At 43.1% G+C, this 144,179-nt stretch overlaps 5 protein-coding genes across 6 annotated transcripts; all 5 read right to left on the reverse strand.

Annotated features, from left to right (window-relative positions):
* Positions 1–7,666: 7,666 nt before the first annotated feature.
* On the reverse strand, positions 7,667–77,046 carry LOC115385698 (immunoglobulin kappa light chain-like). The gene is made up of 5 exons (XM_030087754.1): positions 76,912–77,046; positions 76,499–76,819; positions 10,170–10,202; positions 8,386–8,685; positions 7,667–8,305 (listed from the first exon to the last, which is right to left on the reverse strand). Exons 1-5 carry the CDS (start codon positions 76,952–76,954, stop codon positions 8,058–8,060), a joined length of 945 nt encoding a protein of 314 aa, XP_029943614.1. The 5' UTR covers positions 76,955–77,046; the 3' UTR covers positions 7,667–8,057.
* On the reverse strand, positions 57,171–62,032 carry LOC115385697 (uncharacterized). Its single transcript, XM_030087753.1, has 9 exons — positions 61,646–62,032; positions 60,343–60,467; positions 59,777–60,199; positions 59,469–59,688; positions 58,821–58,919; positions 58,521–58,741; positions 58,101–58,245; positions 57,727–57,836; positions 57,171–57,596 (listed from the first exon to the last, which is right to left on the reverse strand). The coding sequence occupies exons 1-9, from the start codon at positions 61,704–61,706 to the stop codon at positions 57,285–57,287; spliced, it is 1,716 nt and encodes a 571-aa protein (XP_029943613.1). The 5' UTR covers positions 61,707–62,032; the 3' UTR covers positions 57,171–57,284.
* Positions 77,047–83,095: 6,049 nt separating the features above from the next.
* Positions 83,096–123,796, reverse strand: LOC115385704 (leiomodin-2-like). Its single transcript, XM_030087762.1, has 4 exons — positions 123,754–123,796; positions 86,953–86,987; positions 83,711–84,010; positions 83,096–83,630 (listed from the first exon to the last, which is right to left on the reverse strand). Exons 3-4 carry the CDS (start codon positions 83,919–83,921, stop codon positions 83,368–83,370), a joined length of 474 nt encoding a protein of 157 aa, XP_029943622.1. The 5' UTR covers positions 83,922–84,010; positions 86,953–86,987; positions 123,754–123,796; the 3' UTR covers positions 83,096–83,367.
* Positions 109,689–124,429, reverse strand: LOC115385699 (ras-associated and pleckstrin homology domains-containing protein 1-like). 2 transcript variants are annotated; one of them, XM_030087756.1, is made up of 3 exons: positions 124,164–124,429; positions 110,605–110,877; positions 109,689–110,504 (listed from the first exon to the last, which is right to left on the reverse strand). In XM_030087756.1, exons 1-3 carry the CDS (start codon positions 124,303–124,305, stop codon positions 110,257–110,259), a joined length of 663 nt encoding a protein of 220 aa, XP_029943616.1. In that variant the 5' UTR covers positions 124,306–124,429; the 3' UTR covers positions 109,689–110,256. The 2 variants fall into 2 exon arrangements, with proteins under 2 accessions (XP_029943616.1, XP_029943615.1); XM_030087755.1 differs by lacking the exon at positions 124,164–124,429 and adding an exon at positions 113,719–114,020 and having other exon boundaries at positions 109,690–110,504.
* A 5,191-nt stretch (positions 124,430–129,620) lies between these two features.
* LOC115385702 (tumor necrosis factor ligand superfamily member 6-like) lies at positions 129,621–133,091 on the reverse strand. Its single transcript, XM_030087759.1, has 3 exons — positions 133,000–133,091; positions 130,238–130,537; positions 129,621–130,157 (listed from the first exon to the last, which is right to left on the reverse strand). The coding sequence occupies exons 2-3, from the start codon at positions 130,446–130,448 to the stop codon at positions 129,898–129,900; spliced, it is 471 nt and encodes a 156-aa protein (XP_029943619.1). The 5' UTR covers positions 130,449–130,537; positions 133,000–133,091; the 3' UTR covers positions 129,621–129,897.
* Positions 133,092–144,179: the final 11,088 nt, after the last annotated feature.

The raw sequence follows: 144,179 nt of genomic DNA on the forward strand, positions 1-144,179 counted from the left end.
AACACTACTTTTGTGCATTGAGGTAGCATTATTCTTTCAAAACAGTAATGTAATTAACTCATTTTTTTTTTTTTTTTTGTTTTCAACAGGGCAGTCATCTGAGTAAACCTGCATAAACCACAACCTGCAAAACTTTTGAATACAACTGTATTGAATAGTTGTGAATGTTTTAATGAAAATAAATATTATTTCTACATTATTTTGCTTTATGAATATCATTTACATGAGACATTCATTAGTCAAAGCAAATAATTATTGACAAGGCACAGCAAAAAACACACACATTCAGTTATTGCGCAGTCTCACAATGTGTGACAGTAATTCACTCTAAAACATACTGTCTGGACGGAACAAAGCCAACGTACCGTAATTACCATGTGGATCTTCATAACGTTTATGGATCTTCCAGACGCAGCAGCTTGGTATAACAACTCTGCGACCTTTTCCAAGGACACCATACCTCCACACAACAAACTGACTGTCGGCTGCGTATTGAAACTGCCGATTGCTTTCTCCCAGCTCTTGAGAGTCCTCTTCAGCCCTAAAGTCATTCCAGATTCTATGAGCCAGTCTCAGAACGCCATCTCCAAGAATAAATAAGTCCATGTGAAGCATCAATGAAACAGTGTTGTGGAGGCTGTCCACAGCATTTGCGCTCTAAGAGTGTTGACATCTCCTCACGCTTTCTACAAACACACCAGCTTGGAGTTTGAGGGCCAGAGGGTTCAGACTGAGAGGGTTCAGATGATGTAACCTCAGTGTCTAGAAGATCAAAAATTAAACTTGGTTCTCGTTCAAGGCAGCGTTCCAGTGGCTCGTGACATTTGATAGTCATAGTTAGCTCAAACTGTGTTTAGTGCCTCACTATTTGATCTAACATGCTTGACGGTAGTTATATCTGTGTGATTTTACAATAGTGTAAAAAGACATTTATTGAATTAAGAGAGTAATACAGGACAGATAACTTACCCGATCACTTGTTATTCTCTGATCTCTGAGAGTTTTGACCCTTTCTAGATCCTGTTCAGTCATGTGGGACAGAAGATGCTTCTCTTTCTTTTTTTTTCTTTTTCCCTTATCCCTCTGTTGTGGCAGAAGACGCCGGTCTTTTCCCCCTGCTGCCCCTCCCTCCTCGGGATGAAGGTCCTGGTCTGTCTGGGTCAAACTCCGTGTCAGAGCCCTCTGTAGCTTGCTCTTCCATAACCTCACAATATACAATAACAATTCATTAGAGCGCTTCCTGAAACAAGCAGACAAAAACTGAACAACTGGAGAGCGCTGATGGAATGCGATGGTCCGACAGGAACATGCTAAGTAGCAAGATGCTAAAAACATTAGCTTAATAAACCTGTTCCATACAAAGACACACTTTGACATTTTGGTCTTTCACATGTGTAGAATGGTACTGACAAAGGTAGATAATTACCATAGATGAGTCCGACATTACTAGAGTATAACACTGGTATCAGCACTCGTAGCAGCAGTCTTAGCAGCAGCAGCAGCTCTGAACGGCAAACTTTCTGCATAAGGAGGAGGCGTTCCTCCGTAGAGAGCAGGGGAGGAGGGGGTCACGCATGCGCAGCATTTCAAAAAGGACTAACTTTCACTGGATTTCTCTCTCCATGGAAAATCCTCGATGCAACCTTTAACTGTGGCGATACGCTGTTCAGTATTCAGACAATGTGACCCAAAATGATTACTTTAAATACGGGTTACGAGTCGGGCTGCGGGTCGTGTTTCAACGGGTTGGATCGGGTCGCGGTTCTATTCGGGCTAATCGGGTTTGCGGTTCGGTTGCAGGGTTTGTACGTCCCTGGGTCGGGCCGGGGCGGGTCTTGAAAATTGGACCCGTGCAGGACTCTCCCGGACTCTCCCGTGGAGTTCAAGAGCTTTGTATAACAGTTGGTCTGTTACAGGTCGGGTCGGAGGCTCAAGAGCAGACGACACGGGAGAACAGATGGCGGGTGAAAAAAACTTATTTATTCAGAGAACTAAGGGTGAGTCCAGAAGCTGAGTCGGACCAAGCTGGGTCCGAGGTGGCCCTCGGCAAAGTTCCAGTCCAAGCTTTGAATCCGAGTCCGGAGGTACTTGGAGCAGGCAGGCGGCAGGAGCGGCAGGAGGCTGCGAGGTGAGCGGCAGGCTGAGCGGATCCCAGACTGAGAGCAGGGGAGATAAAAAAACAAGAGTGAGTTCACAGTTCATGAGAGCAGGTCGAAGCAGGCACGTCTAACACACTGTAGCAGAGGTTAAGATCCAGCGCCGATTCCAGCCAAGGACGCCACTTAAATAGGGACCGGGAGAGCAGCTGAACTTCATCTGGCTGATGAGCTGGAACCACGCCTCCGAAAACCCGCTCCAGCACCGCCCACCTGAAAATCAAACAAACAGCCTCCCTACGAGGAGGCCGGGGGGCTGGCCATGACATGGTCCCATGATTCTAGCATTTTTCATTGTCAAAATAGAAGCTTTAAAAGAAGCACCAAAGTTCAAAGGTCAATATCTCTGAGCAGGAGCAAATTTAAACTTCCAGTCTGCCATAATCTTACTCCCCTGGTTAAGTCCTTTAGTGATCCTTTATGTATGTATGTCCTTTATGTATCATGTTTACTCCTATGACACATTTTTAATTTTCCCTCTTTTGGAACCAGCCCTGTTTGACATGTACATTTCAGGGACACATGTGAGACTCAACTGTGTAGATTTTAAGAAGAGACCCAAAATGACAAGAAAGGGTTCCAGTAAGTTCAAACAAAGTTCTTACTGAAGAATGTGGCCACTATTTATGAGATAAATTTAATTCAATCACTTTTCATCCTGTTGAGCCTTACATTTCTCTCTGAAACGTACATGTCAACCAAGCCTGCTTCCAGCTTAATCAAGTTAATACTGATTGATCCTTTCCTTGAATTTGGTCACAGTATCCTCTGACAAACATCTCCTAAGTTTAAATTTTTCCCAGATGCTTTAAAGCCAGTAATTGTAAGCTCTAACGATATCAAGAAGTGACCAGACAGTACAGGGTTTTGGGGAAAAACTGTTAATTGATCAATGTCAATATGATAAGTGAGAACAAGATGGAGAGTGTGATTGAAGTAATGAGTAGGTTTGTTCACCTTCTGCCAAAAGCCAATCGTATCAAGTAATGAACTGAATGCAGTGTTGAGGCTGTCAGTGTCCTTATATACTTGAATGTTAGTCTCCCACTACAATGATTTGATCTGAACTCAGAACTAAACTGGAGAGAAAATCTGAACATTCAGATCGAAATTAAGAATCTAAAGCTGGAGGACCAATAAAAGTGTCTTCTGTGTTTTCCAGCTGGAGTTGATGAGATTCGGAATGAGACTTTCAAAGGTTTTCTGCTTGGTTTTAGTTCCAGGACCGATTAGAAGTTTAGAGTTATAGACGGACGCTACTCCACCGCCTCGGCCAGATTCTCGGGGAATACGATACTTAAGTGTATTTGGGGTTGCTTCATTTAAACTGAGATATTCATCCTTCCTTGGCCAGGTTTCAGTGAGATTTAATGCATCAAAATTATGATCAGTTATTAAATCACTAAAAAGTAAAGATTTGGAGGAGAGGGATCGGATATTTAACAGTCAACATTTGACTGCTGTGGTTTTTTGTTCTACGGCAGATTTATTTTGGATTTTTATTAAGTTTCTAAGATTAACTCCTCTCATCTTGTGAACGTGCTGTCTGCTGGAGATGATAACAGAAAGAGAGGTGTGTGACGAGTGGGCGGGACTTACCTTGAGTGAGTCAGCTGGATTGACAGCTAGGGTTGTCTGGATGTTACCTGACAAGATGGAGTTTCCCAGCGTGCTGGGATATAATCTATCATGACGGTAGAAAGCAGGGCGGTTCTAGAACAGGTTGAAGTTGTTGATGAAGTGAAGATTGTGAGATGAGCAGGAGCGCTGAAGCCAGGTGTTCAAGCTGAGGAGCCTGGAGAAGCACCCAGCACCCCGGAAGAGCGTTGGTAGAGGTCCGCTGATGAAAACAGACTTCCTGCAGCTTTCCAGCGAACTGAAAAGGTCCTTAAAATCCTTTTTGGTGAGCTCGAAGTGTCGCCGTGTCATGTAATTTGACCCAACATGAACAATCACCCGGCAAACAGAGGAGGGTGCAGACTGGAGGAGCTCCGGGAGTTTATTCAGGATGATGCCAGGAAAACACCTTCTAATGTTGATAAAGAAGCAAAAATTTCACACAATGCTGTCTCCAATGATGAATGAAGTCGGGGTGAAGAGAGGATGAGGTGGAGGCGGGTCAGGAGCGTTGTTGTTCAGGGCTGGGGGCACTAAGCTGGGGCAGCAGCACTGCTGATAGCAGCTTCTTCTCTGGAACGGCAATCCTCAGTCTGTCCCGGACGAGAGGCTCCTGGAGCATCTCCCAGCAGCCTCCCTGAAGAGTCCTCAGCAGGCTGCGGAGGTCAATGACCTGGGTAATGGCTGCCGCTCTATTAATACAGAGGAACGATCCTACAGCAGAGCAGCAGCAGAGCGATGAGTTCCGGATTTGGTGGGATGAAGGACTGTCTCAGTGTCCAGCAGCAGAGATGGACCCACGTAGTCTGTGGCTTCTGAGTCGTCGAGGCAGGAAGCTGCAGTAGATACAGGAGACGTACAGACCACCGCAGACCTGGAGACTTCACCACCAGCTGCACCGTCGTTGTCGTGCTGCATCAGAACCAGGAAGCGGTTCAAGACGGAGAGTGGAGGCGGAACCACGATAGCTTTGAGTTTTCGTTTTCCCCGAATCACAATGTCTGCCCATGAGCGTTGGTGGTCAGCTGTGGAGCAGGAGGGAACCCAGGGTGCTGGGTCGGTGGTGGCTGAGAAGGACGCTATGACCAGGGACTATTGTTGGGCCACTGCCTGGGTCTTAAACAGCAGAGTGTCTTTGTTCCTCTGACAGCTGGGATTTCCTTTTTCAGATTAGCAATCTTTTTATTTGCTTTTGTGACTTCTTGTAGACATTTTGGTCGAAGCTCACGGCTGATAGCTGAGGACGCAGTCTTGTTAGCCAGTGAGCAGTCGATACCCACGGGACCATGCTGTCAATCTCTAGAGCTGGGTTCACTACCAAGCTGACGCTGTGCTCTGAGCAACGAACATGTTTGCATGTTCTCCCTGAGCCTGTGTGGATTCTCTCAGATTCTTCATTTTCCCATATTTCATAGGCATGCTTGTTGTGTGTTTTAATCTATCTATCTATCTATCTATCTATCTATCTATCTATCTATCTATCTATCTATCTATCAGTTATGTTTAAACAGTCTGACTGATGTTCAGACATCAGTAAATACATGCATATTAACATTATTTCATTTCAAACTGATTAAAATGAAGAAGAAACTCAGTAAACTAAGAGTCTCAGACTGAGGTGGAGTGAAATAAGTGAACCTGCTCTCTGGTTTACTGTTTACTTCCTGTCACACACTTGATTGACGTCAGCTTGTTTTTGTTCAGGCTGCAGGGATCATTTCTCACTGTGGTCGTTTCCTACCAGACAGGAGCAGTAGTAGGAGGCTGAATGATCTGATTTGACGTTGTTAATCTTTAACTCACAGTCCTGTCCTTTATTCACAGCTGAGAAATCCTTTATCTGAGGATGATTGTACCCTGTATATACTGCACCATTATATCTATTAATATTGAGAATCAATTTGAATGTTTCTGTGTCTTTCTTCTGGAACCAGTATACATAGCCACACTGATCAGTTCCTCCACAGCTGAAGGAGACTGTTTCCCCGACTCTCCTGGTCAATGTTAAATCGTCCTGAATCAGCTCTGCTGCCATGGCAACCAGCGCTGTGGAGACACAGACAGACAGGTGCAGGTCAGTGTGACCTCCTTTGTTCCAGGTGGAGTTTTCTGGCTCCTGATTGGCTGGAAACACTCACCTGAACACAGACAGCAGAGAGCAGCAGCTGGGAGGAAAAGCATTGTGTGCAGTGGTGTTTCCTCTGGAGGAGCTGAGGAGAAGTGGAGCTCTGATGCAGCCGAGGCCAAACAAGGACGAGCTGTTTGAGCAGACGAGCTCATGTGGTTTCTAACAGCTCCTCAAACCTCCCATCAGCCCACAGATAAGCTGCTGATTGACAGCTCAGCTGAGGCTGCTCTGTGGTTTCATCTGGCTGAATCCAGCCTGAAGAGAGAAAAGAACACTGGGAATATTTATTTTCTCATATATTTAGGTTTTATAGTGATATGGCTGCAGTTCAGTGGACTTATGTGTGATTTAACTTTGCTTCACTGTGAGAAATGCACCAAAGCAGCTGAAAAAAGCAAAGACTGTCATATGAACCTGTGGAAAGAAAAACAAGGGAGAAAGAACCTCGTGGGGAGATGAGACACTGTGCATTTTAACCAGCAGAGGGCAGAACAATGAAGGTTTTCTCTGAGTCTCCACAAGAAGAGTGAGAAATGAGTGATCAGTGATGATCAAAGATGTAAAAGGCAGGAAGACAGCAATTTGTAACTCTGTTGTTTTTGTTTTTTATCTCGCTCTTTCGTTTGACTTCAACTGACAGTAAGATTTTATTTATGTCTAAGTATTAAACAAACTATTTTTTTCCCCAGAATTTATATTGGATTCAAATCAATCATCGATCATTTAAAAGTACCATAATTTTTTCATCATTTCACTGTCAAAGTACATTTTAACTCTTCTGATAAATCAACATGTGACCTTCAACATGGATGTTTGTGCTCTAAAGCATTCAGTATGAAAGTGTTTCTAACTTCTATGGAGTCTGTTCTGATGTGACTCCAACATGGACCCTCAGCAGCAGACTGCAGGCTGGATCATTGTTCCTCCTTTGACTCCATCATTTATTGCTGGAGTTCACAAATGGAGACTTTTTCTCTCACAGAGGAAGATCAGAGTTTCCACTTGTAGCTGTCATGTTAATAAAGAGAAAGTCAAAGGTCACAGTGTGGAGGCTGCAGAGCAGAAAGCCACAGAACTGCTCTGCTGCAGTGGAGGAAGTGTGATGAGCTCTCACCAGCTTGTTTTTTCTCTTCTAATAACCACAGAGAACAAATTCACATCTGCTGCTGCTCCGTCATGAACGCCACTCCTGTCTGTCTGTCTTCTCTGTGGTTTGATTTCCTCTCAACATGTTTCTGATGAGACCTCCACCCACACACAGGTGAGCTGAGACCCTGAATACTGTTACTGTTGCACTGTGGGAAATATTTGGAGCTGATTGAATTCAGTTCAATCCATCAGTATCAATGTCATCAGAGTTTAGTAGATTGAACAGCTCTGTGTTTCATGAGGAAGAGACTGAAGATCATCAAAACTCCCATTCACTGTTCACTTCACAAGAAACTATCCTGATGAAGAGTGAAACACTTCCTGTTAGCGGTCAACATGTCAGACTGAAGAGAAAACACAACAAAACAACATTATGTGACATTTTATTCTGAAAGTAACACTGAGGAAATGTAAAGAAAGTTTAACACGGAGAAACAATATCATGAACAGGAAAAGCAGAGAAATATAATTGAATAAACTGATATATCAACAGAATAAATGGTTCAAAATAATTTTACTTGAAATATCAAAATCTTTAAACTGTGTAAAATGTGTTTTTTTTAATATAGCCAACCATGAACATTTTTGATATTTAAGAACTAAAATATAGTCAGTGAAAGAAAGCATTTTGAAAGAAATGTGGGAATTCACATATTTTAAATTCATCACTACAAACTGAAATCTTTTACAAACCTTTTCAGAAAAAAACTTTTTTTCGTTTTAGTCAAACATTTTTATTCTGAAAGTAACACTGAGGAAATGTAAAGAAAGTTTAACATTGAGAAACAATATCATGAAAAGGAAAAGCAGAAATTTATCATTAGTTTCTTTGTTTAAAATACTGACTGAACTGAAGTTCCTCTTTCTGTTCTTCTTCTCTGTGTTTTCTACATGTGTTCAGGAGGAAGATTGTTTCAAGATAATCTTTGTTGTTCTTTACAGTTGATGACAGAAAACATGTTTGAGTTTTCCAGCAGGTGTGAGTGAGACGTCAAAGCTCTTGGAGGTCAGTCAGCATGTGTGGAGCTGGTGGACGGTCCTTTGTTTCTGAGGATCATCATCAGAGAGAGTCCAAAGCAGTAGACCACACTCTTCACTATCAGCACTGTGTACTGCAGGCAGAGCAGCCTCTCTCTGGACCAGAGTGGTGGAGGGACGGCTGGAGGAGGAGGAGGAGGAGGAGGAGTGGAGGGAGGAAGGGTAGGAGGAGGAAGAGTCGATGGAGCAGTAGATGGAGGGGCAGTGACCTCTATGACTGAAATGGACAAAGGTCAACATGTCAGTGCTCTAAATAATGACAGTGAATCACAGCTGAAGTCATCAAACCTTCTTTACCTTGCTCTGTTTCAGCCTCCACTGTTCCTCCCTGGTGCTTCACAGAGCAGCGATATTTTGTCTCAACATCATGCTGACCGAGCACCAAGATGGCGGTGGAGCGTCCCGACTCTCTGAGCTCCAGCTGCTCTCCCTCTCTGGAGTTCAGCTCCTCCAGGCCGCCGTTCTGCTTCAGTCTTTTCCAGGAGAACTGGACCTCAGGAGGGAACATGGCTGAGGCCACACACAGCAGGTGGTTCTTCAGGGGATCTCTGGAGGCTGCTGGGTACACGCTCACCACGGGCTTCACTACCTGCTGCTCTGGAATCAGACAGCAGCAACAAGCAGCACACACACACAACCACAAAGTCAACAGCAGCTTCCAGCTCTCAGCTACATTCAGTCTGATCCTGGAAACCACCTCAACTCTGATCAATCAGCTGATTGATGTGAACACAGTACAAAGGTCACTGCTCACTGTGTTCATGTTGATATCAGACTCTGTCTTCACCTCAGGTCCTCATGTGTTGCAGCTCACAGTGATTTTTAACAGAGAAATAAAGTGGTCAGAGTCGGGGCCACACAGTGGAGTCAGTGTGAGAAAGTTCCTGCTTCACATCCAGGCTGAACTCAGACTGAGTTTATGTGTGGAGTTTGCATGTTGTTCATGGGTGTACATTGCTTTTTTCCAGGTCTTCTGGTTTCGTACAGTTTAAAAGTTTTCTTTCACTCTCACCCTAACTGGTAACTCAGAATGTATTCTATTAGTGTTAATGTGAGAGACTACTGAACTTCTCAGTTTTTTTTCGATCTGACGGAAAAAGACAGAAAACAAGTCAGTCTTGATTTTAGCTGATGACGTTCCTAAATTTGTGGCATTAAAGACATTTAACATCATACAGTCAGAACATTTTGATGAGGGATCAATGTTATTTTAAATGTATTTAAAATGTTTTGTTTGTAATTTATATTTGTGACTCTAATGTTTTTCAGATTTTATATATAATGGTTTGAGTTTGTCTGGAAACCAAGAAAGTGCAGTAAATAAATTAAATTTTCAAACAACTTTTTTGAATAGTTAATGCGTCAGATTTGTGTAATGATCATTTTGACTCATTATTTTCATGTCATCTGACGGGATATTTTACACAAAGTAAAATTCAATAAATATTTTTCTAAAATATATTAGAATGTTGTCTAATTACTTTCATATCATTGTATATGTCTTTTATCTTAATTTAAAAGTAATATTGAGTCTGCAAAACAAATTTGTTACATCCTCTTAATGTTTTTCCACACAATATGTAATAACGAAAAAAAGATGATCAACTATTTTTTTCACATTTTAGGTGCATTAACAACAACATCCAGCACTGATTCGTTTTAAATTGTGTGCTCATGTCAATGTCAAACACATTAAGTACAATACAGACATTAGTGAATATAACATGTTTTACATAATTATTTCAACATCAAATTGGCATGTATGTATTAAAGACTTGACTTTAGAGTTTTTGTGTACCAGTGTATGATTGAAAAAGAAAGTTTTTGACATATTCATCAGTTTTGATTTAAAGCAAAGCCAATTCATAATTCATACTTTAAATTACACTTCAGCTTGTCTGTCAGTAATAATATGCATATAGTATGTCTGTACTTTCTAAAACTTTCTAAAATATCTGTGTTTGATGAATAAATTACACTGAAAAAAATGAATAACCTTTAAAAAAAAAACTCAAATTAAGCTAAGTTTCTATGTCTGCAAATAAAACAACAATACATATAAAGTAAACGTTTCTTCTTACCTGTTACATACAGTTTAGTCCCAGAGCCAAAGAAGAGAGCCCCCACAGTGAGAAAGAGTGAAACAAAAACCCTCCTGCAGCTGAATGTGAGCTGAGCTGATGAGACTGTGTCATATTTCTGCTCCATAAAGAGTTTCTCTGATTTCTATCAACACATCTGTCTCTGGTTTCTTTGATACAATTTCAATTTCAATTTATTTATTTATTTAATTGGGACATTGCATATTAATGAACAGCATGTGTAAATATGCCGGAATGTAGCCATGGGCTAATTTCCATCCATAGTCCCTAGACAGGTGAATGTGACAATTGTCACGTAAACAAAGAAAACGACAGGGAATCAGTAACAGGGCAGAACACAGCGGTCACAAGTACACAACAACGAACAATCATAGAGGTAGACAAAAAACAAGAAAACCACACAGAAACAATTCACAGCCACAAACCCGGACGAGAGGACCTGAACAAAGATTGCCTAACCAGTACATTCATCATAGTTACATTAAATAAAATTATAGTTACAAATTACAGTTATTACAATCTTTAAAAATCATTACACGGTATATTCACTAAAATTACTTCTCTTTAAAGTGCTTTGTTACATTGCACATTGCCCTAAAGTGCTTTATTGCAGCTCAGCTCTGATGATCATGTCTGTCTCTTGGTCAGTTCACAGCTTTAGTCCAAATGGAGCAGATCTGGACTGAAATACTAACTGTTGGACTGAAAGGAAACTTTTACTTTCTTGATCTCCAGAAGATGAACTTTTTGAAATAATTTAACTTCACCAGAAGCTGGAGATTTTTTTCTTCTCACTAAAATGAACCAAAAGCCATGAAAAAATAATTCAGAGGATGATCTGTAAAAATGATTATTGATTGTGGTCACACAGTGGATCAGTGATACACGGTCTTGCTACACAGCAACAAAAGCCTGGGTCGAAATTACTGGCCAAGGCCGGGGCCTTTCTGTGTGGAGTTTAAATGTTCTGCATGCGTGTGTGGGTCCTTTGGGTACTCTGGATTCTTCCCATGATCCCATGAATTTACTTGGCGAATCTAAACTGCCTCTCGTGTGAATGTGAGTGTGTGTAGTTGTGTGTGTTGGACCTGTGATGGACTGACATCTTTTCCAGGGTGGACCGTTATCCCTACGTAGCTGGGACAGCCTCCAGCATCCCGTGACCCTGAACAGGATCAGAGGAACAAAAGGATGATTGACTGTTCTGATTATCTGATGTGTATGTTGTCTGAGGCAGAAATAAAAGTCAAATTTCTTCTGTTCAAATATTTCAAGATGTGTTGTTGCCATCTAATTCATTCATGAATCTGCTCCAGCACCGTGACTGACCTGGATGATACAATTGAAGTTATATGTTTATGTCAATATTTCAAACAATGCTGAAACATTTAGAGAATTGGGGTTGTATTTGAATTGGTGGGAAGTACCCATGAAAATCTCCCCAGGCACAGGTAGAAGATGAAAATTCTCCACAGAAAGACTGAAGACAGAGTGAAACCAGATTTTCTCATTGTGAAGCTGAAGTCTTCATCACTTCCTTGTTGTGCTGCTCTGATTTCATCTTTTTTGCAGGTGGAAGCAGCCATTACAGTGCGAGTAACGTAAACATTGCCCTGTGGACCGTCAACCCTCACAAAAACCATCAATCTTTATTGAAGTTTTTGCGACCAGATGAGTTTGAAACGAATGAAACTGTTACAGTTGCGGGGATGGAAGGACCCACATGCAGGCAGCACAGGCTGAGTTGAACTTCTTTATTTCCAGGGATACAGGAAGGACTAAATGGTGTGTAAATGGACTACACTTATATCTCACTTTTCATCAGCATTAACAGAGCCCAAAGCACTTGACACTGTGTTATCACATTCACCCATTCACACACACATTCACACACCACTGGAGGCGGCTGCCATGTAAAGTGTTCAAATCCACCCAGTGGACGCAATTTAGGGTTCGGTGTCTTAAGGACAGTACGACATGCAGACAGGGGGCGACAGGAATCAAACTAAGGAACACAGGAACACTGGAACACAGGACCGAGCTGAGCAGAGCTGATGCAGACATGGACACACAACAGGACATGCGGACAGACCAGGCACCAACCTCCGCTCATAAATCATGAAGATAACGCAGAAGTGCAAAAAAGCTGTAATTCCGGAGAGATTCCAGCAGGGGGCAATGATGCTGGTTTCAAAAAGAGCCCGGGTCCCATTGGAACCCATTCAAAAATGCCGATTTTCAGAGTGCAAATAAACATATAAAGCGCCCGGTTTCAGGACATATTTTGGTCTCTATCACTAGTTTCTATAACCGTGCTGGCTTCACTAGACTCTGATTTTCACAGAAATCATCTGTTGATTTTATATTACGAGTTAAAGTTTTGCGTAAATCTCCCTATCACGGCGCTTCCTCTGTCCACGTGTTGCGGTCACGTGATGGGCTGGACCAATCACATTTACATCCGGTTTCAAATATTCAATGTGGAGACGTCCTGCTGGACTCACTTGTAGTCTTCAGAACGGCGGTTGAGAACTCTATGGGTGACGTCACGAAAGGTCTGTCCATTTATTTACTGTCTATGGTTTTGCCAAACTCCGTGCTGACTCCACACATCGTGCGCATTTGGTTGCAAATCGGTAAGAAAAGAGAATATTTATGATCAATCTCACCCTAATCTCACTTGTAAATAAGTTTCTTTGAGTTTTTCATTCACAAAATGTTACTCTGAGCCCGAGAAATACTAATTAGTTCGTGTTATCTGTGTTTCTTGCTGAAAAAAAGAGAAAGTGAAACTACACAAGGCAGCGCCATTTTATGTCCCTGCCATTGAGATTGGTGAGAGAAATGAAAAACTTTTGTTCACTGTTTAAAGCTTTAATTTGCACTGTAAAGAGCACTTCAGAAGAGTATTTTAAGATGTGTTTTTGTGTATCCATGTTGGATGATTCTGTATTTATGTTTCACAAGGTAAATGTGAGTTCTTTTTGAGATACTGAAAAAAGTGATGTATTTCACTACAACAGCAGTGGAAATATTTCAATTTTCACTATTTGCTTTCATTGCACGCAGGATTTGTGTAGCAGTTTATACTTTAGTGGTTGAAAGACTAAATTAATTGAGATATATTGTAATTTGTGATGCTGTCATTGACAGGTCAGGTTTTTTTTTATATTGGCTTTGTTACTGAGCGCTGGAATCAACCTTGGATGGCGAGCCAAGTCCGTGGATGAACCAGATCCTTCTACCACACAGCCTGGTGTGGTAGGCCAGAAGGTCAACCCCCCCATCCATGCCATTTTCCATCTTCTGCCCCTTACACACACCCACATACACGCCCCAGAACTCTCTTTATTCTTCATTTTCTTCTTCGGACATTTTTCTTTGGGACTAAAGGACAATTGCATCAACTGGACAATTCTTCGCACACACACAGAAGTGGAATTTGAGCAACTCATTGAAAATCACTCCACAAGGGAAACATTTTGTTAAGTTGGTTGATGAACTTTTGGTTTATGAAATGTTGAACATGATTTTGGTGATTAACTTGAATTGTAATTGATTGAATTTGATATTAATTGAAAGAAGGGTGCACCCAGGTAAGAAAGAGTGATTTAAACTGTGAATCTTACTAAAAGAAAGTGTGGTACCACAGAGAATTTTTGTTAAAAAATCTTTTATTTTGTTCCATTGTTTTGTGTTTATAATACTGTTCAACAATATATGCTGGCAATTCATCTTTTCAAACCGTGGTCTGAGTCTCATTCATTTTTCTATCTCCTGTTATGAGCCGAACCTACTGGTCCAATCATTTTAAATTATCTCATTTCATATATTTGGGTGAGCAAAATTTAAAGTGAGAGTAAAGGAGTCTTACATAGTGATTACAGTACATATGACGGTGTGATTGGAAGGTTTGGCAAGGGTGGCATCAATTCAAATGGTGTTCTCCTTCTAAACTTCTGTGTCCAGCGGTCCCTCTGCATCACCAATACATATTTCAACCAGATAGACCACCACTACTACTCCTGTATGCATCCCAGGTCTAAGCATTTCCATCTGCTTGGCTATATCCTTGTGCGAAGCAGCCATCTCAAAGAAGTGGCAGTTACGAGGGCTATGAGAGGAATAGAATGTTCCGCTGACCACTACCTCAGGTGACACGGGGGCACTGAGATCAGCTAGGGCTGATCTGAACCATGCCATCAGGGTAGCAAAGCGCACCCACTGCCAGAAGATCCAGGGATTCTTCCATGACCCTAGCAACACCAGACAACTGTGGCAGGGCATCAGGACTGCCACCGACTACAAAACAGCATCTCCTCCTCTACAAGGGGACATTGGCTTCCTCAGTGAACTCAACAACTTCTTCGGAAGGTTTGAAGCCCTCAACCACACCCCTCCGAGGAAAGCCATCCCCCTCCCTAATGAGCAGGCACTGAGACTTGAATCCAAGGCGGTGTTGAGAACCCTGAGGAAAGTGAACGTGCGGAAAGCGGCAGGCCCTGATAAGATCCCTGGACGTGTGGTCAGGGAATGTGCTGATCAGCTGGCCCAGGTGCTCACTTACATCTTCAACACCTCACTGGACCAGGCTGTTGTCCCCCCATGCTTCAAGTCTTCCACCATCATCCCAGTGCCAAAGAAACCTGCTGTCTCCTGTCTGAATGCCTTTTGCCCTGTTGCACTCACTCCCACTCCCATCTTCATTAAGTGCTTCGAAAGGGTGATTAAGGACTTCATCATTTCAAAACTCCCCCCATCATTTGACCCGTTCCAGTTTGCATACCGGCCAAACCGCTCCACAGAGGATGCCATCTCCTCTGCCCTCCACGTAAGCCTGGAGCACTTGGAGAAGAGGAAAACTCACGTGCGAATGCTGTTCATGGACTTCAGTTCAGCATTCAACACCATCATCCTCCAGCACCGGGTTCAGAAACTGGTTCCTCTGGGCTTCAGCACCCCCCTGTGTAACTGGCTGCTGGACTTTCTCACCAACAGAACCTAGTCTGTACGGGTGGGCAGCAACATCTCTGATGTCATCTCCCTGAACACTGGTTCCCCACAGGGCTGTGTCCTGAGCCCCCTGCTGTTCACTCTGATGACCCATGACTGTCGTCCCAGAGTCGGCTCCAACCACATCCTGAAGTCAAGTCAAGTCAAGTCACTTTTATTTATATAGCACATTTATAAACGGCTTAGCCATACCAAAGTGCTTCACAAGGGCAATGAGCAAACAATAAAGCAATCAGAGAGGTGAAAAGGTATGTGGACGATACTACAGTAGTGGGTCTCATACAGGACGACGACGAACAGGCCTTCAGGGCGGAGATGAGACATCTTGAGGATTGGTGCGAGGAGAACAACCTGCTCCTGAAGGTTGACAAAAGAAAAGAGATCATTATCGACTTCAGGAGATCTTGACCCAACCACACACCACTGCTCATCAACAACACAGCCGTGGAAGTTGTTGAGAACATCAAGTTCCTAGGGATGCACATCACAGACAACCTCAGCTGGTTTCTTCGCACCACATCTGAGGCCAAGAAAGCACAGCAATGGCTGCAATTCCTGCTTAGCCATAGCGTATCAGATCTCCTCGGACTCCTCCCACCCTCACCATGGACTGTTCTCCTTGCTGGTGTCTGGCAGGAGGTTCCGCAGCATCTGCTGCAGAACTGCCAGATTCATGAACAGCTTCTTCCCCCTGGCAATCAGACTTCTGAATGCCACATAACCATCTCACATCTACCTTGAACATTCTCCTGACACTGTTTATGCAATATTCATGAAAATCTGTGCCACTCATACTCATACTACCTCTCCTGTGGCTCTGTGGTTTGATGCAAAATATCTGTTTCCAGTTAAGGTCTGATTTTCTTATTTTTAACAGTGCAATATTTGTTACGTCCACCAACGAGGCCAAGGTAATCACTTCGGTTTGTTGGTTTGTTTGTTAGCAACATTACGGAAAAAGTAATGGACGGATTGCAATGAAACTTTGTGGGTCTTGGGCTAACTTAGAATCCATTAAATTTTTGTTATGATCCGGATCACTGTCTGGATTCACAAATTTTTTAAAGGATTCTTTATCATTGACCGATAGGGTGTACCGCCCAGCGGAACTTCAGTTTTAGTTCCTAGGTCGGACCTGTTTCACGGGCGTGACAGTCGCGCAGCAGCACGACAAAATCACCACAAGTTGGCTTCTCTTCAAAACTTGATCAGAGCTTTGTCTGTAAGCGATTTCACCCTATGTTGGACTGTTTGTTTCCTTTGTTATGCATCTCTGCATGTCCCTCATTGTGTTGTTTTTTAATTGCTGAGTTACGTAGGGTGGCGACTTTCATTTTACCACTGTAGTACTGTATCTATCCAGCAGAGGGCCTCAGTACTACGTCTTACATTGATGACAGGCTTTGTTTACATCTGCTTAGTTATATTTATATATGGTGTTCTTATTGTTGTTGGTGACTAATTTGACCTGTGGTGGAGGTCTGCGCTCTCTGAGTGCCAAATTCTAGTTCATTTTCTGTAATGATATCATTGATTAGTCATAGATCATTTTAACTAATTGTGTTAATCGTTATCCTGTGCATAGCTTTGTCCTCATATTTATTCTGTCTATTTATTCTGGTGCTAAAAAGCATCTATTTATTGATAATATCACAGTGTGTTATAATTCAGGAAGCCAAAAGCAACGTAATTTCATTTCTCAGTGCACTGTTGTGTATTGTCAAATGACAATAAAGGAAGTCTAAGTCTAAGTCTACTTCATACGCAGAAAAGTTGACCTACAGCTGGAACTTCCAAGAAGGAAATGTGCCTCGACCATTCTCAAGAAACTGGATGTAAAGAAGCTAAATTCCACTCAATACCAGGATGAGCCAATCACTGCACAAGCCTCTAGAGGAGATGCAAACACAAGTGGATGTGAATGCCATTTGGAGCACATTGAAGGACACTATCCTGAATGCAACAATGGAAGTTCTTGGTCACCCCAACCGAAGCTCACCGGACTGGTTCTTGTAAAATCAGGATACGATTCAACCTCTCCTTCTAGAGAAACAAAAGGCTCACAACCAACATTTGAGTGAGAACTCAGAAAGTAGCAAGCAGCTGTTGTCCAATGCTAGGTCACAACTCCAGCGTGAAATAAGAAGACTGAAGAACGTGGTGGGACAAGAAGAGAGATGAGCTGCAATCGCTTGCAGATGCTGGTGACTCACATGGCCTGTTCTCAGCTCTGAAGTCTGTTTATGGCCCAAGAACAAACACTCTTTCTCCTGTCAAGTCAGTTGATGGGAGTTACCTCTTCAAAAATCTATCCGACATAAACTGATGGCGTGAACACTTCCACAAGCAACTGAACCAACAAGGCTCAGCAAGAGGAGATGCTCTACATCTACACTGACAGCTCACCCCACAAGACATGAACTGGATGAACCAATCACTTCGGCTGAGGTGGAAAAGGCATTGAAACAGACTCGATCTGGAAAGTCTCCTGGCTCAGATGGGATCCCCTCGGATGTCCTGAAACATGGTGGCCAACAGGTCATAGAGCACCTGTTGCACTTGTACAATCTCTGCTGGGAACAAGAACAATTACCTCAGGACTTCAAGGATGCACTGATAGTTACCATCTATAAGAAGAAGGGCGACAGAAGTGACTGTGGTAACCACCGAGGGATTTCCCTTCTAACAATCGCTGGGAAAGTCTTTGCAAAGGTTCTCTTAAACAGACTGAAGAAGTTGTCAGAGTGTCCTGCCTAAAAGTCAATGTGGTTTCAGGGCTGGTAGGTCAACAACTGACATGATCTTTACTGTGCATAACTGCAAGAGAAGACTTTTGAACAACAGCAACAGCTGTACATTATCTTGATAGACTTTTCTAAAGTCTATGAAGTCGGGGTCTCCTCTCTCTGGGAGGAGACCCTGGGGAAGACCTAGGACACGCTGGAGAGACTATGTCTCTCAGCTGGCCTGGGAACACCTTGGGATCCACCCAGAGGAGCTGGAGGAAGTGTCTGGGGACAGGGAAGTTTGGGCATACCTGCTGAGACTGCTGCCCCAGCGACCCGGCCCCGGATAAGCGGTAGAAAATGGATGGATGGATGGATGGATGGACTTTTCTAAAGCATTTGACACAGTTGATCGAACTACACTGTGGAAGGTGCTCCAAGTCTATGGTTGTCCTGACAAATTCACAAGCATGGTCAAACAGTTCACAACAGCATTTCTGCAGTAGTCTCTGTTGGAGGGGACACCAGTGCTTCCTTTCTGATATGTCATGGAGTCAAGCAGGGGTGTGTGTTGGCACCAACCTTGTCTGCAATATATCTTGCTGCAGTTCTGGAGTATGTGGGTAGCAGCACTTCAAAAGGAGTGTACATCAGGGTCACGATCAGATGGTAGTCTCTTCAACCTTGCTTGGCTATGAGCTGCCACTAAGACAAAAGTGATTTCTGTGAGAGAATTGCTCTCTGCCGACAACTCTGCAAATCTACAAGATATACAAGAGATTACCAAGCTATTTGTTGAAGCAGCAACATGCTTTGGCTTGCGAATAAACGCCTCCAAAACTGAGCTTCTGTACCAACCACCACTGCACCAGCAACCTGAGCAACCAGCTGTAGAGGTGAACGGTGTGGCCTTGAAAACAACTGCCACTTTCATGTACCTAGGGAGCACAGTCACCAACAAGAACTCGTCTGATGCTGAGATTGACCGAAAAATTCAAGCTGCCTGTACGGCTTGTGGTCACTACATCAGCGACTCTGGTCCCGACACGACATCAAGCTCTGTACGAAGATCAAAATCTACAACACAGCTGTATTGCCATCACTTCTATATGGCACGGAAGCCATGATCCTCTACCGCTGACACATCAAACAATTAATACCTGTGCAACTTTGCTACATGTGCCACATCATGCACATTAAGTGACAAGACCGTGTCCCAGATGTCGAATTACTAGAGCGAGTGGGAGCTCAGCTATGGTGGGCTGGACATGTCTTGAGGATGCCTGATGACCGCCTCCCCAAACAAGTGTTCTACAGCGAACTGCAGCATGGGAAATGTAAGCGTGGTGGTCAGAACCTTCGGTATAAAGATGTCCTTAAGCATCACATGAAATCTGCCCAGATTGACAGCGACACTTGGGAGCAGCAAGCCTCAGACAGGTCCAACTGGCATGTTGTTCTGCATCAAACCATCAAAAGTGTCAAAGAGAAAAGAAGAACTGATTATCTGTCTGCTGATGATCGCCGTCACACTGTTCTAAGTGCCAGTGATTTCACCTGTGGCAAATGTGGCGACCATGTAGACCAAGGGCCGGTCTGATGGCTCACCTACATGTATGCAAGAGATAAGCAACACCCAACATTCTAACACCTCTCCACCTCTCTTGTCCTCATCGAAATCGATGGACTGCCAGAGAAGAAGAAGACAGCAAAAATGTGATCTGTCACAGAGTTTATCTCAGAAGTTAAGAAATGGTTGGTTGACAATGAAAGCTGCCTTCTAGATGAAGGCGCTGAGGGTGATGAACTGGAAAAAGGACATCAGGCTGAAAAACATCAGATGGATTCAGAAACTCATGCAACTGTGGAGCTTTGGACTGAAGAAATGAACGTGGAGCCCCAGGACAGCGTCTCAATTGTCATATCCAAAACATCCAGACATTCAAGAAGCTGCATCTCCAAGTCCAGAAAATCTTCAACATCATCTGCAAGATGTCAGTTGGAGGCAGAACAGGCAGCTCTCATGGCCCAAGCTGCTGCACATAAAAAGGCATTCTCTGGAGGAGCAAGCAGAGCAAATACAGAGTAAACAGAAACAACTTCTCCCTCTAGAACTGCCACCTTATCGTGGTGGGAGAGTTTGAGAGCCTGCGTGATCCCAGGAGCTATGTTGCCGGGGGACTTTATGCCCCCTAGTAGGGTCTCCCATGGCAAACAGGTACTGGGTGACGGGCCAGACTGAGAGCAGTTCAAAAGCCCTTATGAGAGGAGAGACAACAAAGGTTGTTACATCACCCGGTATGGCGCAGCTGGGGCCCCATCCTGGAGTTAGGCCTGGGGTTGGGCTTGTAAGCGAGCGCCTGGTGGCCGGGCTTTTGCCCACGTCGCCCAGCCGGGCTCAGCCTGAAGGGACGACGTGGGCCTGACCTTCGGTGGACTCACCACCCACCGAGGGAACTGTAGGGGCCAGGTGCAGTGTGGATTGGGTGGCAGCCGACGGCAGGGTGCCCGGCGACCCGATCCCGGACACAGAGACTAGCCCTAGGGACATGGAATGTCACCTCGTTGGGGGGGAAGGGGCCCGAACCCGGTGGTGGACACCAGAAGTAAGGGCTGCCGTCAAGCTGAAGAAGGAGTCCTATCGAGCCTTGTTGGCTCATGGGACTCCAGAAGCAGCTGACAGGTACTGGCAGGCCAAGCGAACTGCAGCCCGAGTGGTTGTGGAGGCAAAAACTCGGGTCTGGGAGGAGTTTGGGGAGGCCATGGAGGAGGACTATCGGTCGGCCTCAAAGAAATTCTGGCAAACCATCCGGCACCTCAGGAGGGGAAAGCAGGTCTCCGCCAACACTGTTTACAGTGGAGGTGGGGAGCTGCTGACCTCAACTGGGGATATTATTGGACGGCGGAAGGAATACTTCGAGGACCTCCTCAATCCCGTCGCCACGTCTTCCGCGGAGGAAGCAGAGGCTGAGGTCTCAGATGCGGACTCGTCCATCACCCAAGCTGAAGTCACCGAGGTGGTTGGTAAGCTCCTCGGTGGCAAGGCACCGGGGGTGGACGATATTCGCCCTGAGTATCTTAAGTCTCTGGATGTGCAGGGACTGTCGTGGTTGACACGTCTCTGCAACATCGCGTGGCGGTCAGGGACAGTGCCTCTGGATTGGCAGACCGGGGTGGTGGTCCCCCTGTTTAAAAAGGGGGACCGGAGGGTGTGCTCCAACTATAGGAGGATCACACTCCTCAGCCTCCCCGGCAAAGTCTATGCCAGGGTACTGGAGAGGAGGATTCGACCGACAGCCGAACCTCAGATTCAGGAGGAACAGTGCGGTTTTCGTCCTGGCCATGGAACACTGGACCAGATCTATAACCTCCATAGGGTGCTCGAGGGCTCGTGGGAGTTTGCCCAACCAGTCCACATGTGTTTTGTGGATTTGGAGAAGGCATTCGACCGCATCCCTCGTGGTGTCTTGTGTGGGGTGCTCCGGGACTACAGAGTCCGGGGCCCCTTGTTCAGGGCCGTCCGGTCCCTGTATGACCGGAGTAGGAGTCTGGTCCGCATTGCCGGCAGTAAGTTGGACCTGTTCCCGGTGCATGTTGGACTCCGGCAGGGCTGCCCTTTGTCACCGGTTCTGTTTTTAATCTTTATGGACAAAATTTCTAGGTGCAGCCAGGGGCCGGACGGGGTCCGAGACCACAGGATTTCATCTCTGCTTTTTGCAGATGATGTTGTCCTGTTGGCTTCATCGAACCCGGACCTACAGCATGCACTGGGGCGGTTCGCAGCCGAGTGTGGAGTGACAGAGATGAGGATCAGCACCTCCAAATCCGAGGCCATGGTCCTCGACCGGAAGAAGGTGGCTTTCCCTCTTCAGGTCGGTGGAGAGACCCTGGCCCAAGTGGAGTTTAAGTATCTTGGGGTCTTGTTCATGAGTGGGGGGCGAATGGAGCGTGAGATTGACAGGCGGATCAGTCGGCTGTCGGCTGCCCCCGGCCATTCATTCTGAACCTTTCACACGAGCCGTACCATCGCGGGTCCATATTGTGCATTTTACACAACAATTACAGTTGGGATTCTACTGATGGCATCCTCTCTTACAGGCACACACATATTCATTCACCACAGTGCACTGTAACATACTCAAATCCACCACTCACCTGAAACATAATACAGAACATCTTTTGAGCATCAAACACCAGCAACAGCTACACTGAGCAATGTGTATCCTGAGGACCCCTGCTGGTGCTTTAGCTGCCCCAAAAAGTGCCTGTTCACTTAACCCGCTTAGTAACCCATACAAACCCGTTTCTATGTGGTGCTATCACAAGGTGTATTAAAATCACAATTTCACATTTCACAATAAACCAAGCCAATATACAGAAACTGAAACAACAAAATATAAACAAAATATGGGGGCGTCAATCAAAATAGGGGGGGGGAGGTGTCCACTGTTTCAAGCAATCACTGTAGTGGCTCTCACAAATAACCTGTTTAAAGTGAAGCACCCGGACCCGGCGTCAAGGGGGAGCGTGAGGGGGCATCATTGTGAAGCAGAATTCACCAAGCGTTGGATAGTTCACCCACTAATAGGGAACGTGAGCTGGGTTTAGACCGTGTAGAATAATTTTATAATATTCTTTACATCATGCTTATTATATTATGTTATTTACTATTGTTCATGTAATGCATGTCTGTTAGTTATAGTATGCTAGTAAGACACAGGCGTAGAAAAGACATGTATCCTTTTTCTGTTCGCCAGCCTGCCATGTTTCATTTTTACGGCAGCCTCTTGGCAGCTGGATAGTTTGTTTTTTCTAAAGTCAAGACTACAGGTCAATTGTCTCTCTGTCTCCCTCTGGTGTAAATGAGGCTCATTGGACAAGAAATGTAACACTATGATTTGTTGCACAACACCTGGCATTTGGAGACTTGGAGGCTGAGAGGGCCTCCCAAGGGGTCACGGACATTGACCTTTGTGGGGAGGGGGAAGAGACAATTGAGAAGCAACGAATGGTTTTGAGTGATTGTGTCTTGACGAAGACTCAACTAAGACTCAACGAATGGTTTTGAGCAATTGTGTCTTGACGAAGAATCAATTGAGAAGCAACAAACTCCCAAGAAATAGTATAAATAGATGGAGCGGAGAGCGATCGACGCGTCAGTTCTTTGGTCGGCCTGACTGCCAGGAGGGTTTTTTGGGAATAAAGTCCTCCTTTTGCATTCTGACTCTGACTCTGCCTGATTTTTCTGAGGAGAACTACGATGGAAGACTTCAAGAACCAAGAGTGGATATACTTGAGGATTTTACGTTTTTTTCTGGAATATATGTTTGTGGGGTTTTTTGCACCGTGACTGGCCTAGGATACTTTTTAAAATAAAATTCCACGACATATTATTGGCGAGCCAGCCAGGAGGAGTAACCGGAGATTGATTTTTATCTGTGGAGGAGGACTGATTCAGCACACTGTGGCCACAACAATTGGAGGTAAGCAGATTAATTTATTCTGCGTCTAAATTTTTTGTGTGCTTATGTCAGGTCTCTGCCCAGGTGAAATCTAAACCGGATTAAATTAATCCAAAAGAACCTAGATAAAGTTAAAAAGTGATTTTTAAAGATAAAAAAGAAAATTTGATTTAAAAGAAATTCAGAGGGGGAGTTCGGAGTCAGAATGCAAAAAACGACCAAATTGCATAAGAGTAACGACCATGGTGCAGAAAGAGTCTGCTTGCTAAGGGTAAAAAGGGGCCGCTTGCATGCGCGGACTGTCTTCAGGCTGCTCTGTGTCTTAACTTCTGAGTGGGAAGTGACACCGCGGCTAGAGAAGGGTCGGCTAAGTATAAGAGTGGGAGCCGCTTGAGGATAATTCTCCTAAGAGAGGAGTAGGCGCCAGTGTGGAGATGCGGATACCGCTAAGGGTTTGTTAGACAGGAACAACTGTAAATCAATACTTAAGATAATGTTCTAAATTTTACATGGAGTAAAATGCATGCAAATTTGCTTGTTTGAATATTAAATACAAAACGCTATGTTTAACATACATTATACTCAACTAAATTAAGGAAAAATAATTTAGGCAATTTTAGAAAAGAATAAGTATTTTAAAATTTTAGTGATCTTTATTAAAACAAGAAAGAGAATTTTGCAGTTAAGTGATGTTTATTTGGAAATAATTAAGGTAACAATTACTCATAATTTTTATGTCTAAATGGTTGCCAAGGTTGTTCTAAGCAAATAGCACTCCTCACTTTCGGATGCGAGTGTGTTGTTTCTGTGTAATTTAACCTTAGGGCTGAATGGGTAATCTCTGCCATAAATAAAGCCTTCTAGGAGGGAGAGGGTATAAAACAGGAGACCCAGAAGTGGGTCCCTTACGGACGGCCGGTCCAACCTATGAGAGGTTAATTTGTTGACCCAGCGGAGAGACTGGGTTGTCAAAGTGAACTCTGGGTCTGAAGCGTAGGTTGTAAACCAGTAAGCCTTCTCCCAGGAGAGGAGAGAAAGTGTACACAAGAGACTCTAGGAGAGGGTCGAGCACGGATGGATCCGTCCCAACTGCGGTTACCGCCAAAGGTCAATTTGTCGGCTCAGCTGTGAGCTGGACCGTCAAAGCGAATTTTGGGGCTGAAAGGGTGGTTGTAAAACAAAAAGCCTTCTGACGCGGAGGAGGTAATTGTGTCTATGTCTAAGTAAGAGTGTGTAAAAATGTGCAAGTGAGTGTTAGAAAGATGCGAAGAAAGGAGAAGGGGTGACTGTGCGTATGAGACTGTCTGTGAGAGTTTGAAGGAAAGCAGATGGTAAAATGAGCAGAAACTTTGGTCAAAAAAAGTACATATGTAAATAAAATGCGCATGTAATCATAGGGTATTTTAGAATAATTATATAAATAGTGTAAATAGACAGAAAAGGAAGACTGACTAAATTGAGAAGGTGGAAAAGTTAGAGAAGGTTTGCCTTCAAATGAGACGATTAAAGAGTATTTTATTTAAATACTGCAGTTTATGTGACGTTACAGTTTTTATTATGAGACGGGTATGGATAATTATAGATAGGAAATTGTAATTGGGATGATGGCAGAAATTAAGAGATCGAATTTAGAACCCTATAGTACAGGGCTGCGTAAAAGAGAATAGAGTCAACCATGGGGGAGTGACTGCTAGTGAGAAGAGGCAGCAGTGATAAGGAGTATTTATTACTCTCCTGAGAACATAGAAGAGATATTGAGATGCATGAAATAACTTATTATTGGATAGAATGTAGATATAAAAACGAAAACTAAAGTTGAATTGTGGCAAAATCGGCAGGAAATCATTCAGAAAACTGTGGCATTTGACCAGATGTGTTATTCTAACAAGTACAGGGGGAATTCCCCGACGTGCTCTGGACATGGGGATCAGGAGCTGCTGGAATGCAGGGGGGTTGGATGCGTTATCAGTGCAGCTGAAGTGAAGCACCATCAAGACGGGCTACTTTGCTGCTAAGTAATCTATTACGACACGGAGTGGCAGTAAAATCCACGGCTGGATGCTCCTGTCGTTTCACAGAAAGGAAGGTGAGAGTTAGGTAAATCTGCCCAACTGGTGAGAAAGCCACAAGGCGACGGGAGCAAAGAGTTATTGGATGATTATTAGGGGTGCCAGGGTACAGGTTTCCACAGATTGGTCCGTATCTCAGTTTGGGCTTACGGTTTTATTTCAGTATGTATTTTTGCATCCTGAAAAAAAAAAAAAAAAGAGAGAAAAGACTTTAAAATGTATTTTCTTTTTTTTTGAAGTTTGAATGTAACTACATGAAGAAAAATACACAACTTTAAAATTAAAAATGCCTCGACAAACTTTTCCTTCTCGTTCTTCTCTACTCCTCCACTCGCCATGGCTTTCTGAAACGGGTGATTAGCGATCTGTAGGTGAGCGCTCCTCTTGCTCCTCTGGCTCAGATTTCACACATAGGCAGGAAGGGGGTGTGGAAGAGACAGTGATTGGACAGCTACTCGCAGGATGGGGATTTCTTTAGCAGAGTGCTTATTTATGCAGGCAGACAGACATAGAGATCTGTTCTGCAAGTAGGTGGCCAGCTGTAAGAAATTAATTAATTAAGCAACGACAGACTGTGGTTTATAGGTGAATTGATCTATGTATGTCGTACAGAAGAGTTTGGTTCAAAACCGAGAACCGCAGCATGCCTAATGATTATATTAGAGAACTAGTATTGAGAACAGCAGTTCTAAATAAAAATATATATAAATAAATAAATAAATAATTTATTGTACTAATATAAACTATCCCCACAGACACAGAAGCTGTGTGGAAAGAGTCAAGGGATTTAAAATGGATCAAGAGACAACGGGAGGCACAGGTAATAATATGACAGCACCCAAAATTTGAAAAAGAAATTCTAAAATGTATAGAAAATAGAACAACAGAACTCCCGAAGGGGCAAAATGGCCTCTAGGAGTCTTTGATGAGAAATGTTGTGACGAAATGGCATCAAACATCAAGCATTATGAAGATGAAGATTTCAGCAACAGAAGAGAAGAAGATCTGAGTAAAGAACTGACAAAGTGACAACAATGCAACTTGGAGAACAGAGCAAGCAAGTTGTGACAGTAAATCAAGAGCAAGGAATGCTGCAATGGATTTGGTTGGACGGGAGGCGGAGACAGCTGACACCCGCCAGGCCCACAGCTCCTAATAGCTCCACACACCTATCAAATTCCAAGAAGTGGGATGAGAAGGGGGGCTACACAGCCAACTGCCAGGCAGAGGAGAGACGCCTGCTGGAGAAGAAGAGACTCTGCAGACAGTGGAGACAGATGACATTCCAACCACGCTGCAATGAGTTCATCTGCAGTGGCTGCATAGGCCTCTACAGCTACGCCTGACGCTGTAGACCTGACTGAAGACCCATGGCATAAAACCCCATGATCTTTCAAGATAGATGGAGCCAACAATTTTATGCCAACTACAAGCCAACATAATGTGCATACCAGACGGGGTATGTGGATTTCCCTGACAAGGAAATGGAAGAATCAAGCACTATGATGTGCCAACAACCAGATGATGGAAAAAACCAACAACCCTGATCTACTGGATCAGACTGATGGAGAACTTCAGTCAACTCTCGAAGAAGACGAAGAGCTAATTCTCCAACAAGTGTCACTGGAAGTATTGTCAAGACATAAGACTGATGTGGGCAGAGTCAAATCAGTGAAATCCATCCACTGCCAAACAGAAATTGGTACCCATTGAAGCAACATGCAATCAAAGGCATTGAACCAACCATAAATGGATTACTGGAAATGGGAGTGTTAGTTAAAACAAAAAGTTAATGTAACACACTAATCTTCCAATCAAGAAAAAAAAACAATTCTACAGATGATAGGTTGGTTCATGATTTAAGAGCTGTCAATGCCATTGTCGATGCTGAGACTACTGTCGTCCCTGATCCACATATGTTTTCCCTGATCCACATACGTTGTTATCAAATGTTCCACCAGATACTAGATAGTATACGGTAATAGACCTTTGTTCTGCATTTTTCAGTATGCCGATAGATAAAGAGTCACAGTATCTTTTAGCTTTTACATATCAGAAACAACAATATACGTATACTAGACTTCCACAAGGTTATGTAGAAAGTCCATCAGTATTAAATAGAATACTAGCCTAAGACTTACAGCATATGGATGTTGCGAGCATAGTAATGCAGTATGTAGATGACATAGGAAAGAGGAACATAGTTCCATCAGATAGAGGCTGTAACTCAAGCTCCGCAGTCACAAACGGTAGGACAAATGCTTTCCTTTCTGGGGATGACTGGATATAACCATCCATGGATAACTGACTATGCTGGAAAAAGGAAAAAAAGAAAGGAAAAAAAAAAAAACGCTCCATTACGTGCACTGAAAAAGCTGCAGACCAATTAAACATAAAAAAGGACCTGCAGTCGACACCAGTTCTAGGTAATGAAGTTATTCTTGATGCTCCTGAGCTCACAATCCAGCGGTGCGCTGCGGTGAATCCTGCCACTAAAATGGTAACTCCTGGTGAGGGTATCCAATATGACTGTAAACAAGAAACAGACAACTTTATGCGGGAATGTGATGATTTATACAACCAACCAATAATGGCTGATGTGACTTTAATTATGGATGGATCTTGTTTTAAGGATGCCATGGACAACCATGTGGGTTTTGCCATAATTGAACTAAAGCCACATGGCACCTTTATGGAATTATAAAGTACTAAATTGAGAAAACCATGCTCTGCCCAATTGGCAGAAATAAAGGCTTTTAGGACACCCATGCAGATGAAATTGCCAAACTCTTACAAGTAATGTTACTTTCAATGGCAGTTACAGTGATTGAATGCCCTGCCAATCAAAAGCCAAACAACTTAATAGCTAAAGGTAATCAATTAACTGATGAAGAGGAAAAAAGGCAGCAGGGGTAAGTATGTGCCTCATACTGTTTGCAGCTGATTGTAAACCTTAACTATTCTATCTTTTCTTATAGCAGCACAGGACAAGGCAGTCCTGCAAGGAAAAACGGTGTGGCTTAAGGGGTATGACCATGAACACCCTGGATGGGCCGCAGCGGGGTTTGTGGAGGAGTTGTACTGGACATTTTGTCTTGCCACTGTCTCTGCTACGCTGTGCTATTAGGAATGCGCATGGTCAGGACCATTGCGCAAGGGGGGAAGTGTTAAGACGCTTAAGAGATGTTTGGTGGTCACCATTTCTGGCACCCACAGTCGATCGAGTGCTGCATGAATGTGAAGTATGTGCTCAGTATAATACAAGGAAATCTTTTTTGGCACCTATTGCGCATATTCCTCCACCAGACGGTCCATTTCATCATCTGATGATAGATTTTGTAGATATGACTCAAAGAATTGGATACATGCGATATATTCTTGTGGTAATATGTCGTTTCAGCAGATGGGTGGAAGAAGTACCAAACTATGCACCAGACAGTGGATCTGTAGCAAAGTTTTGTGTAGAGAAGTTTCCCAAGGTTTAGTTTCCTGACACATGTAGTTCAGACAATGGATCCCACTTTGTGGTGGAGGTAATAAAACGTATTATGAAAATACTTGGGATCCAGCAGAAGTTTGGATGTGTATAACCAACAGTCGCAGGGAATTTTGAAATCTATGGGAATTAAGTTCATAGCGAACAGAGAGAACAAACTAAGATGTTTAAGAATGTTTTGCTAAGTGTTGTCAAACTAACTAAACTAACAGACTAACCCATCTAACACTGCATGAAATATGCATAGGGAGACCCATGCCTATACCTTTTTTGAAGGGGCTTTTGGAAGGTCTATCTTGTGAACAGCTGGAGAAGTTATGTTCAACAATTGTCCTGTATTTGTAAGGTGATTTTTCAACAGGTAAAAGGGGCTAAAGAAGATGGAGAGGCTGAAATCACACCATCTCCAGAATGAGTGTGACCTGGAGAGGGGGTATACATAAAAGGTTTCAGAAGGAATGGAACCAACTGAGACGAGGAGGTCCATTCAAAGTTGTCCTGACCAAGTCGCACTGCACTGGACATCGAGGGTAAGACTGTTTGTTTTTACTGAAACTGCTGCTGCAGGGCTGACAGACTGCCCTCAAAGCATCAGCAGACACCACCTGAGCTGGAAGGGGAAGGTAATACCTCCATACAGGGAAGAGGCGGCCACAGGAAGGGAAAAGATGACGCCTCCCCTGCAGATTAGGCGCAGCTAGACAGAAATAAGATCTTAAAGACTGATCTCCAAACAAAGCAGCAAAGAAACTAGGAGTAGAGGTTTGTTACCAAGTAGGCGAGGGAGTGATTCAGTTAGGATTCAACTAAGTTAGAAACAAATAGGCTCTGGAGATTTAGAGTCAGGAGAAGGACCATTAAGATATAGATTATGAAAAAGTTTAACGCAACCAATAGGTTGTTGCGACCATAAAGTTGCTAAGCTACCTCACCCCACAGTAGGTGGAGTGCTAGCTACTTCTGGAGAACTCCAGATAGGGGTAGTATGGAAAACAAAGAAGAAAATGTTTATGGAAAGAAGAAAAAAAATGAAAAAGGTAACAATGTGCCGATGGTGGATACCATTAGAAGAAAGCTTAATGGGTTATTTGTCTTTATAGGGAAAATCATGGTGAAGAGCAATATTGACGGGAATGCACTCCTGTTGGACAACATACCATCGATGACTCGAGACCAAACAGGGGAGAGGACGTCGGACAGTGTCTTCCAGCCGGAGCCTGTCCCATGGCAACTGACGGTGGGGGATCTACAACCAGGACCCAGCAGACTTCGTCCACGAGAGTCCACCGGCGTGTACTGGGCTTCACCTCCATGCCGCTATCAGCCTCCGAAGACCTACTACCAGCATCCCCTCCCAACCTATGTCACCAGTACACAGGAGACCCTCTCCTCACCTCCCCTCCCTTTATGACGATGCAGGGATGCGCTCCATCGCAGGAGCAAAGGGCGCCAACAACACACACGGGTCCCCGAACCCCTGAGAAGCCAGGGAGACACCTTTCTCCCCAACTTATGACCCAATATCATCTGACGGCAGCGACGTCAGCGACAGCGACACCAATGCTCGTGTAGGATCCTGGTTTTTGAAAGTTTGTGTTTATACTTGGGAGGACCTTGCCACCATGACTTTGAATGATGTACGAGAGATGATGAAAGATGGTCAGGTGTTGGAAGATACACCACGTAACTGTGTACGTCAATACTTGCCACTCGCAAAAGATGATTTGCTTTTCGGCAATTCCGCTGGCAGCAGGATGTGGTTCCCACTGCATCCAATAATACCCCAAGCTTCACTGAGTAGTGTATTGCTGCTTATATCCCTCTGTTGGGGAGGGTTCAGTTAGGAGGTTGATTGGTAGTGGAAGGTTAACCGTTAGTAGTATAATCTCTGTATTAAGTTAGTCATATAATTATAGTATTGATCATTTATGGGAATGTGTATCATGCTATTAATCATTTTATGTAGATGATTTAGTATATTCATACGTGTGTGCTGAAACCACATAACCTTTTTGAAAAGGTGCAAGATGTGCCGCGGTCAAATACTGCTGTTACACGCTTACAGACAAATGCTTATGTTTGCTATGAATAAATAGTTGTTGATTAGTTGTAGTGGTGTAGTATGAGACTTGTTAGTCTCAAAGGGGGGAAATGTAGAATAATTTTATAATATTCTTTACATCATGCTTATTATATTATGTTATTTACTATTGTTCATGTAATGCATGTCTCTGTTAGTTATAGTATGCTAGTAAGACACAGGCGTAGAAAAGACATGTATCCTTTTTCTGTTCGCCAGCCTGCCATGTTTCATTTTTACGGCAGCCTCTTGGCAGCTGGATAGTTTGTTTTTTCTAAAGTCAAGACTACAGGTCAATTGTCTCTCTGTCTCCCTCTGGTGTAAATGAGGCTCATTGGACAAGAAATGTAACACTATGATTTGTTGCACAACACCTGGCATTTGGAGACTTGGAGGCTGAGAGGGCCTCCCAAGGGGTCACGGACATTGACCTTTGTGGGGAGGGGGAAGAGACAATTGAGAAGCAACGAATGGTTTTGAGTGATTGTGTCTTGACGAAGACTCAACTAAGACTCAACGAATGGTTTTGAGCAATTGTGTCTTGACGAAGAATCAATTGAGAAGCAACAAACTCCCAAGAAATAGTATAAATAGATGGAGCGGAGAGCGATCGACGCGTCAGTTCTTTGGTCGGCCTGACTGCCAGGAGGGTTTTTTGGGAATAAAGTCCTCCTTTTGCATTCTGACTCTGACTCTGCCTGATTTTTCTGAGGAGAACTACGATGGAAGACTTCAAGAACCAAGAGTGGATATACTTGAGGATTTTACGTTTTTTCTGGAATATATGTTTGTGGGGTTTTTTGCACCGTGACTGGCCTAGGATACTTTTTAAAATAAAATTCCACGACAACCGTCGTGAGACAGGTTAGTTCTACCCTACTGATTATGTGTTGTTGCAACAGTAATCCTGCGGCATCGCCCCCTCATGCAGACTCCCCCGCCCCCTCAGTCAAAGTACAGTATTTCATTAAAAAAAAATCAATATGAAGTGTTGTGCTATTCAAAATTCAAAAAAAGAGGAGACCCCAGCACTGCTAAAGGTGAGAGCTGGTTATTTTATCATTTGTTTTGTTACCATTTGTGCTTTTTAGCAGTGTGATTAATGATCATACATTGTTGGACATGTTGGATCAGCGCCGCTGATCTGTGGATTCTGTTTTTGTGTTGCTCCATTACGTTTGATCCACCTATGCGTCGTCATCCCCCCCCCCCAACCCTTTCTAACAGGAAAAGACGTTTTCGCGTGTCTTTGCGTGTAGAGAAGCTAGAGCTAAAGAGCTAAAGCTAGCCAGAGTATTTGTTTTGAAGTGCTGATTGGTTGAAGTATGCGGTAAGTCAAAGTCCACAGGGGGAGAGGCGGGATTTTCAGTGAAACAGAGTATTTTCTCTTCTGGGTTTCAGAATTAGCCCCAGAAATTTTTTTATTTCACACAAAATGACTTTTTCTTAGTGCCATAAATAAACTATTACCATGTTAAAGGTGCTGTAGGCAGGATTCGGCATCTCCACCATCTTGCTTAGGTTTACCTAAGCAAGATGATTTAACCCATCTAAGATGGCTATTTGAAACCCAGCACAGCCAATCCTGTCCTGTTTTCTCTGACATCACGCCCTTACGCAAGTTAAGCTCCTCCCACAAGAAAGTGCGACGAATGCCCCTCGACCAATCACGGTTAGAGCCTCAGGGGCTCTTCTGATTGGTCAAAGATACCTGGAGCTGTCGAGATTCCTTTTCAGCTCAGAACAGAGACAGATGGAAACGCTGCACCCTGGCGGTAGTGCAATTATGCTACACTTCTAAAGGATTATCAGGAGGGGCGACGGAGGTTGGCGGTTCGATCCCCGCTCCCGCAGGCGTAAAACTGGTGTTGTGTCCTTGGGCAAGACACTTCACCCACCTTGCCTAGTATGAAAGTTGTGAGAGTGAATGGTCGGTGGTGGTTGGAGGGGCCGATGGCGCAGATTGGCAGCCTCGCTTCCGTCAGTCTGGCCCAGGGCAGCTGTGGCTACAGTTGTAGCTTGCCACCACCGAGTATGGTGTGAAAGGGTTGATGTGATATTGCAGTGTGAAGCGCTTTGGGCTCTGTCAAGCAGGGTAAAAAGCACTATATAAGTGTAGTCCATTTACCATTTACCATTTTACCATCAATGGATACTCTAACATTTAATCCAAACAAAACACAGAAAAATTAGCATTGACTAGCAAAATCCTGCCTACAGCGCCTTTAATGCCATTTCTAGGGTTTGGACTAGCCAAAAAAGCATGATACAGCCCCTTTAAAATATCTATTTCAAATCAACACATCTAATAACAAATCTGAACAGATTCAAAGCTTGCAAACCATCAGTGTGTGTGTGTGTGTGTGTGTGTGTGTGTGTGTAAGCAAGCAAGAGAGGGAGAGAGAGTGGGTGTGTGTTTCAGCACCAAGTGTTTTTAGGAGGAGAGAGGACGTAGGAGGGAGCAGGAGTCACCTGCTCAAGTCACCAATCGCGGATGGGGGCTGCATGGCTACATATGCACATGTGGGGGACATGGTCAGGCACATGCGTGCTCACGATGGGTGAATTGCGCACTCCTCTAGAAAAACCGTATGAGTGTTAGTAAAGAGAGGGAAAAAAGAGCATCAGCAGTTGAATTCTTCTCTCACACATAGAGACAATACAGGCGAGCCTGTGCTTCCCTGTGGATCTGAGGCTAGAAGGAAAAGCTGATCTTCCCACCACTGGGGGCATCCCTGTTGAGAGATGTTATGATCAGGCAGGTGAGGCTCTCAGGGGTGGCTGATTGGGGAAGAAGAGAGTATTACGCTATGTTTCCACAGGACGCGGTGAACACAACTACATTCGCGCGACAAATAAATTTGCGTCGCACGAGTTTTATCACTAGTGTGTGAATTCATTGGCATGACAAAATTGCTTCGTGCTAGACGCTCGAGTTTTATCGCTGGTACAAATATCCAAAACAAAACACTCACCCACACACAAACACCTGAGGAGTCCTGCAAAGAACATGTGGCTGTGGAGGTAGATGGCTCCTCATCAGACTGCAGGACCATGTCTGTGACTGCTGTGCTCATCTTGGTCAGTGGCTGCTCCAGCCCCAAAATATTTAAGAATTGACCCTGAATTTACAGTTAAGAAACAATATCTATGTTAGATCACACTGACATCCCACATGCATCAGTTACCCAATTAAAATGACCACAATGTACATTTTATTAACATTTGTCAACATCCTATTAGGTAATCATGACACGATGCAAATTATTTAAAAAGCCATCACATGTATGGAGGTAAATGTGTGTCTTTATTTTTCAATATAAAAAAGTTGTTCCAATCACAAAACATGTTTTCAATCAGAAAAAAACTTCACTTCAAAAAAAAAAAAAAAAAAGTTTTCAATCAAAGAAAAAAACTTGTTCAAACCCAAAAAAGAATTGGATACCCCCAAAAAATTGCATATAAACACGTTTTTTCTTTGATAGAATGTTTTTTTTTTTGGTTGAAAATACATTTTTTGATTGAAGTCCTATTTTTGGATTTGAGCCATATTATGGGTAGGACATTTGTTTCTTTATTATTCAATCAAAGATATAACTTCAATTTTAAAAAAATGTTTTCAATCAAAGCAAAAAAAGCAAATGTTCAGAGTGTTTCGACTTTGTTTTGACATTGAAACACCTTTTTTTTGGATCAAAGTGACAAAAGTTTTTAAGCTTCTTTTTTGAAACCTCTTTTTTGAAGCCTCTTTTTTGGAGCCTCTTTTTTGGAGCCTCTTTTTTGAAGCATGTTTTTTTGATTGAATCATTTTGACACAAATGGCACAATTACACACTGGTGTCACGACACATTCGCGAAGTGGGAGACACGGCAGGAGCGCTGCATTAATGCGGCTGGAGATTATTTTGAAGGCGACAGTGATGTTTTATTTTGAAATGTCAGAAATAAAAAGTTGCAATCAAAGTCCGGGAACTTTGCGGTACCCCCTCGTATGTTTGTTTTCAAAAGGAGATCAGATCAGGGGGGTATTGCACAAAAGAAGGATAAATACATCCAGGATAAATGAAAATGCGCGGCTTGAGTAAGCCTAGTCGGTGTTTTCTCGGATTAATCGGTTGCACATTTGCCGAGCCAGGATGAAAAGATGCGGCTTACTCAAGCCAGGTGTGGAGCATCAGGATAAATGCGCGTTCACGGCGTTCTGCAGAAGACCACGAGATCGATCACAGAATGACAGATTGAAAATGGAACAAGGACGAGCATCTTACTTCACGCGGGTTGAGGAGCAGTGTGCGGACTGTACCGCGGCTTTCGGGGGGGCTCTCTTATATGGGGGGGAGTGCCCCAGAGCGAGGACTTTACACAAAACACATCCATTATTCCAGCCTGTACCTCTGCTTTAAGTGACGTTTAAGGCATAGCGCCCCCATGCTTCAATGGTGAGGACAGGTACTGCATGCAGGTCGGCAGCTTTATTAAAGTGAAACAGTGACGCTCAGATCAGACACTAAAATGCCCTCATTCTGCATATGATCCATGATTATGATCATAAAAAAAATAATAATAATAATAATAAAATACAGGAAATACACGAGAGCAACAGCATTTTGCCATTATTTACGATATTTATTTAAGAAAATTTCAACTCTGTGTCCGTGTTATCTATTGTATCAATTGTCCTCATGCTGTGTTCTGTTTCATCTTCATCTTTCATGAAGAGCAAACCTGTCGGCTAGAAAAGAACCTGCAGCAGGTGAAAACCAAATATAAAAATATTCTGCAGTCTGGTAAGTTACTTAAGTGTAGCCCAAAGAGCACTTATCTAATGACGTGATGAATTTTTTGTCTTCTGAGAATGAATTTCTGTCTGATTTTAGCCGTTAGAAAAGTGGAGTCAGAATGATGTGGGACCCTTTCACTCCTAAAGGTGGAGTCCTGAAATAGGACGATTTTCCTATTTTCAGGAGACAGTTAAGACAAAATGATGCTGTCTGTTATATTGTCGTCCATTTCAGTGGTGTGATACATTTATTTTTCCTTTGTTTCTCATTTTACTCATTGTGTAGCTTCAGGGTTGTTTTATTTTATTTCTTATTCTTTATTTTTTACATCAGTGTGGTTTAGTACCAGTTTCATTAAGGGTTTTTTTTCCATTGTCTTTACAATAATTGTTAACCTTTTATTGTAGGACTTGTATTAATAAAGAAAGGATTCTGAAATGTCTGTTGAAAGTTATTTTGGTCTTCATATAATCTGTGCAGCAAAATAATACTAAAGTCAACCAGACCCTGCAAATACAATGACCACAGCTGTAAGATTTGGCTGCAGGATGGTTAAATGATGTAATGTGTGTAAAAATCAAGGAAATGCTGTAAGCCACGCCCATTTCTCACATTGTTGACAGCAGTTTCATCTTTTCCTGGGTAGTTAGCCTGCTGTGGAGCAGGCTAGCTGCAGAGAATAAATCACCATGGTGACTTGTCCGGGATAAACTTGGCCAGCTTTTGTGCAATCGACTTGAGGCTAACCTCGTCCAGGATAACCACAAGATCACCACAGGATAACAACAGTTTGCCGGCTTAATCCCTTATCCTGGTTTTGTGCAATATCCCCCTGATGTGTTGTGTGTTGCGGTGTACCAGAGAGTGTGTGTTTATCTGTCTGTGAGGACAGAACTGACAAGACGTGTCCTCTTTTGGACAGCAGGTCTGACTGGATCTTTAAGGTCACGCCCTCTGTAACGTTTAAATTTAAGATGAAGAAATAAACAGATTTAGCATGAAGTGATTATCCCATTTCTACTGCCCTCCTCCTCTGACCGGAGTTTATAAGTGAAGTTGGCTCGCAGCTGCTGAGGCTGCAAACTAGCTTCACCGCTAACGTAACTTTATTCACAAAGAAACCGCATTTTCAGTAGCATCGCTTAAAAACAAATAAACTCACTAACTTGCTTTTATGAAAATGGTGAGAGCAAACAAGCATGTTGTCAGATATGGAGTCGAAAGTGATGCTCTTCTTTCATGTCACTGCTGGGACCCCGCCATCCGACGCCTCTTCCTCAGTCTGCTCTCCTTAATTTCTTTTCCACTTGGGAAACTGGAAAAAAACGTAGATTTTCATCTGTCCTGCTCCCATTCCATCAACGTGACCGATTGTGGCTGCCTTTCACGCAACAGGATCTTCTCGTTTTGAAGAAATAATGCCGCACTCAGAAACGTGGATCACAGAAAGTAGCTCACAGGCAACCCTCAATCCCTCAATGCAACTGACTTCCCCGCACACACAAGCAGCTAGCTTCCAGCTTCTAGCTTCTTCTGGAGAGATTTGTCATTGGTGTGGACACCTGTCACTCAAATATGCCCGACCAATGGAGAAGCATCCGCCCACTGCAGGACGTTTGTGTCAAAATGATTCAATCAAAAAACATGCTTCAAAAAAGAGGCTCCAAAAAAGAGGTTTCAAAAAAGAAGCTTCAAAACTTTTTTCACTTTGATTGAAAAAAAGGTGTTTCAATGTCAAAACAAAGTCGAAACACTCCGAACATTTTTTTTGTTGCTTTGATTGAAAACATTTTTTTTGATTGAAGTTATATATTTGATTGAATAATAAATAAACAAATAATATGGCTCAAATCCAAAAATAGGACTTCAATCAAAAAATGTATTTTCAACCAAAAAAAAAAAAAATTCTATCAAAGAAAAAACGTGTTTATATGCAATTTTTTGGGGTATCCAATTCTTTTTTGGGTTTGAACAAGTTTTTTCTTTCATTGAAAACGTTTTTTTTTTTTTTTGATTGAAGTGAAGTTTTTTCTGATTGAAAACATGTTTTGTGATTGGAGCAACTTTTTCTTTGATTGAAAAATAAAGACACACATTTACCTCCATACACATGTATCTTACAAAATGCACTGTCAATTTATGTTAGAAGTTATTGATCTTAGCATATGGCGTATAAGAATAAAAAAAGTCCACAGCCAGGATGTCTGTGTGAATTTGCACTTCTTGTTGCATTTGAAACACAAACTATGGTAGCCTCTGGGCGAAATGAGTTGCATGACATGATGCCTCATTTCCAATAGTTGGTAGTAGGGCTGTCGCGGTAAACCGGTATTGACGATAATCGTGGTATTAAAAAATGAAATTTCAATATCGTGTTCAAAATGCGCCTATGATAATATCGTAAAGAGGATCTAGTCCCGCTTGAAACGTGTTGAAGTGTATTTTCAAAATCCGCTCCTGTTCTTCCGCCCTGCTTCGTCTCCCTCCTGCAGCCCCCCACCTCTCCCCCTCCCCTCACATGTAAACACAGCAGAGCAGCGGTAGCAGCACGGCTCCTAGCTAGCTAGCTCCCAGTTAGCGAGCGTCACGAGTGAACTAAACATCCCACATAGCAGAGACACTAACAGGCCACATCTGGCTGGAAGCTGGCACAGGTGGCATTCGGTCGGCACTGGCATACAGCATGTGAACCAAACGTGGCCCAGATGTGGCGGAGGTGGTGCCGTCTTTAAGGTGGCAAACCGAATGTGGGCCAGATGTTGAGTTTAATATGTGGCCCACGTGTCAAAAAAGAGCGGTGGGCCACAGGTGGCATTCAGTTGGTATCACTTTAAGGTGGAAAAAAAGATGTGGGCCAGATGTTAAGTTTAGTATGTGGCCCACATATCAAATTTGAACTGTGGGCCACATGTGGCCCGGGTCTGTTCTTCATGTAAAGATATAGCTCACAATGACAGATATTGTTTGTACCAAATGCAATAAAACTTAAATTTCAGGTGTGAAATACCATTAACTTTAATTGGCCTCTTTTAATGCACAATATTTTTGGCCTATTTCTAGAGGCTGATCAATTTATTTGTGCTCTCATTCATGTCGTTCATTCTGTGAAATCTGACAAAGATTTTAATTTTTTTTAATGTATGTTGACATTTCAATAACATCAGTAGACAAATAAAAATCACAGTTTTTCCTGGAGAAGATTTTGGGCCCATTTACTATCATTAAAACCACTTATTTTCATTCTAGCACATAGCATACATAATATATATAACTTCAAAATTACAGTTTTGTTACTGCTGTAGCCTACTATTTGCTTATAATACATTTTTTGCTATTCAAACTTAAATCCGAAAAAAAGTACAAAAGTCAGGACTATTTTATAAAATGAAGCATTAGCCACAGCATCATTGAAAATCAAGAATACTTAAATCAAAAGCAGAGGGAGTCTCTGGACTCACCTACGCAGTCGTTTTTTTATATGTTGATAATAAAACCATCTAGTGCATGGATAAGATGCTTTTTAAATATTTTTGGAAAAAACCTGTTGTCGTGAATACATATGAGAATGAAGGACTTAACTTCATAGACTTCGATACTCTAAACAAAAAATTTAAGACTAAATGTGTCAAAGTGTTGTGAAAAAATGTGGATTTTTATGTCTAGCCATGCTATCTGGTTGGAGGCCTAAAATTTCCTCTAGAGTGTAACTATAACATTGAAAAAACATCCTGTTCATCTTTCAAACTTCCATAAACAAGTTTTACTTGCTTGGTCCTTATATAAATTTCTTCTTTTAAAATTGTACACCGTTAAAAATAATTCTACCAATTATTCATGATAAATTAAGAATTTTAGTCGGCAGGACTTCAAATTATTGAAACAGTTGTGATAACTCAAGATGTTATGTTTATGTTGTGTTCACTAAAGAAAACTTTCCAAACTTATTAAAATGATTCTAGTGGAATTAGGAATTTGAACCGATGATACTTTTCCTCATTGGACATTTCTGATGACGTCAGCACGTTGAACGTGCATTCAAACACCCGGCGGTTCTGCTGTCCGCCAGTTTCTGCAGCTGTGCGAGACGTGTTCCTTCAGTCTGGCTTCAGTCACGCTCACATATTCAGAAAAGGTAAGTCACCGAGTGATATGAATACTACCCAGATGTTTTTTCTTGCCTTTAAATTGTTAAGTTATTAGAAGGCTAAACGTGAGACTTTTAGCTAACTTTTAGCTATGCTAACTGGATCGTCTCAAGACAACGAGCGGGACACTCTTTGCGTTTTTAAACATGTCAATTCACAACTTGTCCCAGTGAATGACATGAAACCAGTCTGCTCTGTGCAGACTGCACCATGAAAAAGCCAGTTGAATTAAAGCAGACAACGTTTGACGACGTTTGTGGGTGCGGGGGGAGATGGCGTGGCAGACTGTCGGTTTGTGTGCTTGGGGTGTGCACGGAGAGGAGTGCGCGGATGGGGGGGTCACGTGGGGCACGCGGGTGGGGGTGCAGGAGCAGAGTGCGTGCGGGCGGGAGGATTAAATCTGTCAATCTGGTAAATCTGTCAGTACAGATTCCATGCATGTTTCTGACATTAAAAGGCTAATTCAAAAACAAGCATTTTTCAGAATGGTGTTCACTATTTTTATTAAATTAAAGGTCCAAGTCTTCAATTTAGTTGAGGAATATACAGTACAATGCTGCTGCCCTCAGCCCACCTAAAATATTTTTCAGCTTTTAAATACTGCAAATTGTTGAATTTGACACAAAAACTATATTATTAGTGCATTAGTATTAGTGTATGTGCATGCCTCTAGAAAATCAAAACAGTTATGATTGTTGAGTGTGTTGTAACCATTGTCACTATACTAATATGGGATTTTATGTTGTAGGTCATCGTATTTGCTCCACCTGGCTGCGGATGAGATGGACAGGTAAGTTTTGCACTTCTGTCACGGGAAACCCAGAAGAACACTTGAACACTACAGAGCCAGCCATGGTCATGATGGAAGCAGTTTAGCTCTCCTTTGCATTTACAGTGATTGTGTGTTTTTTCAAGTCTCAAGAGTTTCTCCAAACCCATGTGAGACAACATGGATTTAGCAGAAGCAAACCAGTGGACTTTAGAGTTAAATGTCTTTTTTGGAACTTGCAGACAAGTAAAAACTCTAACAGTGCTTTTTTTGTTTTTCTTTTTATCTTTGAGGAGCCGCCCACAGATATGGAGGATGACATGACGAGGGGACTGAACGTGGGAATCCTCAGAATACCAGAAGGGGAGGATCTGACGGACCTGGCTGTGGTGCTGGAGGATCAGATCATCCTGCATGGCATCAAGGACTACTCACTGCTATGCTGTTTGGACTTCTGTATGTGCTCAACATCCACTTTACTCTATACTACCACTGTACACTATACGACATCGAATTGTTCTGTTGTATTCATTTCAGTAAGAGTAACTTCTGCTTTGTCCAGTCCTTCACAAGTTTTCCACTTACCCCAAACTTTATTTCTGCTGCTTCATTACTGTTTTCAACTACATATCTCACTTTTGGGGGCTATTTGTATTCAGTGTGGTATATATGTTGTATAAAACTTTTGTTTTGCTTTTAAAAATGTATAGTATTAAACTTGTTAATTGTATATACTGTTTTAAGATGATGTTGTAATTGTATCAATAAATAAATATTTGAAACTGTCATTGTTGGAGCATTTTGTTTTCTGGGCCAAATACGGCAAGTGAGTGTATTAAAGAAGTGGCCCGGTTACGGTTTAGTTGAGGCTGACATCTGGAACCAGTTCTGAAACTTGTCTGGTCCTACTTTGGGCCAGTTGTGGTCATACAGGTGGTTGACATCTGGGAGAAAAACTAAAACTTACCTCGCCCAACACTGGGCCAGGACAGGGCCACATATGGCTAAATAGGTGGCTGAGACATGGCACAATCATGGGTAATATGTGGCAACCAGAGGTGGCCCTCCCAAGTGCCGTAATTCATTGCGGTATGTGGGCCAAGTGTTAGTGAGAAGTGTGGGCCACTACTGGGCCAGACTAATTTTGCTATGTGGGATGTCGGCGGTGGCCGACAGCGACAGCGAGACGCTCTATCCTAACCCGAAAAAAGTGTGTTTAGCAACACTGACTGCACGCTGAAGCTAGCCGGGTAGCAGTGGGGCCCCATTAGGTAGGTTCCAGACGTGTCACAGTAATGTGTCCGGGGGGTTTCAAGTTGTGTCGCTGATATCCGCCGTCTTCTCCGCCAGCCCCCTTCTAGCAACTAACCACTGAGTACTCGGAAAAGGGCCCCATGCGGGGGATTTTCGACACGTTGTCATTGCAGCGTCTAGTGTAGCGCCTTAAATTTGTCATTGAAATTGACTGATGTTAGCCGTCCCTCTGGGCCCCCTTCAGCTCGGGGCCCCAACCCAGTAGCGGCGCCTCTGGCCAGAGAGAAGCAGCTGCTGCTCATTCCGCCTCGGATTTAAACAAACAAACAAACAAAAATCCTCTGCAGTGTGGTGGTGGGACAGGATTTCACCCCAACAGGGTTTTCACAACCCACCAACCCTACGTAAATGAGGCCTCTGCTGTGGATCCTCTGTTAATCAGTTCATCAGATTTTAATTAGTTGAGTGTAACTACACTTTTGGTATGCAGTTGTACAGTTACTGTTCTCATATCGTTTCAACACCTCATTTGAAAGGTATTCTGAATGTAATTCATCTGGGAAAAGAGAGAAAACAAACAAAATTAAAATTAAAGATGAATCTGAATGTTTGTACCATTATTGGTTAAATTTTTGCTGATATCGTGATAATATCGTTATCGTGATATTTTTTGCCCATGATAATCGTGAAGAGAAAATTTGATATCGTGACAGCCCGAGTTGGTAGTTCAGCAAAACTAAATACCACATACAGTCATCTTCTGTGGCTTAGCAACATATTAGCAAAAGGCCTATAATGTCATTCACATCACTCATATGCATACCTTTATCTTTTGCCCGTTTCTTCATTCTTCTTTTCTTCTTTTTCAAAACTGGGCACCTGATGGCTTCTTTGGTCTTTTACTTTTATCCATGATCAAAACATTACCTTTCCCCAGCACCTTCCTGTCGCGGTTCACCCATAAATCAACTGGAGTCACATGACGTAAACAAATTTACGTACATTTTTTTTCACATAACCCAGTCAGTTACATGTGAACACTAAAAAATGTTGGGTTACTTTGTTGACCCAATCGCTGGGTTATGAAATCGGTAACCCAATTTGGGCTATTATGATGCGTTTGGAGTTATTTATTGCAACTCAGGTGTTGGGTTACAGTCCATCAGACCCAACATAGATTTTTAAACTCAGCACATGGGTTGTTTTGACCATGGGTTGTCAACGGGTCCAAAGAAATTCAAAATAAATACTTTAAACATTGTTTGCAAGTGTGTCATTGCATATTGTATTATTTGCACGACCAAGTATAGACTGAATTTTAAAAAAAATTGAAAATTAGCTGTTTACAAGATATGTATATTACATAAATTTCTCTAAGACTCATCATGGCCGCACGGTGACACAGTGGTTAGTGCTCTTGCTTCACAGCAAGAAGATCCTGGGTTTAAGTATCGGCCGGGACTCGGGGCCTTTCTGTGTGAAGTTTGCGTGTTCTCCATATGTGTGCTTGGGTTCCCTCCAGGTACTCCAGTTTCCTCCCCCTGACCAAAAACATGCATGTCAGGTTAATTGGTCACCCTAAACAACCACTCACACTCCCATTCACACCTAGGGGCGACCCTAGGTGTGAATGGGAGTGTGAGTGGTTGTCTATATGTGTCAGACTTATGACCTGTCTGAGGTGTACCCCATCCTCATCTGCAGCAGCTGGAATTGGCACCTGCAACATGCAACCCTGAAAAGGAGAAGCAACATAGAAAATGGATGGATGAATCAACACTTTTTTTGATTGTGTAGTTGAATTAACACAGAATTGTAGTTAATTGTAGGAAAAGCCCTCTGCTGGTTCAAATCCTATTTATCTAATAGGTACCAATTTGTTCATGTTAACCAACAGTCCTCATCGTGCTCCCAGGTCAGTTATGGGGTTCCTCAAGGGTCCGTGCTCAGGCCAATTTTATTTCTGTTGTATATGCTTCCTTTAGGGAACATAATTAGAAGTCACGATATCAATTTTCATTGCTATGCAGATGACACACAATTGTATTTATCTATGAAACCTGATCAAACTAATCAAATAGACAGACTCAGTGACTGTATCAGAGAAATTAAAACCTGGATGACTACGAACTATCTCCGTCTTAATCCTGGCAAAACAGAGGTCATTATACTAGGCCCCCATAAACTGAGAGAGTGTCTATCTGAACAGATTATCACCTTAGACAACGTCAGTGTATCCTCCTCCTCTACTGTCAGGAACCTCGGGGTCTTATTTGATCAGGATATCTCCTTTAAAGCACACATCAACCTGGCTTGTAAAACAGCATATTTCCACTTGCGCAACATAGCTAAAATAAGAAACATTCTACCTAGAAGCGATGCAGAAAAACTCATCCATGCATTTGTTTCTACTAGACTGGACTACTGCAACTCCCTTCTTGCAGCCTGCCCAAAAAGTGCATTAAAAAACTTTCAGTTGGTTCAAAATGCGGCCGCCAGATTATTAGCCGGAACTAGAAGAGGCGAACACATTACTCCCATTCTAAAATCTCTTCACTGGCTTCCTGTTGAGTTTAGAGTTAGATTTAAAATCCTTCTCCTCACTTACAAAATCCTAGATGGGATGGCTCCGACCTATCTCCAAGATGCTTTAACGCCTTATCAACCAAACAGAGCACTTCGCTCTCAAAATGCAGGGTTACTGGTGACTCCTGGAGTCTCTAAATGGACATTAGGCGGAAGAGCCTTTAGCTATCAGGCACCATTTTTATGGAACCAGCTTCCAAGTGGTGTCAAAGAGGCAGACACAGTCTCCACATTTAAGGTTAGGCTCAAGACGTTTCTCTTCGATGCAGCCTATGATCAGGTCAGCTAGGGACTCTAAACCATCATTATTAAAAGCTGCCCTAGGAGCTAGAATGCTGTGGGAAGTACGGTGCACTGAGCCCTATCCTCTAATGTCTGAATGCTATACCCTTTAGTCCGTTCATTTCTTTTTACCTGTTGTCCCCACCTTCTAGGGGGAGTCTTCTCCAGTTTCAGTTGCTGACTCCATTATTAAGAGGGCCTACGAACAAGCTCCGGCTGGACCGGGAGGACACTCCTGTCGGTGCTGTGCCCGCGGACTGGCATCGGTTCTGCTTCAGGGATTCGTAGTTTTTGTGCTGGACCGTCCAACGGACTGTACTCAACATAGTCCTAAGCTTTACTTCTTATTGTCTCATGCTAGCTATTGTCAAAGCTGTTCATCCCTGGGAGTTGGATCCCTCTGTACTGTGGTTATCCCCAAGATTTCTTCTTTTCCCACTGGGTTTTTGGAGTTTTTTCTTGCCGGATGTGAGGGTCTAAGGTGGTGGTTGCTTCGTTTTGTCTCGTTACTGTGAATTTGACATATTAACACTATGCTTATTCACTGTTTTTATTTTTACCAACTAATGTAACATCTTGAAGCCCTCTGGGGCAACTGTTGTTGTGATACTGGGCTATACAAAAATGAATTGATTGATTAATTTTACCCAGAATTTGGGCACATTCAACCAGCGTTTATGGTAAAATGGCTGAAATTAAATTGATGCAACATTTGGGTTTAATATGAGAACAATACTCAACCCAATCATATGGTAGAATCGACCCAGGGCTGAAATTTATTTGACCCAATGATTGGATTAAATCTGTGAACCCATCTGTTGGGTTAAAAAGACCAACCCATTTTGTTGGGTAAAAATAACTACTGTTGGGCTGGTCCAATATTGATTAACCTTTGGGTTAAAAAATAAACCAATTTGGGTTGTTTTTTACCATTCATTTTTTAGGGACGCTAACGGAGCGAGTCTCTTTAAGTTGATCTCGTGGAACGATCTGAGTTGATTTACCCTTGAGAGGGTGGTGGACAGTTGCTTTGATTGAATAGTTCCATTTTTCTTTTGTTTTTAAGCGCTGTTGGACTCTAAGTTCTGACCTCTGAAAGCAATAATTTGTATGGTGTGTTTATATTTTTTCTTTAAATACATTGCTTGATTATTTTCTGAGAAAAACCAAAATCAGTTGTCTGGGTCCAGTTATTTCATTTTATAGGGAATTATTATATAATTTAATTAAAGTGAACCCGACCACCCCAGCTAATAATCACAGCAGGGGTGTTACATAAAGTGGGGGCTCGTCCGGGATATTATACATATTATCATTTAAGGACATTTTTGTCATTTTTGACCGAGACAACTGATTGTTAGGGGAGGTTTTGGTATTTTGATATTGAGGCAAGGTTGCAGTTGATAAAGGACTTTCATAGTACATAGTATTTTTTGGAGTAAAGGAAAAAATGGCAAGTTTACAACACTGGTGCAAAGGAGAAGGCATTGATCCTTTATATGCTTTATTGGTTAAAGATGTACCTGAAGACACAGAGATGGGTTTCATTGAAGAAACTTTGCAGTCCATCAAAGCTCTCGGGCGTGTTAGAGTGAGAGGAAGGATGTATGATCCTCAGTGGAAGGCGCTCACTGTGTTGTGTGAATGCAGAGAGAGAGTTAATACAAAGGCCATCCCTTTGGATGTGTTACCTGAAGGTGGTGTTTCGCCATGGAGAATTTTTGGTTCTTCTAGTGAAGAAGGTGAAGCTAGTGACGAGCAGTCACCAAGCCCTGCGTATAATCTCCAGGCGTCCACGCCTGAAGCGATAATTCGTGCAGTGGGAGAAGTTATTCAGAAAACTTCCAAGTTTACCGGTGAGAGTAACTTCAGGAGGTTGCGTACTTTTTCTGGTGTCATCCCCACACCTCCTGGGGAAGAGCAGTTGGAGAATTGGGTTGAGCAGGCGAGACTCATGGTTGATGAGTGTGAGCGTCCAGATAAAGAGAAGCGAATGAAAATAATGGAAAGTGTTAAGGGTCCGGCACTCCAGATCCTTCAAGCCATCCGTTTCAATAACCCAGATGCAACTCCTACTGACTACATTGATGTGATTGAAAATACTTTTGGGACATCAGAGACCGGTGAAGAGCTTTATTTTACCTTCAGAACGTTGTGTCAGCAGCCAAATGAGAAGCTCTCCGCATTCTTGAGAAGAATGGAGGGAGTTCTCAACAAAGTAGTACAAAAGGGAGGTTTGCCATCAACTTCAGCGGACACAGCTCGACTTGACCAACTTATTAAAGGAGCCACCAGATCTGACATGATGCTCTTAAATCTCAGGCTGAGAGAACGTAGAGGTCAACCACCCACCTTTCTGCAGTTGTTAAATGAGATCCGTGGTGAGGAGGAGTACGAGGCCTCCCGCCGCAAACTCAGCCCAAGCAAATCAGTTCATGTTAAGACTGTTTCAATTCCAAAAGAGACGGAACTGACCGACCTCAAAGCTGAGATTCAGGAGTTGAGAGCGCAGGTAGCAGAACTCACAACTTTTTCTACCACCCAGAATGTTCCCTCATTTATGTCCAAAACCAAAGCTACAGTTGAGGCACAGGCCTCTGGAGAAGAGAAAGACATGCAATCACTAAAGAAAGAGGTTAAAATGTTGAGAAACAAAATGTCGGCCATGGCAGTCAGACCTGCTGTGTCACAAGAAGCTCAAGCTAGCCAAGACTCGACTCCCTCACACGGTGAACAGAGGGGCTCCTGGCATCGTGGTTCGAGTGACTTTTTCTGTTACCGTTGTGGGGAGGATGGTCATATTGCCACTAAATGCAGTGCCCCAGAAAACCACCAAAAAGTTATACAGAAATTATTGCGTGTGCAACGGCAGTTGAGAACAAATCAGAGAGGAAAAGGTTCTTCTGCAGCTCCAGGAGACACCCACAATGTTAATGTCAGGCGAAGTGAGGCTGAGATCTGTAACAGTCACATTCCAGTGGGACTAATTGGGCCATCTTCAACCGCGTGTGTGAAAGTGGAGGGTAAACCCTGTACTGCTCTGCTTGACAGTGGCTCAAGAGTGACTATTATCTTTGACAGCTGGTATTCCAAAAACCTGTCCCATGTGCCTTTACATCCCGTCAGTGGTTTAAACATTTGGGGTCTTAGTGATTCCGAGAATAGTTACCCCTACCGAGGTTATGTCCAAGTTGAGTTGGAGTTCCCAAAAAAGACAGCTGGAAAAATCAAGTCAGTTCCCGTGCTTGCCTTGGTTTGTCCTGATCCTCGGTGTTCGGATAACATTCCTGTCCTGGTTGGCACCAATGTTGATCAAGTCCGCTATTTCATCTCTGCCAAACAAGGTGACAAGGCAGAAAAATTCTTAACAGCCAAAACATTGGTCACTGAGCAGAAACCTCGATACTTACCTGGGTCTAAATCGCAAACAATTTCAGAAGCCAGCCCAGTAGCTGAGGTTAAGTGGTCTGGGCCAGGTCCCCTTGTAATTCCCGCTGGAGGTGAGCAGATAGCAGTGTGCCAAGTGAAAGAGAGATGTAAATTAGAAGATAGCATTGTCATCATTGAACGTGCTTCTTCACCGGCTTTACCTCCAAGCGTGCTTGTGCAACCAACTGTGCTTTTTTCTAAACTGATTGACAAAAACAGGTTTTTAGTCCTGTTGAGGAATGAATCATTGAAGACCACTTCTATTCCCATAGGCACTGTGCTCGCACATATGCATGTGGTCGATGTGGTTACTGAGGTGCCTGGATCAAAGACAGAAATGGTTCCGAAGATTGATCCCTCACTGTTTGACTTTGGGGATTCACCCATTCCAGCTAAATGGGAGGAACAGTTGAGGAAAAAACTCTCTGAGAGATCTAAGGTATTCTCCACCGAGGAGTGGGATGTGGGGTTAGCAAAGGGAGTAGAACACCAGATTCGCCTACATGACACAACCCCATTTAGAGAACGATCTCGTCGTGTAACACCTGCTGATTTAGATGACCTGCGATGCCATCTTCAAGGGCTTGTGGCAGCAGGAATTATCAAAGAATCAAGAAGTCCATATGCTTCCCCTATCGTTCTGGCGCGAAAGAAAAATGGGAAGCTGCGCATGTGTATAGACTACCGAACACTGAATCGTAGAACAGTTCCTGATCAGTACACAGTACCCCGGATTGATGATGCATTGGATTGTTTGACTGGAAGCAAATGGTTTTCAGTAATGGACCTCCGCAGTGGCTATTATCAGATCCCAATGGCAGAGGAGGACAAGGAGAAAACTGCTTTCATTTGTCCTCTGGGATTTTACCAGTTTGAGAGGATGCCACAGGGGATCACAGGAGCCCCAGCAACTTTCCAGAGGCTCATGGAGAAGGCAGTTGGGGATATGCACATGCTTGAAGTCATTGTGTACTTGGATGACCTGATCGTGTTCGGTAAAAGTTTAGAAGAACACGAGGAGAGACTTTTCAAAGTGTTGGACAGACTGGAAGAAGCTGGGCTGAAGTTGTCTATTGATAAGTGTCAGTTCTGCCAATCCCAAGTATCCTATGTCGGCCATATTGTTTCAGAGCATGGCATTGCCACTGATCCAACCAAAGTTGAAGCTGTAGCCCAATGGAAACAACCAGTTGACTTACCATCGCTGCAGTCTTTCTTGGGGTTTTGTGGCTACTATCGCCGTTTCATTAAGAACTATTCCATCATTGTCCGACCTTTGACTGAACTCTGTAGAGGTTATCCCCCAACCCAAAAGAAAAGAAAGGGCACCAAGGCATCAGATAAGACTTATTTCCAAGTGAGTGAGCCATTTGGGGATCGGTGGGATCAGTCGTGTACAGAGGCTTTCCAGAAAATCATTCATTGTCTGACCCATGCCCCGGCTCTGGCCTTTGCAGACCCTTCAAAGCCCTATGTGTTACACATAGATGCCAGTGTTAGGGGCTTGGGAGCAGTCCTCAACCAAGAATATCCAGAGGGGCTCAGGCCCGTAGCATTTGCTAGCCGAAAGCTCAGTAACTCTGAAAAGAACTATCCAGTGCATCAACTGGAATTTCTGGCACTTAAATGGGCTGTGGTTGATAAATTTCATGATTACTTGTATGGTGCACGTTTCACTGTGAGGACTGACAACAACCCCCTAACATATATCCTCACAACGGCTAAACTCAATGCCACTGGTCATCGGTGGCTTGCAGCACTGTCAACCTACAGTTTCACCCTCCAGTACAGACCTGGACACAGCAACACTGATGCAGACCTATTGTCTCGCAACCCGCTTACCAGTGATGGTGAGTGGCAGAGTATTTCACCTGACAAGATTGGAGAGCTTTGTAAACAGGTTGGGTCTGATGAGTCAGCCGGAGGGGTCAACTGTGCAGAATCATTGGGTGTGAGGCCTGATGCAGTCCCAGAGTGTTATGCATTTCCCACGAGGTTGGAGCTTGGTTGTCTGACACAGATAAGCAAACCCGAACTCATCAGAACCCAAAATCTTGACCCTGTAATTTCTCCTGTAAAGAAAGCAATCGCAGACGGTCACTCATTTCATACTAAGAGTCAGGATCCTCTAGTTACTCTGCTGCAGAAAGAGGGTAGTCGGTTAGTGGTGGTGGATGATCTGCTCTATAGATTGACGGAGAGACCAGTTGGTACACAAGTACGTCAGCTTGTTCTTCCCAGACAGCATGTCTTGACTGTTATCAGATCCCTCCATGATGATTCAGGGCATTTGGGTATAGAAAAGACACTTGATCTTGTCAGAGGCAGATTTTACTGGCCCAAAATGGGACTTGAGGTGACAGAGTATGTAAAAAACTGTGGGAGATGCATTGCACGTAAAACACTCCCACAAAGAGCCGCCCCTCTAAATCAGATAACCAGCAAAGGTCCTATGGATCTCGTGTGTATTGATTTTCTGTCGTTGGAACCTGATTCCCAAGGTTTTGCAAATGTCCTCATTGTAACAGATCATTTCACCAGATATGCTCAAGCTTTTCCTGCCAGAAATCAGAAAGCTTACACTGTAGCCAAGATACTTGCCGAGAGGTATTTCGTGCATTATGGTCTGCCAGCCAGGATACACTCTGATCAAGGGCGGGATTTTGAAAGTAAACTGATTCGAGATCTCCTGCAGATGCTGGGTATCCGCAAATCCAGAACGACACCCTATCATCCTCAGGGTGATCCTCAACCTGAGAGATTTAACAGAACCCTTCTATCCATGCTTGGCACGCTGGAGCCTAGTCAAAAGCAGAAATGGAGTCAGAACATCAGCCAGCTCGTGCATGCTTACAACTGCACCCGTAATGAAGCGACCGGGTACTCACCTTACCTGCTCATGTTCGGTAGAGAGGCACGCTTACCTGTAGACATCTGTTTTGGTGTATCTGCTGAGAGTGGAAACCGTGGCACATACCAGGAGTATGTAAGAAACCTGAAGGCAAGTCTGCACAGAGCTTACCAACTAGCTACGGAAGCAGCCAACAAGAGTCATGACCGGAATAAGAAAGCACATGACAAACTGGTGAAAGAACAAGTTTTGGACGAAGGAGACAGAGTATTGCTGAGAAACTATGGTGTCACCGGAAAGCACAAACTGAAAGACAAATGGAGGTCGATACCATATGTTGTTGTGGGAAAGATGCCTAACCTTCCGGTCTACCAAGTAAAACCTGAAAGAGGGACAGGAAGAGTGAAGACGGTGCACCGTAATCATTTATTACCTATTGGCTACCTGGTGAGATTCTCTACAGAGGCAGATGAGCCAGAACCGCCATCTCGTCCAGTAACCAGACTGCAACAGAAGGTGCAAAGACAAACGCAGGCTTCGCAGGAGATGGATCTACCCTCATCGGAGTCTGATTATGGGGATGGGGATCCACCAAGACCATTGGTGGTGGAGTGGAGAGATTTATTGTTGCAGCCTGAGTTGCGCACTGGACAGAGGCAGGTTATCCCTGGGGTGCGAGTCCCTTCGCCAGTCAGAGAACCAGCTACAACTGAGACCCCAGCTATTGATCTCCCTGCCACCTTTGAGCTGAATAGAGGCAGTGAGGCAGGAGGGACAGATCTACAACAGATACCTGCAGCGGTTGAGGGGGAAAGTAAACGGCCTCAGAGAAGTAGGAAACCAGTGATTAAACTCAGTTATGATAAGCTGGGACAACCGTCTGATCAGCCTGTGACTGCTGTTGCTCACGGGTTGTTTGTCAGGAGTAGTGCCAGCAAACACTCCAGATACCACCCCTGTAAAACCGTTTGGTGTCACCCCTTCGCATTATGTCCAGACTGTGTCAAGCTGAGCCTTTGTAAGTAGTGAATATGGGCTCATGGTGTAGCTTGATGGGGACATCACAATGTTTAGAAGGGGGAGGGTGTAGCCCGTTGGAAAATAAGGGATTATATGAAGATCATAGAAGTTTAAAATTGATCTATGTTGTGTTCTATGTTTTAATGTCTATGCTTGCGTTTTTTTTCAAATCCGTCATTTTCATTGGATGGAAGGTGTGTCTGTCATAGTCAGTTGATGTAATTGGCTATATGTATGTGAAGAAAGGAGGGGGCGGGAAAAAAAAAAAAGAAAAGACTGCGCACCGGAGGAGCGGGAGAGCGGCAGGAGAGACGTGAGGGGTCCAATTAACGGCAAACGGAGATCTAGAGAGAGATCCACGGCGCAAGGAGGTCTGTTGCAGACAGATCGTTGCCAGCCCACCGTGAGTGAGCAACCAGAGTTGGTGGCTGGTGGGCTGGTGATTGCTCGTGAGCAGCCGGGAGCACGGACTCGGGAAGCACGCCTGAGGACTGCGCCTGAACGCCTCTCACTCGGCCAGCCTGGACTGGGTCTTTTCCAGAAGATCGCCCTCCGCCACCTGTGGGATTTACCTGCGGTTTTCCCTGGACCTCAACATCGCCACGAGGCAGACGCACGCCAGAGGACTGCGCCTGAACGCCTCACACTCTGCCAGCTGTGGACTCAGACTCCTCCAGGAGGTCGCCCTCCGCCACCTGTGGGGATTTACCTGCGTTTCCCTTTGGACTTCTGCATCATCTGCATCATCCAGTGGTGAGATTGAACCGTCTCATGTGCGGATGAGCGCCCTAAACTTGTACAGAAGAAGAACAGGCCTGCAACCTTTTTTGTTTTGTGTGAGTGTGTGTGTGGTGGGCCCACGTGCTAAAGACCTGGACGCTAACGGAGCGAGTCTCTTTAAGTTGATCTCGTGGAACGATCTGAGTTGATTTACCCTTGAGAGGGTGGTGGACAGTTGCTTTGATTGAATAGTTCCATTTTTCTTTTGTTTTTAAGCGCTGTTGGACTCTAAGTTCTGACCTCTGAAAGCAATAATTTGTATGGTGTGTTTATATTTTTTCTTTAAATACATTGCTTGATTATTTTCTGAGAAAAACCAAAATCAGTTGTCTGGGTCCAGTTATTTCATTTTATAGGGAATTATTATATAATTTAATTAAAGTGAACCCGACCACCCCAGCTAATAATCACAGCAGGGGTGTTACATAATAATAATAATAATAATAATAATAATAATAATAATAATAATAATAATAATGACTTTTATTTATCATGCACTTTACATTTGTAAAACAAATCCCAAAGTGCTACAGTGGAGTTTAAAAACAATAACAATTAAAAGTAGCAAATACAGGCTAAATCAATAAAAGTAGTTGTGAAAGATAAAAGACTGATACTTTACACCACATAAAATACAATAGGATACAGAGTAAAATCATTCAAAAGCTTTCTTAAAGAAAAACGTTTTCAGGCAAAATTTAAATGAGTCCACCGACTGTGCTGCTCTCAGGTGGGCAGGCAGGGCATTCCACAGTCGGGGTGCTGCAGCCTGAAAAACCCTGTCCCCCATAGAGCACAGCTTGGTTTTGGGGATCTTCAGCAGATTGATGTCGGCGGAGCGGAGGCGTCTGCTCGGGTCATGTGGGGAGAGAAGTTCTTTTAGGTACACTGGTGCACTACTGTGGACACACTGATGGGTCAGGAGGCAGCTTTTGTATTCCAACCTGAACCTTACCGGGAGCCAGTTAAGATTATGGAGAATGGGGGTGATATGGAGTCTTTTTAGCACCCTCATCAGGATCCTGGCAGCAGAGTTCTGAATCGACTGAAGCCGTTGTAGGCTTCTTCCAGAGATCCCGATGAGGAGTGCATTGCACTAGTCCAGCCTGGAGGAGACAAAAGCATGGACCAGCTTCTCAGCAATGGGGAGGGAGAGGAAGGGGCGTAGTTTGGAGATGTTCCGGAGGTGAAAAATTGAAGTCTTACAGCTGTGTTGGATATGGAGGTCAAAGGAGAAGGTGGGGTCAAAACGGACACCCAGGTTGGTAACGGAAGTTGTTGGGTTGATTTTGTGGCCGGCAAATGATAGGACTGTGAAAGGGGAGGACTTAAGTTGGTGTGGGGTTCCAATTAATAGAAATTCAGTTTTGGAGCTGTTGAGCTGGAGAAAATTGTCATTCATCCATGCTTTAGTATCCTCCAGGCAGGCAGTGAGTGATTGGATAGAGAGGGAGGAGGTCTGGTCTAGCCTGACATAGAGCTGAGTATCATCAGCATAGCAATGGTAGGAGACTCCATGCTTGCTGATGATGTGGCCCAAAGGGAGCATGTAGATGGAGAACAGGCTGGGCCCCAGCACTGACCCCTGGGGAACCCCACAGGTGACAGCGTGGGACCTCGACCTGGCTTCCCCAAGGGCCACATACTCAGCCCTACCAGTCAGGTAGGACCGGAACCACTGGAGCACTGTATCTGAAAGACCAATGAAATGCTGGAGTCTATGGAGGAGGATGGAATGGTCAACAGTGTCGAAGGTGGCTGAGAGGTACAGGAGTAACAGGAGTGATGGAGAGCCCTGGTCAGAGGCCACCAGCAAATCATTGGTGACCCTGACCAGAGCTGTCTCAGTGCTGTGAGCTGAACGGAAACTGGATTGGAATTTGTCGTACAGATGGGAGGACTGGAGGTGTGCGTGAATTTGTGTGGAGACTACCTTTTCAATGATTTTTGACAGGAAGGGAAGATTGGAAATGGGCCGGTAATTAGATGTTTTTTCAGGGTCAAGGGTTTTTTTAGAAGAGGTTTAATTATTGCAGTTTTTTAATGATTGTGGCAGGTGACCGTATTGCAGGGAGTGATTGATGATAGTTGTGATTAGGGGGCTCAGTGTGGAAACATGGGATTTGATCAGGAATGAGGGAAGTGGATCCAGGTGACAGGTGGAGGGCTTCATCTTGCGGATGAGGTCCTCCACCTGTCTGTCTGTAACAGGGAAAAAATGGGAAAATTTGGAAGCTGGGGTGGCAGGTGTGGAGTTAGGAGAACTAGAGGGCAGGAGAGCGGAACGAATGTTATCAATCTTGGATATGAAAGCATCCAAAATACATCACATTGTTCATTATTGTTTGTTTTTTGTGTAATTGGTTGTGGTGTGAGAAGTTTGTTTACAGTTTTAAACAGTTGTTTTGAATTTCCTGGGTTATTGTTAATGATGTTTGAGTAGTATTCAGAACGGGCTAGACTGAGGGCTTTGGAATAGGATTTTTGGTGTTGTCTGTAAGTTTGTTTACGAACTGTTAAACCTGAGGCTAAAAACCGCCTCTCGAGGACCCTCCCAGCCGCCTTCTGTCTACGCAGTGCACCAGTGTACCATGGAGCAGATTTTGTGAAAGTCACAGTCCGAGTCTTCAGTGGGGCATGGGTGTCAAGGATCTGCTGTAGTCCAGTGTTGTCCACAAGGGCGTCTGGGGAGGAGTGATGGGCAGTCTGGGTGAGGTTATGGAAGTCACGGGTCAGGTGGTCTTGGTCGATGTCTTTTATTTTGCGAAACTTGATTTGTCATTTGTCCTTATGGTTTGATGCATGCAGGGGGAGGTCAAGTGAAATGGCATTGTGGGTGAGCGCCAGTGCGAGCAGGTGTCCACACGCTGGGGATGGAGCCCTCTGTCCACGGTCCGGAGTAGCTATATCTCCACACGGCTCCTCTATGGAGGCATCGGGGCCGGCCGAAAGTTCCCGGAAGTTCCACGGTTGCTGCGTGGGCACCGAACTCCCGAAATGGACCCGGCAGATGACGGAACATGGTGGACGGTGGGGTTAGCTTCGCGCTGCTACTGCCTCCTGGGAACCATGGGCCAGGCACCCAGAGATTGAAAACTGCAGCAGACAACAGCAGCACGTTTAGCACCAGAGGTGTGATGGATAAGCGCCGAGAAGGGAGACCCATGGAGACGAGGTAAGCCCGAAACAGATGGTGTTGCCAGAGAGACCGTGTGCTTGTCCCAGAGGTGGGTCAACGGTGGGCCAGACTCAGCAGGCTCCAGGAGGGGGCTCAGGCTAGCAGGTCTCAGGTGTAGAGCAGGCTCCAGCCTGGGTGTGGGTCTGTATTAATTATGAAATACAATTAATTTTGAGGCAGTATGTGTTGGCATCAATCTGCCCCCCAACCCCCTCCCCCTCCCAGCGCCACTGCGCACCACCGCCCCCCTTGCCAACCTCTGCAGCCGCTCGTTGACCCCCCCTTCCCCACTCCCCCGCCTCTTCAGACAGCCCGAACGGACACACAAGCTGTATGGCGTGACAAATGAGGTCGCCCCAGCGCTCACGCTACTGGAACACTGCAAAAAGTCAGCTTTGAAAAACAAGAAAAAAATATACAAAAATTGGGGTAATATTACTTAAAATAAGCAAAATTATCTGCCAATGGAACAAGAAAATTAGACTTGTCAAGATTCTAAAAAACAAGTAAATATATCTAACCCTAGTGAACTGGAGATATCTTAAAATTTGTGAATTTCACTCATAACAAGTACAGCTTTGTTGATACAGACAAAATATATGATACTTTTTTTCTTAATATATTGGAAACTTTTCTTAAATCAAGTAAATGCTAGTGCCACCACCTTGACATAATGCTATACACCAGGCATTACAATTCTTGAAACCAGCAATGTTGTACTAAAAACTATTTCTTGATAGAAAGATAACATTTTAGAATATTTTTCTCAATATGAAGAATCATTTTCTTAAAATTCTTGAAATGAGCAAAAAGCTGTGGAAATTATAAATATGAATGCTTAATAATCAGTGATCCTGACAGGAAATGTCATTTGCCTAAATGAAGACATGAATCTAATTTCTTTTCCCCTCTTTATTATATTCATGGTGCACATGAACAGAACAAACCATGATAATTACTTATCACAATGATTATCCAAAAGGTTTCAGAAAATAAAACACATCGATACTGTCAACACGACCATTCATGCAGCTACAACAGCCGTTGAAAAAAATGGACAGATGTGTAAACTGAATAATAAACTAAAATAAACATTTGACACGAGAAAGTGCCTTGCTCTCGCACTAAACAAACCACAAAACTTTTCCTGGAACTGGAGCTCAGTGTACAAGCCTACTCAGTGATGAACTTCCTCCACTCAGCCATGGCTTTTTTGTATGAAGACGTCATGTCTTTGTCATGAATGGCATCCATGAGGACTTCAGTCTGGAGTACAGACAGGAGTGTGGCCAAGCACTTTGGGTATGTGAGGTGAAAGGTGTAGTAGCATGCCATGATGTACATCACACTGTCAGAGATGTCCTCCTTTGGGAAGGTCAGCACAGGAATGGTACCGATGGCCAGAATGCAGTTGGTCTCAGTGACAATCACCACAGGGCTGGAGAGTGGTCTGGTTTGAAGAAAGGTGTTGGCGTCTTCTGCAGACTGAAACACAAATACAAATATAATCACCATAACAAATCACCGTTTAGCTACTCGAGTCAAGTAGTAACATTTGATAAACTGTATACTGTAAAGTGCATGAAAAACTGTCATACATGTATGAATTTCTTACCTTGAGGATGTGAAGCATAGCCTCACTCGCATGCCCTAACTTCTTGGGTGGAGCAAAAGGTGATGGAAAGATGTCAGGCAAAGCTTTCATTGTGGCAATGGCTTGCTTAACTGTGGGGAGAAAAAAAATCACTTATTCAAAAAACATAAAAACAAAGATAGGAGAGCAACATGACAAGAGGCAGTAAATGTGGTTGGGAGAGACAGTAAAGAACAGTGAGTTATATGTGGATGAAAGTGGACATGGTAAGGTGATGATGACAGTTGACAAGTTATGTAAATGGTGAGCACTGGGTGGATGTCTGAACCTGGGTAGCATAAGAAGCACCAACTACTGTGGCCAGTCTATGAATTCTCTATCAAGTGTGTCATTACCTTCATCCGCCACTGGAGGTCTCATGACTTTTTTGAAAACTCCACAAAACTGGATCTTCGTACAAAAGGTCCCCCAGCGCTTCTTCAGATCAGGTATGAAGTGAGAGTTTCCTTGATCGAGGATCCGCTGCAGTTCATCCATTATCTACCACAGGAGAACAGACAGATAGAAAAATATCTTTAAAAGATGCATTCCACTCAAATATAGCAAGTAAAACATTTCTGGACCTATATGGAAGAGGAAACTATGGACTAATCTGCTTTATGAATTATGAAACAATTTGTGCAAAACAGAACTGGGAATATCTGCTCAGTTTATATTAAAAATGGAAGAAATGGCTAACATTATACAATGTGCAAACTAATGCCTTACTACTTCATATTAAATATAAATCAGTGAGAATGATTTGATTTGCTTACATGATCCACTTCTCTGAAGCAGGGATATGCTTGAAGTATCTTGGTCGGTTTGTCCTGTTCCCTCATCACATCAGAGTTGATGTAAGCCCGTCTTGCTTGGTATTCCAGGTCCAACAGTTGGGCAACATCCTTCTTGTTGGGTCTGGGCCTGGATTTGTACAGCTCCTGCAGAACTCCGTAGTGTCTGGCCTGGTTCTGAAGGCTGTCAGAAGTTTCAGGCCCTACTGTTGAAATGAAACTACAATCACTGTTTCTGCCATTACAGTTACAAGAAACATGAAAATATTCAAAGTTACTTACTTTCAGATGAATTAGTCTGAAGTGTTAAGTCAACAGGAGTGTCCTCTCTCTGTCTCCTCTTTCCAGATGAACCACCAGGACCAGAACCTGAAGCTGGTACTGGGACAAAAATCAATATTTATTTAAAATACAGGTCAAATAGAATGTACCTGAATCAATATTTTAGTGAGTTATAGACATTAGTCCATGTGAAATAGTACATTTTAGTCTTGTCACTAAACGTTTACTGATCACAAATGTATGAAGTGGCACGGTTATGATAAATCTTGTAGTTGTAAAGTAAGGTTTTAAGAGATGTTGAAATTGTTACATTTACAAAATTAAAAATAAAGGCATTCCTGCTTGTCAATACTGGTAGTAGTTGTAATACAAAAACACAGTCTCAATATGTCATGTCTCCTCTTTTGTGTGACACAAAATGGGAGTATGTCTGTATGTATGTGTGCATGTACACCTGGGTGTGTGTGTGTGTGTGTGTGTGTGTGTGTGTGTGTGTGCGTGCGTGCGCATGCATACTGACAGTGTGGTTTTTGTTCTTGTTTTTATGACTGATTTTACTGTTCAGTACTTTGCGTTCTTTATCATGAATATGAAAAGTGCTTTTACAAATAAAGATTGATTGATTGATTGTTTGATATGTGCTCTTACCATCCAACTGTTCAGCCTCTGGGGAACTGCCTCCAGACTGTGGTGATCTTTCCAAGATCAAAGTTGAAGCAGTGGACCCACTGTCATCAGTGGATGACTCCTTGCTGCTGCTCTCATTGATGATGGCTCGTTGCCTCTTTCTTGAGGGAGTTGCTCCCTGTCTCTTTTTTGGGGGTGTCACGTTCTGGACCCTTTTCAAAAGCTGCTTCTTGACAGATTTCTGAAAATAAAACAAACAAAGAATCACATTAATGAAATTTAAATCAAGCCATAAAACCAGTGATCCTGAATAAAGCACATCCTCTTACCCACTCATCTCCACTGGCTGCAGTTCTGTCCCGCAGCATCGGGTAGTACTCAATGAGACGCTTAGCCATCGCAGATAGCTCTCTGCAGCATGGATATTGGAAGTCATCCTCAGCAGCTGTCTTAATGGCAAGCATGCTTGTTACTGTATTCCTTATTAAGCGGCAGCGAAGCTCTTTGGAGAGTGTATAGTCGCCTTCTTGTCCAGCACGTTGCTTTTCAAAATAGGCGGTTCTCGACTGCTCCAACTCTGTGTCTGTGTAAACAACAAACTGTGGACATACAAGCTGTACAGTTCTGCTGGCACTGTCTCCTGGTGCGGGGATGGATGGAGGGGTGGATGGGGTTGGGGTAGTGGGAATAGAGGTGGCATCACATCCAGAGGTGCCTGGGTGAGGCTGGTTGTTGTAGGCTAATTGTTCATACTGAAAAAGACAAGCATTTATCTCACATAAACTTTAAGTGAATAGTAAAACACTAGAGACAACACCAAAAAGTAATTGTTTCACTGATGTTACAACACAGCATAGTAACGGTACTAACTACACAATTTTAAATCTAATATCACCTCATTTCCACCATGTATGGTCCTCCAAATGGCCATCCTTCGGATAAAGTGCTCAGGCCCTGGAAAGAGGTCTCGCAAGTCCTCCTTGGAGAGACTGGAAAGCATGTCTGTGCTGACATTAGCAGCTGGAAGACACATACAAACACTGTGAATATGTGTTATTTTGTTACCTGGTACATAAGTCACAATCCTATTTGAAAGGGTGAGAATGTGCTGATGGCAGTAGCAGAGAAGAACTTCTGAAGCAGGTATATGAATTTACATTTAATTTAAGCCTGCATGCAATTTCTAATAAAATCACAAATGGTTTTGGCATATCAGGTAGTGTTTTTCATACGTTAAAGTTAGTATGGACACCCACTATGTCCCATCTTATGCTGAACTCAAGCCGGTTTCACACCAAACGTGCAAAGTACAGACCTGTGGCAAACCCATTCATTGCGTATGTGGTAACTTGACACACAGCTCAGCGCCAGCTGCGTTAGTTCCACACCCTCCCGCCATTGTCACCTAGCTACTGCATTTACTCAGGCTGCAACTATTACTCGAGTAACTCAAATACAAAAAATGATCGAGACAAAGTCCCAGGCTTCCTTTCATTAACCTCATGTGGCAATGAGGTGTGAGAGAGAGAGAGAGAGAGAGAGAGAGAGAGAGAGAGAGAGAGAGGTGACGGAAGATGGGCGAAAAAGACTGAAAAGGTCTGGCGCCTGGGACCACTTCACACTTTGAAGTGCTGAAAATATCGTTCAGTGTGTGTACTGCAACGCTGAACTTGCGCTGTTTTGTAAGTTGCTTGTCTGCTAGGGTCTGCGCACAGCCCTGTGAGCCCGCGCAGCTCGCGCACGAGCCAGGATACGCATGCGCCAGAGCGCCACAGCAAACAAACCATGACAGATGCTATCATGCTAACTTTGAAAAGTGACTCTGTGAAGCTATCAGGCTGTAGCTCAATTTACAAAGACACCCAAATAGTGAAAATCCCATGCATGGAGAGAGCAGACTCTGTCTGGAGGGTCTGGAGGATTACAAGGTCTGCCGACAGAAATTAAAGTATCTAATCACTTGCTGCCCCAGTAATTCAGAAACAGAAAAAAAGGCTAAATAAACTTTAATACTAAATGATAATAGAATGAAAATGTATGTGCTTCAATTTTTATAAATCTGTAACAAAAGAGAAGATAAACAGTATTCTGTAGCAACAGAAAAGCTTGTGCATGCATGGCGCACTGCATGAGCGCCATGTGAGCACCACGTGAGCCCACAATGACCTTAAAGACTGTCAAAAGCAAATTTAGGTTACCTTTCAGTACTGCAACTGTTGTGGTATCCATCCCCGAAAAAGCACTTCCATCGTCTTCCATGTCGTTGTCCGTTTATGAGGATTCCCAGCGCTCAAATTCAAACAGCACAGGTCCGCCGCAACTGACCGCCACTGCTCCGTCACTGTCGCTTTGGCGCACTTGGAACGTCCCATGTGACGTTCTGGGTTGACGTATATGTTGTAAATATTGTAGGAAGGGAGACTTTTATTAACTTATGGAGTGAAATTTTGAAATTCATGAAGGATATTTAAAAATGTATCACTGCAACTAGCTCCTCCTTACGTTATATATAATAATAAAAAAGAACTTAATTCATAAATCTCCCCTGCACTGACGGACAATGGAACAGCCCGTATTTAAACGCTTCAGCGAGATTGGTTTTTTCCCGCTCTCAGATGCTCCAGGAACATTTCGACTTGTTTAAGCTTTGGATTTAATTTTTGAAAATTTCAAAATGATTTGGCGCTGCGTCATCTGCCTCATTTTCGTCACTTTTTCAATGAAACTTTTACTGAGCCACATCAATCGAATGCACAGCCGCAGTCCTGACTTCAGGTTGCTCTGTGGTATTGACGGGTGTACAGAGGAATATCGAGTGTACAACTCATTCTATCATCATGTGAAGAGGAGACATTCCCAGCATCTTGTTGAAAGGACCACACCAGATGGCGAACAGCCACAGGAGAGTCAAGGACCACTGCAGCAACAAGTGAGTAACTTTGCTCGAATTAATCCTGTTTTTTTCATGCATGATGTCCTTTAAAGCTCGTGTCCGGAGTTTCTGTTCGTTTCCAACATATGTATCATTTTTCAACAGAGCTTGTCTGGTTCAGTCTGGTTCGATACTACAATAACATTAGCATAAAGCAATATAAAAATTTATTTATGAGCCCCGCCTTCGTCTCGCAGACCCCCATGTTATCCGAAAAAGCGCCGGTCAGCGTCAGCCAATAGATTTCGAGCTTCCGCATTCTCGTGTTGTCAATCAAAGTGTGGAGCAGCCAGAGAGCACGGCCGCTCGCCCAGCAGAGGAGAGTTAGCTCCACAGAAGCCGCCGCGCTCACCTCGGATATATCCACTGTCTGCTGAACATCCACCGTAAACAGCTAAACATGTAGGATGCTGTAGGACTCGGAGGCTCTCATTTTCACCCGACGGATAATAGCGTGCACAATTAAGGGGGCGTGGCTTGGTCGCTCATGAAAGCAGAGGGAGGGCGGAACCTGAGACGTTGGATTAAAAAAAAACCTCTCTCTTTCAAAACTCCGGACACGAGCTTTAAGCTGTAGGACCCTCTGACTGACAGATGACCCGTTGCTTATGCCAGCACTGATGTTGACAAAATGATGATTTACCATTGGAGGTTTTGTGTTTTATTTTGAAATTTACTGATATTGTATATGACGGTGACGATTGATGGCAGCAGCGTAAAAAGAAGTCTGCACTGGAAGTAAAATGCACAGAGCATGATGTAAATTCCCAAATAAAAAATAACAGAAAAAAACTATGATCAGTAATTATGTCTTTGTCCACATAACTGTAGCTTCACATGCTGTCCTTCAGTCGGGTCCTAAAGTTAATAGGATGTTAACTTATTGATTTTAAATCAGTTGGACTTGTATGCAAATGCAGCTTGGTTTGTATAAAAACAAATTAATCTAACATGAATGCAATATGTCTGCAAATATAAATAAAATGTAAGGTAATTTTTTTTTTCTTTTATGTGACAGCACAACATCCAACCTGATCAGCCTCCTCAGGATTCCAGCATCACCAGTCATCAGCTTTGTACAGCTGACACTGAAGAAAGGCAAACTGACATTAACCAGGACCGAGCTGTCACAGCACAAACAGTACGTTAACTGGTGACAATCTACTGAATTTGATGTACAGTACAGTAATGTGTGACTTAACACCTCATGTATGAATAAGACAAAATGGTATATTCAAGCTAAAACATACCAGGTGTAGTGAGCAAAGATGATTTAACATTCAAATGACTATTTATAAAGATTATTCCATCTGTGATAAACATTGTACTTTACGTGCTACTTTATATCAGAATGCTAAATAGAATTTCCACTGTTTTAGGATCTGAAAACACAGGCTACTGCCTTTGTTATAAATACCCGGGCCAAGCACCGTCTCTCACAGGTAAGATTTCTTTGTTGTGGTTTTTTCAAAACATACCACAGCATTGTACTTGCACATTTACAGTTACACATAGTGTGTTGAACCAGTTATGCTTTATGGTCAATCTTCCTTCCTTGTTGTCCAGTTCATGACAGTCGCACGCAAATATCATGAAGTTGTGTTGTGTTTTTTTTTGTGTGTGTCATTTTCAGAAAGGCATGAATGACATTGTTGCTGGTGTGCAGCAGTATCAGGCATCACTGGTGACAAAGCTCAGGAGCCAGATGGAGCAGGTTCTTCAGAAGCATTTGGAATGCACATCAGGACACCTTCAAAAAGAAGTAATGGATGTATTTGACAGTTTTGTTGACCCATTTGTGAGTGTTGCAACAACCTTTAGACAGAACAGTGTTATGAGGAAGCAGTTCAACATTTTGGATGCAGAGGAAATACTGATTTCTAAAACTATATGCAAGAGGAAACATGGAGCATCAAAAGACTTTTTCATTAAAGACAAAGTCTTTCATTACATTCCATTGGTCAAAAGTCTTGAGCAATTCTTATCACACCCAAAGATATTCTCTATGATTGAAAAGGGTCCACAGAGGTGCAGGGAGGGTTTTTTTCAGGACATTGTTGATGGCTCCATTTTAAAATCACATCCCTTATTTTCTGAGAGACCAAATGCATTACAGATTGTTCTGTACACAGATGAAATTGAGATCTGTAATCCACTAGGATCCTTTGCATCGAAAAATAAGCTGCTGATGGTGTATTACACCATAGCAAACATAAATCCAAAATACCGGTCTAAACTTCCTGCTATTAGGTTACTTGCTATGGCTCGATCTGTAGACATCCGTCAATGTGGTGTAAATATAATATTGAGCAGAATTAAAGAAGATATGGATGCACTGTACAATGGTGTCGAAATGCAAACTAGTAATGGACAGAAAACTATGTATGGTGCCCTGGTCTCTGTCTGTGGTGACACTCTGGCACAGCATGAACTGGCAGGGTTCAAGGAGGGTGTTGGCTTTGCCTACAGTAAATGCAGACACTGTGAGTGTTCTTTTGAGCAAATGCAGTCACACTTCAACGAGGATGCATTTACTAGAAGGACTTTGATAAGACATATCAGACAGACTAATGAAATTGAAAAGGCAGATACAGATAAGCTTCGCAATAGCCTGAGAACAACGTATGGAATCAATCAAAGGAGCAAATTAATAGAATTCCCTACTTTTGACATTATACAACAAACTCCACAAGACATTATGCATGTCATTCTGGAGGGTACAGCTCCATTGGAAATCAAGGGTGTGTTGCATCATCTTGTTCAGTCAGGACTGATAGATCTGAATTCTGTGAATTCTGCTATTCTGGGTTTTCCTTATTCCCCTCTGGATGTTAGAGATCGGCCATCCCCAATTTCACTGAGTACATTAATGTCAAGTGATGGAAAATTGAAGCAGTCGTCTGGGCAAATTCTTGTCCTGCTAAAGATATTACCATTTGTTTTGGAGAGTTTGGAAGACAATGTATATGTGCATCTGATACATGAGTTAATAGAGATTGTGCAGATAGTGCTTGCACCTGTTCTTACCATTGCAACTGTTGATCGATTGAAGTCACTCATTGAAAATCATTTGAAGCATTGGAAGGAACTTTTCCCAGAACATAATATTACACCTAAACAGCATTATCTGTTACATTTGCCATCACAGATTAAATCATTGGGTCCAGTGGTTAGGCATATGTGCATGCGGTTTGAATCTAAACATTGCCTCTTTAAACAATGGGCTTCAAAGCTCAATTTTAAGAATGCTTGCAAGTCTTTGGTTAATCAGAACCAAATATATGAAAGCTGCCAAAACGTTGATCCTTCAATACTGTAGTGGCAGTTTAATAAGGAGCAGTTTAATAAATCTGTAATTTGATTTTCATGTTAATATGTTGATTTAAGAATTCATCTTGTGTGTTAAGATATTGACAGAAATGTGTAGTTGCTCTTTAAAGTTTTTTATGCAGAGACAGTTTTTTTTTTGTTTACTGCTGTGCTTCCGGGTTGTCTGCCCGTGCTAGAGTGTGAGAGGAGCATACAGTTTTCTTACCTGCTGCGTTTCTGCAAAAGATACAATTAGTGTATTAGCCAGCCACTTTTCCTGTTTGTGGAACTAATTTTGGAACCAAAAATAAATGGAAAGTTTATATTTTTTACTTCATCTTGTCCGGAGTGGATTTATTGGATCGAGGCTGGATTAATTGGACACTGCCTGTGGAAGTATCTTTTTGCTGAAGACACCCAGCGTAAGTGATATCATTCTCTCACAGACATAAACCTCTACATTAGTAAGAAAACTCGCTCGACGTTGGAAAAGAAAAAAGGGGAAAAAAGGAGCATCGGAGAGGTTGTGTGGAAGGCGAAGCACGGAGTTAACGAGGCTCGTTAAGTCCGCTGCGTGACTGTAATGAGCGCATATGGGAGCCGTCTAATTTGTGGAAGGTGTGATCGCGGCAATGATGTCTGGGACGGGAAAGGAGGAGACAATAGAACTGAATGTGGAGGATAGTAAAAGAGTTGTTAAACCAACACAGAAAGGATTAGAGCATAATCTGCAAATGAAAATATCTTCAAGAAGAGCCTTGTTGGGCCAGCTCACTGAGAAGAGGAATGAGCTGCAGGCTTTAATGGATGATGATGCAAACGCAGAAAACATAAAAAGTGAGCTGTTAACTAAATATGAAGGACTGATAAACGAATTCAGTGAGATAAATGTGCATGTTAAAGATTTGTTTTGCCAGGCAGGATGTGAAGAGAACATGAACACAGATCAAAGGGATTGGTTTGAGCCAAGAATTCATGAGCACACAAACTCTTTGAAAGATGTAAATGCATGGTTACAGGCAGTTAACCTACGCCAAGAGGAATCCAAGAAGATCTGTGATGAGATAAAACCTGAAGATAGTGTGTCTGTCACATCAAAGAAATCGAAAAAATCTAAGTCTGTCAGCTCTGCATCAACAACATCATCAGCTCGTTCTGAGCGCCTAAAGATTGAGCTGAAAAAAGCTGAGCTGCTGGCCAAGACGGCTACATTGAAAAGAAAACAGGCTTTGGAGGAACATGAGTTGCAAATAAAGGCTGAAAAGGAAGAGTTGGAGTTACAAGCCGGGCTTGATGCAGCTGATGCTCAGTTGGCTGTACTAAGAAAATATGAAGGTTCTGAAGCGGCAGGCAGAACCAAAGGAAGTAAGGTGGATGTTTTAACATCTATTCCATTGAAGAAAGTGAGTCACAAGGGTGATGCAGTCAGCAGCGGTAGTCAGCAGCAAAAGGATGCAGGTGATCCCGTGATACAAGCCCCAGCGTACTCTGTGGACGAATCTCTTTCTACAGATAATTTGGTTACAGTCATGCAACGCCAAAATGACATCACCGAAAGTCTAATAAAGCAACAGAAGCTCTCTACCTTGCCACCTCAGAACATTCCTGTTTTTAAGGGAGATCCTACAGAGTATCGCCTCTTCATAAGAGCTTTTGAGCACGGTGTAGAGAGCAAGACTGAAGATTGCAAGGATCGTCTCTATTATTTAGAACAACACACGAATGGACAGCCTAATGACATTGTGCGCAGTTGCTTTCATATGGATGCAGAACAGGGCTATTGGAAAGCAAAGAAGCTTCTGAGAGAACGTTTTGGTGATAAATTCAAGATTTCCATGGCCTACCTTGACAAAGCTTTAAACTGGCCTGTCATAAAAACAGATGACGCCAAGGCACTTGATTCATATGCCCTCTTTCTCACAAGCTGCTGTAACGCGATGTCAGAACTCGATTACTTGGATGAGATGGAAAATGCTGCCAACATGCGCACGATCATTGCAAAACTCCCATACAGACTGAGAGAGAGGTTCAGGAGTGTTGCCATAGATATCCAGAAGAGGGAGGATCGCCGGACAAAGTTCAAAGATGTAGTCACTTTCATCAACGCGCAGGCGGAAATGGCATCACACCCCGTCTTCGGTGAAATCCCAGGGCACACGAAACGCCATTCAGACACCAAGACTGACAAGTTAAGTGGAAAGAAAAACGTCACAATACTAGCCACTGAAGTAAGATCACAGAAATCGGAGAAAGGTGTCAGCAGTGGAAGTGGGAAAACACAAGAGAAGGGAACACACAAGGCCTTCATCAAACCCTGTATTTTCTGTCAGGGAGACCATGTTATGGAACAGTGCAAGAAGTTGCAAAAAATGTTGCATAAAGAAAAGTTGGAGTTCCTCAAGAGCAAAGGACTTTGCTTCAGTTGCCTTACAGCGGGACACATGAGTAAGGACTGTGGAGAAAAGAAGAGCTGTCAGATATGTTCAGCAACACATCCTATGCTCCTACACATAAAACAGAAACCCAAAAGCTCACCAAAGGAAGAGACTTCAGAAGGGGGTTCTGAGAACGAGTCCCAGAGAGAAGAGCAAACTGTGGTCAGTGGATTTGTGGATGCAGGAGACACAAGCTCCCAGACTGGGGCTGGGGGTACAGATAGCATCCTTGCCATCGTTCCCGTGAGAGTAAAGGCAAAGAAAAGCAACAAGGTGCTGACTTGTTATGCGTTCCTGGATCCAGGGAGTAATGCTTCTTTCTGCACTAACAAGCTGGCCAACGACCTTCACCTGCAAGGAAAAAACGTGAACATTCTACTCACCACTATGGGAGAACAAAAGCCAGTATCCTGCAAGGCCGTACCAGAACTCGAAGTGAGCAACCTTGAAGACAACAACTTTATTGAACTTACTGAGGTTTTTGCTCAAAAGACTATCCCTGTGAGTAAAGAGAACATTCCAACTCAAGAAGATGTGGATAGGTGGCCACACCTGCGAGGTGTACGTATCCCTTCGATTAATGCAGACATTGGTCTTCTGATTGGAACCAATGTAGCAAAGGCTTTAGAACCAGAGGAAGTGATCCGCAGCGTCAAAAATGGGCCATATGCAGTACGCACAGCGCTGGGATGGACCATAAACGGACCCCTGCGTGACAACATCAGACGCCAGACAAAACATGGATTCCCACTGATCAAGACGAATCGCATCTCTGTGGCTCAACTGGAAGAATTATGGACTCAGCAATTCAGGTGTGACTTCCCTGAGAATGCTCAAGGAGAATGCTTGGAGATGTCAAAGGAAGATCAGCTGTTCATGGACAGAGTCTCTGAATCAGCCAAGCTGGTTGATGGTCACTACTCGATTGGTCTACCGTTGAAGAACAAAGACGTGAAAATGCCCAACAACAAAGCCGTGGCAGAGCAACGAGCGCTCAGCTTGAAGAAGAAGTTGCAAAGAAACCGAACATTCAAAGAAGACTATGTTAACTTCATGAATGAAATGATCTACAAGGGCCTTGGGGGTTCAATGGTGTATTCAGTCAGATGAGTTCTACTTCCGTGTTAACATCCAGCAGAAGCCTCTTACCCGAAGGGGAATCCTGTCAATGATGAGCTCAATTTATGACCCACTCGGGATGTTATCCCCCGTCACATTACTTGCCAGAAACATCCTGCAAGAACTATGCAGACTGAGAACTGGATGGGACGATGCAGTGCCAGACCATCTTGCACAACAGTGGTCGAGGTGGATGGAAGAGCTTCAGCATCTCACAGACTTCGGACTGAATCGGTGTTTCAAGCCACCAGAGTTTGGAGAAACAGTGGAGGCTCAACTACATCATTTCAGCGATGCCAGCGAAACAGGCTATGGTACTGTCACATACCTAGTCCAAAAGAACAGCAGCGACCAAATACACTGCTCATTCGTCTTGGGAAAAGCAAGGGTGGCCCCGCTGAAGTCCACAACTATCCCACGGTTGGAGCTGACAGCAGCTGCCTTAGCTGTCAAGGTAGATGTCATGCTGAAGAAAGAGCTACAGCTGCCACTGAGAGAGTCAGAGTTCTGGACAGATAGCACCGCTGTGCTCAAGTACATCGCAAACGAGAACATCAGATTCAAGACATTTGTGGCCAACAGGGTCGCCACTATCTTACAATCATCAAAAGTGAAGCAGTGGCGGTACATAAACACACAGTTGAATCCAGCTGATTTCGCTTCCAGGGGGCAAAGGGCAAATGTCTTCGTTCATAACAAAGTATGGATCTCAGGGCCCGCCTTCCTCAGCAAGCCAGAAGCAGAATGGCCAGACAAGCTGGATCATCAAGAGGAACTCACAGTAATCGATCCTGAAGTCAAGAAGAGCATACTCGTTACTGCTACAACAGTGAAAGAAAGTGCCGATGGAATGCAACGACTAACAGAGTACTTTTCTTCATGGATGCAGCTCAAGAAGGCAGTGGCATGGCTCACTCGAGTAAAGGGAATCCTGCTGAGCCTGTCAAAGAAGAGAAAGGAAATGTGTGAAGTATACAAGGATCAAGAACAAGTGAACAAAGAAATGGCAAGCTTCAAGAGGAGTCTCAAACAGGCTTACCTGACGGTGGATGATTTGAGACAAGCTGAGCTGATTATTATCCATCACTGTCAGCAGAGGAAGTTTCAAGAGGAAATATCTGCTCTTCGGAGAAAAGAGTCCATTAAGAGAAGCAGCCGAATTTACAGACTGAACCCACAACTTCAAGAAGGATTCCTTCGCGTTGGAGGGAGGCTCAGTCGAGCATGTATGCCAACAGAAGCTAATCATCCGATGCTTCTGCCGAAAGACCATCATGTGGTTGATCTGATTATTCAAGACGCACACGAACGTCTGGGACACAATGGACGAAATCACGTCTTGTCTTACATACGTCAGAGATACTGGATTATAGATGCTCCTGCAGCAATCAGAAGAGTACTGTCCCACTGCACTGCTTGTAGAAGACAACATGGGGCATCAGGCACACAGATGATGGCAGACCTACCAAGAAACAGGGTCATCCCGGACGAACCACCATTCACAAGAAGTGGTGTTGATCTGTTCGGACCGTTCGAAGTGAAGCGTGGAAGATCATCTGTGAAAAGGTACGGTGTCATATTTACGTGCCTTGCAAGCCGAGCAGTTCACATTGAAATGGCGACGTTGCTGGACACAGACTCCTTTATTCACGCTTTACGTCGCTTCATTGCAAGGAGAGGTCAAGTGAAGGAAATGCGATCTGATAATGGAACCAACTTTGTGGGAGCTGACCGTGAGCTTAAAAAGGCTATGAAGGAGTGGAACACTTCACAGATTGAGAAAAGCTTGCTCCAGCGTGACATCAGATGGATGTTCAATCCGCCAGCAGGATCACACCACGGAGGGGTGTGGGAGAGAATCATCCGCTCCATCAGAAAAATCATGGCCGCCACGCTGAGAGAACAACGCTTGGACGAGGAAGGTCTTCAAACGTTCTTCTGTGAATGTGAAGCTATCCTGAACAGTAGGCCTCTTACTACACCTTCAAATGATGTTGATGATCTGGAAGCTCTCACACCGCAGCACTTGTTGCTGCTGAAGACTCAACCCATCTTACCACCGGGACTCTTCCATGAGGATGACATCTATGCACGAAGAAGATGGAGGCAAGTCCAGTACATGAGCGATCTCTTTTGGAAGCGCTGGACCAAAGAGTATCTGCCCCAGCTTCAGACAAGACAAAAATGGAACCATCCATCACGAAACTTCGTCCCAGGAGACGTAGTTTTGATCGTTGACGACTCAGCGCCGAGGGGATCCTGGCTGATGGGAAGGATCATCAAGACCATGGAGGATGAGCATGGAATAGTCCGCAAGGTTCGAGTCAAAACAAAGACTAACGAGCTTGATAGACCAATAACGAAGCTCTGCTTACTTCAAGAAGCAATTTGAGATGGACTGTTGTATGTACCTGAGTGATACCCAGATGAAAGATGTTCGGATAAGTTGTAATTGTTTCTACCCCAGAAAGCAATTAGGGGCTGGGTATGTAGTGGCAGTTTAATAAGGAGCAGTTTAATAAATCTGTAATTTGATTTTCATGTTAATATGTTGATTTAAGAATTCATCTTGTGTGTTAAGATATTGACAGAAATGTGTAGTTGCTCTTTAAAGTTTTTTATGCAGAGACAGTTTTTTTTTTTGTTTACTGCTGTGCTTCCGGGTTGTCTGCCCGTGCTAGAGTGTGAGAGGAGCATACAGTTTTCTTACCTGCTGCGTTTCTGCAAAAGATACAATTAGTGTATTAGCCAGCCACTTTTCCTGTTTGTGGAACTAATTTTGGAACCAAAAATAAATGGAAAGTTTATATTTTTTACTTCATCTTGTCCGCAGTGGATTTATTGGATCGAGGCTGGATTAATTGGACACTGCCTGTGGAAGTATCTTTTTGCTGAAGACACCCAGCGTAAGTGATATCATTCTCTCACAGACATAAACCTCTACAAATACATCCAATCTTTTCAAATGAAAGGGAGATGGGACCTGTTTCTGAGGTTAAAGATCTACAGTATTTACAAGGAAAACTGAGAGACTTCCTAGGATATGATGAAGTAAGCCACGCAGTATCAGTCAAATGGCTTGTGATAAATGGCAATAAATACATAATTCAGAAGTCAATGATCCTTGCCAAAGTTGTGAATGGTAATATGCCTGAATTTGGACTGGTCAAAGACATATATGTTGTTGATTCTGTGCTTTATTGTTTGGAATACCAACCTTTTCAAACAATACGCTTTGATCGAAATGTGATGGCCTATCAAGTTGAGGTTCCACATCTTGCACAGGCCACTGAATTAGTGGATGCAGAGAAGCTGGTGGATTTTACCTCTTTTTACACATTCAGCAGCAAGAGCCAAACCTTTGTGCTAGTAAAATACCATCTTGGGGATGTAATAGAATTATACAACAGTTAAAAATAACTCGGTGCTCCCCAGACATCACATGGCATGCAGTTAAAGCAGCCTTTGAACTTGTCAATAATGAAGATCAATCAAAAACTGTCATAGTATGAAAATAGGATTGGACAATGTGATGGTATTTGATCGCCACACTTCAGATCTGGGAAAGGTTTTTTGCAGAAGATGTATTTTTCTTTGATCAACTCACTTGATGCACAATTTGCTGTCATTTCTCTCTTTCTTCTGAGCTGTCATGTGACGTTACATCTATAAACTTTATCAAACGTCTCACAATAGGAAACCATTATTAGCTAAATGATTAATGTTGGATTAAAACTCAAAAATCTAGGCTATGACTTGCACATACACTCACTATTTAGGCATTAAATAAATCATTGTATATAATATCAGGTCTCGATATAAATGCATTTCCTGTGACTGACTTTTTACCTTGCAAAAGATATGATTCTCATCAAAACAGTCAAAAACAAGGGGTTCAGCATGCACTTTATCAGAATCAAATTGTCTGTTTTATTTTAGCTTTTAGGGCTGTTTTACATGAGGAAATTGTTTGGTTGTGCTCCTCAGAAACTTGCAAATTAGTATGAAAAATGTAAAAAAGTAATTTTTATAAAATCGAGATTGTAAAAACCGTAATATCATATTTTGGCTATATCACCTATGAAAACTTATGTGAATACAAAGAGCTATTTCTGTTTGAATTTGTTTGAAATGTTACTTGTTAAATGTTTCAATATGAAGTGTCCATTGAAAGTAGACTACTGTATCAACTGTACATTGTAAATACATATTTTCTGTTGTTTCATTGAAAATAAAACAGTGAATTCCATTTGCTGTCGTGTTTTATGTGAAGAGATAAGTGTGTAAAAGTCATGATTTCTTATTTTATGCTTGAAATAAGATTTTTTTTTACTTTGAAAAGGCATTTTTATACTCCTGGGTGTTGCTGAAATGGCTTTGTAACTGTTGATATTCTAGTTTCAAGCGTATGTTACTCAGAATAGGTTATAAAATCTCAGTTACAAGCTGTAGAATCTTATTGAGATAATTCAGGACCAAAATGCTTAAAACAGGTCAAAAATGCTAACATAAAAACTACTTAGTAAGAAGAATTATCTTATCAGACAAAAAACAAGAAATTATTACCGAAATATAAGATATTTAATCTTACTTAGATTTCAGTTTTTGCAGTGAAATGAGTGCAAGTCTGGAAAATTGGCGATTTTTTTTTTTTTTCTCGTGTGCACGACGCCAGTGCACCCTCTCATAGATTGCGCCCTGGGCGGTTGCCCACATTGCCCATAGCTGAAACCGGCCCTGTATGTGTGTGTGTGTGTGTGCATACTGATCGATGGTGCGGTTTTTGTTCTTTTTTGTTTTTATGACTGTTTTTACTATTCTGCACTTTGCGTTGTTTTTATGAATATGAAACGTTCTTTCACAAATAAAGATTGAGATTGAGATGCTCCACCTGCCACCATCACTGCTCTGTATTTGACATGAAGAAGTCAGCGTCGGCTGCGGGCGAGGCACCGGCATTGCTTCTGGATGCATGCTATCCTACCGAGGCGGTCTGAGCTCGGTGAGTTCCACCGTCTTCTGCATCTGCAGGAGCGCTACTTCAAGCTGACACTGTGTTTCAGGAGCGGTGAACAAATGAAATAGCGCACGCCGCTCACGGCGGCATCAGTGTTAACAACTGTTTTGCGTGGTCGGACCCTGCATGCCCTACATCAGCACATCCGTGACGACCTCCACGCTGATAGGCTGTCCTGGCACGAATTCGCTTGAAATTCGCTTGAAAAGGTAAATTATTTCAACTCGAGCGACAAGCGTCGAGTGATGAAGCGGCGGGCAATAGGCAGCGATCATCGAGCAGAGAGTGGTGGCAAGTGGCAGTGCGTGTCAACGCTCGCCACTCTTCACTCGCCGCATCACTGCTCGCTGCGCGCCGCTGATTGATTGAGCGACAATTGCGTCATTATCTCATCGCGCAAAAAATTTGTGTCACGTCCGGTGGAAACACGGTGTTAGACTGTGCAGGGGTGTGTCGAGGTTGTTACGACCCGGCTCGTAGGGAAAAGGGACGCAACATGGATAAAGACACAAAACATTTATTTGTTCTTAAAGAAAAAATGGCACAAACCAGGCGGGCAAAAGGTGCTGTCAAAACAAAACAACTATAGAACCAAGAAACCCAAAACTCTAAATTAACTGAGCGTTCACGCTGCTGCTTCTCAAAATAAGACAAAACATAACAGAACCAGAAAACCCAAACAGCAAAATACCCACAGACTTACACTGAAACAGCACCCCCCAAACTGGAAATTACCAGCCAAAGCCTGACACAGCAACTCTACACACACACAGCTCTAACAAGTGATTCCTATCAGGTGTCTGCCCCCATATGCATGCAGCTCCCGGCCTTTTATCCCTGCTGGCTCCTAATTGGTGTGGTGAGGCACCAATGGCAGGATCGAGGGGCGGCGCTGGAGACCTCTGGTGGTCCACTCAGGGACGAGCTGTGGCACACCCTGCTTTGCATGCTCTGTGGGATGCACACCTGGAGAGCAGAGAGGAGAGCAGAAGGGAACACACAGACCAAGGGGGTCGTAACAGAGGTGGAATTCTTTGTTTATTGGAGTTCATTTGAAATGGGAATTTGGTATCTGCATTGGTAAGCGGACAACTGTGGAAAATAGGAAAGGGTTTATTCATGAATGGATCTGTGGCTCAAACTCGGGACAATAAACAACATCACAATTTCTGTGGAACAAAACTGTGGAGTGGACGCGGACGTCAAAACCTCCTCTTCTCCAGCAGCCATCAGGTGCCCTGTTTGACAGGCAAAGGGGGTCACTACAGTAGTTGTAGTGACAGTATTTCAGATATTTAGCTGTAAATGTGGTGTTGTCTTTAGTGCTCTGTCCTCACAACTAGAAAACCCAGGTTCAGTTCCAGGTCCTTCTGTTAGGCAAAAGCTCGCTTGATCTTGATTTTCAGTATAAGTACAGACTGTGAAAGCGGGGCCTCACAATCCTTCTGACTTTTTGGGTTTTAAGCAGGAGGTGTCAGAAAAGTTAGGGATAACTGGCTCGTGGCGGCCAAGCGTTCATAGCGATGTCGCTTTTTGATCCTTCCATGTCGGCTCTTCCTGTCATGGTGAAGCAGAATTCACCAAGCGTTGGATTGTTCACCCACTAATAGGGAACGTGAGCTGGGATTAGACCGGCGTGAGACAGGTTAGTTTTACCCTACTGATGATGTGTTGTTGCAATAGTAATCTGCATGTTCTCCCTGAGCCTGTGTGGATTCTCTCAGGTTCTTCATCTTCCCATACTTCATAGACATGCTTGTTGTGTGTCAGTGGTTTTCTGTTCCTCTGTGTTTGTTCTGTGTTGCGATATTGGTGTCTCCCTGCTCTTCACCAGTTGTCAGCTGAAATACGTGTTTCCTCTCTGAGAGCCGGACTTGGCATAAAATGAGAACAACTGGAGTCATTCCAGCTGAGGATCAAAACAGGAGAATTATCTTCCTTTTGTATATTTGGCTGAAACACTAAATTTCAGAATGCTCAATGATATTTTTGGTGAGATCCACACTTATGTTTAAAACAATTGATGTTCAGGTGCGAGATAAAAATATGCAACTTGATATTATTTAATTTGAAACTGATCAAAATAAATATGAAACTCACAAAGCTATTTGTGTTTGAGACTCAGACTGAGGTGGAGTGAAACATGTGAACCTGCTCTCTGGTTTACTGTTTACTTCCTGTCACACACTTGATTTGACATCAGTTGGTTTTTGTTCAGGCTGCAGGGATCATTTCTCACTGTGGTTGCTTGTTTTCCAACAGAGGCAGTAGTAGGAGGCTGAATGATCTGATTTAATTGTGTTAATCTTTAACTCACAGATGTTTTGTTTCTTCACACCTGTGAAATCCTTTATCTGAGGATGATTGTATCTTGAAGCTATTGCACCATTATTGATTTGAATACGAAGAATCACTCTGAATGTTTCTGTGTCTTTCTTCTGGTACCAGTATACATAGCCACACTGATCAGTTCCTCCACAGATGAAGGAGACTGTGTCCCCGACTCTCTTGGTCAATGTTAAATCGTCCTGAATCAGCTCTGCTGCCATGGCAACCAGCGCTGTGGAGACACAGACAGACAGGTGCAGGTCAGTGTGACCTCCTTTGTTCCAGGTGGAGTTTTCTGGCTCCTGATTGGCTGGAAACACTCACCTGAACACAGACAGCAGAGAGCAGCAGCTGGGAGGAAAAGCATTGTGTGCAGTGGTGTTTCCTCTGGAGGAGCTGAGGAGAAGTGGAGCTCTGATGCAGCCGAGGCCAAACAAGGACGAGCTGTTTGAGCAGACGAGCTCATGTGGTTTCGACCAGCTCCTCAAACCTCCCATCAGCCCACAGATAAGCTGCTGATTGACAGCTCAGCTGAGGCTGCTCTGTGGTTTCATCTGGCTGAATCCAGCCTGAAGAGAGAAAATAACACTGAGAATATTTATTTTCTCACATATTTAGGTTTTAGGGTGATAAGTTCAGTGTCGTAAAAAATGTTCACACACACACACACACACACACACACACACACACACACACACAGATGCATATAGATGCTTTTTCAGAAAAAAAATATAAAGACATTTCTGAAATGTTTAACACAAACTAAACTCAAGTGCAAATGCAGAACTATTCCTGAGCCTTCTTGGTCTCGTGCTTGGACCATAATAACCTCAAGCTTTTTTTTTCCATCATCATTTAGAGTTATTTTTCCTCTTGCTGATATGATACCGTTGAAACTGTTCTTCAGTATTTATGACTCCACAAAACTTAAGTTCAACCTCAGATCACAACAATATCGGTCTGTTTTGATATAATGTCTTATTCAATGTTTTTCATAACAGTATTCATTACTTTATATTAGGCTTATATTACATATAATATCTAAATTATTTAAATTACATATGTTATTAAAGTGCTTGTTAATGTCACTGTTGCATGTTATACAGTAGAAATTGTTCTTGCCAACATTTATGAGCTCACTGGATTTTTGTTCAACCTCACATCATAACAACAATAATGACCTCATTTTTTATAATGTCTTATTCACTGTCTTTCATTATATTATTTATCAGATGATGTTATACAGTAGCATTTTTATTTTCTTCTTTTTATCCAAGTCAATATGAAAGTCATATCATAGGAGCAGGACTGTCATTATTAAAGTACCTGTTAAAGTACTGTATTATTACTGTTTCTGACACATTATTTCTTGTCCATCATGGTTTTGAAAACTTTATTGGATTATTATCTACAGTCTCCTGCCACCATATGCTGGATAAAGAAATCACATTTATTAAAGACCAGAAAACCAAAATATATCAAGTTGAAGTGATTGAACATGTTAAATCTGAACATTTTAGATTATTTTGCTTTGATCTGAACTCAGAAACAAAAACATGCAGATGAATTGACACGTGGACTCAATGGGGGTTTCTGTGGATCACCAAGGAACCAAGACATGACCATAAGAAATGTAAGAATAAACTATTTCCATCAACATGATGAGCTCATTTCCACAGCTTCCACAGACCAGGATGAAGTTCAACCAGGACCACAGCCAAGGCCTCATGGAGGACCTGAGAAAATCCTTTCTGCCATCAGCAGCACTGTGGAGTGGTGTTATGCTCTGAGAGGCTTTCAGACCAACACTGAACGGCTTCTTCAGGTGTGGAAACATTTAAACATTACTTTTTTGTAAAATAGGGGCTTTGTGTGTGTATGTCCTGTGTCTTGGGATTTTTTTTATAGATGTGTATTAAACACAGAGATGCTGTGATGGACTGTTTGGTTTTGTTTTTTCAATGCAAATGAGACCATGGAAGCAATAAAGACAATAGAAACCCTACTGAGAGTACAGCAGCCATTATAATCTTGTGGCAAATTTGAAAAGACATTAATGACTGATATTATGCAAATTGTTAGGATGATATATGTAAATCAGTGTAAGAAAAATATTAACTTTGTCAATAATTATTGTTATCTTTATTCGTTATTTGTAGGAATTATTTATGTTTAAAATTTGCAGCAGAACATAAGAGAGGACAATGAAAGAGAAAGTATCCTGCAGAAGAGCTGATGGACATGAAACATGTTGAGTTAAAGTCCAGAAAAACCAGCAGACTGGACGACTTTATGGTTCAGTATCAACTGTCACACACCGCCCTCCTCAAGGAATCTGGAGACTCTAAAAGATCTTCCAACAAAGTTAGTGACCACATTTACTGCTTATTTCAAGGTTCATAACCCAAAACTGTACTTTCACCATTTTTAATATTTTCTGCATTTTTTTGTCAGATTGATAGACTATATGTTTATCAGAAAAGTAACAAATATTTTTATTTTTACAGAATACCTATAGTTTGCATATAATCATCATAAATTGTGCAGTAGCTTCAGACATGTCTCAGAGATTCTCTGATGTGTTTCTAATACATCTATCTTAACTGTTGAGGATGGAGTTTTCCTCCGGGCCGGGCTCCCCTCTGACTGCTCCTCCAACCTTACAGATTCTTTCTTGGATCCCAAATAGAGTGCAGAATTAAAGAGCCCCAATGCAGATTCCCAACGCTGATTCCAATTTATTTGTGCGAAGCCTCCAGACAGAATTCTGGTCCTCTGTGTCCCTAGTCTGTCCTCAAGCAGCCCTCACCGACAGAGTCAGAGCGAAAAGGCGAAGTCTAATCTAATGTGTGTGTTTTTATCAAGTCTTCCGCTCACAGGCGGGGGGACTTCTTCATTCTTCTGGCTCACTCCTCACTGGAGCTGGTCTGGGCTGGTTGAACCTCTGCTTCTCACACACTGATGTGGAAACGGTGTTCCTCCCGTTGTTCCAGCACAGCCGCTCTGCCTGATCAGGATTTGTCTTTCTGCACAGAGATACTCAGAAGTCCTTGCATGAACATTAGTGTGTGTCTGATAAGACGAGCAAGATTATGAGTTCACAAGCTGTAATTTTCCATATTAATAAATAGAACAGAAAACAGTAAAATAGTAACAGAAATAGTAAATGTCGACATAACTCAGGGTTAGGGAAGGGAAATATATGAACAATAACTGAAAGTCTGTTTCACTCCATAACTTCATCAGAAATAATGAGTGGATCTTGAGAAATTGAAAATGCAACGACAACCCAGAAAACTTTTACTTAGAAAAGTTTCACAAAGAAGAAAGTAGAAGGAATTACATTCTAATCCTCCTGAACGGTGAACTGAACTGAACCATTAATGTTCATCTTTCAGTTAATTTCATTGATGACTGTTCTCCTCTTTTTAAACCTCACAATACCAGTGGTTCGTTTTAGGCTATTAGATGTATAGAACCAAACAAACTACACTTGCAGGTGTCAATTTGGTAGCAAAAAAAAACAAAACAAAAAAAAAAAAAAAAAAAAAATATATATATATATATATATATATATATACATATATATATATATATATATATATATATATATATATATATATATATATATATATATATATATATAGATATATATATGTATGTATATATATATATATGTATATATATATATGTATATATATATATATATATATATATATATATATATATATATATATATATATATATATAGATATATATATATATATATATATATATAGATATATATATATATACACATAACTGGCTTGTGGCAGCCAAGCGTTCATGGCAACGTCGCTTTTTGATCTTTCGATGTCGGCTCTTCCGATCATTGTGAAGCAGAATTCACCAAGCGTTGGATTGTTCACCCACTAATAGGGAACGTGAGCTACGTTTAGACCGTCGTGAGACAGGTTAGTCTTACCCGACTTATGATGTGTTGTTGCAATAGTAATCCTGATCATATATATATATATATTTTTTTTTTTTTTTTGAAAGTGAAAGTGAAGTGTTGAAATAAAAAAAGTGAAATAATAAAAAAAGAAGAGAAGTCTGATCAGTAACAGAGACCTCCAGGGCTCCAACAGCAGCCTTCACCTCTGACCCCGACTCAAGACTCTCCACCATCCCCAGCAGGAGCTCCTGTCAGTAGAAACACCCCAGAGAGCTGGAATGATTCGAATATTGTGGTTTTGCTGCCTCCTGGTGGACAACAGGAGGAGTGACACAAGAATTTCGTCTAAAAAAGAATATTGTGTGTTGTGCTGTGTTATAGAGCAGAACTCTGCAACCTTGAAGACCAAAAGTTTTGTTTTTGTGACTTTTCACCAAGTGAAGTTGGTCTGGAGCCTCAAAGCAAATTCAACCTTTGAAATAAGGTGAAAGCAGCTCATGAAGTTTCATATATAGTTTTGATGCTCATACAGCTACAGTAATTGTTGAAGCATTTATGAAGTTTAAACTCAGAAGAGTGAACATTTTATTACATTCAACCTATTTTTTGGACCTGATTTTAACAGTTCTGTTTCTCTTTTCAAACTTTTTTGTTGACAATTTTGAAATGTCAGCTGTTTTAGACATTTAACCTCTTTTTAAGCCATTTTTCATGCTTCTTGGCGATAGACCTCATGGTAATAAACTCGGTAAAACAAAAAAAAATTCTTCTGACAAGCATAGTAAGAGGCATGTTGTCAGCACATTATATTTCAGATTGTTTTGTTGAAATATCGCCAGAATTACCCAGCAACGAAAAGCAGTTGGTGTTGTAGCTGTAAGATATGACACAGAAAGAATGAGCGAATGGCTTTGATCAATCCTCTTTCAAAATGTTGCTGATTCACTGTGTTATAAAAATACTTTCATAATAAAATAAATTGATGAAGCAGGATAATTTAAAACAACTCATGGTAACAACTCTGAGGAAACAGAAACTTACACACCATTCATATGGAGCCTTTTGAAGCTTTATAATTGTTGACAATCGAGTGCATGTGGTGGCACAAAGGTAGCATGTGGTGATAAGACTTTAATTTTATTAATGCACTCTTCAGGTGAGGTGGAATCCTTTTATTTTAATCACATGTAGGTGTGTTGAACTATTAGTGTCCAAATGATGTCAAGATATTGTGCCTGACAAATATGTTGGCATAATGCCGTGCACAAGTTATTGATGCAAAAACATAAAATGAATGCATGCAATATTTTTTGCGTTTTTGGCATTCCTACATTAATGCAGGGTCGATGCTGAAGTATTCAGATCGCTCTAACTCTCCCTGTTACTGTTGCCTCTGCTGAGCAAAGCTTTTCAAAACTCAGGCTCTTTACAACATGTTTGCGTTCATCAGTGGGTCAGGAACGTTGAGGTGGTTTGGCTGTCATCAGCATCAACATGGACGTGGCTCAGAAGCTGTCCTACAGTGACCTGACAGCTGATTTTGCTTCCAGGAAATGCAGACGTGTGTCTCTGTTGGGCCTGAAGTTAGTGGCATTCACTCAAACTGACACCAGGGGGCGCCACAATGCAGTTGTGTTTCGTGCCCCTAAATGACTGTGCAGACCCTGTTACAGAGGATCGAAGTGTAACAATAACCTTGAGTCATCTTAGTGTCAAACCTGCTTTGTTTGTAGTCATGAATCATTTTACAGGAAACTCCTGAACATGACTGCAATTTAGTGGAATTATGTGTGATTTAACTTTGCATTTTAACTCTTCTGATAAATCAACATGTGACCTTCAGCATGGATGTTTGTGCTCTAAAGCATTCAGTATGAAAGTGTTTCTAACTTCTATGGAGTCTGTTCTGATGTGAATCCAACATGGACCCTCAGCAGCAGACTGCAGGCTGGATCATTGTTCCTCCTTTGACTCCATCATTTATTGCTGGAGTTCACAAATGGAGACTTTTTCTCTCACAGAGGAAGAACAGAGTTTCCACTTGTAGCTGTCATGTTAATAAAGAGAAAGTCAAAGGTCACAGTGTGGAGGCTGCAGAGCAGAAAGCCACAGAACTGCTCTGCTGCAGTGGAGGAAGTGTGATGAGCTCTCACCAGCTTGTTTTTTGTCTTCTAATAACCACAGAGAACAAATTCACATCTGCTGCTGCTCCGTCATGAACGCCACTCCTGTCTGTCTGTCTTCTCTGTGGTTTGATTTCCTCTCAACATGTTTCTGATGAGACCTCCACCCACACACAGGTGAGCTGAGACCCTGAATACTGTTACTGTTGCACTGTGGGAAATATTTGGAGCTGATTGAATTCAGTCCAGTCCATCAGTATCAATGTCATCAGAGTTTAGTAGATTGAACAGCTCTGTGTTTCATGAGGAAGAGACTGAAGATCATCAAAACTCCCATTCACTGTTCACTTCACAATAAACTATCCTGATGAAGAGTGAAACACTTCCTGTTAGCGCTCAACATGTCAGACTGAAGAGAAAACACAACAAAACAACATTATGTGACATTTTATTCTGAAAGTAACACTGAGGAAATGTCAAGAAAGTTTAACATTGAGAAGCAATATCATGAAAAGGAAAAACAGAGAAATATGTCATTAGTTTCTTTGTTTAAAATACTGACTGAACTGAAGTTCCTCTTTCTGTTCTTCTTCTCTGTGTTTTCTACATGTGTTCAGGAGGAAGATTGTTTCAAGATAATCTTTGTTGTTCTTTACAGTTGATGACAGAAAACATGTTTGAGTTTTCCAGCAGGTGTGAGTGAGACGTCAAAGCTCTTGGAGGTCAGTCAGCATGTGTGGAGCTGGTGGACGGTCCTTTGTTTCTGAGGATCATCATCAGAGAGAGTCCAAAGCAGTAGACCACACTCTTCACTATCAGCACTGTGTACTGCAGGCAGAGCAGCCTCTCTCTGGACCAGAGTGGTGGAGGGACGGCTGGAGGAGGAGGAGGAGGAGGAGGAGTAGAGGGAGGAAGGGTAGTAGGAGGAGTAGAGGGAAGAGGAGGAGTCGATGGAGCAGTAGACGGAGGGGCAGTGACCTTTATGACTGAAATGGACAAAGGTCAACATGTCAGTGCTCTAAATAATGACAGTGAATCACAGCTAAAGTCATCAAACCTTCTTTACCTTGCTCTGTTTCAGCCTCCACTGTTCCTCTCTCGTGCTTCACAGAGCAGAGATATTGTGCTTTCGGATCATAGTGTTTGAGCACCAAGATGGCGGTGGAGCGTCCCGACTCTCTGAGCTCCAGCTGCTCTCCCTCTCTGGAGTTCAGCTTCTCCAGGCCGCCGTTCTGCTTCAGTCTTTTCCAGGAGAACTGGACCTCAGGAGGGAACATGGCTGAGGCCACACACAGCAGGTGGTTCTTCAGGGGATTTCTGGAGGCTGCTGGGTACACGCTCACCACGGGCTTCACTACCTGCTGCTCTGGAGTCAGACAGCAGCAACAAGCAGCACACACACACAACCACAACGTCAACAGCAGCTTCCAGCTCTCAGCTACATTCAGTCTGATCCTGGAAACCACCTCAACTCTGATCAATCAGCTGATTGATGTGAACACAGTACAAAGGTCACTGCTCACTGTGTTCATGTTGATATCAGACTCTGTCTTCACCTCAGGTCCTCATGTGTTGCAGCTCACAGTGATTTTTAACAGAGAAATAAAGTGGTCAGAGTCGGGGCCACACAGTGGAGTCAGTGTGAGAAAGTTCCTGCTTCACATCCAGGCTGAACTCAGACTGAGTTTTTGTGTGGAGTTTGCATGTTTTTGGGCATACATTGCTTTATTCCAGGTCTTCTGGTTTTGTCCCGTTTAAATTTTTTTTTAACTTTTTTTGCCAACTGGTAACTCAGAACTTATTGTGTTCGTGTTAATGTGAGAGACTAGTGAACTGTTTTGCTTTCAATCTGTTGGACAACAACAGAAAACAACTCAGTGGCCATCTTTCAAACGGGTGTATATCTGAGCGGTGAGCTCATCGTACGACTGGGCTCCCACGGCATTACAGAAACTTCCGTACCTCGCCGATCTCAGCGTTTGAGTGACCGGGTGTTGATAAATGCGGCGGCTGAATTCGATCGTTATTAACAATGTTCCGCCCTGAAATATTCATAGTTCCCAAGCTGCGCCCAGTGAGGTCAAACACGGAAAAGGAGGGATTTTGGCGAAAAAAGAAACTTTTGGGAGCTGGAAATGGATCCTCTCAGGTGTGAGGTGGAGAGAAATCAGGAGGAGCTCTTTGGAAGAATAAAAAACTGAAATTAAAGGAGAAGAGAAAAACGCAGTCTGGAGGACGCTGTTCACGGCAGCGGTGAGCAGCGTCACCTGGATGAACGGACACCGGCTGAGGTCTGAGCAGATTATAGATCCGTTAATTTAACCCTGATATAACAAATAATGAAGCCGACTCATGCTGTACAGCTCAGAGTTTTATTGTTTTGTTTTATGATGTCTCAGAGTCAGACAGCGCGGCACCGCCGCCCGGTCTCCTCCACACAGCGGGACGGTCCCACCGAGACACACCTCGGACCGAACAGGACCCGGGACTCAGTCCACCGAGGGCGGCGCGTGCCCCCCGCTGCTGGTGCTGCTTAAATTAAAGACAATTTATAGAAGTCTTAATAAAATGTTTGACTAAACGTCCTCTGTCTGTATTTAATCTCCCTTTAGTTCATATGTTATTTTCTAGGCTGCTGGCATCACATCACTGATTAAATAAATAATTTTCTATACTTTAGAGTTTATTTACATTTCAGTCGCGGTTCTTCAGGTCCTGTCTCCTCTGTCCAGACCCAGTGGAGGCTCTGCTGGTTCCCGCATCCTCTTGTGGCGCAAGCGCATCAAAGTAACTCTGTCGCAAGTGCAATATTGTGTAAAACTACCTAAATAAAGTCACACACCTTTTCGGGGATGAACAGGAACAGCAGCGTTTCCCCCGCTGGATCTGAGAGTCTGAAGCTGCTCCGCGGCAGCTGTGCGTCTTTGCGCACTGATAAAACTGCTCCTCTCCGTGGCAGGATGGACCAGCGGACTTATTGAAAGTTAAAAATCCTTTATTAATCCCAAGAGGAAGAATTTTATTAGATATTCCGTAAGGGCATAATTTTATTTTATTCATTTTTTTTTATCTGTAATGAATGTATGCTGCTTGTGCTTTGGCGTGTTTGAAATGTGCTTTATAGTTTTCACGCTCCGCCAGGTTTTTCTGCACCGCAAGTCCGCACTGACTGAAACTTGCGTACAAGATGTCAGAGCTGTCGTGAGATTTCATCTTTCCGAACGATCACGACCAAATTGATAAATAACCAACCCGTCTTTCATATGGACATACGACGGGCGTACGCCCATATACGGTCGTACTACCGTTTGATAAATGAGGGCCAGTGTCTTTATTTTAATTTATGATGTTCAAAAAAAGACATTTAACATCAATCAGAACATTTTGATGAGGGATCAATGTTATTATAAATGTATTTAAAATGTTTTGTTTGGAATTTAAAATTGTGACTGTAATGTTTATCAGATTTTATATTTAATGCTTTGACTTTGTCTGGAAACAAAGAAAGTGCAGTAAATAGATTTTCAAACAACTGTTCTTAATAATTAATACATCAGATTTGTGTAATGATCATTATGACTCACTAATTTCATGTAATCTAATTGGATATTTTACACAAAGTTAAATTCATTACATAGTTATCTAAAATATATTTGAATGTTCTCTAATTACTTTCATATCATTGTTTATAGGCATGTCTTTTATTTTAATTTAAAATAAATATCAAGTCTGAAAAAAACTAATTTGTTACATCTTGTTAATGTTTTTCCACACAATATTTAATATAAAAAAAACTATTTTTTTTCACATTTTTTCACATTTTTTTCACATTAACAACAAAATCAAGCACTGATCAATTTTTAATTGTGTGCTCATGTCCGTGTCAAATACATTCAGTACAATACAAATATTGGTGAATATAACATGCTTAACATCATTATTTCAACATCAAATTAGCATGTGTGTGTTGAAGACTTGGATTTAGGTTTTATGTGAATCAGTGTATGATCAGAAAAGGAAAGTTATTTTATTTTTGACACATTCGTCAGTTTTGATTTAAAGCAATTAAAACCTTTAAAATGTCAAAATAAACTGAAATTGAAAGCAAGATGAAAGCCAATTCATAATTTATGTTCTAAATTACACTTCAGTTTGTATGTCAGGACATAACCACTTTCTAAAATATCTGAGTGTTTGATGAAGCTATAACACTGAAAAAATAACCTTTAAAAAAAACCCTCGAACTAAACTAATTTTCTATGTCTGCAAAAAAACAATGGTGCATATAAATTAAAAGTTTCTTCTTACCTGTTACATACAGTTTAGTCCCAGAGCCAAAGATCCTGTAGGAATACCCCTCCCACAATGAGAATGAGTGAAACAAAAACCCTCCTGCAGCTGAATGTGAGCTGAGCTGATGAGCAGTGGCGGCTGGTGACAATTTTTTTAGGGGGGGTGCAAATTACCTTGTAGGCAAGTTGATGCTGCAAACCCAGCCACTTTAATGTCCATGCAGTTACAGAGTTAGGAAGAAAGAAAAATGGTTGTATAAAAGACTGGGGTTAGGGAGTGTCCGGGTTGGTTCCTGGCGGCCGGAAATGACGACGGGTCATCAGCTGTGGCGTGTTAATGTCCCGAGGAGCGTGTGGATTAGCGGATCCCCCTCTTTGAGTTACCTAAATCCTTTGCCTACGAGTCTGTAGTACCTCCACCTCGTAAACGTGTGCGTGTTGTGGTTGATGCCGTGGATCCTCAGTAAATGACAGAAGTAAATGCAACTCACTCAGCTGTGTGCTGTTGTCCCTGTCAGCTGTGATCCGCGAGCTTTCCATGCTGTGCCAGCCTCCCTCATTAGTAGAAATGTCATCTGTTCCTGCCTGCATGTAAGTTAGGTGTTCATGTGTAGACGCTAAGTAGTTTAATGCGTCTTTATTCCTTAAGTTCACACCCTTCACGACCTTTCCGAGTGGCTCAGCTACGAGTCCTGGTGCCTGAGCTTCGACAGCCAAGTCAGTACAGCAACCAGCAGGGAGAGACAGTTTCCCAGGCCGGACCTTCGCACCAAGCCGCCAGTGACAGTCCTGCACAGCCTTAACGAACCTTCCGGGGCTGTGTCTGCACCAAAACCTGGGGAGAAGAAACATGTGAGGAAGGCCTATTGTCCCTACTGTCAGAGTGAAGAACATTACCTGAGTCAGTGCGGTGAGGTTGCCAAACTCACCCAAGAGCAGCTCAAGGAGTGGATCACGGCCAACAAGCGATGCTGGCGCTGTGCACGCAATCATCAAGCAGCTCAGTGCACCCTAAAGAAACCTTGTCACATCTGCCAAGGGAAACACCTACTCGCCCTCCATGAGATAAATTTCAGGCCTGAGAGGAATAATAGAGAGGCTGCACCTAAAGAAGAGAGTTGCCTTACTAACTCCGCCTCCGGCTCCCTCCTCCTCAACAGGCCTGAAACCAGTAATCGGGTCATGTTAAAGGTGGTTCCAGTACTCCTGCATCACCAAGGAAGAACCATCAGCACCTTCGCCCTGCTGGACGATGGTTCGGAGCGGTCTATGCTGTTACCAGCCGCAGCCAAATCCCTGGGCATAAAGGGCACTCCAGAGGACCTCCCCCTACGCACAGTCCAGCAGGACATCCAGGTGCTACATGGACAAAGGATATCCTTCCGGGTGTCCCCAGCTACTAACCCCAAGATCAGCTACAAGGTCGACGGAGCCTTCACAGCTGGTCGCCTCAGCCTAGCCCAGCATACTTACCCTATCGAGCAACTGCAGAAAAAGCACAGACACCTCCGTGGTCTTCCTATCCCGGCCCTGAAGGATGTCAGACCATCGCTGCTCCTTGGCTCCGATCAATCCCACCTTATAACACCTATAGGACCGGTCCGGCTTGGATCACCTGGCGGACCGGCAGCAGTCCACACTCGGTTGGGGTGGACCCTCCAAGGTCCAATCGGTTCCATGGGGCGGCCAGCTAACTCTGTGCAGTCTCTTTCCACCTCTGTTCCCCCACAGATGGATGAGCTGAACCGCCATGTCAAGAGGCTTGGGCAGATGGATGCTGTCCCTGGTCGACCAGAAAGAGAGGTGACCCGGTCCAAACAGAACAAACAGACAGTCGCACTGCTGGATGCCAAGACAACCCGTGTTGAGATCAACAGGGTGAGAAGGTATGCTACGCCCCCATTGCAGGCACCGAAGAAGCCTGTCATGGCCCGGCTGCGGAGAACGGAGCCGCGGTCCCTGACAGACACTGGGCAGGCAACAACCTACCAAGCAGGAACGCGAAAGCTGACCGGACGCTGTACCGGGCACTACGTGTCAGCCTATAATACAGCCTATAATCCTGCAGACATAGCCGATATGGATCCGGTGACACCCAACAGCTTCCTCATGGGGCGGCCTGATGGCTCGCTCCCCCCGGTGGTGCACCCCAAGACGGAGCAACTCAGCCGTCGCCACTGGCGACGCTTCCAAGTCCTGGCGGACCAATTCTGGTCCTCTGGGTTTACAGGACGACACCGTCATTATGTGGGTGGAGCCCCACTACCTCGAGCCCATGGCCGATTGGGCGCATGGGCCGGAGTCTGCAGACCGACAACGGTCACTTCAGACCTGCGGACATAGCCATCAACGGACACCTCTTCACACAGCCCGTAGGCCGACTGGCGAGGTTGCCAGTCCTCCAATCGGTAGTAGACCTTCCTTCAACGTCTTGACTCTATAAGGCTGATTGAGCCTTTTATGGCATGCAAATGTTCTACACACATTTGGGGGCGGCTGTATAAAAGGCTGGGGTTAGGGAGTGTCCGGGTTGGTTCCTGGCGGCCGGAAATGATGATGGGTCATCAGCTGTGGCGTGTTAATGTCCCGAGGAGCGTGTGGATTAGCGGATCCCCCTCTTTGAGTTACCTAAATCCTTTGCCTACGAGTCTGCAGTACCTCCACCTCGTAAACGTGTGCGTGTTGTGGTTGATGCCGCGGATCCTCAGTAAATGACAGAAGTAAATGCAACTCACTCAGCTGTGTGCTGTTGTCCCTGTCAGCTGTGATCCGCAAGCTTTCCATGCTGTGCCAGCCTTCCTCATTAGTAGAAATGTCATCTGTTCCTGCCTGCATGTAAGTTAGGTGTTCATGTGTAGACGCTAAGTAGTTTAATGCGTCTTTATTCCTTAATTGACACACCGATTGTCGGAGTTTGCGCTGATGGAAGCGCTCGTTCCACCACCTGCACATTCCGGGCGGGCGGTGTTATCAATGCCACGGCGTTATAGGAGCGCTCGGTTTCTACACCCGCGCATCCAGGCGGGCGGTGCTTATTCACCGATATGTTGGTATTATTTGTCATTAAATGAAGTATTTGTGTTGCCGTATATTACACGATGGATGTGAATGATTTATGTTCCTGTTAAGTGAAACAGACTGAAGTTGATTTTCCATATCATTGTTTATTGCAGAACTGATTTGTGATCACGGGCATCAAGAATAAACACATCTGAAGAGCCAAACCTCTGCCTCCTCCTGTGTTCTAACCGGCACTCATCTTGAGTGCTGGATCAACCTAAAGAACTGCGCCTCATGCCTTTCCTCATTTACAACGGTATATAACCAAACATTGTCATCTGTTTTATTTTGAAGAAATGGTATGTCTGCCACATCCACAGGTCCATTGTTCACTGTATTGGTCTTTGCAACACATTGATTATAGTACCAGATAAACAGAAAAAAATTACTTTGTTTTTCCCCTTGGGGAAATCCAGCTGCCTGGTAACCAGCTTATTTACACATACAGTAATATCAACATTTTCTGTGCAGTTAATTGTCTCAGAAATTATTGCAATAAGTGATAACATTGCACTAAACAACAATGTTATTTTGAGACAATTTTCAACTAATATGCCATAATAATGCAAGAACATCCTATCAAAATCAATAAACTTTCACTTCTAAAGAACATTTTATCCTGGAACTGGAAGAAAATTTAAACCACTAAACAAAAATAATGAACAGAATGTTTTCTCAGTGTCATTAACAATGAATGAAAACCAAACACAACCAATAAATATGACCGATAATGAAGTCTGTAAACAAAGCTGCCTTCACAAATGATTAAACATGGAGCTCTGACTGAAAGATCAGGAAAATTACCAGTTAGTATCTTTGTAAATGAAAAAAAAAATATAGCAACAAAAATATCCTCTAAAGCAGAAGCCTCAACAGATCATATGAAATATCTGTTCCTTCACTCTGGGAGAACGAACAAATGAAACTTATTGCAGCCGTCACTTATTACACTCATTTATTCTTACCGTGCACTTGTAGAGACTTTACTGAATTAATTTTCATTATTCCAGTTCCACTTTCACACACCATCCTTCCCAACAGTACTGTCATGGCCAGCCCCCCGGCCTCCTCGTAGGGAGGCCGTTTGTTTGTTTTTCAGGTGCGCGGCACTGGAGCGGGTTTTCGGAGGCGTGGTTCCAGCTCATCAGCCAGACGAGGGTCAGCTGCTCTCGTCCCTATTTAAGTGGCGTCCTTGGCTGGAATCGGCGCTGGATCTTAACCTCTGCTACAGTGTGTTAGACGTGCCTGCTTCGACCTGCTCTCGTGATCTGTGAATTCACCTTTTTTTTTTCCCTCTGCTCGCAGTCTGGGGATCCGCTCCGCCTGCCGCTCCTGCCGCCTGCCTGCTCCTAGTTCCTCCGGACTCGGATCCACCTTGGACTGAAAATTGCCGAGAGTCATCCCGGACCCAGCTTGGTCCGGCTCAGCTTCTGGGCTCACCTTTTGTTCAAATAAATCCTTTTTTTTTTTTACCCGCCATCTGTCTCCCGTGTCGTCTGCGCCTGAGCCTCCGACCCCACCCGTAACAAGTACGACTCTCCTCTGCCACTGTGGGCGTTCGTTAGAGCCGAAAATGCAGGAGTGCAGATGAGACAACAGCAGTGTCCAAACACAATGAAACAACAGAAATAAAACGATTCTAACTGGTCGATAATAAAAAGTGGGAGTGTGTGTGGCGCACAGAGCAAACCCGATTTGCAATGAACCAATTAAAATGCAGCCTTAAGTCACGTTTAATAAAAAGTTTGAGGCTCTCCATAGGGATCCATTTGTCCGGCGCCCCCATTCGTCTTCTTCTTTGGAATAATGGCGGCTGGCGACCAACAACTGAGGGTCATACCGCCCCCTACTGTATCTCTTGGTGAATGTGTCCCGGCGCCGTCAAAACCAGGAAGTGTTATTCATACAGAAATACCATGAAAAAATATTAAAAAGAAACAAAGTATGCCCTTTTGTATGCACAACAAGGCTGAAAATACAATATTTGACATATATTACAAATAAAAATTATACACTCAAAGTTTTATATTTTCTGAAAATTGTGTAGACTGATTGTACTGACTGACGATAAACTGATGAGGGCGGCGCCACTGCTGATGAGACTGTCATATTTCTGCTCCATGAAGAGTTTCTCTGATTTCATATCAACACATCTGTCTCTGGTTTCTTTGATCCAGCAGCTCAGCTCTGATGATCATGTCTGTTTCTTGGTCCGTTCACAGCTTTCCTCCTCTGAAATTGCAAGTGCTGTTTTAAGGACACAGACCCGGTGGAGAGTGAAGGGACCGGCGAGTCACCGTGACAAGTCTTTTTTTTACCCCCACAGGGATTCTGAAAAACATTTATTGAGGTAAAAAATTGGCATAGTTCTGCTTTAAACCATCTGAGGGGCCTTAAAGCGATACTTAAATATTTTGGCAAATTGGCCTATTTTGCGCAATTCCTTAGTCATTTCGAACAGCATACTTACTTTTTTTGTGAGGGCGAGCTGTTGTTTATTCAGAGGTGAGTTGGGGAAGGTTTTCGGGACGGACACAATGGAAGTGGATGGTATTTTTGCTCCCCCTCGTCAAACTCATCAAAAACAAAATCCAACAACCCCAAAACACTTTAGTGGACACGTTAAAATCCGCACATTCACTACGCTGTGGAACACCAACAAATAATATTGTAGCGTTACGACACTGAAGCAAATACTGGGAACTACTTTTTCTTTTGAAATCATTACGCCCAGACGCCATGTTTAGTAAGTAGTTCCGTCTCAGCAATCTTCGCATAAACAACTCAATCTCGTAATTTTGCATTAATATTTCACAGCCTGGCATTGGAGAGGGTTTTTGCGTATGATCTGCGATGTTCCCGGTAAGCCAACTTATGCACCGTCATGCCAGATTTTCTGTAGACACGCTCCAGGACGCGGTTGGATCTCTTCATCAGTCTCAGCTCATTTGTGAGGGATACAGTCAGGTTGGCACCACTCCAAGTCGGCCCTGGCCAACTCGGCACCGCCCCGGGATACAGTCAACTCGGCATCAAACCAAGTCGGCCTCGCGGGGGGGGGGCTCTCGAGTGGCCGAGTTGGTCGGTGCCGACTTGACTGTAAGCTGCTTACCAACTCGGGCAAAAGCCTCTTTTTTTTTTTTTAATCACGATGGTGGATAATGTATATGGGAGCATAGATATCTTATATAACACTAGATACCTCGTCTCCGCTGCTGGCCAATGAAGTCGGACGTCTGCAGAAGTCGGCCATCTTTGTACGGGAATCTGGCTTGCTCATAACATTGTGTTGATGAGACATGAACTGCTTAACAAGCTATAACTTGCTCAAATTTTTACCGATTTTCAAACGGTTTGGTTTGTAATAAACATCAAATCTCTGTTAATGACATGACATATGTTTGATGAGTATGGCATGCCTTAAATATATATCATATCGTAAATATTCATAATATTCTTCATATTAGGCTCCATGTTCAAATCCTTACACTGAGATATATTTATAGCACTTACGAATAATTTAGACAAGCCATACATGTCCATATTTTTAGTTTTGTGTGAAAATATTTTAAGACGTGGCAGGGCTGTAGTGGAGGCTGAAGATAAACAATTTACCCACCTGAAACTTCAGAAATACTTAAATCTCATGAACCTCATTATATTGAATGTATTATATTATTTTTCATTAATATATAACATTAAACAGTAACCTTCCACATTATTAAATCTATTGTGAATGTATAATGTCCCCCCATTGATTATTTAAACATGAAATAGTGCACCAGAAAACACATTGTTTTAAAAAAATATATTTAATTAGGCATTGTAAAAATGTATAAAAGGAGCTCAGAAAGTTTCAAGTCAAATAATGGAATTACAGTCACAATATAATTACTCTTCCGGGTGAGTGGACGCTGGCGCGTCTTGCTGCCGCTGCTCTCCGGCACTTTTAATGTGTGTGTTTTTATACTATGGACTGATTACACGGACTGGTCATTTCTCCTGGACAATTGACTTCGCTTCTTTTGAGTGTCATCAAACTCACTTTGAAGTGTTTCTCTTAAATCACGTATTTTTGTTTTTGGTGCTTTCCGCCTCGGCAAACATTTGCCCACCTGTTGCCGTTCCACTCCCGGCACCGTCCTGTCATCATGTGGGCAAGCAATTTCTGTCTCTGGCTCGCATGTGTGTGGCTGTTCCTGCTGTCCTGCCATCATCCTGTGGCAGGATTATTTCAATACACCGCAGCAGAGCTCCACTGGATCCGCTCTCACCTGCCTCAGCCCCCACCTCCTGTGCTGCACCAATTCCAGGACTTCGCTCTTCCCCCACGCCGTAAATATATCCACCGTGGGTCTCGCAGGCACTTTCATCACGACGACTCTACAGCCATAAAATCCTTCTGGTCCACTTCTCGCCATCGTCTCAAAACCACCAGCCGGACTGTCGACCACAGCGCGTTAGCCGGCTTAGCTCAGTCGGGTAACTCAGCTGTCAGGCACGACACTACAGCCAACATCGGTCTGCTGAACATCCGCTCACTCACGAGCAAGGGACATCTCATCCAGGACATCCTCACCGACCGTAAGCTGGACTTTCTCTGCTTAACTGAAACTTGGCAACAGCCTAATGTTTACACTCACCTTAACGAATCTACTCCGCCTGGCTTTGTTTATGTCTGCCGTCCCCGTGGCAACGGACGTGGGGGTGGTATCGCGATACTTCACCGCGAGAAGTGGAAAGTTCTCCCCGTGTCCGTGCCCCCACTTACCTCATTTGAATGCCTGGCTTTTAAGTTGCCTGGTCCCGCTCCCACTTTAATTGCCACCGTTTACCGTCCCCCCAAGCCAAACTGTAACTTTTTAGATGAACTTTCCATCCTCCTCACCCACCTGTCTACGTTGACCCCTAACGTCATCTTGCTCGGTGACTTCAATATACATATAGATAATACTAATCTCCCCCTCACCAAAGATTTTTTGTCATGTCTGGAGAGCTTTGATTTTACTCAATTCACCAATTTCCCAACCCACAAAAAAGGACATTTTCTGGACTTAATCTGCTGTTCTGGCCTCGCTCCCTCCGACTTCACTGCCGATGAACTTCCTGTTACTGACCACTTCCTCCTCACCTTCAGCGCCACACTCTCCCTCTCCATCACCAAGCCCCCCCGTCTCATCTCTTTTCGGAATATAAAGGACGTCAATTGCGACACTCTTTCCACCAGCCTTCGTTCTGTCTCTATCCCGGACTCCTTCTCCAACCCTGAAGAACTGGTCATCCTCTACAATAACAGCCTTCAGGAGATTCTTAACTCTCTCGCCCCAGTTAAAACCCGTCAGGTCTCTTTCTCCTCCTCTGCCCCCTGGTTCACCCCTGAGCTCCGAGAGATGAAAGCCAGGGGTCGTCAACTCGAGCGTCTTCATAAAAAATCTGGTCTTACTATCCACAAGGACATGTACAATAACCATCTTCTTGTCTACAAGGACTCCATAACTCAAGCCAAAACCAGCTATTACTCCAGTCTCATCATCACCAACGATGGAAATTCCAAAACACTTTTCTCTCTGTTTAACAAAATTACCCAGCCATCAAACTCCCTCCCATCCCATCTGTATTCCACTGACTCCTGTAACTCTATAATGCAGTTTTTCAATCGCAAAATCAGCAATATCCATCAGAATCTTTGCTCGATCGGACCATCTTCCTCCCCATCACCCCCTCTTCTCCACTCTCACTATTTTTCCAGTTTTCATCTCCCCAGTCCCCCTGAAATTGCTGATATAATCCTAAAATCAAAGCCCTCTACCTGCCAGCTTGATCCCCTCCCCACATCTCTGGTCATATCCTGCCTCCCCTCTCTTCTCCCTCTCATATGTACTATCATCCATTCCTCACTCTCCTCTGGTATTGTTCCTTCTTCATTCAAAACAGCATCTGTTACCCCCATGCTAAAGAAACTTGGTTCAGATCCCAACAATTTTAATAACCTCCGCCCCATTTCTCACTTACCTTTCATTTCTAAAATTCTGGAAAAAGCAGTCGCTAGCCAACTCCATTCTCATCTTTCCCTCAATAATCTTTACGAGCCCTTTCAATCTGGATTTCGCTCCCGCCACAGCACAGAAACAGCACTACTTAAAATCACCAATGATCTCCTCGTGGCAGCTGATTCTGGTTCACTTTCTATTCTCATCCTCCTCTATCTGAGTGCGGCCTTTGACACCATCTCACACCCAATCCTCCTCCATAGACTGTCTTCCATCGGCATCACCCACACACCCCTCAGCTGGTTTCACTCATATCTCAAAGGCCGCACTCAGTTCATTCAGCTTCAGTCATTTAAATCAGACCTCTCCCCAGTCACCACAGGTGTCCCCCAGGGCTCAGTCCTGGGGCCCCTCCTCTTCATCATTTACCTCCTCCCCCTTGGCAGTATCTTTCGCAAATTTAACATTCAGTTCCACTGCTTTGCGGATGACACCCAGCTCTACCTCTCTTGCAAGCCCAATTCTACACTTCCACCCCCCTCCCTCATTTCCTGCCTTTCTGACATTAAGTCTTGGTTCACTGCTAATTTCCTCCAATTAAACAGCAATAAAACTGAAATCCTCCTAGTTGGCACTAAATCCACACTTGCTAAAGTTGACAGTTTTTCTCTCCCCATTGACAGCTCCTCGGTCTCCCCTTCCCCCCAGGTCAAGAGTCTGGGTGTCATCCTCGACAGCACTCTCTCCTTCCAGTCTCACATAAATTGCATTACTCGGTCTGCTTACTTTCACCTCCGCAATATCAATCACCTCCGTCCCTCCCTCACTCCTCACGCTGCCTCCATCCTTGTCCACAGCCTCGTAACCTCCCGTATCGATTATTGTAATGCTCTTCTTTTCGGCCTCCCACAGAAATCACTCCATAAACTTCAACTGGTCCAGAATTCAGCTGCTCGTATCATCTCAAAGACCCCTTCTCACCACCACATCACCCCCATTCTCCAGCACCTGCATTGGCTCCCGGTCAAGCACAGGATTCATTTCAAAATTCTACTGTTTACTTTTAAGGTCATCAACAACCTGGCACCCCCATATCTGTGTGACCTCCTCCACATCTCCACTCCAGCTCGCTCCCTCAGATCCTCCTCCTCCATCCACCTCACTGTGCCCCCTGCCCGCCTCAGCACCATAGGGAGTAGGGCCTTCAGCCGCTCTGCTCCCCAGCTCTGGAACTCTCTCCCCCCGGACCTCCGTAATCTGAACTCTTTGCCCCTCTTCAAGTCCAGACTTAAAACCCATCTGTTCAGATCTGCATCCTCCACTTAGTTTTCTCCTACTATTCTCAGTTCCTTACCGACATTATTTGCTGTGTTGTTACCCATGATTTTATTTTATTTCTTATTATTGTTCCTCTCATTGTTGTTTTAACTTTGTAAAGTGTCCTTGAGTTCCCTGAAAGGCGCTTTGAAATAAAATGTATTATTATTATTATTAATTAGGTAAATGAATAAAAGGCAACTGAGTCAATCTCTTGATCAATCAATTTTTATATAACTCAGAGTCACAACAGCAATTGCCTTATAGTGCTTTAAGATGTTCCATTAAAAAAATTCAGTGAAATAAGAGTATAAAAGTCTGCACAGATCACCAACCTTACATTGCGTTCCACAGAAACTCTGACAACTTTCCCGTACAAAGATGGCCGACCTCTGCGGACGTCGTGGAATCTGCCGTAAGGCATCTAGTGTTCTATAAGATATCTATGCCTGGGAGCTTCATGTTTGACGTCTGAACCGAGTAGCTTAGCTACGAGCGCGCAGCGCATAGCGGCTGTCTGGTCATGTGACCGGTCCCAAGGCATTCTGGGAATCGTAGTGCAGCGATGCCGGCTGCGCTGCGACGATTTGCAGTTTTTTTTTTCGTGCCGGTAGCGCCGCTTCTCCTCACGTAGCAGACAGGGGACTGGAGGACAAACTGTGTGATGATGGTGCCTGACAGGTTAGAGGTGGAGGATGGACCTGGAGCTTCATGGTTGACGTCCTGTTTGAACCGAGTAGCTTAGCTACGAGCGCGCAGCGCAAGCGGCTGTCTGGTCATGTGACCAGATCATGTGACCGGCATGTGATCCGCGAACACCGCCTGATCAAACCAGTCGCCTGCATTATAATGTTACTGTAATGTTCTCCACCCCTGAAGTTTGGTCATATATTAAAAATATCACAATCCACTGTGTAATGAAAGATATAAAATAAAAAATGCACACCATGGCCATAAATGACTGAAAATCAACCGAAATGTGACCACGCCCTCTGGAAATGGAATAATGGCAAAAATGGAATAAGACAAAAAATAAATGCACAAAAGGTCAGAATCATTCACAAGCATGGTATAAACCATTTATTCAAGCACAACAGTGTCTCTGAATATGAAAACATAGATTAAAGGTGGAATACAACATTTTGATTTCCGGGTGGATCACCTAAATAATTGGTGGGTCTGTTTGTCAATCATTCTGACGAGCCGCTTTCGTAAGGCGGTTCTCCGTGCTTGCGCCCAATCAGCTTCTCCCTTTTGCGCATGCGCATTCAGAGTGTTTATGTAGCCGGTGAGCTTCTGAGCTAGTACTTACCGATGGCGAGTCTGACATAATGAAACTGTAGCTGTTTCGGAAAAAAAAAAGCTTTATTTATGAGCGAGGCGGATCGCAGAAACTGTACAGAGCCTAGACGCCGGAGAAGAGGAGATCGCGCTCGGACACTTCCGCGTTTTCTGGGAGAAGCAGGAGAGCCGGGCGGATGGTCTGGCGCATGCGCGTTGTTCAAAAAGTGAGTAACAGACGTGGGGCTTCGTCTTTTCGAGAAAATGTTGTATTCCACCTTTAATACACACACAAATATAGAAAAAAAAGAAAGAAAAAGAAAAACTGTACATGGTGACATGGTGCGTATATAACCCATCAATATCATTTTCATCAAAGCCATTATGCCACACAGCTCTGTCCTCTGTTTATTCTGAAACATTCTCATATGGGATGCTTGGCACCGACATAAATCTGTACAAGACAGTCTTGCAGACATACAGGAACATCTTTCAGTTTCACATTTAGTTGTATTGCAACTACAGTAGACTACCTGCAAAACACTGTCAGGGGCAGGATTTGTAGTTATCCGTGTCACTGCCAACTCACCATCCTCAGTGTGCCACCCATTGCCACAAATTTTACTAGTTAGACAATGTTTCATAATCACTGCTTGGTAGTTTGCTCTCCTGCAGTGTTGGTACAGGGCATTACTAGTTGGGGGAATGGAGAGTTCTGGCAAGCTGGTGAGGCCATACAGAAAAGGTTTGTATCGTGCATCATTTACATTTTTGGCAGATGACTGGCCATACAGGAGGCACACATATTTATTCAGCGTGTTAAAGGTAGGTTGGTCAAGTTTGAAACTGCTGCCCAGTTTTGCAGATCCAGTCAGGTGTTCTTCTTTTTGACATGCAAAATTTTGATATTGATGTCAGCTGCCAACCAAGAGCTGACATCCTTATCAAGTATGTTTTGGAACACTAGAGAGTGTGTGTTGGTGTCTCCGGAATGTGTGGGTAATTGAAATATAATCACAAATAAACGTGTTTACATTTTAGCAGAGCATCTTATAACCTTGGTGTACTTCTCTCAGGAATGGCCTAATATGCAGTTAATACAATTGTTCCATGGTAGTAGTGCTAATTAAAGTATATACTTAACAAGGACATCACCGACGAAATAATCCAGCTAGATGGACTCAAAGTTGGCACCAGGGTTCGAAGATTTTGAAGTCGAAAAGAAGGAACGAGGCAGTGTCCAACAAAGTGACAGGTAGGTAAGTGCACATGCACTACACAAGTTTCACGGTGCTGTACTGTAAAATGTCACTTACTGTAGTCACTTACTGTAATACTTGTGTTTTACTACAGCAAAAATGCAATAAGGTATGGCGGATTATTGCAGTGAAGCGGTGAACAGCCCAACGCCAGCATCCTCTCTGCTGCTTATCACAGAGCTTATCCCATTTACTGGGTCACGAGCCAATGGTTAGATCTACTCCAGCTCCTCTGAGCCTGATGAGGATAATATAATTTCAGAATCTAGTGAGCCTTTATATTCTGTCTTTAATGATATTTGAAACTGCCGCAGTTTTTTATGTCACGGGATGTGTGTGAATATTTGGAAGAATTGAAACCAGGTTCAGTTCCAGGTCCTGCTGTTTGATGTTTGCATGTTCTCCCTGAGCCTGTGTGGATTCTCTCAGGTTCTTCATCTTCTCATATTTCACAGACATGCTTGTTGTGTGTCAGTGGTTTTCTGTTCCTCTGTTTGTTCTGTGTTAGAATATTGGTGTCTCCCTGCTCTTCACCAAATGTCAGCTGAAATTAAAGCCGCAAGCGGCGTTGGACGGGACCTCGCCCTCTGGCAAGGTGGCCCCACTGAGGCCGTCCTCGTATCTTGATGACCGAAGTGCAAGTCACTGGGAACCTTGCTCCTCCATAGACTTCCAGCACCCTCTCACCCACTAACATGGAGCTGTTAGCATCTCCTATCCGCTGACATGGAGTTGTTAGCATCTCCCATCCGCTAACATGGGGCTGTTAGCATCTCTCACCCGCTAGCATGTAGCTGTTAGCATATCTCACCCGCTAGCATGTAGCTGTTAGCATCTTCCATCCGCTAACATGTAGCTGTTAGCATCTCCCATCCACTAGCATGTAGCTGTTAGCATCTTCCATCCGCTAACATGTAGCTGTTAGCATCTCTCATCCGCTAGCATGTAGCTGTTAGCATCTCCCATCCGCTAGCATGTAGCTGTTAGCATCTCCCATCCGCTAGCATGTAGCTGTTAGCATCTCCCATCCGCTAGCATGTAGCTGTTAGCATCTTCCATCCGCTAACATGTAGCTGTTAGCATCTCCCATCCGCTAACATGTAGTTGTTAGCATCTCCCATCCGCTAGCATGTAGCTGTTAGCATCTTCCATCCGCTAACATGTAGTTGTTAGCATCTCCCATCCGCTAGCATGTAGCTGTTAGCATCTCCCATCCGCTAACATGTAGCTGTCAGCATCTCCCACCCGCTAACATGTAGCTGTTAGCATCTGTCATCCGCTACCATGTAGCTGTTAGCATCTCCCATCCGCTAACATTTAGCTGTTAGCATCTCCCATCCGCTAACATGTAGCTGTTAGCATCTCCCATCCGCTAACATGTAGCTGTTAGCATCTCCCATCCGCTAACATGTAGCTGTTAGCATCTATCATCTGATTCAGCAGGGGCCACGGCAATGGATTGCAGTGCGGGAAGCTCCATTGCCGTGGCCCCCGCTGAATCGGTTGGATTTAAATAACTTCTGAAGGAATCCAAGCTGCACCATGTTTGTCTGAGTGAGTATATGAGCAGGCACACACCTATAAATAAGGTCCAGGTATCAAAAAAACCGGAGTTGCCCTTTAACACTGTTGAATTTGAAATTATCCCTGTGCTTTGTTAAAAATGTCATATTTTGCAAAAATATGGGGTGTGAGGCTCTTATTTTGATAGTCATGTCTGCTCCACTATGTCAAACACCAATATATCCATTTGAGTGTCAGAGTAGCGTTATTCCATACATCCCATTGTCTGTCTGTGCATCCACGTATCCAGCCATCCATCATTTATCCACCAACTTAAAGACTGATTTCAGGTGTATGGTGTGTGTCAGGTGATATTTCTGCAGGGTGACATCTATTTAGATCATTCCAATGCGTTTCAAGTGTTGCTTCCTCAGTGGCTTGCTGCTGCAGGGGCACTGTTGCTTCAGTCATGTGTGATTTGTGGTCACGGTGCGCCATCTACTGTGGAAAGCCGGTACAACATGCAGAATGTTTTACAGCTGGTCTGAGACCAGCCACAGAGGCTCAATGCCCATATATGGCTTAAGTAGGTCACATGATGTTAGAGTGTGACTCGGCAGACACACAGTTTCTCTTTGGTAAAAACAGCTGGGGAAATGCATTTCCGTGGACCAAAGTGAGCAAACAATGTCAGAAAGTGATAGGAAATGTAGTTGTCTTTCACTGTAGAGCTTTTCAGAGCAGTCAGACTTATAGTTTTGAAACGGGAGGCTTAATTGATGAAGAAGGTGAGATTTTTGAGCAAAATTTGAGCAAAATTTTGAGCAGAAAGTGTGAATGACGGACTTCCTGTTGCATTTAGGTCATAGGCACGAGTGAGAAAGTTGTAGATCTCGATGAGACGAACGCGTGCATATGTTTCTTTTCTCTGTACCACACTGTGAAGGGTGAAACAGTCCATATTAGTGGTTTTTGAGTGAAAAGTGTTTTGAGGCACATTTGATTTGACAGGAAATAACGGACTTCCTGCTGGATTTAGGTATAGGTATGTCTCTTGGTAAATTGTAGAGCTCGATAAGACGAACTCATCCATGTTGATTTTATTTCTCTGCGACATTCGTGCGGGTCGCACTGTCCATTGTAGTGTTGCAAGTGCGTTTTCAGACTTCAAACTTTAAGGGTTAATAAAATCCACACCCTGAGACTTTTGAAAAAGTTTTTAACAACTTTGTGAGAGAAACTTGTCCTCTTTTATTTGGCACTACTCTGACGTCTCCACGACAAGCGGTCTTGGAGCAGATAATTTTTAAAGGAGGAGTCATTTTTTGCCGAATTTTACACTGAAAGTGAAATACCGGACTTCCTGTGCGATTTAGGTCAAAAATAACAGATCATTATTTTTAGATCTCGAGGAGACGAACGCGTGAGCGTTGGTTTGATCTCTCTACGACATTCCTGGGAGTAAAGGCAGCTATTCTACTGTTTGTAGGTGGCGCTAGAGAGCAGATGATGTCATGGGGTAAATTTTTGTATTTTATCAAATGTTTCGCGAGTCCGGATGTGCCTGCCAAATTTGGTGAGTTTTCGTGCATGTTTAGGGGGTCAAATTAGCCGTCGAAGTGGCGTCGGAATAATAAATAATAAGAAGAAACGAACGAAGAACAATAGAGGCCTTGCCCTCAGGCAAGGTGGCCTCAGTTGAGGCCACCTCGCCCTCGGGCTCGGTCCCTAATAAGTGTTTCCTCTCTGAGAGCCTGACTTGGAAAACATGAGGATGAACTGGAGTCATTCCAGCTGTGGATCAAAACAGGAGAATTATCTTCCTTTATGATATTTGGCTGGAATAGTAAATTTCCTTATGTTCAATGATATTTTGTTGAGATACACAGTTATGTTTAAACAGGCTGACTGATGTTCAAATATGAGTAAAAAGAAGCATATTAACATTATTTAATTTGAAACTGATTGAAAAGAAGAAGAACCTCACTAAAATTAAAGTGTTTGTGACTCAGGGTTGAGTGAAATATGTGAACCTGCTCTCTGGTTTACTGTTTACTTCCTGTCACACACTTTATTTGACATCAGTTGGTTTTTGTTCAGGCTGCAGGGATCATTTCTCACTGTGGGAGTTTTTTATCCAACAGAGGCAGTAGTAGGAGGCTGAATGATCTGATTTAATTTTGTTAATCTTTAACTCACAGACGTTTTGTTTCTTCACACCTGAGAAATCCTTTACCTGAGGATGATTGTACCCTGTATATACTTTACTGTTATCAATTACAAGAATCACTCTGAATGTTTCTGTGTCTTTCTTCTGGTACCAGTATACATTGCCACTGCTACACTCATCAGTTCCTCTACAGATGAAGGAGACTGTTTCCCCGACTCTCCTGGTCAATGTTAAATCATCCTGAATCAGCTCTGCTGCCATGGCAACCAGCGCTGTGGAGACACAGACAGACAGGTGCAGGTCAGTGGGACCTCCTTTGTTCCAGGTGGAGTTTTCTGGCTCCTGATTGGCTGGAAACACTCACCTGAACACAGACAGCAGAGAGCAGCAGCTGGGAGGAAAAGCATTGTGTGCAGTGGTGTTTCCTCTGGAGGAGCTGAGGAGAAGTGGAGCTCTGATGCAGCCGAGGCCAAACAAGGACGAGCTGTTTGAGCAGACGAGCTCATGTGGTTTCTAACAGCTCCTCAAACCTCCCATCAGCCCACAGATAAGCTGCTGATTGACAGCTCAGCTGAGGCTGCTCTGTGGTTTCATCTGGCTGAATCCAGCCTGAGGAGAGAAAAGAACACTGAGAATATTTATTTTCTCACATATTTAGGTTTTAGGGTGATAAGTTCAGTGTCACACACACACACACACACACACACACACACACACACACACACACACACACACACACACACACACACACACACACAGATGCACATAGATGCTTTTTCAGAAAAAAATATAAAGACATTTCTGAAATGTTTAACACAAACTAAACTCAAGTGCAAAGTCAGAACTATTCCTGAGCCTTCTTGGTCTCGTGCTTGGACCATAATAACCTCAAACTTTTTTTTTCATCATTTAGAGTTATTTTTCCTCTTGCTGATATGATACAGTTGAAATTGTTCTTCAGTATTTATGACTCCACAAAACTTAATTTTAACCTCAGATCACAACAATATCGGTCTGTTTTGATATAATGTCTTATTCAATGTTTTTCATAACAGTATTCATTACTTTATGTTAGGCTTATATTACATATAATATCTAAATTATGTAAATTACATGTGTTATTAAAGTGCTTGTTAATGTCACTGTTGCATGTTATACAGTAGAAACTGTTCTTTCCAGCATTTATGAGCTCACTGGATTTTTGTTCAACCTCACATCATAACAACAATAATGACCTCATTTTTTCTTATGTCTTATTCACTGTCTTTTATTATATTATTTATCAGATGATGTTATACAGTAGCATTTTTATTTTCTTCTTTTTATCCAACTCAATATGAAAGTCATATCATAGGAGCAGGACTGTCATTATTAAAGTACCTGTTAAAGTACTGTATTATTACTGTTTCTGACACATTATTTCTTGTCCATCATGGTTTTGAAAACTTTGTTGGAATATTATCTACAGTCTCCTGCCACCATATGCTGGATAAAGAAATCACATTTATTAAAGACCAGAAAACCAAAATATATCAAGTTGAAGTGATTGAACATGTTAAATCTGAACATTTTAGATTATTTTGCTTCGATCTGAACTCAGAAACAAAAACATGCAGATGAATTGACAAGTGGACTCAATGGGGGTTTCTGTGGATCACCAAGGAACCAAGACATGACCATAAGAAATGTAAAAATAAACTATTTCCATCAATATGATGAGCTCATTTCCACAGCTTCCACAGACCAGGATGAAGTTCAACCAGGACCACAGCCAAGGCCTCATGGAGGACCGGAGAAAATCCTTTCTGCCATCAGCAGCACTGTGGAGTGGTGTTATGCTCTGAGAGGCTTTTAGACCAACACTGAACGGCTTCTTCAGGTGTGGAAACATTTAAACATTACTTTTTTGGAAAATAGGGGCTTTGTGTGTGTATGTCCTGTGTCTTGGGATTTTTTTTATAGATGTGTATTAAACACAGAGAGGCTGTGATGGACTGTTTGGTTTTGTTTTTTCAATGCAAATGAGACCATGGAAGCAATAAAGACAATAGAAACCCTACTGAGAGTACAGCAGCCATTATAATCTTATGGCAAATTTGAAAAGACATTAATGACTGATATTATGCAAATTGTTAGGATGATATATGTAAATCAGTGTAAGAAAAATATTAACTTTGTCAGTAATTATTGGTATCTTTATTCGTTATTTGTAGGAATTATTTATCTTTAAAATTTGCAGCAGAACATAAGAGAGGACAATGAAAGAGAAAGTATCCTGCAGAAGAGCTGATGGACATGAAACATGTTGAGTTAAAGTCCAGAAAAACCAGCAGACTGGACGACTTTATGGTTCAGTATCAACTGTCACACACCGCCCTCCTCAAGGAATCTGGAGACTCTAAAAGATCTTCCAACAAAGTTAGTGACCACATTTACTGCTTATTTCCAGGGTCATGACCCAAAACTCTACTTTCACCGTTTTTAATATTTTCTGCATTTTTTTGTCAGATTGATAGACTATATGTTTATCAGAAAAGTAACAAATATTTTTATTTCTACAGAATACCTATATTTTGTATATAATTATAATAAATTGTGCAGTAGCTTCAGACATGTCTCAGAGATTCTCTGATGTATTTGTAATACATCCATCTTAACTGTTGAGGATGGAGTTTTCCTCCGGGCCGGGCTCCCCTCTGACTGCTCCTCCAACCTTACAGATTCTTTCTTGGATCCCAAATAGAGTGCAGAATTAAAGAGCCCCGATGCAGATTCCCAACGCTGATTCCAATTTATTTGTGCGAAGCCTCCAGACAGAATTCTGGTCCTCTGTGTCCCTAGTCTGTCCTCAAGCAGCCCTCACCGGCAGAGTCAGAGCGAAAAGGCGAAGTCTAATCTAATGTGTGTGTTTTTATCAAGTCTTCCGCTCACAGGCGGGGGGACTTCTTCATTCTTCTGGCTCACTCCTCACTGGAGCTGGTCTGGGCTGGTTGAACCTCTGCTTCTCACACACTGATGTGGAAACGGTGTTCCTCCCGTTGTTCCAGCACAGCCGCTCTGCCTGATCAGGATTTGTCTTTCTGCACAGAGATACTCAGAAGTCCTTGCATGAACATTAGTGTGTGTCTGATTAGACGAGCAAGATTATGAGTTCACAAGCTGTAATTTTCCATTTTAATAAATAGAACAGAAAACAGTAAAACAGTAACGGAAATAGTAACTGTCGACATAACTCAGGGTTAGGGAAGGGAAATATATGAACAATAACTGAAAGTCTGTTTCACTCCATATCTTCATCAGAAATAATGAGTGGATCTTGAGAAATTGAAAATGCAACGACAACCCAGAAAACTTTTACTTTGAAAAGTTTCACAAAGAAGAAAGTCGAAGGAATTACATTCTAATCCTCCTGAACGGTGAACTGAACTGAACCATTAATGTTCATCTTTCAGTTAATTTCAATGATTACTGTTCTCCTCTTTTTAAACCTCACATCACCAGTGGCTCGTTTTAGGCTGTTAGATGTATAGAACCAAACAAACTACACTTGCAGGTGTCAATTTGGTAGCAAAAAAAAAAAAAAAAAAAAAAAAATATATATATATATATATATATATGTGTGTGTGTGTGTGTGTGTGTGTTTTTTTTTTCAAGATGAGATAGATGGAAAAGTAAAAAAATGTAAAATAATTAAAAAGAAGAGAACTCTCGTCAGTAACAGAGACCTCCAGGGCTCCAACAGCAGCCTTCACCTCTGACCCCGACTCAAGACTCTCCACCATCCCCAGCAGGAGCTCCTGTCAGTAGAAACACCCCAGAGAGCTGGAATGATTCGAATATTGTGGTTTTGCTGCCTCCTAGTGGACAACAGGAGGAGTGGCAGAAGAATTTCGTCTAAAAAAGAATATTGTGTGTTGTGCTGTGTTATAGAGCAGAACTCTGCAACCTTGAGGACCAAAAGTTTTGTTTTTGTGACTTTTCACCAAGTGAAGTTGATTTTTAGTTTTTAGAAGTTTCATTCATTGTGCATGTGTTTTGTTTACTGTTTGTGTGCCGTTGCCACCTGTTTTATGTCCTTTATTTTTCCATTTGTGTGCACCGTGGGTCAGGGAGACCTCTGGGGGAGGGCCCTGGCCTGCACGCCTTCAGGGAGGGTGTCAGAGGCTGTTTGCGTGGTTTGGTTGTTTTAACAATAACCCTACTGCTGTTACACTAAAGAGCAAACTGAGCGTTCTTCTCTGTCTCCACCGCTCGTCGAGATCGCCACAATATGATACAGAAATAATGAGCGAATGGCTTTGATCAATCCTCTTTCAAAATGTTGCTGATTAACTGTGTTACAAAAATACTTTCACAAAGAAATAAATTGATGATGCAGGATAATTTAAAACAACTCATGGTAACAACTCTGAGGAAACAGAAACTTACACACCATTCATATGGAGCCTTTTGAAGTTTTATAATTGTTGACAATAGAGTGCATGTGGTGGCACAAAGGTAGCATGTGGTGATAAGACTTTAATTTTATTATTACACTCTTCAAGTGAGGTGGAATCCTTTTATTTTAATCACATGTAGGTGTGTTGAACTATTAGTGTCCAAATGATGTCAAGATATTGTGCCTGACAAATATGTTGGCATAATGCCGTGCACAAGTTATTGATGCAAAAACATAAAATGAATGCATGCAATATTTTTCTCTTGTGGATTTAAAATTGTAGACAGTATTTCAGCCTCAAATCCTTGAAGTTTGAGTGCTGTATGTGTCTTCTTGCATTCCTACATTAATGCAGGGTCGATGCTGAAGTTTGTCCAAGGAGGAACACAAGACCAGGAAGCAGATGTAGATGAGCAACCATCAGCAAGAGGTGTATCCACATCTCTGGATTGCTCTTCAGATTGCTCTAACTCTCCCTGTTACTGTTGCCTCTGCTGAGCGAAGCTTTTCAAAACTCAGGCTCATTACAACATGTTTGCGTTCATCAGTGGGTCAGGAACGTTGAGGTGGTTTGGCTGTCATCAGCATCAACATGGACGTGGCTCAGAAGCTGTCCTACAATGACCTGACAGCGGATTTTGCTTCCAGGAAATGCAGACGTGTGTCTCTGTGGGGCCTGAAATTAATGACATTCACTCAAACTGACACCAGGGGGCGCCACAAAGCAGTTGTGTTTCGTGCCCCGAAATGACTTGCAGCGGCCCTGTGCAGACCCTGTTACAGAGGATCGGAGTGTAACAATAACCTTGAGTCATCTTAGTGTCAAACCTGCTTTGTTTGTAGTCATGAATCATTTTACAGGAAACTCCTGAACATGACTGCAATTTAGTGGAATTATGTGTGATTTTATTTTGCATTTTAACTCTTCTGATAAATCAACATGTGACCTTCAACATGGATGTTTGTGCTCTAAAGCATTCAGTATGAAAGTGTTTCTAACTTCTATGGAGTCTGTTCTGATGTGAATCCAACATGGACGCTCAGCAGCAGACTGCAGGCTGGATCATTGTTCCTCCTTTGACTCCATCATTTATTGCTGGAGTTCACAAATGGAGACTTTTTCTCTCACAGAGGAAGAACAGAGTTTCCACTTGTAGCTGTCATGTTAATAAAGAGAAAGTCAAAGCTCACAGTGTGGAGGCTGCAGAGCAGAAAGCCACAGAACTGCTCTGCTGCAGTGGAGGAAGTGTGATGAGCTCTCACCAGCTTGTTTTTTCTCTTCTAATAACCACAGAGAACAAATTCACATCTGCTGCTGCTCCGTCATGAACGCCACTCCTGTCTGTCTGTCTTCTCTGTGGTTTGATTTCCTCTCAACATGTTTCTGATGAGACCTCCACCCACACACAGGTGAGCTGAGACCCTGAATACTGTTACTGTTGCACTGTGGGAAATATTTGGAGCTGATTGAATTCAGTTCAATCCATCAGTATCAATGTCATCAGAGTTTAGTAGATTGAACAGCTCTGTGTTTCATGAGGAAGAGACTGAAGATCATCAAAACTCCCATTCAATGTTCACTTCACAAGAAACTATCCTGATGAAGAGTGAAACACTTCCTGTTAGCGGTCAACATGTCAGACTGAAGAGAAAACACAACAAAACAACTTTATGTGACATTTTATTCTGAGAGTAACACTGAGGAAATGTAAAGAGGTTTAACACTGAGAAACAATATAAACAGGAAAAGCAGAGAAATATAATTGAATAAACTGAAATATCAATGGAATAAATGGTTCAAAATAATTTTACTTGAAATATCAAAATCTTTAAACTGTGTAAAATGTGTTTTTTTCAATATAGTCAACCATGAACATTTTTGATAATTAAGAACTAAAATATAGTCAGTGAAAGAAAGCATTTTGAAAGAAATGTGGGAATTCACATATTTTAAATTCATCACTACAAACTGAAATCTTCTACAAACCTTTTCAGAAAAAACTTTTTTTCGTTTTAGTCAAACATTTTTATTCTGAAAGTAACACTGAGGAAATGTAAAGAAAGTTTAACATTGAGAAACAATATCAGGAAAAGGAAAAACAGAGAAATATGTCATTAGTTTCTTTGTTTAAAATACTGACTGAACTGAAGTTCCTCTTTCTATTCTTATTCTCTGTGTTTTCTACATGTGTTCAGGAGGAAGATTGTTTCAAGATAATCTTTGTTGTTCTTTATAGTTGATGACAGAAAACATGTTTGAGTTTTCCAGCAGGTGTGAGTGAGACGTCAAAGCTCTTGGAGGTCAGTCAGCATGTGTGGAGCTGGTGGACGGTCCTTTGTTTCTGAGGATCATCATCAGAGAGAGTCCAAAGCAGTAGACCACACTCTTCACTATCAGCACTGTGTACTGCAGGCAGAGCAGCCTCTCTCTGGACCAGAGTGGTGGAGGGACGAATGGAGGAGGAGGAGGAGGAGGAGGAGTAGAGGGAGGAAGGGTAGGAGGAGGAGGAGTCGAGGGAGCAGTAGACGGAGGGGCAGTGACCTCTATGACTGAAATGGACAAAGGTCAACATGTCAGTGCTCTAAATAATGACAGTGAATCACAGCTAAAGTCATCAAACTTTCTTCCCCTCGCCATTTCAAACTGTACCTTCCTCGTGCTTCACGGAGCAGTAATATTGTGTTTCAGGATCATGCTGACCGAGCACCAAGATGGAGGTGGAGCGTCCCGACTCTCTGAGCTCCAGCTGCTCTCCCTCTCTGGAGTTCAGCTCCTCCAGTACGCCGTTCTGCTTCAGTCTTTTCCAGGAGAACTGGACCTCAGGAGGGAACATGGCTGAGGCCACACACAGCAGGTGGTTCTTCAGGGGATCTCTGGAGGCTGCTGGGTACACGCTCACCACGGGCTTCACTACCTGCTGCTCTGGAATCAGACAGCAGCAACAAGCAGCACACACACACAACCACAAAGTCAACAGCAGCTTCCAGCTCTCAGCTACATTCAGTCTGATCCTGGAAACCACCTCAACTCTGATCAATCAGCTGATTGATGTGAACACAGTACAAAGGTCACTGCTCACTGTGTTCATGTTGATATCAGACTCTGTCTTCACCTCAGGTCCTCATGTGTTGCAGCTCACAGTGATTTTAACAGAGAAATAAAGTGGTCAGAGTCGGCGCCACACAGTGGAGTCAGTGTGAGAAAGTTCCTGCTTCACATCCAGGCTGAACTCAGACTGAGTTTTTGTGTGGAGTTTGCATGTTCTTCCTGATCAGGCATTGTTTTCCTCCAGGTTCTCTGGTTTCCTCCAGTCTGAAAACAGCTTTTGAGTCTGACCAGTAAGTAGTTGTATCTGTGTTCATGTGAGAGACTCGTCATGTCTTTACTCAGAGAAAGTCGGAGGAAAACAGCGTTCAGTCAGAATCTTTATTTTAGTTTATCATACAACACAATATTTGCCAATGATGTCATTTAAAATAAATGGAAAATATTTTGAGGAATCTGAGTGTTATTTAAATGTGTTTATATTAACACATTATTTTTGATAACTATGATCTTTATGATATATTTAATGCTACGATTTTTCCTTGGGACCATGAATGTATTAATTAATCAATCACATGATGTAAAACAATTAGTACAGTTAAAATTTTAATGTCATTGATCAGCGAGTTCAGTCTATATGTTTTCACAAAGTTATTTTGAAAGAACTAATATTTCTATATGACATCATTCAATTTCTGTCTGATATTGAAATCAATTTTACAATTGATATTTGGTGGTAAAATAAAGAAAAGAGTGCAGAACAAAGTCAGGTGAACATGCCCACCAAACATCTGACGTCAGGAAGGCGTGCAGATCAGGTCTTATTGGGTCGGTCAGTCAAAGACCACATCTAGACATCAGCAGAACGTACAAAACAGGTCCAAGATTCAGATCTTTTTTGACATCATAATGACCCAGCTGGCATTCAACCGACCTTAAACGTTGAAATTTAGTTGAAATAATGTCAGTTGATGAAAAACGTTAATTCAACGTCAGAACAACGTTGACACTCAATGGTTGAAGTTGTGTCGTAAACTCACTGTGGATTCAACATTGAAATATCAACATTTTTTAGATGTATATCTAATCGTCAGTATTTTTAAAATCATGACTTCTAAAAATTTTGCTGAAATATGTCAGTGGAAAAATGTCATTTCAACATCCAGACACGTTGATAAATTTACAACTGAAAAAGTGTTTATGTGAATGTTAACCCCGCCTTGTATTTCTTTTTCTTTGAGTCTGTTTGTTTTCATTGTCTCGTAAAGATAGAATTATGTCTGATAAAAGAGCCACCCAAGCGGTTAAATTTAGTACGTAATTTCATCAAATTGTGAACTTTGGTGAAAAACAAAACAAACTTCTTGAAAACCACCACTTTGTTTCATGTGTATTGCACTATAATTCAAGTAGTTTTCTGCAAACTCGTGGTCACCCTCCCATTTACAGATTACATACACAGTAAACTTATAGCTCAACAGGTAAGGCTGAGGATCGCTGAACAGTAAGTCGTAAGTCCAAAACCAAAACCCGTGTCTCACTGGTCTGTAATGAAATGACTGAAATGACTGAGAGAATATGCCTGAACCTCAAATGCAAGCCCAGTGGTTAAAGGGTGGTCAATTAAAATTTTAATTTTATGCACTTTTGCTGCTGTACTGCTCAGTTTAACTAAAACCAACTCTGCATTGGAGGTCGGCACGATGTCAGATTCGGACCTCCATATGACGTCCAAAAAAGACGTAATAAAAACTTTCATTCTGCACCTCCACAAGACCTGATTTGGAGGTCAAAAAATTACGCTGATTTGACATTTTTTCAACGTCACATTGCGCAGTGGGTGGTAGTTCATTAAAATTCAGTTTAGGAAAATCAAGAGACAAAGAAACAATGTCATTAAAGTCAGCATCTTTAGTTTGAATGATGTATATTTTTACTACATAAAAAACGAAACGATTTTAAACGATGTAGTATAAATTGATACCAAGCTGCTAATCATGTGGGCTTCTTTCAAAAAAAGGTTTTATAAACTATATTCTTCAGGTTATAATATGTTGACAAGCCCCTCAGCCGAAACTGAAAACATTTTACATTTATTAGCGACACAAGACTCAATGTGAAAAATGTTTTATCATTTGTATTTTCCCATTCTATTTTTAATTCAAAAAATTTTGGCAGTAATTGAATTCAGCACAAAGGATTTCAGGAATCTGTCAGTTTATTAGTAAAGACTCATCATCACTTTGAAGAGAAACTAAACTCTCTGGACACAGAATTAATGAGTGTTTTATCTTGGACTACTTATATTTGTGTGGTTATCTTGATGTGAAAACATTCTAGATATTTTCAACAGTAAAATACAATTACAAGAGTGATTTCCCTCTATCATTACTTGAACATCGAATCAACATGTGTATTTGGTAAGTTCAATGTTTTTGTTTTTCAGTGTATGATTGATTAATTGCATTCTTCTAAATTAAATTCAGCAAATTTAAATGATCACAGTATGGCATGAAAGCAAAGCTATGCATTTTGTTGAATCTAAAAATCAGTTTGTCTTCAGGAAGTACTGTAACTGCTTTCTAAAGTATCTGATTTTAAGGTGAATAATCTTCTACAATGAATGAACAAATAAACAGCATTTTAATATCCTTTCATCAAATATGTTTTGATTTCTGATTAAAACAAGACCGATATAGAATAGAAGTTTGTTCTTACCTGTTACATACAGTTTAGTCCCAGAGCCAAAGATCTTTTCTCCCACAGTGAGAAAGAGTGAAACAAAAACCCTCCTGCAGCTGAATGTGAGCTGAGCTGATGAGACTGTGTCATATTTCTGCTCCATAACGAGTTTCTCTGATTTCATATCAACACATCTGTCTCTGGTTTCTTTGATCCAGCAGCTCAGCTCTGATGATCATGTCTCTTGTCCAGTTCACAGCTTTAAGGCCTCATGCTCCCCCGTCGTCGCGACGGCGTTCCCACGACATCTACGCCGTAGCCCCTGTGATTGGTCCGCTTTTGCATTGTTTATAGAATAAAGTACAACTCACCCGGAATGCTTTTCTGATCCGAACAGTGCTTCGGGAGAAATTTAGATCCAAAATTGAGCGGTGCACATCCCTATACTGTTAGCAGACGGGGCTATGTGTACAGCCGCTCCTAAAATGGCTTTAATCATCCAAAAGCTCATTAGTTTCACCAATATTTCATCATGATCCGCTCATGCCTTTCCTCCACGACAGTCCGGTGTCGCCAGATATGTCATATATGCAGATGTATGTTTGGTAAATGCACGCGTGTCTAGATACGTATGTCTAGAAATCTATGTCTATAGATCTATGTCTATGTAAAGCTGGAGCTACGGAGGCCGCATTGTTGTTGTGACTGCTAGCGGCTTGGCGGTGAAATTGCAGAGGAGGGTGTTCCCTTGATGCAGAAGCAAGATATGTTCAGTAGCGGCGTAGGGTTGCAGGCGTAGGAACGCCGTGGCGGCGACGGGCGAGCATATGAGGCCTTTAGTCCACATGGAGCAGATCTGGACTAAAATACTGACCGTTGGACTGAAAGGAAACTTTTTTACTTCCGTTGTCTCCAGAAGACGAACTTCATGAAACAAATGAGTTAATTTAAATGTTAAAATACTTTTCTTGTTATTTGATCAACTTTTATTTTTGGCGAGAACACAGTTTTATACAACAAAAAACTGTGTTGTCACCCACCAGGCAGTATTGTGTCTCCTTCAAGCTCGGGTCCTCTACTAGAGGCCTGAGAACTTGAGGGTTCTGCGCAGGATCTTAGCTGTTCCCAGGATTGCGCTCTTTTGAACAGAGATCTCAGATGTTGTTCCTGGTCTCTGCTGGAGCCATCCTCCCAGCTTGGGGGTTACTGCTCCCAGTGTCCCGATCACTACTGGTATCACTGTTGCCTTCACACCCCACACTCTTTCTATCTCTTCCCTCAACCCTTGATATTTCTCCAGCTTCTCCTGCTCCTTTTTCCTGATGTTCCATCACTTGGGATTGCTACATCGATCACCACAGCTGTCTTCTGCTGTTTATCCACCACCACTATGTCAGGTTGATTGCCCATCACCTGCACCAACACTATCACTGAGACCAATCAGCTGATATATGCAACAGCGTCAGTTATCCTAGAGATGCTTGGCTACAAGATGAACAGCATGAGCAGCCGGGGTGACCAAGAAATTCCATGGAAAAGAAGGCCAGAGGCAAAAACCATGGCAACACAGAGAAAAGTCAGCGTCCTTACAGAACTAAGTGAAGGGGTGAATCTCAAGAAAGAACTGCCCAAGAAATACAGAAAGCTGTCAATAACTGAGGTTCACGGCCCTAGATACCTGTCTAAACAGATACACGAGAGAAGCAGAGACCAGGAGAATGAACAGGGTGTTCTCCAACAATCCAGCTAAGGTCTACTCTCAGTGGCAGGGTAGTAAGACCATAGCAGACCCACCAAGGGCTGAGACTGAGCAATACTGGAAGAGTATCTGGGAGAAAGAGGTGTCACACAACACCAATGCTCAATGGCTGGCAGGCTTGCAGGCAGAGCACAGCAACCTCCCAGAACAAGACCCAGTAGTAATTACAACAGCAGTTGTACGGGAAAGAGCACCAAAATGAAAAGCTGGACAGCTCCAGGACAAGATTCACACCTATTGGCTGAAGAAGCTAACTGCACTCCATGAACGCCTTGCAACACAAATTAACCAGCTGCTAATATCAGGGACCCACCCAGAGTGGCTAACCCAAGGTCGGACAGTCCTCATCATGAAGGACACCCAGAAGGGAACAATACCATCAAACTACCGGCCTATAACCTGCCTCAGCACCACATGGAAACTCCTGTCAGGCATCATAGCGGCCAAGATAAGTAGGCACATCTTATCAGTACATGAGTAAAGCACAAAAAGGGATTGGAAATAACACCAGGGGGGGCCAAACACCAGCTACTGGTTGACAGGGCAATCGCCCAAGACTGCAAGGCCCGCAGCACCAACCTGTGCAAAACCTGGATTGATTACAAGAAAGCCTATGACTCAATGCCACACACGTGGATACTGGAGTGCTTGGAACTGTACAACATCAACAGGACTCTAAGGAGCTTCATTCAGAACTCAATGGGGCTGTGGAAGACAAGTCTAGAGGCCAACTCAAAGCCTGTGGCACAGGTGAGCATCAAATGCGGCATATACCAAGGAGATGCCCTGTCCCCCCTGCTGTTCTGCATAGGCCTGAACCCCCTCAGCCAGATCATTACCAAGAGTGGCTTTGGATACCGGTTCAAGAGCGGAACAACTGTCAGCCACCTCCTCTACATGGATTACATCAAACTGTCTGCCAAGAATGAGCGTGACATCGACTCCCTGATTCACCTCACCAGGATATACAGCAATGACATCGGGATGTCATTCGGACTAGATAAGTGTGGACAAATGGTATCTAGAAGAGGGAAGGTGATCACAACTGAATGAGTTGAATTGCCTGAAGGGAACATAACAGATGTGCAGGACAGCTACAAGTACCTGGGGATCCCACAGGTAAATGGTAACCATGAGGAGGCAGCTCGAAAGTCAGCCACAGCCAAATACCTACAGAGAGTAAGACAGGTCCTGAAGAGTCAGCTGAATGGCAAAAATAAGATCCAAGCCATAAACACCTATGCCCTACCGGTAATCAGATACCCTGCTGGCTTAATATCCTGGCCACTAGAAGAAATGCAAGCCACTAATATCAAGACAAGAATGCTCCTTACAATGCACAGAGGGTTCCACCCTAAGTCCAGCATACTGAGGCTATACACAAAGAGAAAGGAGGGAGGCCGAGGACTAGTGAGTGTCAGAGCCACTATCCAGGAGGAAGCCAAGAGCCTCCATGAGTATACCAAGAAGATGGCCCCCAGTGATGATCTGCTAAGTGAATGCCTCAGACATCAAAAGCCCAGTAAGGAGGAGCCAGAGGAGCTATCATGGACAGATAAAGCCCTGCATGGCATGGACCACCGACAAATTGAAGAAGTGGCTGACATTGGAAAAACATACCAGTGGCTGGAAAAGGCTGGACTGAAGGACAGCACAGAGGCACGAATCAAGCTGCACAAGAACAGGCCCTTAACACAAGATCAATAGAGGCCGGGATCTACCAAACCAAACAAGACCCCAGGTGCAGACTGTGCAAAGAAGCCCCGGAGACAGTACAGCACATCACAGCAGGGTGTAAGATGCTGGCAGGCAAGGCATACATGGAACGGCACAACCAGGTAGTGGGCATAGTGTACAGGAACATATGTACCAAGTATGGACTGGAGATCCCAGGGTCAAGATGGGAGACACCTCCAAAGGTGGTCAAGAACAATCGAGCCAAGATCCTGTGGGACTTCCAGATCCAGACTGACAAGCAAGTGATGGCCAATCAACCTGACATAGTGGTGGTGGATAAACAGCAGAAGACAGCTGTGGTGATAGATGTAGCAATCCCAAGTGATGGCAACATCAGGAAAAAGGAGCAGGAGAAGCTGGAGGAATACCAAGGGTTGAGGGAAGAGATAGAAAGAGTGTGGGGTGTGAAGGCAACAGTGACACCAGTAGTGATCGGGACACTGGGAGCAGGAACCCCCAAGCTGGGAGGATGGCTCCAGCAGATCCCAGGAACAGCATCTGAGAGCTCTGTTCAAAAGAGCGCATTCCTAGGAACAGCTAAGATCCTCAAGTTCCCTCAAGTTCCCAGTCCTCTGGTAGAGGGCCGGAGCTTGAAGGAGACAGACACAATACCGCTGGGGTGGCGAGAACACAATTTTAAATTTATATATGTATGTATATATATATATATATATATATATATATATATATATATATATATATATATGTATATATATATATATATATATATATATATATATATATATATATATATATATATACATACACACACACATACCTGTACACCAGGGATGTCGCGGTATACCAGTATTGACGATAATGGTGGTATTAAAAAATATTGTGTTCAAAATGCACAAATGATAATATCGTATCGAGGATCTAGTGCCACTTGAAACGTGTTGAAGTGTATTTTCAAAATCCGCTTCTGTTCTTTTGCCCTGTTTCGTCTCCCTCCTGCAGCACCCCAACCCCTCCCCCTCCCCCCTCATATAAACACAGCAGGAGCAGCAGGAACCGGCACGGCTCCCAGCTAGCGTGGCTCCCAGTTAGCGAGCGTCACGAGTGAACAAAACATGTTGGCGGTGGCCAACAATGACAGCGAGACACTCCATCCTAACCTGAAAAAGTGAAGTCGGTGGTGTGGGAGTTTTTTGGGTTCCTAAAGGTGGAAGCGGACAAGTTTGACGACACGCCAATTGGCAAGAAATGCCAAGCTAAAGTATCTGCAAAAGGGAGTAAAGGCCTCAGTATGCTTCCTCGTCGCCATGACATCGTTCCTACGATGTCTACGCTGCGCTCTACATCGGGGCTACGCTAGGGCTTGATGCACACCTCCCAGAAATTCTGACTTCGCGTCGAGGCGACGTGTGGTGACGTGAACGTTGAGGGCTGTGATTGGTCCGCTTTGTTTATAGAATGTAGTAGAACTCACCCTGAATGCTTTTCTGATCCGAACAGTGCTTCGGGAGAAATTTAGATCCAAAATTGAACGGCGCACATCCCTATACTGTTAGCAGACGGGGCTATGTGTATAGCTGCTCCTAAAACGGCTTTAATCATCCTGAAGCTCATTAGTTTCACCAATATTTCATCATGATCCACTCACGCCTCTCCTCCACAACAGCCCGGTGTCGCCAGATATGCCATATATGCTGATGTATGTTCGGTAAGTGCACGCGTGTCTAGATACATATGTCTAGATATCTATGTTTATAGATCTAGTATGTCTAGGTAAAGCTGGAGCTACTGAAGCCGCGTTGTTGTTGTGACTGTCGATTGCGAAACAAAGACACCGCCACGCCCGCCTAGCGGCTTGGCGGTGAAATTGCAGAGGAGGGCGTTCCCTTGACGCGGAAGCAAGATATGTTCAGTGGTGGCGTAGGGTTGCCGGCGTAGGGTTGCCGGCGTAGGGTTGCCGGCGTAGGGTTGCCGGCGTAGGAACGACGTCACTGTGACGGGGAAGCATACTGAGGCCTTAACACCATGAACCTGTCCTCTTCAGGGGACATTCAGTGTTTCGCTCCAGTTTGAAACCTGATAAACTGAACATGCTTGTTTTCCTTCATAAAATTCTGCCAGAAACAGAGAATGGAAACAGAAAAATAAAAGTATCCCAGGGATTGTTCAGTAGACATATCACTTGTCATTCTTCAGTTGCACAAAAATGCTTTGCCCCTGCTATCCACAAATGATTTTGTTTATCTTGTAGTTATAGCAGATTTTGCACCCCGTGGATTCTCTGTTAATCAGTTCATCAGATTTTAATTAGTTGAGTGTAATTAAACTTTTTGTATGTAGTTGTACAGTTACTGTTGTCATATTGTTTCAACACCTCATTTGACAGGTATTTTGAATGTAATTCATCTGGGAAAAGAGAGAAAACAAAAAAAACAAATAAAATTAAAGATGAATCTGAATGTTTGTACCATTATAAGTAAAATTTTTGCTGATATCGTGACAATATCGTTATCATGACATTTTTTGCCCATGATAATCATGAAGAGAAAATTTGATATCGTGACAGCCCTACTTTACACCAATGTATACTTTGGGTACAGTAAAGCATTTACTAATAAAAGAAAATACTACAGTGAAACAACTTGAAAAATTTCTACTCAGGTACCTGGTGTAGTGGGTGACAAAGGTGATACAAAGGTGAACTCAGAGCAACAAGGCAAGTCCAAAGCACAAGAGAGCATAACACGGGAAAACCACACAGAGACACAGGATGACGACATGAAGCACGATCATCTGGCAACAAAGAGTTAAACAGGGGAGGCTAAATACACAGAGGAGGAGGGAAGACGCACCACTATAGGATAATTGAATGATTGGAAGAAGCAGGTGAGGGCAGTGTCGCCAGATCCTCATGGTAGTTTCCAGCCCAAGCACTGCTGAAAACCCGCCCATTTTTATAAAAACCAGCCCAATTCGGCCAAACCCATGAGATAGCGCCAAAACATTACACACACAACAGAAAATACTTCCTAAGCATACAAACCTTCACATGGAGACCATAACGAGGATAAACAACTGTATAAGGCAACACAAGTAACACCTCTCTGTTGCCACAATAAAATTATTAAGCAAAAACAATGCATTTCAAAACCAGCAGCTGCTCTCTCTCATCTGCACAGCACGGTTCTCAAATGCACACACACGCACACACACGCACGCACGCACGCGGACACACACACGCTCATCCTAATGAAATTATCTTACCTTCATGGAGAATTGGGCTAAAGTTCCATTTCTTTTTCTTTTTTATTACTTTGAACGTTGAAATCGCCAATTAATAGGGAAACCAGTTCTTCCAAAACACCGGCTCCGCTCCGCTCCGGGTTCTACACGCTCCTCCTCCGCTTGCTAGCTGCTGCGTTCAGGTGACTGGAGCGAGCTGCGGAAAACTGAAACTCGGTCGTTCACATGAAGGCAGCGGTGACAGCTGGACTCAGGAGACACTCAGGAGACACGTGAAGGAAGCGTGGACAATTTGCACAAAGGAACGGCTTTCAGGCAGCTGTGAACCGGCTCTCGTCGTTCACTTAAAAGAGCCGTTCAAGTAACTGTCTGTGGAGGATGACAATGGTTGCTGCAGACTACTGGTTTTCCGTATCTGCCGCCTTGCAGTCGTCTCAGCTCGGCAGGTACACAGTGGAGGGGGGCGTGTCGCGTTTCTGCACCAGCCGTGGAAGAGCAGACAGACGTGATTTCCGTAAAAAATTCCGCTATCGCGGAACTTGGGCTCCCGCCCAAGTCTGATTTTTCCAGCCCAAGGAGTTAAAACCAGCCCAATTTTTACATGCCCGCCCAAGGCTCTTTTTCCCAGCTCAATGACTTTTAAAGTAGCCCAACTGGGCGGGAACCCACCCAATCTGGCAACACTGGGTGAGGGAGACACACAGAGGATGAGGGAGGAACAGCAGGCTCAGGCCGAGCCCTGACAGTACACCACTCCACAGCAGACACCCAGCGGCCTCAACAACCCGGGATAGTCCTGATGGAAGTCTTGGATGAGTTGGGGGTCGAGGATGTTCTTAGGTGACTCCCACGAGCACTCCTCTGGACCGTATCCCTCCCAGTAGACCAGGTACTGGACTCCTCGCCCCTGTGGCAGACCACCAGCAGCTTCTTGATGGGTTTAGATGGGTGTAGATGGATTCCTTGTCCAGGACACCAGGAGGAGGAGGAGAAGCGGGTGGAACCAGCGGACTGGGATGTGCGGCCTTGATGCAACTGAGGTTGGGTGGATCCTCATTCTCCTGGGAAGCTGCAACCTCACTGCACAGTCATTAATGATCTTGACCACTGGGAAAGATCCAGACCTGCTAGTCCACCTTGGAGACAGGAGCAGCTGACAGCCCGTCTGCTGCTTCCTTGTAGGGGCTCCACCTCCTGGAGATCCCAGTAATCCCGGTCAATGGATGAGAGGTCATGAGGAGTCTTCTGGGGACTGGAGGTGTGAGAGGAGTGCGATGGTGGTGCTCGAAGACACTTACCAAGGCAGGCGTTGCCCCAGGGCCGAATGCCACCTGTGGACCAGTCCAGCTTGTGGCTCGTGTTCCCTTAGCCTCAGATACCCCAAGATGAGAGGATTGGAGGAAGAAGAGATCATGAGGAGCCCTGACACCTGGAAAAAAGAATCAAGAATTAATGAACAAGAAAGTAATGACAGTTATGTGTATTTAATTGTGTTCACGCCTGTTTCTTGGCTATTAGATGATATATTATTCTGATTACCACTGCTGGTATTTATCTTTTTGCTGTACTCTACCCTTGCAGCATTCCCTTTACCATTGTTGGTATTTAAAATGATATATTACTAATTATGAAATGTGTATGTAAATATTCAAAATGTATGTGTGTTTTTCTACATCCATGCATATATAATGCCCTTTTTGTTGTTAATGAGGTTCTGTTTAATTGAGGAGATTCATAGAAGCAGTTTCTGTTTAAAGTTTTCCCTGAGAAAGTAGGGGTGGGGATAAATAAGTTCGTCTTCCCCCCACTCCTTTTCAAACATTTTCTTTTTTTCTTTTTTCTTTCTTTTATGACACATGTACTGATAGGTACAGTTCGAAATAAAGACAGACAAACAAAACAAAACAATTTCTGCAACAATTAAAAGAAGCCGAGTTGCACTTGAATGCACCATGAAGTGCAATCAGCTTTACTGTAAGGATTTACTCCTGAACAATCATCACAACTTGAGATGCCGGCACAGTATTGACTTGCTAATATTAATACCATCCTCATTTTTGAGGAACAACAGTATTTCCCAGTGTCACAAATCAAGAAGGTAGTTATAGCAGCTTAACTGTGACAGTCATTGATAATGAAGTGTTTTGCATAATGAATCCTATCTCGTATTTACAAGAACAGAATGTCATAATTTCGAGATAAGGTGTGTAATATGAATGCAATGTGCTTCCTTAAAAATGCACCAACAACCATTAAATGGTTTTTGTTGACATCAGAGGATGATCTGTCGGTGATTTGGTACGACTTTGAATTTGACACCATCATCAAACTCCTGTCGGATGTCACAACTTTCTGAATATTAATTTTATTTGAGATAGAAGTTAAATTCACAGTTTGTCTGTTCATATATTTCAAGACATGTCAATCCAATCAGATTAATCGTTGGATCTGCTCCGGCTCCTCTGACCCTGATGAGGATATTATGATTTCAGAATATGGTGAGTCATCATGATATTGTTTTTATTAATGTTTGAAACAGTGACAGTCTTTTTATAAACGGAAGTTGTGTGTGAATATTTGGAAGAATTCATGAACATCTCCCCAGACACAGGTAGAACATGTAGCTTCTCTATAGAAAGACTGAAGCCCGAATCAAACCAGGTTTTCTCATTGTGAAGATGAAGTCTTCATCACTTCCTTGTTGTGCTGCTCTGATTCCATCTTTTGAAAGAATTGAAGTGATTCTGCTTAATTCTAATTTACACACAGTATTGATTAAATATATTGTTCTGAAAAACACAGCTTATGTCTGCTGTGGCAGTTTAATTCTACTGGAGTGATAGCCCAGTGGTAGAGCATCCGCCTCACGACCTACTGCCTTCGAGCCAGGTGCTTGGCCTACATAGAATGGGGTAGGGGGTCGAACACACAGAGGCACCGGAGATCTAACCCCCACCCCCCAACTGTAGCCTTCACTACTCACAGTACCTTCGTGGCCTGGGGTTATGAAACGGAGATAGGCGCCACCCAACACATTCATACACAGGGAGACTTCGACTTTAATTCTGTATCCACTTCATTTGAACAGACTGTTTCATTTCAAACATCTTCGTTTCCGTTTTCCAGATCAGAACTCTTCTCTGAGTCTGACTGAACATGAACTTAGAAAGTAGCGTCTAAGACAGCATTTCAATTATTTGATTTGAAACTGATCAAAATGAAGCAGACACTCTCAAAACTATATAGTAATTGAGACTCAGACTGAGGTGGAGTGAAACATGTGAACCTGCTCTCTGGTTTACTGTTTACTTCCTGTCACACTCTTTATTTGACATCAGCTGGTTTTTGTTCAGGCTGCAGGGATCATTTCTCACTGTGGTTGTTTCCTACCCAACAGGAGCAGTAGTAGGAGGCTGAATGATCTGATTTTATTTTGTTAATCTTTAACTCACAGCCATGAGGTTTTTTCACAGCTGAGAAATCATTTTTCTGAGGATGACTGGACCTCCAATTTACTGTACAATCTCGATCATTAATCCGAAGAATCACTTTGAATGTTTCTGTGTCTTTCTTCTGGTACCAGAATGGATAACACTGATCAGTTCCTCCACAGCTGAAGGAGACTGTTTCCCCGACTCTCCTGGTCAATGTTAAATCATCCTGAATCAGCTCTGCTGCCATGGCAACCAACGCTGTGGAGACACAGACAGACAGGTGCAGGTCAGTGTGACCTCCTTTGTTCCAGGTGGAGTTTTCTGCCTCCTGATTGGCTGGAAACACTCACCTGAACACAGACAGCAGAGAGCAGCAGCTGGGAGGAAAAGCATTGTGTGCAGTGGTGTTTCCTCTGGAGGAGCTGAGGAGAAGTGGAGCTCTGATGCAGCCGAGGCCAAACAAGGACGAGCTGTTTGAGCAGACGAGCTCATGTGGTTTCTAACAGCTCCTCAAACCTCCCATCAGCCCACAGATAAGCTGCTGATTGACAGCTCAGCTGAGGCTGCTCTGTGGTTTCATCTGGCTGAATCCAGCCTGAAGAGAGAAAAGAATCTGGGGACGAAAACACTGAGAATATTAATTTTCTCACATATTTAGGTTTTAGGGTGATAAGTTCAGTGTCATATAAAATGTTCACACACACACACACACACACACACACACACAAACACACACACACACACACACACACACACACACACACACACACACACACACACACACACACACACAGCTTGTGTGTGTCTGAAATATTTTCAGGCAATTTCTGATTAATCATTTACAGAATGTTTAACACCAAGTAAACTCAAGTGCAAAATCAGAAATAATAAAGTCAATAATCCAAGTGAGTTCATGACGGTACTTGGACTGTTTCCTCTCTCTCTCTCTTTATTTGCCTCAATACAACATGTTTAATTTTCCAGTCCTGCTCAGACTGATGTTGGAATTATTGTCTGATCATGAAATTTAATTTGGATTCACTTTAAATGTTATATTTCCAGTAAAACATGTCTGGGGAAAAAAACATATCCATGAATATGATGAGCTCATTTCCACAGCTTCCACAGACCAGGATGAAGTTCAACCAGGACCACAGCCAAGGCCTCATGGAGGACCGGAGAAAATCCTTTCTGCCGTCAGCAGCACTGTGGAGTGGTGTTATGCTCTGAAACATTTCGAAATTTTTGTTGAACAGGTGCTTTATGTGTTGACAGCCAGTAACAGTATATTTCTGAAGATGATTCAAGAAAAAAAAACTTTACACATATTTTCTATGTAATGCCGCTATAATTGAATCTATTCTGAAGTTGTTGTTTTTTTTGTGTGTGTCTGTAACATAAAAATTTGTGAAGATTTTTGTTTGATTTGTTTAACTGAGAAGATGTGATGGATTGTTTTTTTTCTTCTTTTTTCAGTGCCAATGAGACCATGGAAGGCATCAGAGAAAGTAGAAACCCAACACAACAGTCATTGTAATCTTCTGGCAAATTTGTAAAAAACAAGTAATTAACGTCTGATATCATTTGAAAGTAAATTAGAGTTTGAAAAATATTAACATTATTAATACTTTTTGATACCATTATTCATTATTTGTCATTACTAATTATTTATATTTCATTTTGCAGCAGAACACAAGAAAGGACAATGAAAGAGAAAGTATCCTGCAGAAGAGCTGATGGACATGAAACATGTTGAGTTAAAGTCCAGAAAAACCAGCAGACTGGACGACTTTATGGTTCAGTATCAACTGTCACACACCGCCCTCCTCAAGGAATCTGGAGACTCTAAAAGATCTTCCAACAAAGTTAGTGACCACATTTACTGCTTATTTCTGGGATCATAACCCAAAACTGTACTTTCACTGTTTTTAATATTTGATACATTTTTTTTGCTGGATTGATAGACTATATGTTTATCAGAAAAGTAACAAATATTTTTTATAATAAACAGAATATCTATATTTTGTATATAATTATCATAAATTGTGCAGTAGCTTCAGCAATGTCTCAGAGATTCTCTGATGTATTTCTAATACATCCATCTTAACTGTTGAGGATGGAGTTTTCCTCCGGGCCGGGCTCCCCTCTGACTGCTCCTCGAACCTTACAGATTCTTTCTTGGATCCCAAATAGAGTGCAGAATTAAAGAGCCCCAATGCAGATTCCCAACGCTGATTCCAATTTATTTGTGCGAAGCCTCCAGACAGAATTCTGGTCCTCTGTGTCCCCAGTCTGTCCTCAAGCAGCCCTCACCGGCAGAGTCAGAGCGAAAAGGCGAAGTCTAATCTGATGTGTGTGTTTTTATCAAGCCTTCCGCTCACAGGCGGGGGGACTTCTTCATTCTTCTGGCTCACTCCTCACTGGAGCTGGTCTGGGCTGGTTGAACCTCTGCTTCTCACACACTGATGTGGAAACGGTGTTCCTCCCGTTGTTCCAGCACAGCCGCTCTGCCTGATCAGGATTTGTCTTTCTGCACAGAGACACTCAGAAGTCCTTGCATGAACATTAGTGTGTGTCTGATTAGACGAGCAAGATTATGAGTTCACAAGCTGTAATTTTCCATTTTAATATATAGAACAGAAAACAGTAAAACAGTAACGGAAATAGTAACTGTCGACATAACTCAGGGTTAGGGAAGGGAAATATATGAACAATAACTGAAAGTCTGTTTCACTCCATATCTTCATCAGAAATAATGAGTGGATCTTGAGAAATTGAAAATGCAACGACAACCCAGAAAACTTTTACTTTGAAAAGTTTCCCAAAGAAGAAAGTAGAAGGAATTACATTCTAATCCTCCTGAACGGTGAACTGAACTGAACCATTAATGTTCATCTTTCAGTTAATTTCAATGATTACTGTTCTCCTCTTTTTAAACCTCACATCACCAGTGGCTCGTTTTAGGCTGTTAGATGTATAGAAGCAAACAAACTACACTTGCAGGTGTCAATTTGATATATATATATATATATATATATATATATATATATATATATATATATATATATATATATATATGTATGTATCATATGTAGCCTATATATATATATACATATATATATATATATATATATATATATATATATATATATATATATATATATATATTTTTTTTTTTTTTTTTTAAAGTGAAAGTGACGTGTTGAAATAAAAAAAGTGAAATAAAAAAGAAGAGAACTCTAATCAGTAACAGAGACCTCCAGGGCTCCAACAGCAGCCTTCACCTCTGACCCCGACTCAAGACTCTCCACCATCCCCAGCAGGAGCTCCTGTCAGTAGAAACACCCCAGAGAGCTTGAATGATTCGAATATTGTGGTTTTGCTGCCTCCTGGTGGACAACAGGAGGAGTGACACAAGAATTTAGTCTAAAAAAGAATATTGTGTGTTGTGCTGTGTTATAGAGCAGAACTCTGCAACCTTGAAGACCAAAAGTTTTGTTTTTGTGACTTTTCGCCAAGTGAAGTTGGTCTGGAGCCTCAAAGCAAATTCAACCTTTGAAATAAGGTGAAAGCAGCTCATGAAGTTTCATATATAGCTTTGATGCTCATACAGCTATATTTGTTGAAGCATTTATGAAGTTTAAACTCAGAAGAGTGAACATTTTATGACATTCAACCTATTTTTTGGACCTGATTTTAACAGTTCCTCTCCTCTTTTCAAACTTTTTCCTTGACAATTTTGAAATTTCAGCTGTTTTAGACATTTAACCTATTTTGAAGCCATTTTTCATGCTTCTTGGCAATAGACCTCATGGTAATAAACTCGGTAAAACTACAAATTTTTTTCTGACAAGCATAATAAGAGGCATGTTGTCAGCACACTATATTTCAGATTGTTTTGTTGAAATATCGCCAGAATTATCCAGCAACTAAAAGCAGTTGGTGCTGCAGCTGTAAGATACGATACAGAAAGAATGAGCGAATGGCTTTGATCAATCCTCTTTCAAAATGTTGCTGATTCACTGTGTTATAAAAATACTTTCACAAAGAAATAAATTGATGATGCAGGATAATTTAAAACAACTCATGGTAACAACTCTGAGGAAACAGAAACTTACACACCATTCATATGGAGCCTTTTAAAGTTTTATAATTGTTGACAATCGAGTGCATGTGGTGGCACAAAGGTAGCATGTGGTGATAAGACTTTAATTTTATTAATGCACTCTTCAGGTGAGGTGGAATCCTTTTATTTTAATCACATGTAGGTGTGTTGAACTATTAGTGTCCAAATGATGTCAAGATATTGTGCCTGACAAATATGTTGGCATAATGCCGTGCACAAGTTATTGATGCATAAATATAAAATGAATGCAAGCAATATTTTTCTCTTGTGGATTTAAAATTGTAGACAGTATTTCAGCCTCAAATCCTTGAAGTTTGAGTGCTGTATGTGTCTTCTTGCATTCCTACATTAATGCAGGGTCGATGCTGAAGTTTGTCCAAGGAGGAACACAAGACCAGGAAGCAGATGTAGATGAGCAACCATCAGCAAGAGGTGTAGCCACATCTCTGGATTGCTCTTCAGATCGCTCTAACTCTTCCTGTTACTGTTGCCTCTGCTGAGCGAAGCTTTTCAAAACTCAGGCTCATTACAACATGTTTGCGTTCATCAGTGGGTCAGGAACGTTGAAGTGGTTTGGCTGTCATCAGCACCAACATGGACGTGGCTCAGAAGCTGTCCTACAGTGACCTGACAGCGGATTTTGCTTCCAGGAAATGCAGACGTGTGTCTCTGTGGGGCCTGAAATTAGTGGCATTCACTCAAACTGACACCAGGGGGCGCCAGAAAGCAGTTGTGTTTCGTGCCCCTAAATGACTTGCAGCGGCCCTGTGCAGACCCTGTTACAGAGGATCGGAGTGTAACAATAACCTTGAGTCATCTTAGTGTCAAACCTGCTTTGTTTGTAGTCATGAATCATTTTACAGGAAACTCCTGCACATGGCTGCAATTTAGTGGATTTATGTGTGATTTCACTTTGCATTTTAACTCTTCTGATAAATCAACATGTGACCTTCAACATGGATGTTTGTGCTCTAAAGCATTCAGTATGAAAGTGTTTCTAACTTCTATGGAGTCTGTTCTGATGTGAATCCAACATGGACCCTCAGCAGCAGACTGCAGGCTGGATCATTGTTCCTCCTTTGACTCCATCATTTATTGCTGGAGTTCACAAATGGAGACTTTTTCTCTCACAGAGGAAGAACAGAGTTTCCACTTGTAGCTGTCATGTTAATAAAGAGAAAGTCAAAGGTCACAGTGTGGAGGCTGCAGAGCAGAAAGCCACAGAACTGCTCTGCTGCAGTGGAGGAAGTGTGATGAGCTCTCACCAGCTTGTTTTTTCTCTTCTAATAACCACAGAGAACAAATTCACATCTGCTGCTGCTCCGTCATGAACGCCACTCCTGTCTGTCTGTCTTCTCTGTGGTTTGATTTCCTCTCAACATGTTTCTGATGAGACCTCCACCCACACACAGGTGAGCTGAGACCCTGAATACTGTTACTGTTGCACTGTGGGAAATATTTGGAGCTGATTGAATTCAGTTCAATCCATCAGTATCAATGTCATCAGAGTTTAGTAGATTGAACAGCTCTGTGTTTCATGAGGAAGAGACTGAAGATCATCAAAACTCCCATTCACTGTTCACTTCACAATAAACTATCCTGATGAAGAGTGAAACACTTCCTGTTAGCGGTCAACATGTCAGACTGAAGAGAAAACACAACAAAACAACATTATGTGACATTTTATTCTGAAAGTAACACTGAGGAAATGTAAAGAAAGTTTAACATTGAGAAACAATATCATGAAAAGAAAAAGCAGAGAAATATGTCATTAGTTTCTTTGTTTAAAATACTGACTGAACTGAAGTTCCTCTTTCTATTCTTATTCTCTGTGTTTTCTACATGTGTTCAGGAGGAAGATTGTTTCAAGATAATCTTTGTTGTTCTTTACAGTTGATGACAGAAAACATGTTTGAGTTTTCCAGCAGGTGTGAGTGAGACGTCAAAGCTCTTGGAGGTCAGTCAGCATGTGTGGAGCTGGTGGACGGTCCTTTGTTTCTGAGGATCATCATCAGAGAGAGTCCAAAGCAGTAGACCACACTCTTCACTATCAGCACTGTGTACTGCAGGCAGAGCAGCCTCTCTCTGTACCAGAGTGGTGGAGGGACGGCTGGAGGAGGAGGAGGAGGAGGAGTAGAAGGAGGAAGGGTGGGAGGAGGAGTAGAGGGAGGAGGACGAGTCGATGGAGCAGTAGACGGAGGGGCAGTGACCTTTATGACTGAAATGGACAAAGGTCAACATGTCAGTGCTCTAAATAATGACAGTGAATCACAGCTAAAGTCATCAAACCTTCTTTACCTTGCTCTGTTTCAGCCTCCACTGTTCCTCCCTCGTGCTTCACAGAGCAGCGATATTTTGTCTCAACATCATGCTGACCGAGCACCAAGATGGAGGTGGAGCGTCCCGACTCTCTGAGCTCCAGCTGCTCTCCCTCTCTGGAGTTCAGCTCCTCCAGGCCGCCGTTCTGCTTCAGTCTTTTCCAGGAGAACTGGACCTCAGGAGGGAACATGGCTGAGGCCACACACAGCAGGTGGTTCTTCAGGGGATCTCTGGAGGCTGCTGGGTACACGCTCACCACGGGCTTCACTACCCGCTGCTCTGGAGTCAGACAGCAGCAACAAGCAGCACACACACACAACCACAAAGTCAACAGCAGCTTCCAGCTCTCAGCTACATTCAGTCTGATCCTGGAAACCACCTCAACTCTGATCAATCAGGTGATTGATGTGAACACAGTACAAAGGTCACTGCTCACTGTGTTCATGTTGATATCAGACTCTGTCTTCACCTCAGGTCCTCATGTGTTGCAGCTCACAGTGATTTTTAACAGAGAAATAAAGTGGTCAGAGTAGGGGCCACACAGTGGAGTCAGTGTGAGAAAGTTCCTGCTTCAGGCTGAACTCAGCCGAAATGAGCGATTTTGCAGAGATTATGTCCTGCGCTAACGCTCCATTGCTGTGGCACCCCCGCTAGTGCGGCTACATCGTTTGGATCTAAATAACTTCTGAAGGACTCTGAGCTGCACGATGTTTGTCTGAGTGAGTATATGAGCATGCACACACCTATAAATAAGGTCCAGGTGTCAAAAAACCGGAGTTGCCCTTTAAGAAACAGGCAACAGTTTGTACAGATGGGGAATCATAATCAAAATTGATGAATATTACATGTGGGGTACCGCAGGGGTCAGTATTAGGACCAAAGTTATTTATATTGTATATTAATGACATATGTAGTGTATCTAAATTATTGAAATTTATTCTGTTTGCGGACGACACAAATATCTTTTGTTACGGTGAGAATTTGCAGCAGATTTTGGAGACCATCACAACAGAAATGAATAAATTAAAACTATGGTTTGATAAAAACAAATTATCATTAAATCTAAGTAAAACAAAGATCATGCTGTTTGGGAGACATAGAATGGACTGTAATGTAGAACTCATAATAGATGATAACAAAATAGAGAGAGTAAGTGAAATTAAATTTCTTGGCGTGATTCTGGACAACAAAATCTGCTGGAAGCCTCATGTGAGCTACATACGAGCAAAACTGGCAAAATGCACATCAATACTGTGGAAAACTAAGCATATTCTGGACATTAAGTCACTGCACACCTTCTATTGCGCACTTTTTTTACCTTATCTGTCTTATTGTGTTGAGGTCTGGGGAAACAGCTACAGAACCACTCTACAGCCGATATGCACGATACAGAAAAGAGCAATAAGGATAATAAACAATGCAGGATACACAGACCACACTAACCCACTATTCATAAAATCACACTTGTTGAAATTCATGGATCTGGTCAAATTCAAAACAGCACAAGTAATGTATAAAGCAAGAAACAATCTACTGCCAAATAATATACAGAGTATGTTTGGAGAAAGGGAGGGTGGATATAATCTAAGAGGAGACCTGAACTATAAAAAAACCTAAGGTTCGAACTACTCTGAAAAGTATGTGCATGTCAAGCTGTGGGGTGGCTCTGTGGAACAATTTGGAGACAGAAATAAAACAAAGTAGCAACATAAATTTGTTTAAAAAAAGGTACAAAGAAATATTTCATAATAAGTATATGGAAGAGGAAGCCAGTAACTGTGGATGATTGGGGAAAAAAAAGTGTTTCGTGTTATGCATGTGGTGTACATTGATATATTGTTATACTGTAGTTAGGTTATTGTATAGTATATATTTATGGGGATGACTCTGTGGTATGTGGGGGCATAGTTTGTGTATTTATAAGGATATCTGCACGGTTTATGCATATTATATTTGGTCATATTGTGTAATTATATTACAGGATGTTCCTTGAAGTATGACTTTAAAACTTAAAAAGGGGTAGGAATCTTTAAAAAAAAAAGTCTTTACTTCCTCCTACTCCTTTTTTCGAACTATGTTGATGTTTTCTTTTGTTTTCTTTGATTTGTACTAACTTTTTTTTATCATTTTTTCTTTTGTATGTACAAATTAGCTGCATACGTTTTTACAAGTTCGAAAAATAAATTCATTCATTCATTCATTCATTCATTCAAAAGAAAATAAACTCTCTGGACACAGAATTAACAAATGTTTTGGCTCTGACTATTTAGATCTGTGTGGTTATCTTGATGTGAAATAATTCTAGATATTTTCAACAGTAAAATACAATTACAAATTGTATACCCAAGCATACCATCATTACTTTAACATCAAACCAGCATGTGTGTATTCCAGACAGTAAGTTCAGTGTTTTTGTGGTTCAATGAATGATCAATTAATCATATTCTTCTAAATTAAATACATTATTTAGCAAATTTAAACGATCGTAACTTTATTATCAGCATTAACTTTACATTTAAAGTAGCCTGAACGCAAGCTGTGAATTTTATTGAATATAAAATCGCAGTTTGTCCTCAGACAGTAACTGCTTTCTAAAGTATCTGAGATTAAGGTGAATAATCTCGTAAATAACTGAATGAATGAACAAATAAACAGCATTTTAAAATCCTTTGATCAAGCATATTTTCGACTTTGGATTAAAAAAAAAAAAAGACAAATATTGAACAAATGTTTGTTCTTACCTGTTACAAACAGTTTGGTCCCAGAGCCAAAGATGCTATCCTCAGCCCTTCCCACAGTGAGAAAGAGTGAAACAAAAACCCTCCTGCAGCTGAATGTGAGCTGAGCTGATGAGACTGTGTCATATTTCTGCTCCATGAAGAGTTTCTCTTATTTCATATCAACACATCTGTCTCTGGTTTCTTTGATCCAGCAGCACAGCTCTGATGATCATGTCTGTCTCTTGGTCAGTTCACAGCTTTAGTCCACATGAAGCAGATCTGGACTAAAATACTAACTGTTGGACTGAAAGGAAACTTTTTTTACTTCCTTCATCTCCAGAAGATGAACTTCATGAAAGAAATTAGTTTATTTTTAAATCTCACAATATTTTACTTTTTACTTGATTTGCTTTTTTTTTAAAAAAATATTTATTTAAAACATTTTTTCTTCACACCAAAATGTATCTTTAATAATATTTTTACTATTTGACTATACAGCAATGTATGCTTTCAGTATCATAAAGCATTGAATAATAAAATGCCGGTCGTGTGGCAGATATTTGGACAGCTTGGTTCATATGTGCTGAATTGATTAATGAGATCAGTATTCAAAAATTTCAAGAGCAATTTCTTTAACCAAAGATTGTATCCAATTGGGTTCCTCAATTAGCGGACCGTGGTCCATGACCGGACCGTGGCACACCTTGCTGCAGACCCAGGGCAAATGGCATTTTTACAAAAAAAAAAGAAAGAAAAAGAAATCTTTCTTTAAACATATATTAGTTTTATTAATCACCAATCTATCGCTATGCGCTACTATTGTATCGCTAATTTTTGTTTCATTTTTAGTCAAATATCTCTCATGTTCCCACTTCTGTTGTATTCAATCATTCAGTGCCCTGTGTGCTGTGTGTGTGCGTGTGTACTTGCATGCATGTGTGTGTTTGAGAGAAGAGGGAGACAGCGCTGATTGACTGTTGCCTGGGTGACAGGATATTATGGGCTGTCATCTCTATGACAACGATGCTCTGATTGGCTGAGAGAGCATGCATTCTGCTGGCAAGACGGGGACAGCACCTTCGACCTGTCTTGTACATGACCGACATTAATAAATGGACCCCGGGCCGGTCCCAGGCATAGGCGAACTAGACAGTGGCCTTGGGCGCATAGTACTGCGGGGGGGGGGGGGGGGGGGGGGGGGGTGGCGTGGCTGTACAAGAGGCGCCCCCACGCTCCATGTGCCGTGTGAGCACCGCTCTGCACAGCCCCGCTCTGCCCGCTCTGCGGCGCGCTCCGTCACACAGCACTGCTCGGCATCGCCCGGTATCGCTACCCCCCTGCTCCCAAAGGGCGCTGAAGCCCGGACCCATGCTTGTATGTAAAAAACAAATGTGGACCTTCAAGATTTGTATTTGAGGACCCCTGTACTACACCTTCAGACCTGTAGGCTAATATTATTTTTTTACACTGGCAGGATGCATGGACGATCCAGTTTTCACCGCGTGCTGTGGAAGCCTGGTTGCATGCCGATCCTGCACCACTGTGTGGCTTCAGGATTCGTCACACTGCTTTAAAGGTGCATTAAGGAGTTTTACAACCTTAAAAATACTTATTTTCCACCATAAATATGTTACACATTTTTAATGATGTGTACAATGTGCCCTGACATATTCATTGCAAGTACCTCTAACAGCGCTAAATTGTCACTTGAAAGTTGCAGTGCCGGTCCGGCACCAGCATTTTTTTGGGGAGAATTTGAAAGGAATGACGTAATGCTCGCTCCGGCTGGTTAGGTTTCGTTATGTCCGTCATTACTCCGCCAGATGCTTAGTGAGCAACAACTGAGCAGGAGCTTCCAGAAAGTAAGAAAAGACTGGCTTCTAGCACTGCCACAGCTCCAGCACAGACTCCACCAGGTAAAAGAAACTTAAATCTTACTTGAGCGCTTCTAAACGAGCGAAGACGGAGTCCCCCTCTTCCGTGCACGCGAGCCGTAGGGACGTGTTTTTCACTAAGCTGCATTACGCCCAAGGCCTGCAGGGGGCACTGTTTCGCATAAAACGTGCAAACTCCTTAAGGCACCTTTAAATGTAGAGCCAAAAAATTTTCAGCTAACATTTACAGAGTTACTGGCCTTTCTGAGATTGTCAATGCCATTAGGCAACAGGGCAACTACATTCAAGACACCTCAAAATCAAAGTGAAAAACTGATGTGGCAGGCTAGTCCATCTTGCTGAAATTCCTTGGCAGCAACTCAAAATGGTATTCAGTAGTTTGTATGGCCTCCATGTGCTTGTATGCATGACTGACGATGTCGGGACAAGCTCTGAATGAAACGACAGATGGTGTCCTGCCAGGACATGCTCAGTGATGGGTATCTTGATACCCCAGGACAGTCCTGGGATATCAAGATACCCATCACTGAGCATCACTGAGCTCCTGGACAGTCTGAGGAGCTGATGGTGTTGGACAGAACAAAACATAATGTTCCAAAGGTGTTCTACAGGTCAGGTGAGCATGGGGGCCAGCTAATGGTATCAGTTCCTTCATCCTCCAGGAACTACATGAGTTCTCTTACCACATAAGACTGGGAATTGTTGTGCACCAGAAGGAATCCAGGACCACTGCACCAATGTAGGGTCTGACAATGGGTCAAAGGATTTCATCCTGATACTTAAAGGCAGTCAGAATGCCACTGTCCAGCCTGGAGAGGTCTGTGCGTCCCTCCATGAATATGCCTCCCCAGACCATCCTTGACCCACCACCAAACCAGTCATGCTGAACAATGTTACAGGCAGCATAATGTTCTCCACGGCTTCTCCAGACCCTTTCATGCCTATCACTTGCGCCAAGCTCCACGGTGCCAGTCAGCGAGGGCACTAGAGGACGCTGGGCCCTCAGACCACTCTCATTACACCTCTTTCTGATTGTTTGATCAGAGACATTCACACCAGTGGTCTGCTGGAGGTCATTTTGTAGAGCTATTGCAGTGCTCATCCTGTTCCTCCTTGCACAAAGGCGCAGATACCTGTCCTGATGATGGGTTAAGGACCTTTGACAGCCATGTCAACCTCTCCCAGACTAACTGGCTGTCTTTTGGAATCTCCTCCATGTGCTTAAGAATGTACTGGGAGACACAGCAAACCTTCTGGTAATGGCACGCATTGATGTGTCGTCCTGGAGGAGTTGGACTGTCTGTGGAACCTCTGTAGGGTCCAGGTAATCACCTCATGCTACCAGACGTGACACTTACCCGAGCCAAATGCAAAACTAGTGAAAAACAGTCAGACAATATTATGAAGGAAAAAATGTCAGTGGTCTTCACCTGTAAACTCATTCCTGTTTTGGGGGTTGTCTCATTGGGCACGTTTACATGGACCACGTATAAGTGGATTGTACGTGGAGCGGATTGTAAAATGTGTCATGTAAACGACGAGTGGATCCGCTTCACTCCGAGCGGATTGTAATTTGGAGCCGATTGTATGAGGTGGTCTACGCCGATCGACAATCCGCTCCGTGTCCCTTATAAACGAGTCTGACAGCGGAGCGGATTGTACTGGGGGAGTGTTTGTTCTGCGCATGCATGTAGTGAGGTGTGACGTGCCAGTAAACGGGAAGCAGCACAGTCAAAAAACCAGCAGAGAACACTTTTTTAGTAAAAAACCCCGACAGAAAAAACATTGGAGAGGCGAGATGGAACCAAATCGCGCAATAGCGAGTTGTATAAAGAGCTCTATAGCAGAATACAAGCGATCGCCGGCTGGTGTTATGGATTAACTTGTTCCCGTGTTAACGAATGACGGCGGAGGTCTGTGTAAACACATTTTGATTACAGCAGTTGTTAAAGTAAGACTCACAAATGACTTTAAACGTATACACTCACTGTAACTGTCGATAACCGACGTTCGCAAGAACGACTACATTTTCTATCATGTATTGGTCACAAGTTAACACGGGCACCAGTTAATTCGAAACATCGACACGCGGAGCAGAGGCAGAGCTCACAACGAGACGTGCCGCTCGGTGCAGCGGTGCTGCAGCCAGGGGAGCAGCTGCTCCTTCAGCAGCGTATCATGGACTTTTGGGACATTATTTGAGCAGATATTAGCAGATAAAAACTCTCTGCTCGGCGCTGAGGACTGCTGCTGCGGAGCTAAAGACCTGCAAGTTCCTCGTGAGACTTTGTGCGCATGTCACAGGACGCTGTATAATCCGCTTCACCAAGGGTCCTTGTAAACGAGGATTCATCGTGGATCACTTCATGAATACACTCCGTTTAATACGATATTTTACAATCCGATTGAAAAAAACACCCATGTAAACTGGGCCAATGTTACCCCTCTAGTGCATGTTGTTAATTTTATGAACACAAAGCAGCTGAAACTGACTAAAAAGCCCCTCAGTTACCGGTACTTACCGTATTGGCCCGAATATAAGACGATATTTTTTTCCAGAAATGGTATTCTCAAAAATTGGGTCGTTCTATAATCGAGGACTAGATGGAGCCAAAGTATCGGTGACCTGTACTGTCTCTGCTTGCATGCAGTGGCTCAGCTGCCCCGTTAGGGGGAGCTAGTGAGCTGGACAGAGTGTAAGCCTACAGCAGTGTGAGAAGAAGACTGAGCAGTGTGGCTGGTGTTTGTTTTTCTAGGGTTCATTTCAAACAGCTCATCGAAAATATATGCCTGGAAGCACTCGAATATACTTAGTTGATGTTCAGGATAGAGGTGAAATTGATACTTGTGAGTTTATCAGTTTGTTTTAAAGTTTCAACGCAGATGCTAATTCCATTAGCATGTCAATGGTGTTTCCATAATAGTTATGGCACGACTGATGGCAATTTTAAGGTCTGAGTCAGATGTTTGTCCTTTTCTTCGCATGTTGTGAGTGGCAAGTAGTCTCTGATATTCCCCGCTGGACACCCATTTCTCGCAGGTTCTCTGAAATCTGCCCATATGTTTCTCCATTCATAAACATATCACAAATGAAGAATGGCTCGAGTGAGACCATTATACACAAGATATCGCTCTAATAAGGTGCCGAGGTTTCCACTTTGGCACCTCGTAAATCCTCTTATAGTAGCCGGGGCTTTTATTTGTCTCAAGTGGAAAGTGCATTACAAATAAAGTGTATTATTATTTGCTTTTAATGGGAGGAGGCATGTGTAAGAGAGAGAGGCTTACATTGTAAAATTTTAAGAAAGAGCAGAAAGATCTTTTGTGTCAGTTTGAACCCAGTAAAATGTATGGAGCTCATTTATTGAAAACAAGTGTCAAATAGTACTAAAACGGTAACAAACAGTAGTGCAGTTTAAAGCTGGGGATACATCGAATTAATTGGAATAATTCGATTTTATTTTTTCAATCAATGTGAAAAAAATTTAATCTCAACATCGAATTTGTTTTTCTGTCCCTCCGCCATTTTTCCCCAGACGCATGTAATACACACAGTCGCCATACCAGGAGGACTGGCGCTGTAGCAGACTACTGTCAGTACAGCACCAGAGCGCTTCACAGAAAGAAAGAAAAGACTGTTACGGCTGGCTCAGAGCCGCAACAAAATGAGGGAGACAGAGACCGGGTAACGTGCATAAAAGGAAAGTTTAATAAAGTAAAGCAAACAAAAGATCCGCTAACATAACCAAAAGGTGAATGGTGGATGCCATCAGGCCAACAGGAGCCTGCGGCCGACAAGCGGGAACGGAGCGCCGCAGGAGGAGGTCATCAGGAAGTCCAGAGCCCGCAGCCGGCGCGCAGGAGCAGGACCCCGCGGGAGGATGTCGTCATGTGGAGAGGCGGAGGAGCGAGGCAGCAACGACGACCCACAGAGACAACGACCACGCTCTGGCTTTTATGCTGGTCCATGGAGCAATCACCGTAATCTGGAACACCTGTGCAGAGGGGAGAGGCAGGAGCAGCGACAGAGCACAACAGACCACTCCCCATGACCTCCCACCGACCCTGGGTCATAACACCCCCCCCCCCCCCCCCCCCCCCCTACAAAAAAGGGACCCGAGAAGAGACCCTAACTAACCCAGTCCCGGAAATCTCTACAAAAAAACCCAGTGAAAAAAAACCCACACTAAACAATTCTCGGGTTGAGTAGTAGGACTTAGAGTGTTAATCAACCCACCTAGTCACATAGAGGGGACCTGGACAATGCGTCAGCGACGACCTTGTCACGGCCTTTGAGGTGTCTGATCTCCAGTGTGTAGGACCGGAGGAAAAGAGTCCCTTGCATCAGCCGCTGGTTCGGCGACTGCAGGTTGCTGAGGAAAGTGAGGGTTATGGTCCGCGTACACGACCACCGGACCACCACCAGAACCTCTGCCCAATTGGCGGCGAATCACCGACATCAGTGTGGAAATCCTTAATCCAGCCAACAACCCGAGTGCGTTTACACAGATGCAGGTAAGTCAACGAAGTGTGCAACTGTTTCAACGATTCATTGTTCCTTAATCATCCAGACACCACAGCCTCATCTGGCTCAGGCGGATCTCCGACCCCCAGCTCGGCCACCGCTGGAGCCGAAGCCACACACTGAGGATGAACTGACTGATTTTCCCCCCGTTGCAGTCCGGTGTCTGGAGAGAAGAAAGGTTTCAACAAGTTGACAGAACAAAGCCGAGTTTTGGCTCCACGCTCCGGAGTAGAGATCAAATAATCCAGATCAGAGCACTTTTCCATCACAGTCAGCAGGTAACTAGCACCTGACTTAGATGGTGGCAAAGGGCCAACTCAGTCAATCAGGAGATGCTCAAAAGGCTGACTAATAGCTGGAATCAGACTGAGTGGCACAGGCTTGAGAACCTGGTTAGGTTTACTCGTCATCTGACATGTATGGCAGGACCTACAGTATGCAGAGACATCCTTTTTCAGGCGAGGCCAAAAGAAATACCTCAGAACTCTGTCATACGGTTTCCTGACGCCAAGATGGCCACACTGGTCATGAGAAATCTGCAAGACAATCTGACGAAATTACACTGGCACAACAACTTGGTAAACAGGTCCCCCAGCAAATCCCTCAAACTGAGGCGTCCACTTTCTCATAAGCACGCCCTCATTCAAAAAGTAACAATGAGAACGGCTTCTAACCTCAGAAGGAGAGCCGACCTGATCCAAGAGCTCCTTCAAGGTGCCATCCGCCTCCTGCTCCTTCACAAGCTCACTGCGAGAAATGGACCACGGAGCAACAGGCAGTGCAAAATCACTAGCAGAATCATCTCCGACCGTGTTTACACTCTTCTTTGACCGAGTAACCACACAAGCCCCAAGGACTCCAGGCATCTGAACTTCATCCTCATGATTGCATTCGCCTGGTTCACCGATTACTTTGACTGGAGGGGGAACACCGGCCCACACTCTGCTACCGGCAGTGTCATTCCCCAAAATCAGAGCTACTCCATCCACTGGTAATGCTGGATGAACACCAATGGAGACTTCACCCCGAAAGAAATCACAATCAAGCATCATTTTATGCTGTGGCACACTCAAAACACTCATGCCCATACCCACTATAGGTACACAAGTGCCTAGAGAGGTTTTCTCAGAAAAAGGTATAACACAGAAGCTACGATGAAGGAATCAACTGAGCCAGTGTCACGCAAGATCTTCACACGCACACGCTCACTACTGCCCACAAGAGAGACAAAGCCCTCAGTAATGAACAGCATGTAAGATTTCAGCTCTGGAGCAACCTCATTGGTAGCCTCCGAAAAACCACGATCAGTAGCAGACGCAGCACACATCATAGGCTTAGACGATGCAGCTTTCAAACGAGACTTCAGTGCAAAACAATCCTTCTTCCAGTGTCCATGCTTGTGACAATAGTTGCAGATCTGATCCAAGTCAAACACCACCAGACTTAAACTCTGCTCCATCTGACCTTTTAAATTTGTCACGGTAGCCAGAATCGCACGTTTTACCCAAGTGAATGAGACGGTAATCATCCGCGAGAGCAGCGGCCTCCACCACAGACGTTGCTCCACGCTCACTGACATAAACGGCAATCTGCTCAGACACTGAATTCTTGAATTGTTCCACCAAAATAAGTTCACGCAGATCCTCCTTGGTTTTCACGCCTGCTGAGGAGCACCAGCAATCAAAATTTGTCACCAAGACACGCATAAACTCCAAGTGTGACTCATCACCCCGTTTCGTACCACGAAAACATTGTCTGTACGCCTCGGGAACCAGCTCATAAGCTTTTAGAACTGCAGCTTTAACCATCAAGTACCGGGCGCCGTCAACACTACTCAAAGCGGAGCATGCCTGCTGTGCTTTCCCAACGAGCACACACTGCAACAAAAGTACACGCGTCGAATCCGACCAATCCCTAGCCTCTGGAACATGCTCAAATAGAGAAAAACTCTCAGGGTCCTCCTCATTAAACCGTGGAACAAGCCTCAGATCACTCAGATCATCTGATTGACTTCCACGCGATCCTTGTGAACGCATATCACCCTCCAATCAGCTCCATTCATTGCCTCTCATTTTCAAGCCTCAGTTTTTCCATTTCCAAACGACCTCTCTGCTCTTCAGCTTGTGCCCGTAACAATAACAGCTCCTTCTGCTGTTCAAAAGTTAACACGGCACTCGCTGATGTTCCAGGTGGATCTACGATTTGCTCCTTTTTAACACGCCTTTCATCATCAGAGCAGTTCTTAAAGTTCCTCTAACCTGATCCACACCTCTTCTTAAATCCCCAACATCCACCTGATAATACTTCCCAATGGCAGAAATCTGCTTCTTATCGCAAAACTCCAATTTACCAACACTTGGCGACGCAACAAAAGTTTCCACAATGTCATCCATGGCCTAACAAACCTACCTGGAGACCAAAAAGCTCAAGTGATATCGACCTGATGTACAGCCCAAACAAAGCCGAGGATATTAGCTATCTGCACAACCAACCCAAAAAAACCTAGTCTAACTCCTCCCTAGTCGTCTGGAGACGTGGCGGTGGGAATTACGCGTTGCTCGCAGTGGCGAAAAACGCCCTGCACACACCCCGAGCCGATGTAAGGGGGAAGGGAATGGGATGCTATAACCCGCAGCTTGTCTCCGTCCCTAAAACCACCCACTGCGCACGCTCTCCTTGTGAGAGCGGAGCCTTAAGCCTACAAGGATAATCCTCGTCTTTAACAACCAAAAACAAAAGCTATACATCAGAAGTCATACACTTACCATAATGTCTCCCACACAGACTAGACCAGAAACCACTGATGACTTTACCGTGCCGCCAAACCCGGAAGTGGACCGCATTCCCAGCCGTGTCTCCCCAAGAGCGCATACAAGTACAATAAGGGCAATGACGTCACGAGGGACTCCCTGAACGTCAGACACGCTGGCACAATCCTGACTGAAGACCAAAAACAAAACAAAGGATTTCTCCACGGCCGCGCTCAAACTCCAAATCAATACAAACAACAAACCAAGCCAAAACACAACAAAAACAAAATGTGGATAAAATCTTCCACGTCTTCCACACGTGAGCAAACACACCGCCGTCTGATTGGACGAGCCCCCACGTTTGTTACGGCCGGCTCAGGGCCGCAACAAACGAGGGAGACAGAGAACGGGTAACGTGCATAAAAGGAAAGTTTAATAAAGTAAAGCAAACAAAAGATCCGCTAACATAACCAAAAGGTGAACGGTGGATGCCATCAGGCCAACAGGAGCCTGCGGCCGACAAGCGGGAATGGAGCGCCGCAGGAGGAGGTCATCAGGAAGTCCAGAGCCTGCAGCCAGCGTGCAGGAGCAGGACCCCGCGGGAGGATGTTGTCATGTGGAGAGGCGGAGGAGCGAGGCAGCGACAACGACCACCCAGAGCGCGTGCACGCTCTGGCTTTTATGCTGGTCCATGGAGCAATCACCGTAATCTGGAACACCTGTGCAGAGGGGAGAGGCGGGAGCAGCGACAGAGCACAACAGACCACTCCCCGTGACCTCCCACCGACCCTGGGTCATAACAAGACAAAAAAAAAAAAAAACAGGCTTATATTGGGAGGCGGCTTTTTTGAGCTTTCTTCAAAGACGCACCCAGTCATTAAAGTAGACTGGCTTTTAATGAATTACAGGTCAGGTAAAAGTATCTGTGTAAAAAATACTTTGGTAAACATGAAAGTACTGGTCCACATATTTACTCAAGTTAAAGTAAAAAGTACAGGCCCTGAAATGTACTCAAAAGTATTATGAAAAGTAAAAAGTAATTTATTGCCCGCTTCACTACAAAGTTAGAAACCATTTCAACGTTGTATGAATATTGACTTATGAAACTTAGATGGACCTGGTTTCTAAACTGTAGTGTCAAAAATCATGCCCATAGACCTAACTCTTCAACTTTTTTTAATAGTACATCAATGCAACACTGTACATGCTTATAATTAACAAAAACATTAAAGCTCGTGTCCGGAGTTTCCGTTCGTTTCCAACGTATGTATCATTTTTCAACAGAGCTTGAATGTGTCAGTCTGGTTCGATACTACAATATAATATTAGCATAAAGCAATATAAAAATGTATTTATGAGCCCCGCCTTCGTCTCATAGACCCCCATGTTATCCGAAAAAGCGCCGGTCAGCGTCAGCCAATAGAATGCAAGCTTCCGCATTCTTGTGCTGTCAGTCAACGGCTGAATCCCATTTCACCCCTTAGCCCTTCCCCTTGGCCCTCCCCCTTAGCCCTCCGCCTATGAAACGGAGTGCTAAGGGGAAGGGGAGAAAGTCAACCCCTCCGAATTGGGACACCCCTCCGACAATCGCGTAAGTCATCAGTAGTCGTCGCTGCCGATGACGTAGGCAGATGCGACAATTATCTGCCGAAGAAGAATGTTTTTCTTACATTTTAAAACTTTATTAATTGACAAAATACTGACATTTATGAACGTCTTTCGTTGCGGACGCCGCCATCTTGCCGATCTTGGAAGGCTTTCTGAGAAATCTGTCATCCAGTGGCGCCGGTGGCGAGGGGCGCTTGTTTTGTTCGCCTGGACCGTCAGTGGCGGGTGGGGTTAGTTCACTTCCGCATTGGCGGGGGCGCTCGTTTCCCACCCGCGCATTCCAGGCAGGCCGTGTTGAAGAAACCAGTTTATTGAAAATAATCGTCTATCTGTTGTGTTTGGAATGCGCCTGGAATGCGCGGGTGTGGAAACGATCACTCCCGTCAATGCGGAAGTGAATTCACCCCGCCCGCCAGGCATGAC

This window comes from Salarias fasciatus, unplaced genomic scaffold (assembly GCF_902148845.1).
Source record: "Salarias fasciatus unplaced genomic scaffold, fSalaFa1.1, whole genome shotgun sequence".
NCBI classification, from domain to species: Eukaryota; Metazoa; Chordata; class Actinopteri; order Blenniiformes; family Blenniidae; genus Salarias; species Salarias fasciatus.

What these genes read in the sequence shown, in the direction of transcription:
- LOC115385698 (XM_030087754.1), bottom strand. Translation starts at nt 76,954, where the DNA reads ATGCTTTTCCTCCCAGCTGCTGCTCTCTGCTGTCTGTGTTCAG. An exon ending in TCTCTGCTGTCTGTGTTCAG is followed by an intron (nt 76,820 to 76,911) that starts GTGAGTGTTTCC and finishes GTGTCTCCACAG; the next exon opens with CGCTGGTTGCCATGGCAGCA. An exon ending in GACTAAACTGTATGTAACAG is followed by an intron (nt 8,686 to 10,169) that starts GTAAGAAGAAAC and finishes GTCTGATTCCAG; the next exon opens with AGCAGCAGGTAGTGAAGCCC.
- LOC115385702 (XM_030087759.1), bottom strand. Translation starts at nt 130,448, where the DNA reads ATGTTCCCTCCTGAGGTCCAGTTCTCCTGGAAAAGACTGAAGCAGAAC. An exon ending in GGAGGCTGAAACAGAGCAAG is followed by an intron (nt 130,158 to 130,237) that starts GTAAAGAAGGTT and finishes TGTCCATTTCAG; the next exon opens with TCATAAAGGTCACTGCCCCT.
- LOC115385699 (XM_030087755.1), bottom strand. Translation starts at nt 113,866, where the DNA reads ATGAAATCAGAGAAACTCGTTATGGAGCAGAAATATGACACAGTCTCA. An exon ending in GACTAAACTGTATGTAACAG is followed by an intron (nt 110,878 to 113,718) that starts GTAAGAACAAAC and finishes GTCTGATTCCAG; the next exon opens with AGCAGCAGGTAGTGAAGCCC. An exon ending in CTCCGTGAAGCACGAGGAAG is followed by an intron (nt 110,505 to 110,604) that starts GTACAGTTTGAA and finishes TGTCCATTTCAG; the next exon opens with TCATAGAGGTCACTGCCCCT.
- LOC115385697 (XM_030087753.1), bottom strand. Translation starts at nt 61,706, where the DNA reads ATGGAAGACGATGGAAGTGCTTTTTCGGGGATGGATACCACAACAGTT. An exon ending in CCATACATGGTGGAAATGAG is followed by an intron (nt 60,200 to 60,342) that starts GTGATATTAGAT and finishes TGTCTTTTTCAG; the next exon opens with TATGAACAATTAGCCTACAA. An exon ending in GCTTCAGAGAAGTGGATCAT is followed by an intron (nt 58,246 to 58,520) that starts GTAAGCAAATCA and finishes CTCCTGTGGTAG; the next exon opens with ATAATGGATGAACTGCAGCG.
- LOC115385704 (XM_030087762.1), bottom strand. Translation starts at nt 83,921, where the DNA reads ATGTTCCCTCCTGAGGTCCAGTTCTCCTGGAAAAGACTGAAGCAGAAC. An exon ending in GGAGGCTGAAACAGAGCAAG is followed by an intron (nt 83,631 to 83,710) that starts GTAAAGAAGGTT and finishes TGTCCATTTCAG; the next exon opens with TCATAAAGGTCACTGCCCCT.